The sequence below is a fragment of the Carcharodon carcharias genome, chromosome 8 (assembly GCF_017639515.1).
Source record: "Carcharodon carcharias isolate sCarCar2 chromosome 8, sCarCar2.pri, whole genome shotgun sequence".
Lineage (NCBI taxonomy): Eukaryota > Metazoa > Chordata > Chondrichthyes > Lamniformes > Lamnidae > Carcharodon > Carcharodon carcharias.
The window spans coordinates 62,603,078-62,747,256 of record NC_054474.1 but is presented as its reverse complement, the minus strand read 5'-3'; the positions used below and the strand labels follow the sequence as shown (position 1 = coordinate 62,747,256).

Sequence of the window (144,179 nt, the reverse complement as noted above, 5' to 3'; positions counted from 1 at the left end):
CTAGATTAACATTTATTGCCCATCCCTAATTGCCCTTGTTCAGAGGGCATTTAAGAGTCAACCACGTTGCTGTGGGTCTGGAGTCACATGCAGGTCAGACCGGGTAAGGACAGTAGATTTCCTTCTCTAAAGGGCATTATTTAATTAGGTGGGTTTTCCCTGACAATCAGCAAAGATGCAATCAGACCTTTAATACCATATTTTTATTAAATTCAAATTTCACCATCTGCCTTGGTGGGATTCAAACTCAAGTCCTCAGAGCATTACCCTGGGTTTTTGGATTACTAGTCCAGTGACAATACCACTATGCTACCACTTAGCCACAAGTGCCTTGTACATACAACACAACAAGCCAATCAATTTAATATCTTTTCATCTGGGCCTGACAAGTCCAGCTGACTTCACATGAATCCTCTAAATAAATAAATTCAAATTCACTATCATGATTCTATATTGATACATGTGGAAGCTGACCTTTTCAGGTGATGCCACCAAGCTTCAGCATATAGATGGGGAAGAGAAGGGAACCAAAGTTAGATACTTGGGAACTCCAGAGATAGTGCAGGGGCAGAAAGACAAGTCATTGCTGGAGTTAGTCTGGCTACGATTGGGAGAGTGGAATAGATGGAACAAGGTAAGGGTAGTCCCACTGAGTTAGGCAATGGGGGAGTTCAAGGCATTAATAAATGTCTGCGGTTGACTGTGTCCAAGGCCGCAGAGAAATCAAAAAGGATGAGGAGGGTTAGTGCACCATGGTCACAGTCACAATGACTGCCATTGTGAGTTTATTAAGGCCAATTCAGTGCTATGGCAGGGACAGGAAGCTGACTTGAGAGATTCACATATGGAGCAGAAATTTTCGCTTTGCTAGAGCATGAAATGATGCGCGTTGATGTTGGCCGAGCGTGCGAATGTCAATGCGCAGTCATGCGATAGTTCGGTCAGCGGGCATGCACCCGAGCCAGCAGCACAGCTGCTGAGAATTAAAAAGCCTGTTAAGGCCATTAAATAATCAATTAAGCTAAATTTTTTGCTGCCCATCCAACCTTACGGTTGGCAGGCTGAAGAAAAGACCAGGCAGCCTTTGCATTTTTTTTGGAAACCTCATCCGCGGGCTGGATGAGGTTTCCAAAAGCAACTTCACATTGTGATCATCGAACCTTTTTAACACTTCATCAAAGATTCTCTTCCGCTGTTGCGTTTGCAATCAACACATCATCCTGATTACACAAACAATGTAGCACTCCTCACAAAATCTTATCCATTGTAGCTTGTAAGATTTTTGGAGAGGACTTCACACCATATGGCAACTTTGTGTGGGAGTATAACCCCTTGTGTCTGTTTACCATGCAATACTGTTGACTCGTTCTATGTTAAGCTGTGCATAAGCATGGGACAAATCCAGCTTCGTGAATATCTTGTATCCCACTAACTGCAATAAATCATGAAAAGTTAGTAGTGGATAGTGCTCACCATCAACTGCCTGATTAGTTGTGGCTTTGTAGTCCCTACATAGGGCAGAATTTTATGTTTGTCGGGCGGGTGGGACCGACCCAATCAGTGGTGGGCACCTAACCGATCTCCGCCAGCAAAACAGGTCGTGCCGCCATTTTGCGCAGGCAGGCTAATTAAGTCCCACCCAGCGTGTTCCAAACTCCCATGTACAGCCAGAAATTCAAATATGCGGCGGGTGTGTACAGACTGCTGGTTCCAATGGGGAACCGGCAGTCTGTACAAAAAAAGGCCAGGCAGCCTCCTTTAGGCTGTTCACCATGGCCAGTGACCAGGCTCCAGAGGAGGTCAGGGCAGAGGAGGAGGAGGGGGGCAGGCTGCAGGGTAGGCCAGCGGGGGCCAATGTGCCCCTCGGTTCTCCAATGCCTGCCTTGCTGAACAGGTGTCACATTGTCGGGAGGTGTTGTTTCCCGAGGATGGGAGGAGGAGGGCCCCCCACATGACCAGGCAGGCATGGCAGGAGGTGGCAAAGGTCATGAGCTCTCAAGATGCTGTGTGGTGCACAGGAACTCAGTGCCGCAAACGCTTCAATAATTTGTTGCACTCTGGTAGGGTGAGTACCATGTCGGACTTGGCCATTTAACCCAGCAGGTAGCCTTAGCCTTTGAGGACCCCCCTCACGTCTTCGTGTCATTACTGCATTGGGCATTTGGCGCACACTGAGTGGGCAAACAGATAGTGACCATGCTTACATCAGCCTTAGTGGTTGAGGAGAAGATGGGTTCTCCCCACAGCATAGGTTGGGGTTTGTCGCATTTGAGTAGTCTGGGGGCAACCTGCAGGGGAGGCAGCTAGACACATACTCGGAACTCCAACACATATCTTCTTGATGGTGATGAGATGGTGGAAGGGGAGCCTCAAGGTGTCATGGCCAAGTGCCATCTGCTGGCCTTGGCGCCGCACCTAGTTGTACCTCCTTGCCATGGGCGCTAAGACCCATGTGTTATTCAAAGTGATGGATGCCGAATGTGTCCAAGGTGTCCATTGGGGGAGGGGGGTTTGGAGCAACCGTACTATCTTCTGGTGACTGATCACCAGTAGTGTGGACAGGAGCCACTGGAGGCCTCAGCTGGGCCACTGTGGTTGGGTTGCGGCGTGTTCGTGCAGAGTACATGAGCGATCAGCCCCAATAAATGCTCTTGTCTGTTCTGCAGGCAAAAACTGAGGCATTTGCAGACTGGTGGTGCAGCACCTAACCACATATGAGGAGCAGGCCATGGAGCTGGGGAGGAGGCAAGTGGCCAGGTCGGCAGGTGTTGGCGAGGTTGGGGTGCAGTGGCCAGGTATTTGAGGGCCACAGTCCCATTCACTCTGTCTTCCCACCATCCAAAGCGCTGATGACTGCTGCAATCGTTAATGCAGCAACACTGCTCATTCACAGACTGATACAGTCAGACATGTGGGTCATACACGAAGGCCCTCGGCCCCTTGAGGATGCGCGTCTCTAGCACCTTCCAAAGTCACCTTATCCCATTTGTGATCACTATCCCCATGGCCTAACAAGCCATGGCATCGCTGCTACACATCCAAAGACTTATTGCATCTTAGGAGGGTTTGTACCTCCACCACCTTTTCAGCCAGTGCGTCCCACATTACTTTGTCCAAAAGGTCCTCAGCACTTCACCTGTCAACCTCATGGCACTCACCTTAAATAAATGCCGCATTTGAGTAGTCTGGGGGCAACCTGCAGGGGAGGCAGCTAGACACATACTCGGAACTCCAACACATGTCTTCTTGATGGTGATGAGATGGTGGAAGGGGAGCCTCAAGGTGTCGTGGCCAAGTGCCATCTGCTGGCCTCGGCGCTGCACCTCCTTGCCATGGGCGCTAAGACCCATGTGTTATTCAAAGTGATGGACGCTGAATGTGTCCAAGGTGTCCATCCCTGCGCCAAGGGGAAATGTTGCCTTCTGTCCACCCAGTCTATGCCCCTCATAACAGTATGAAGGTCAATAATGTGACCTGTCAATCTCCTGTGCTCCATGGTAAATGTCACAAGTGTATGCAATGTTTCCTCATAAATCCAACTCTTCAGGCCAGCATGCATCCTGGTCAGGAACCTCTGCACTCTCCCCACTCCAATGCCATCCCTCCCATGAAGCACAGGTCACAACTGAATGCAGAAGTGTAGCTGTGGCCTCGACAGCATTTTCTGCACTTGCAACATGACCTCCCTTTTCCTACATTCTATTCCTTGGCTAATAAAGACAAGTCTGACTTTGACCTTGTTAAGTGCCTTATGTTCCTGTTCTGCTACCTTAACGGGTCTGCCCAGCAAGGTCCCTGTAATCATCGTGACTTCCCACGGTCCTACCATTACTCATGTATTCCTGTACCTTGTTTGTCTTGCCCAAGTGCTTAACCGAACACTTATCCACATAATATTCCATGTGGCATTTCTTAGGCCATCTGGCCAGCCTGTCTGTATGCGTGTGTAATGTTTGGGCCTCTTCTTGACTATTTACCATCACACCAATGTTTGCCTCCTTAGGTTCTTGAAGGTTGAGCGCATTATAAGCCTGGGGGAGAAAGGGATGAATGGTGTTACTGACTGAACGCTAACTGATGCATTGTCCTTGTTGTTAATTTCAGCATCACTACCGCATGGCCGCCACCAACACATCCAGAGCCCCCCCTCCACACCTGAGGGCCAAGACTTGCAACTTGCGTCACATCCTTTCAGTGAGCCAGGCACCAGTGCAGTGACTACCACATCGGTGGGGATTATGATGTTGGCTAGTATCCCGGGGCACAGTGGAGAGGGCACTTCACAATCCCTGGAGGAGATGGCACAGACAGAGAGTGCCAATGGCGCCAGCAGCCGGAGGACTGCAGGGGACCAGGCACATGCTGAGTCCGGCAGTGACGATGTGTGTCTGGAGATGTCAGCCATGCAGCAGCTGCAGGATAAGCGGCCGGGTGCACGGGAGCATCTGGCAGGACTGCATGAGGGTGTGCTTCACTTGGTCTCTATGGTGGAGGAATCCAGGCAGAGTGTCAGTGATGGCATGAACCTCAGGACAGAGCTTTAGACTTCCTCCATCGAGAGATTGGCGACTCACATGGAGAGGGGCTTCTAATAGATTGAGAGTCACCTGATTGGGTTACGCTCTGACTTGCAAGCCCTCACAGTGCTAAAGGCCACAGGTGGTCATTGGCAACGTGGGAGATGTTCTGTGCACCAAGTGTCCCAGCTCGGTGCCCATCCATCTGCGGTGAGCAGGGAAGTCCAATGTGACCTCATGTTGGCGCAGCAGCTGCCTGTCATTGCTGAAAGCTCCTCTCAGGGTGCTCCGGATGAAGGCAGCAGCTCCTCCGCCCCTCTGCCAGTGACCTACAGCTATTCAATTGATAATCAAGCTTCTTGGTCATCCCAACTTGAAAAACATGTTTCCAGTCTAACTTCAGCTCACAAAGTCAGTCCTTGCCCACTAACATTGGTTTGTTGACACACCCTGCTACAACAATGGGTAACTTAAGATTCTTGCACTTATGTTGTCCACACATTTCTAACACCTCACCCGAGGAGATTTTCAATTGAACTGTACTGTCAGTTAGAAGTACGTCATTGAATTTACTCTTGTATGTGTCTCTGCTCACAGAAATATAGAAACATAGAAAATAGGAGCAGGAGTAGGCCATTTGGCCCTTCGAACCTGCTCCGCCATTCATTATGATCTTGGCTGATCATCCAAATCAATAGCCTGCTCCCGCTTTCTCCCATAGCCTTTGATCCCTTTCATTCCAAGAATTATATTTAATGCCATTCCCAACACCACAGGGTGGCCACCAGGCAGAGTAAGAGGACTAGACAGGCAGTGCAGGGATCTCCTGTGACTATTCCCCTGCAAAACAGATATACCGCTTTGGATACTGTTGGGGTGAATGGCCTCTGAGGGGAAAGCAGCAACAACCAAATTCATTGCACCATGGTTGACTCAATATACAACCCCCACTAATGTTTTTTGCCCCTCAGTGTTTCTCAGCTCTATCCATACAGATTCCACATCGTTGGAGCTAATATCTTTCCTCACATTGCGTTAATTTCCCCTTTAACCAGCAATGCAACTCCACCTCCATTTCCTTTTAGTCTGTCCTTCCTAAATACTGCATACCCCTGGATGTACAGTTCCCATCCCTGGTCACCTGCATCCATGTCTCCGTAATCCTGACTATATCATACCTGTTTACATCTATTTGCACGGTTAATTCATCTACCTTATTGCAAATTCTCCTTGCATTAAGGTACAAAGCCTTAAGGCTTGTCCTTTTAACATTACTTCTCCCTTTCCCACTATTTTTTACTGAGGCTCTGTTTGATTCTTGCCCTTGATTTCTCTGCCTATCACTTTTCTTATTCCCCTTTCTGTCTTTTGTTCTTGTCCTTGATTCCCCCTCCTCTGACTCTGTGCATAGGTTTCCATCTCCCTGCCATTTTAGTTTACACCCTCCCCAAACGCTCCAGCAAATATTGCCTCTCAGAGATCAGTCCTGGTCCTGCCCAGGTGTAACCCGTCCAGTTTGTACTGGTCCCACCTCCCCCAGAACCGGTCCCAATTTCCCAGGAATCTGAAACTCTCCCCCTCACACCATCTCTTTAGCCACGTATTCATCTGATGTATCCTGCTATTTCTACTCTGACTAGCACATGGCACTGGTAGTAATCCTGAGATCATTACTTTTGAGGTCCTACTTTTCAACTTACTTCCTAACTCCCTATATTCTGCCTTTAGGACCTCATCCCTTTTTTTACCTATGTCGTTTGCACCAGTGTGTACCATGACCACTGGCTGTTCACCCTCCCCCTTCAGAATGTCCTGTAGCCGCTCTGAGACATCCTTGACCTTAGCACCAGGGAGGCAACATGCCATCCTGGAGTCTCATTTGCAGCCACAGAAATGCCTATCTATTCCCCTTGCAATTGAATCCCTTATAACTATTGCATTCCCACACTTTGCAGCAGAGTCAACCATGGTGCAATGAATTTGGCTGTTGCTGCTTTCCCCTGAGAGGCCATTCACCCCAACAGTATCCAAAGCGGTATACCTGTTTTACAGGGGAATAGCCACAGGAGATTCCTGCACTGCCTGTCTAGTCCTCTTACTCTGCCTGGTGTCACCCATTCCTTTCCTGCCTATGGACTCTTAGCCTCCAGTGTGAACATCTCTCTATACGTGCTATACACGAAATTCTCTGCCTCGCAGATGCTCCACAGTGTCCCCAACCGCCGCTCCAGCTCTGAAATCTGGGCTTCCAGGAGCTGCAGCTGGAGACAATTTCCTCACACATGCTGGTCCTGAGCACTGGAAATGTTCCCGGCTTCCCACATAGAGTAGGAGGAGTGCACCATGGCTTTGAGCTCTCCTGCCATGACTTAACCCTTTAAATTAAATTAAACCTTTTGAAAGATACTTAATATCAAATAATATCAATTATTCTAGGGCCTTTCTTCCCTGCTTCTTGTAGTTACAGAATATAGCCCTTACAAACTATGAACCACAAAATAAGACTTTAAAAACTATAAACGGTAAAAGTAGTAAATACTTACCCAACCGTACTCATGGTACTCAAAGAATCACCTCATTCCCTCCTCACCGAACTCCCTCAGTCACCAAACTTCAACTTAAGCACACTACTGCAGCCCAGAGCAGCACTCCAGTACAGACAAAAGCATGGAGTATTCTTCAGTTGTATTAATGCGCAAGTTGATGTACTGCTGATTCACCAACTCCTTTGTACAAAAATCTCTGTCATTTGAGTGATTAGTGTAGTGGCATAAATGCTTTACATCCCTAGTTCTTCTTGGTTTAAGCGTTCTGGATTCACTTCAAGACTGAGAAGTCCACCCATATCATGTAGCTGTTTTCCCATTACTGCTAGAGAGAGTTCTCTTTTCTGCTTTGGCCTTTAATTGGCAAGCAGTTGCAATATGGTCCATCTTTTGACAATTCAAGCATTTTGCATTTCTGTGCAGACTGCGATAATAAATCACTAAGCCTCTATCAACTTCACTCTTCTGATCAGGTCTCCCTGTTTTAGACTTGTCAAAAGTCTTCTGACAATGGACGGAAGGTGTACTACTCACTTGCATAGGATGATGTTCTCAAGAATTCTTTGATGCCATCTCCATGGTAAAAGCAATCTTATATGCCAACTCAGAGTCAAGATATTGTATGTTCAGCAAGTTCAATTGGATACTTTTGTCCACCAATCCACACACAAATCTGTTTCGTAATGCAGTCTAAGAACATGCCAAAGTTGCAATGTAATGATAAACTCTTCAGTGCCATAATGTACCATAATGTTTCACTATTTCTCTGGTTTATGGTTCCATATTTGTTGATTTCTGCCATCTCTAGTGGCTTAGGATTTAAATGTTCCTCCAACTTGGTGATAATTATTTTGAATGGCACATCTTTTGCCTCGTTGGGAACAAGAAGATTTGTTAGCCTGTCATATACTTCTGGACCAACCTCCATTAGCAAAATTACATTCTTGCACGCAAGAATTGCTTTATTCTGTGTCTGGACCTCTTCATTTTCACCTTCGAGTTTTAAGATATTATTAGTTCTGAAGAACGTCTGTTTTTTCAATGTATGAACTGAATAAGCTCTATTACACATTACTAGCCTTTCAATATAACCCGTGGTTGCAGCCATTCTGTTCTATTTCAAATGCAACAGTGATCCACTGAACACTTTACTGTTGGCTGTCTGGTACAGTGATTTTAAACACCCCACCCATTCTAAAAGGTTAAAATTCCCCACGTCTTTTAGCTCTTTATTCTTTAACCAATGTGAGTTGAATGTAGTCCAGATTAATGACATTATAAAAATGAAAATTGATTACAAGCTTAATTTTCCCATCTCCTTTTCCCACATGAGATTTCTGCAAATTTCACTCATTAAGAACAGAATTCCTTCCACTAATTGCTCTACTCATTATATGCTGAAACTATATGAGGTGGAATCATTTTTGTAAAGTACCTGTTTAAAATTTATAGTGGAATACTCATTTTGTCATTACCCTATTGTTGATCTAATTAACGTAAATTTACATTTTCCTCTGTTAAATAATCACAGGCTTTGTTATTTACTGCATAAAGCTTGAAACATTAATTATTAAAAGATGAAGTAAATTAAATTGAGATACCCAGCAATTGCAGCTTTTTGTGTTTCAAGGCATACTTTTCGTACTAGAAGTTGAATTTAATAACTCCATGATAGAAAAAAATCCTCATTGCAAATTATCAATATATATGATGCTACATGAGAAATTGTGAAATTAGTTTTTGATATTCATAATTTACTTGGATATAATATCAGACAATATTTCGCATTTTACACAATTGTTAAAATATTGCAATGTTTTAATGTATGTGATTTATTTAAAAAATTAACCAATATGATGACCATAGAAATTCCTGGTATGTGTTTCGGATCCTACTTACACCCAATATCAATTGAAGGATCACACATTTGACCATTATATTGGCACTCTTCGCATTCCTTCTAACCATATGGCTAATGTGGAGCTAAAGGCTTATCCTGCCTGTAAACTATGTTGTGTCACTCCTCAGCATCTGGTCCTTATGTGAGGAATTCTTATTCTTTGACAGCAGCCACTTTATCCTTCAAGTGCAATGACACTGATATCTGCTCCCCTTTTGATATCGAAATATGGAGTTATATTTGAGGCAAAGGATCTTCAGTTTTATAAGATTATGTAGACTTGTGTATCTCATGAGTTCACGCTGTTCCATAGCTGAAGGAATTTTGCCCATAAATGGAACTTGATGGAATTCATACATGACACAGACTTGTCTGTATAGGTTTGAATATTGTTAAAAGTCCCTATCAATTAATTCATCAGTGATAATCTAATTTGATCTTCTGTCATTAAAATTTAAGGTTGTGTCAGATTAGCCATACTTGGTGACATAGGACAGGCAAACTAATCAGATAAGTATTACACAGTGTAATAAACAAAGTTCAGACACATCAGAGAAAAACAGTAAGTGAAAAGATTCTTCTTTGTTAGATCCTAGTCGGCAGTTTGTTGGGTCCTGAGGATCCTCGTCACACACTTGTTGTGAGTGGTGGCTGAGTTGGTGCTTTTGGTAGAGTTGATCAGCACAGACTTCATAGGTGGAAGCTATTTACAAAGGTATTCAGCAGCAACTAAACATGTGCTTACAGTTCAAGCTCTATCTCAACACTAATAACTACTGAGGGAGCCTATGCTACTCTCCTATTGGATACCAAGATCATGCGATATTCCTTAATGACACTCTTCTTAAAGGTATATTACACATCAGATTACCACACTTCTTTACAAACTAACATGCAGCATGTGTAGCTCAATACATTCAAATAGAAACAAGAGCTGTGGAGACAGCTGTTACATTCCAAATGGTTGAATATTTTTTGATGGGAAAGGATGAAACAAAATTTAAATAGAATGTAATACAGTAGTAATGTAAACTGAGAGAGGCCATTGGCATATTTCAGTTGTGCACTCTACAGCATGGAGGCTGAACTCAAATTTTGTTCAAATATTCTTACTGTGATCTTTAGAAATTGCAAAATTGCTGTTGACAGTATAATCTCCAGGTTTATATTCTCCTACAAATGCTTAACATGTTTGTGTGAAATTCTTTTGTCAGCCATTTCAAGGTAAATGAACTTATTTAAAATAAAACAGCATTGCCATTAAAATAGCGAACAGAGGAGGTTGATATGAAGATGTTAAATGTCTCTATGTTAACATTGCACAAAGCAATTTTGACGCTATGGTTACTTAACAAAGAGTTAACTAATGGACAGCAGAAAAAAAAGATTTGGCGGAGTTAGCTAACCAATGTTTGCAGGTCTTATATATCAATAACAAATGTATATACATCTAAAATTCTATATTAAGCAAGTAGATCTATAGTGGTTATATCCAGGTTTGCTGTTACATTTTACTCCTACTGGCAGTCCATAAATTTGGCTTTGACACTGTGAAGTACCTTAAAGTAGCCGAGTTAATCTCCAGACCTATCTGTGAGCTCATCAAAGAACTGAATAAGTTAGATCCTCCTCATTACAATGTCCTCCAACACTGGTGCCAATTGTGCCATTAGTTTTCTGATGCTCTGGAGAAGAAGATTGTCCTTTCAGACAGGAAACACCAAAAGATAAGTTGCTGGGTAATGTGATCATTACCATGGATATGTTAACCTTCTGTTTTCAAGGGCATTTTTGATTGTTTTTGAGTTACAGCTCATTAAGTATTGATATTGTGAAAGATGATGACAAAATAGTCAGTTGGTGGCACCATGGTTATATTCGCAACCCTCACCCTATCCATCAGGAGCACAGGAGGAGAGATTTTCTCCAATAACCAAGCCAGTAATAAGTTTTAGAGATGTATAAGGAGCTAAACAGTCATGTTAGTGCCAAAAAATATATTTAACTTCATCAGCTGCAGCCAGTTCCTGCAAGTAGTGTAGATAAAATGAGAAAGATGAGGTACCAAAGATGAGGTAGTTTGGTAGAGGAGATGATGGAGGAAGCCTCTTCCAAGAGGAGAAGCCCCTGAATAAGGTGATTTCCCAGCATAAATTTGGAAGTAATAAGTAACCTTGCTTAAAGCATTCAAACTTGGCTGCAACAGTGGAACGGTGCTCAAATTATAAACATAATTTAGCTGTGGCGCTTGTGGCTTTGGACCTGTGTCTCTCACCCAACTGCTATCTCAAGATTCTAATGAAGGTGTTGGTTAAAAAGCTGTTGTATTACACAGAATTGCATCAAAAATACAGCACAGAAACAGGCCATTTGGCCCAACCAGTCCATGCTGGCATTTATACTTCCCTCAAAACTCTTCCTATCCTTGCTTATCTACTCTATCAACATAGTGGTCTATTCGCTTGTCCTTCATGGGTTATCTAGTTTTCCCTTAAAAGCATCTATACTATTCACCATGACCACTGCCTGTGTTGCTCTCAACACTCTCTAGGTAAAGAAGTTTCTTCTTAATTCTATGTTTGATTTCTCATTCTCTGATTTGCATTCAGATCAAATATTTTCAATCAAAGTTTAACATCCATTGGATATAGTGCAGAAGCTTAATTATTATCTGTTCTATCTCCAAAGGCAAAGAGAATATCTTAATTGTTTTCCTGGATGCTTTTCACAAGCATCATGGTATTTATTGCACAGAGAGTGCCTGTGGAACATAAAGTAGAACAGTTAGAAAGGGAGCACAGGCCTGTGGAATTACAGAGGTCAGAATGGCTGGGAAGTGATAGCAGGAAGGCTGGCCATTACAGGGTCTGCAATGGTTGGATGAACAAAAGTGTAAGAGCTAAACAATGGAAAGTTAAAAAGAAATATTGGAAAATAACAAGGGGTGGGCAAACCTTTCAGTCGGAGGACCGCATCTGGGTATGGAAATTGTATGGGTGGGGTTGGCCATAAATGATCATGTAATGAGCAATATAACAATGCTAAATTTTAGTACAAATAAACATAAAACATTTATTTTGATAATTATAATATGCGTTACATACAATAAAAAAAACTTACTTTATTGTTCAAGCCCTCTTGGTTTAATGTGAACAATGCAATTAATTACCCCTCTTTACAATGGTTTCAAAGTCCAGTGTCTCTTTTTCTCTCTTCACAGATGCTGTCCGACCAGCATTTTCTGTTCATATTTCAGATATCCGGCATCCGCAGTATTTTGCTTTGGCCTTGCCAATATGAATGCTGCTTTACTGTGATCTACGATAGAGTGTTGCAAGAAACCTTAATAGAAAAACAGTAAAGAAAATGTGAAGAGGCATCTCCGAGGCAGTTATCACATCTTGTGGGGAGCAAAGTGATCTATATCCTCTTTCTACCTCTCATTCCTAGAGCTGGTATTTCTTAACAACAAATTTTAAAAGAGCTGCTACCAAGGGCATATCTAATTTTTTCCACGTCTGTTAGGGAACACCTTCCTAATTTTCAATTTTTTCAAAAGACAAAACCCTAACCTAAAACTATGCACTCTTCACTTTCTTTTACAATCACCATCCTTCTTCTAAAAATCTAAACCTCAGTTGCACAACTGGCAGGAACAGAAGAAGCTTTTCCAATTCTAATTTTTGAAGTGCATTAACAAACTAATTACTGAAATGCACATCTTAAAATGTTAAACCAAGGTTGCTTCTGGATGTCTTCAGTCATACATGTCTTGGGACTAACTGCAGGTAGCATATGCTTTGATATTTCAATTTCTTGTCCACCAGCAGAATTGTAGATCAAGTTTTTGCTAGGTCTGCAAATCTGCTACCCTCTTGTTCTCTTGCCAATTACCTTAGATCTGTGTCCTCTTGTTCCACTCCTTCTGCCACAAAAAACAGTTTCCTCTTATTTACTTAATCAGTATCCGTCATTATTTTGGACACCTTTGTTAAAGCTACCTTTAACTTTCTCTGATGCTGTGATGCTGAGGACATCAGGAGGAGGCCAAAATGATCAGCCCCTTTACATTTCTGACTGAAGATGGTTGCAAATGCTTCAGTCCTTTAGCATTGATGGGCCAGGCTCCCACATCACTGAGGATTGGGATGTTTGTGGAGCCTTCTACTTTGGTGAGTTGTTTAATTCTCCACCACCATTTACAACTGGATGTAATAGGACTGCAGAGCTTGATCATATCCGTTGGCTGTGGGATCATTAAGATTTGTCTATGACATGCTGCTCTGCAGTTTAGCATGAATGTACATGTAATAGCTTCGCCAGGTTGACACTTCATTTTTAGGTATGTCTGGTGCTGGGCATGTTTTCCTCCACTCTTTACTTTTTCCTTAATAAAATGGACATTTGGACATTTTAGAAATGATTGTGCATGTCAGTAAGCAAACCCAGCAGAGTTATGCACTACACTGGTACCTTTTTTTTTTATTCTTTTTCAGGATGTGGGCTTTGCTGGCTGGGCCAGCATTTATTACCCATCCTTAGTTGCCCTTGAGAAGGTGATGGTGAGCTGCCTTCTTGAACCACTGCAGTCCATGTGGTGTAGGTACACCCACATTGCTATTAGGAAGGGAGTTCCAGGATTTTGACCCAGTGACAGTGAAGGAACGACGATATATTTCCAAGTCAGGGTGGTGAGTGACTTGGAGGGGAACTTTCAGGTGGTGGTCTTCCCATCTATCTGTTGCCTTATCCTTCTAGATGGTAATGGTTGTGGGTTTGGATGGTGCTGTTAAAGGACCCTTGGTGAATTCCTGCAGTGCATCTTGTAGAAGGTACAAACTGCTGCTCCTGTGCGTTGGTGGTGGAGGGAGTGAATGTTTGTAGATATGGTGCCAATCAAGAGGGCTGTTTTGTCCTAGATGCTGTCAAGCTTCTTGAGTGTTGTGGGAGCTGCACTCATCCAGGCAAGTGGGGAGTATTCCATCCCATTCCTGACTTGTGCCTTGTAGATGGTGGACAGGCTTTGGGGAGTCAGAAGGTGAGTTGCACGAGTCCTAGCCTCCGACCTGCTCTTGTAGCCACAGTATTTATATGGCTAGTCCAGTTCAGTTTTTGGTCAATGGTAACCCCTAGGGTGTTGATAGTGGGGGATTCAGTGATGGTAATGCCATTGAACATCAAGCGGAGATGGTTGCATTCTCTCTTGTTGGAGATGGTTATTGCCTGACACTTGTATGGCGTGAATGTTACTTGCCACTTGTCAGCCCAAGCCTGGATATTGTCCAGGTCTTGCTGAATTTGGACATGGACAGCTTCAGTATGTGAGGAGTCACGAATAGTGCTGAACATTGTGCAATCATCAGTGAACATCCCCATTTCTGACCTTGTGATGGAAAGATGGTCATTGATGAAGCAGCTGAAGATGGTTGGGCTGAGTACACTACTCTGTGGAATGCCTGCAGTGATGTCTTGGAGCTGAGATGATTGACTTTCAATAACCATAACCATTTTCCTTTGTGCTAGGTATAACTCCAATAAGTGGAGGGTTTTCCCCCTGATTCCAACTGACTCCAGTTTTGCTAGGGCTCCTTGATGCCACACTCAGTCAAATGCTGCCTTGATGTCAAGGGCAGTCACTCTCACCTCACTCCTGGAGTTCAGCTCTTTTGTCCATGCTTGAACCAAGGCTGTAATGAGGTTAGGAGCTGAGTGGCCCTGGCGGAACCCAACTGGGTATCAGTGAGCAGGTTATTGCTAAGCAAGTGCCATTTGATAGTACTGTTGATGATTCCTTTCCTTACTTTACTGATGATGGAGGGTAGATTGATGGGGCAGTAATTGGCTGGGTTTGATATGTCCTGATTTTTTGTGTATAGCACATACCTGGGCAATTTTCCACATAGCTGGGTAGATGCCAATGTTGTAGCTGTACTGGAACAGCTTGGCTAGGGGCGCGGCAAGTTCTGGAGCACAAGTCTTCAGTACTATTGCTGGAATATTGTCAGGACCCATGGGCCTGCTGTATCCAGTGTCTTCACCCGTTTATCACATGGATAATGAATTGAATTGGCTAAAGACTAGCATCTGTGATGCTGGGGACCTCCGGACGAGGCTGAGATAGATCATCCACTCAGCACTTCTGGCTGAAGATTGTTGCAAATGCTTCAGCCTTATCTTTTGCACTGCTGTGCTGGGCTCCTCCATTATTAGGGATTTTTGTGGACCCTCCTCCTCCAGCCAGTTGATTAACTGTCCACAACCATTCAAGACTGGATATGGCAGGACTGCAGAGCTTAGATCTGATCTGTTGTCTGTTGGATTGCTTAGCTCTGTCTATCACTTGCTGCTTATGCTTTTTGACATGCAGGTAGTCCTATGTTATAGCTTCACCAGGTTGACACCTCATTTTTAGGTATAGCTGGTGCTGCTTCTGGCATGCCCTCCTGCACTTTTCATTGAACCAAGGTTGATCCCCTGGCTTGATGGTAATGGCAGAGTGGGGGATATGCCAGGCCATGAGGTTACAGATTGTGTTGCGCCTCATAGATGCCCAGTCTTGAGTTGCTAGATCTGTTCGAAATCTATCCCATCTAGCACGGTGGTAGTGCCACACAACACGATGGAGGGTATCCTCAATGTGAAGGCAGGACTTCGTCTCCAAAACAACTGTGTGGTGGTCACTTCTACCAATATTGTCATGGACAGATGCAGCTGCAGCAGGGAGGCTGGTGAGGATGAGGTCCAGTATGTTTTTCCGCCTTGTTGGTTCCCTCACACCTACCACAAACCCAGCTTAGCCATTTAGGACTCAGCCAGCAGTGGTGCTACCGAACCACTATTAGTGATGGACATTGAAGTCCCCCACCCAGAATACATTCTGCACCCTCAGTGCTTCGCAACATGGAGGAGCACTGATTCATCAGCTGAGGCAGGACAATACATGGTAATCAGCAGGAGGTTTCTTTGCCCATGATTGACATTATGAGACTTCATGGGGTCCGGAGTCAATGTTGAGGACTCCCAAGGGCAATTCCCTCCCAGCTGTATATCACTGAGCTGCCACCTCTGCTTGGACTGTCCTGCTGGTGGCACAGGATATACCCAGGGATGGTGATGGTAGTGTCTACAACATTATCTGTATGGTATGATTCCATGAGGATGACTACATCAGACAGCTCTCCCAATTTTGGCACTAGCCCCCAGATGTTAGTAAATAGGACTTTGCAGAGTCGACAGGGCAATTATGTTTCCAGTGCCTAGGTTGATGCTGGGTGGTCCATAGAATCATTCATTCCTTTTTTGTGTCTTTGTAGCAGTTTGTTGTTACAACTGAATGAATGGTTTGCTAGGCCATTTCAGAGTCAACCACATTGCTGCGGGTCTGGAGTCATGTGTAGGCTGGACCAGGTAAGGAGACAGATTTCCTTTCCTAAGGGGCATTAGTGAACCAGATGGGTTTTCCCAATAATCAACAATGGTTCCATAGTCAGCATTAGACTTTTAATTCCAGATGTTTTATTGAATTCAAATTCCACCATCTGCCACAGCGGGATTCGAACCCAGGTCCCCAGAGCATTACACTGAGTCTCTAGATTACTAATCCACTACACTATTGCCTGCCCTGATTGTAAAAGGATTTTCTCCTGTATCCCCTGTGTGATTAATTTTCACTGACCTCTAAAATGGCTGAATAGGATCCAAATGCATGTCCTTATTAGCTCCTGTTAGAGTATGAGGGAAAATCTACAATTTCCTGAAGATAGAAACATATGAGGAAGTTTTCCTGCAGTATATTTAAACCTTTCTCTTTTAGTCCAACAAGAAAGGAAGCACAATTTGGCTTAGTGGCTCTTGGTAGTAAGTAAAGCAAGTAGGTGACATAAAAGTTGGGGAACATTGGTTCCCAGCCATTCTGAACTCTGTCATTCCACAGGCCTACTTTTCTAACTCGTGATCAGAATAACATTTGACTTAATGCATGAATAGGAAAATGAAAAAGTGCACCGCCTGGAAAAATAAGTAAATTAAAGCAAGATAAAATGGAACCTTGCCCAGATTAATTGATGGAAAAAAATTAGCAAATAGAATCACAGATAAGCAATGGAAAATATGGGGATGGAGAGAATACAAATCGAGTCTATTTCATTAAGGGAAAAAGGAGGATTTAACTACTGCTATAGTTTCATATTGAATTAGAAGATCAGATCAAATTTAGTGTCTACAGGGCAGATAATTAAAAAATTGAAAGCCAGGTTGCAAAGGATACAGGAAATATATATAAAGGGAGCTTAACAAGGTTAAGATGGAATATGAAAACGCAAATAACAACATAAAGTGAAACAAAAAAAAACTTTCAATGGGCACATTTATAGTAAGAGGATAGTAAAGATAATGGATGAACCATTGAGAGATGAAATAGACAAGACTGGTGGGGAAAGATGGAATGGCAAAGATACTGGCCAACAGTTTAACTAATTCAAAACCCATCCACTTACACAGAGTTAAAATCAGGTCTGCTAAGTTTTTACAAGGGACGTGGACAGTGAAATTATAGAATTACCTGAGGTGGGCGTAGAAGCTGTTGTTTGAAGAAAAATGATATGAAGAAAGTTTTACTTCAACTTAAGGGAATCAGATCAGAAGGATTTGATAGCTTACATCCAATAATGCTGACAGAAGCTAGGGAAGAAGCCCTGGTGCTCTAATTATAATTTTCCAATCTTTGCAGACTACCGAGTATCAAATGTGAAATGTAAAGGAAACAGGGATAAGTCAAGAAATTATAAACCCATTCCTTTTACTTCACTTGTTACTTAATTTCTGCAATATATCATAAAATCTTGACGAAACATAAGTTAATCAGGGTCAGTCAGTATTGAAAGGGAAGGAGTTCTGACGAATGGTCACAAACTTCTGTTTCTCTCTCACAGATTCTGTGAGACCTGCTCAGTATTTGCAGCATTTTCTGCTTTTAATTAAAGGTCTTATTTGGCCCTGCATATTGAATTCATTGAAGAAATAACAGAGAAAAGAGAATGCAATTTATGTGAGTTGTGTAAAAATACTTGATAAAGTGCCATATAGTTACTTATGGTAAAGAAATGGACATGGATTTAAGAAGTATGTAGCCACATGATTGGAGAGATAGAAAACAACAAAGTACAGATGTAAAATTAAGTTTATCAGACTGGAGAGCTATCGTGATCACTGCTCCACATAGATCTGAATTGGAACTGCTGTTATTTGAATATGTATATGTACAATGAATAAAAATAAAGAGACATGCATATATTCATACATAGGGGCTTGCTCTCTGCAGACAAAAGGAAGATGCCCAGGCATTGCACCTTTTCTGAATTAAACATAAGAGTGGGGAACACAAGTTCCATAGTACATTCTTCATCTTGGCAATATCTTGGCATAGAAACATAGAAACATAGAAACTAGGAGCAGGAGTAGGCCATTCGGCCCTGCTCTGCCATTTAGTATGATCATGGCTGATCCTCTATCTCAACGCCATATTCCTGCTTTCTCTCCAGACCCCTTGATGCCCCTAATACCCAAAAATGTATCAATTTTTTTCTTGAATATACTCCGTGACCCAGCCTCCACAGCCTTCTGTAGCAGAGAATTCCACAGGTTGACCACCCTCTGATTGAAGAAATATTTCCTCATCTCAGTCCTAAATGGCCTGCCCCGTATCCTGAGACTGTGACCCCTGGTTCTAGACTCCCCAGCCAGGGGAAACATCCTCCCTGCATCCAGTCTCTCTGGTTAGAATTTTATAAGTTTTAATCAGATCCCCTCTCATTCTTCTAAACTCTAGTGAATACAGGCCCAGCTGAATCAATCTTTCCTCATACAACAGTCCTGCCATCCCTGGTATCAGCCTAGTGAACCGTCGTTGCACTATCCTTTCTTAGGAAGGGAGACCAAAACTGCACACAATACTCCAGGTGTGATCTCACCAATCAGAATTGACTTGCCGACCTATCAGCACCCTTTTCTCATGCAGTATAAATTGTTGCTCCCTTTGAAATTTGGCATTCTTGCGTCTGCCCTAATGAGTACAAGATAAAAAGCTTCGACAGCATGTATCTTTGGCAATACTCAAGTTTTGTACTACCAGATGACTATTTATATATAAATAATTTGGAATTAGGAATTGAGAGAATGATTCCTACATTGCCACAGTGACTACACTTCAATAGTATTTCACTAGCTGCAAATAGCTTTTGGGCATCCTGTGAATGACATTGTATAAATCCAAGTCTTACTTTCTTACCAAAACTTGTTGATTATACCAAAATTTAGAGGTTTAAGCAAATTATGACAATGATTATAAAAGACCGTAGGAAGACAACAATGAAACTAAAAGAGTTGTCTGTTCACTCATCTGTTATCCATATGCAAATTAATGTAAGAGTTAATACTGAATGCAAAATATAGAACTGACATCATTCTGACACTGGCAACTTTATATGGATCCTCCGGGTACTTATTGGTAAGGGAGCTCCAATTCAAGGAATATACAGAGCTGCAGTATAACCTGTTCAATAAAGAACCCAAGTGACACAGTTCAGTGGTGTAATAGCCAACTGAAGTTTAGAATGGCAGGGCATAATGCAGCGTTAGTGGAAGGAGGGATCAGAGGGTGAAAGTCAGACAAGACTATCAAGTTCTATTGATGCAGAATAGCCTCAAGTTTCATAAATATTCAATGCAGTATTTTAAATATAATATGATAATCACTTTAGAGTCAGTCTGACTTCAGAAATGTTCAGTGAGAAAGTTACTGTTGTGAGGGATTTAAAAAGTCTATATATACTGATGAACTACTAATTTGCCGAAACAAATTTAATATAAAAACACAATCCTGCAATACATGAATATACAAAGATATGAAACAGGAGCAGAAGTAGGCCATTCGGCCCCTCGAGCCTGGTTTACCATTCAATAAGATCATGGCTGATCTGCTTGTGTTTTGAATTCCACATTCCCATCTACCCCCAATAACTTTTGATTCTCCTACATGCAAACATATGAACAAGGAGCAGGACTAGGCCATTCTGCCCCCCGAGCCTGTTCCACCATTTAATAAGATAATGGCTGATCTGATAGTAACCTCAAATCTGTATCCCACCTACCCCCGATATCCAGAATCTATCTACCTCTGCCTTAAAAATATGCAGAGATTCTGCTTCCATTACCTTTTCAGGAAGAGAGTTCCAAAGACTCACAACCCTCTGAGAAAAAATTTCGCCTCATCTCCATTTCAAATGTGAAACCTGTTATTTTTAAACAATGACTGCTAGTTCTAAATTCTCCCACAAGAGGAAACACTCTCTGTACATCCACCCAGTCAAGACCCCCAGGATCTTATATGTTTCAATCAAATCACCTCTTACTTTTCTAAACTCCAGAGGATACAAGCCTAACCTATCCAACCTTTCCTCAAAAGACAACCCACCATTCCAGGTATTAGTCTGGTAAACCTTCTCTGAACTGCTTCCAACGCACATATATCCTTCTTTAAATAAGGTGACCAATACTGTACATGGTATTCCAGATGTGGTCTCACTAGTGCCCTGTACAACTGAGGTGTAACCTCCCTATTTTTGCATTCACTTCTCCTTGCAATAAAGGATATTCATTACATGATATTCATTACATATAAATTATTTAATAAATTCAAATGCTTATTCAAGGCACAACAAAATGAACAATGAAACAGTATCAGGAAATATCAGGTTGTTAACAGAGACTAACAGAAATATTGAATATTCCATATTCCATAACAGCAAAAAAAATCTCTTTTTGATGATTCAAACAAAAGTTCTTTTAGAATTTTCCTCTCTTTTTCAAGAGTTATAACCTTGAATTTTCCTAATGTGCCGAACGCTCATTCTCAGATTCCTAGAATAGCTTTTGTCCTCATTCCCAACTCATAAGCCAAAACAGATAAACAACTAAGGCCGGACGTTTCCAGCCCCATTGGTGTCAGGCTTCATGGCGGGCGGTGGAGAGGACAATATGGCGAGAAGGCCAAAAGTCAGTTTCAGGCCAACGTGAAAATACAGCGGGATCATCTGATGATATCCGTCATGGCAGGATGCCAATCCTACTGGAGGCCATCGTCAACCTGCTTTGCATGCCACTAATGGATGCAAAGTAAGGCACGACCAGAAACATCCCCCCATGCCTGATTTACCATTATGCTGGCAGGAAAACACACCGGCCCTGAACAGGTCTGGGCAAGTGTGATGTGCAGAAGTCGGGACTTACCATTATGGCCTTGCTCCAATTGCAGATGCAGGGGGAGGTCGAGCGAAGCCTGCAAATGAAGCTGAAAGACACCATTATACATTATTCAGTGAAAGTGAATATTTTTTCAAATTATAAAGTGACAAAATGTGTTCACACAAGCAATTACTTGTGATTAGAAATTCTTAACTTTTCTAGGCCCACCACTTCTTCTAGGTACTGCCTTGACATCTGCAGGAGGGGCTGAGACAGCCTGTGGAATGGTTGGCCCTGTTGCCTCAGATGACTTTATCGTATGTCCTCTGGAGAGCCGAGGCAATGAGGACCCCGGCTTGCTTTGGCTGTCCTCTTTTGGACCAGCTGCTCCCTCTGCGGTGACAGAGCATGAGGTCAAGGGGGTCACAGGTAAAGGGGGCTCGGAGAGAGTGGACAGCCTCTGATATTCCTGAGTGGATAACTCATGGGTGTCCAGCTGCCAGTCCTCCTCTCTTTGGGTGCCCGAGGGCCCCAGCCTGACTCCTTGAGGGGAAGGAGCACCTGGAGGGACATTGAGGTGCCCCATTTCCCCCTCGTGTTGCCACTGCAGGAACTCACCCATGGCTACCGCAATGGAGTGCAGGTCTGCATGCATCTCTGTGTTCTGCTGGACCAGGATCTCCATGGCGCCCGCCATCCTCCCCATGAGACCTCCAAACACACACATATGCTCATCAGAGATAAGGCAATGCACTCACCTATTTATGTGCCACTCTATTGAGGGCTTCCAACAGCTCCATATAATGTCCTCCCACCTTCTGCTGACTCTCCACGATGAGTTTGAAGGCCGAATACAGAGGCTTATCATCTGACTCGGACCTCACTGACACCTCTTCCCCAGCAGTCATCAGAGTGTCAGGGAGCTCAGCTGAAGCTGCCTCCTTCTGCTGTGGATGCGTGTCCATGCGGTGACCACCAGATTGTGAACTTGAGCCTGCTCTAGGCCTAGGTCCCAATGAAGTGTGTGTCTCTGTGCTGGTGGAGATTGTGGGTAGGCGAAATGATGGGTATTCCAGGCTTCTTATTTCAAGCTCTTCAATGGAGGAGGTGTCCTCTTGACTGGAAGTGAGGACGTGGATGGAGCTGAGGGACTGGCTGCCTGAGGGTGTCGGTCCCTTGGCAGAGCTCCCTGTGAACCAAAGTAGAGATAATTAATGCATGGCAGCAGAATCAAAAGCAGGCGAGACAGCAGTCACAGTTGCATTGAGAGAGGGATGATGTGGTGCAGGATCCTCACGTGGGTGTATGCTGCTGACATACCATTGCCACAGGCATAGTCCATGTCTTCACCAGTCAGTGTGATGGCACATTTCTCAAAGTGAGTGAGGAGTCTAATGTCGGCCACTCCACTCCTAGCCTGGGACCTCTCCCTGCTGATGTGATCCAGCTACTCCTGCGTGAAAACAGATGGAGAGAGTGTAAACAGGACGCATGCCATTGCGCGGAATGTTTGTATGATGAGCGGAGACTTGGACAGGATGAGGACATGAGCTCCAGAGAATATGACTTGAGGAAGATGTGAGAGTGTAGGTGCGAGTTAGTGATGTTGTCCCTTGAGGTGTGAGATCCCTATGGATGTGTGAGGGGTTTGTGAATGTGTGAGTTGTGAGTGATGAAATGAGTGACTTACCCTGGTGGAACGGATGAGAATGTTCATCATCTTCTTGCACTGGGTGACTGACTTCCTCTGTCTTCTGGTGGTGCTGACCGCCACTGCCACCACCTCCCAGGCTAGATTGGTGACTCTGGTTGACCTCTTACAGCCAGAGTGGGGGTAGAGGGCATCGCAGCAGCTTCCCACTGTATCCAGCAGGCACCCCAGAGAGGCGTCACTAAATTTGGGGGCTGCTGTATTCTTTGCTTTCAGGGCCATCCATTGCCTGGAGCAGCCCTGGTCTGTAGACATGAATTAGGCATGCGTTCTGGTGTGCTTTAAATATGGCGCCCGGAGTGAGGAAGCGCTGAGGTCACGGTATGGCAGGGAAATCCGAGCCTGCCCTCCAGCAATCTGGTGTGAATGCATAATGAATGAGGTGGGACGTGCCAGGAATAGGATGATATGGCGCAAAAAGCCGCCATTGTGGCTGGTGGGAAAAACATCCTTTTTCCTGCCTGCTACCGCACATTGTGCAAATCTGGGACAATTCTGCCCTAGGAGTAAGGACTTGCCTCCTAGCTCAAGAATGAGAAGGATTGCAGATTCCACAGTTTGATTATAGAATTATAGCAATACAATTGCATTCTATTATTTAGTGATTAGTGTGTTTGCTTTGTTTAGTTCACTGTGTGTTTATTTTTCCATTACACATATTAACACCACGAAGGTGAGGATATCCAAACATGAACTACACAGGCAAGATTACTGTTGACTGGTAAAAATTACAATGTTGCATCATAACCTTTGAAATCTTCTGTCTTAAACACAGTTCTATATTCTTCCAAACCCAGTGCACCTTCAACCTAACAGAACACGTTATCTGTAGCTCTGTATACTCCTTGAGTAGAGGCCCAAACAGTCCCCACCCACCATTCCACTTCCCCATCTGGCTAATCTTGACCCTGTCCTCACAAGAAAAACTTCTTCTTTGACTCCACTCACTTCCACCAAATGAAAGGAGTTGCTATGGGAACCAGTATGAGTTCTAGCTATACCTGCTATTTCCAAGGATATTTGGAACATTCTTTGCTGTAGTGCTACTTACATCCCCTTCAACAATTCCTTTTCTGGTGACCCTGAGCTGGAAACTAGTAGTGACGTTTTCTGGCCAGAAGTTAGCGCAGGAGCTGTGAGGACAGTTAAAGTGAGGTGAGTATTGGGGAGCGGCGTGAGTCAGGAGAGATCAGGGGAGTGGGAGTCAGGAGAGGTCGGGGGAGTGGGAGTAGGGAGAGATCAGGGGAATGGGAATCAAGAGAGTTTGGGGGAGTGGGAGTTGGGGGAGAGGCCTGGCGGAGGCCCAGATCGGACAGAGACCCAGGGAGATGCCCAGGAATTTGGCAGCATCATTGGGGCCCAAGGTCTGGAGACTGGAGGGTAGGGTGGGGGTGAGTTTAGAAGAGAGAGGGGGATGGGGGGGAGTTTGGAGGCTGGAGGGAGAGGAGGGAAGTTTGGAGGGAGGGGGGAGAGCTTGTAATAAAGCTAGTACTTCCAGGGCAGCAATGCAGCTGGAGGATTGCACAGAACCCGCCCAGAACTGGGAAGAGTTACTAACTATTCAGAAGCTGGAGGCAGAGAAGGCAGTCCTTGGCCAGCAGAAGCTGGTAGAGTTTTTTGGGATCAATCAATGACTCCAGGAAAGGTTGGAGGAGCTATGAAAGCTCAACTGTAGGCTCCAGGGCCAAATCTTCAGCACCTGCATGCAGAATAATATATGTTTAGATAGCTGCAACCCTTAAGCAACAGCTATCTTAGTGCTGAGGAGTCATATAAGCTTATTTCTCTTGCTTTCTGTTGCAGTCCGCGACCATATTCCTTGGGGAAGCAACCCTACCCAGGCCTGTGGAGATTGAAGTCACACCCACATTTATTTGCACAGCTGGGGCAAGCACACATGTAGAGGTGCTTTAGACTCCAATAGATAGAAAGGTATGATTGTCTGAATGTTCCAGATAAAAACTATGCTGGGCCACACACAAAGCATCCTTAAAAATGATGGATATCACAGGGGGTGATATATGTCATCTGCATTCATGCAGTCTGATATGCACTGTAATTAAGTCAGTATTACAGATCTTGTACACAGATCACTCATATCACTCATATGTTCCTTCTTTTCCCCCTACAGCTTCAATTGCAGGGTGGTCTGGAGCTCAGCGAATGGCAGTGGGAAAGTGTGACAGGCTAGAGGACAAACTCGCTATTTATTTAGCTTTAACGGGTTTCAATGAGTCAAAGGTTATGTTTTCCCTTTGCCTTCCCCAACTGCAGCACATTTCACTCATCATTTAAAGAAGGATAAAAACAAAAAAACTGCGGATGCTGGAAATCCAAAACAAAAACAGAATTACCTGGAAAAACTCAGCAGGTCTGGCAGCATCGGCGGAGAAGAAAAGAGTTGACGTTTCGAGTCCTCATGACCCTTCGACATTTAAAGAAGGAGTTGAGAGAGGCTGGGGTCTCAAAGGAGCAAAGCAAGCTGATCAGTTATGTAACAGAGAAAATAATGGATCTGAATTGTGAGCAAATTTGGCCTGAAATCAATCAGCATTATGATAATGTGGTGAGTTATTTACATTTTCTCACTTCTTCTCCAAGAATAAAGCTGTTGACCTTTTACTAAAACCTTCATTCTAAGCTTTTTTTTGCCTGTGATCAATGAGGAATTTAAATTTTGTATGCTTGGCATTTTTTCACAATAAAATTTGCACCGTTTTTATGCATACTTCTATTCTCGGCGTTTTGTCTGACAAACTGCAGAATCACCCTTAATAATCTTGAGCACTTCTATCCAAAAAATACCCATTGGAAGGGAGAGTTATTGATATCAGTTAATGCTCAAGTCTGCACCAGCAATAAATGTGATAAATTAATGCATATGAGCAATAAATATAAGTGCAATATAAGCAACAGTGGATGAACTGGAAAAATAGCTATATCACCAGTATTACTGGCATTTCCTACTGGCCTGCCAGTATTACTGGCACTACCATCACCAGTATTAACTGGTAATTTCTACTGGAATACCAGTACTGAACTATTCTTATTTCCCATTTCAGGATTGGTTCTAGCTGGTACCAGTATTACTGGAACTTCCAACAGGGAATGTTGAGTTAATAATTTCACAAAATAACTACTACTCCCATTTTTTCAAACAGCAGCTGTTGGTAATGATTCTGCTGTTGCCAATTACTCTTCTTCCAGACCCAGTTTTTTATTTCTTTCCTTGTCTGATTATCATCTCTTTTTGCCTTGCACCACCATTCCTTTCTTTTGTCATTTAGTCTCTCCTGTCCTTCACCCTTTCGCACACATTCCCTTTTGTTCTTTCCTCCCCTCCCCCACCCCCTTTACTCTGCCCCTGTATTTGCTTAATACCTGTTACATCTCCAACTTTTTCCAGTTAGGTCACCAAGAAAGGACATCAACCTGAAAAGTTTACTAAATTTCTCTCTCTACAGCTTCAACTGTTAAGTATTGCCAGACTTTTTGTTTCTTTATCCTTACCTTTACATTTATTATTCTCTATAAATGTGGTACTTCTCGGAAACTTAAATTCTAATACTCAAGATAATGGCTTTTCAGGGTGTAAGATTGGTTTACTTTGTGCCTATAAGTGATTTAAATGTTAAATGATGCGCCCTCTGCAAATTTTTTCAGATGTGGAGCTAGGGCCCATGGTCGACACATTCACAAGCCATGGCACGTGACACAAATATGTCCAGATCAATGCGAGTAAACATTCTGCTGAATGTTTTAAAGTCAATTTAAATACTGCCGGCGTATTTCTTTGCAGGCTCAAAAATAAAAATGGTAATTTGATTGTTGAAATACATATATATTTAAAATATGAGCAAATGTAATGTCACATCTTGACTAAGTAATTACGATCTGGCAAAAGTTTGTTAACATCAAGAAACATAGAGGTCTGCAAATGGAAATTGCTACTTTAATAAACTGCAATCCACATTGATATTTGAACATATCAGATGGAATTTATTTCCCCTCCCCTTTGGTGAAGTGGGAGGGGGTGTGGTGGCATTGGGGTGCCTTAATCGGGCGGGTGGGTGCCAGTTGGAGGTCTCACTTCCTTCCCGCCTCTGCCCGGATTAAGTCTGGGGTCGGAAGGCTCCTGGAAGGCCTTCCTGCCCCAATGCCAATTGAGGCACCGAAATAGGTAGTTAATGCTCATTTAAGGGCCTCAACCTGCCGCCACTGGCGTTCAACCAGTAGCAAATGGAAGACTTGCCATGTGCGGAGCTCAAAAGGCAAAATCCTGATGGGTTTACGTGCAGGCTCCCAGGAAGACGCCTCGTTGTCAGGGACTCAGTTCTTGATTGAGGGACCCAGCTTCGGGAAGGGACAGAGGCTTTTGAAAGCCACCCATTCTGCTCTCGCTCCCAACCCCTCACCCTTACCTCTCCCATGACCCCACCCTCTACCCTCATTCTACCCTCACTCAGCCATGGCTTGGGTCCCTGGCTGATCCAGGGTCTCTGGTGGGTGCATTGCTACAGCTACTATCACTCTCACTGGCAATATCTGCAATGGACAGCTGCCTGCCTCTGAATGATCGACTGCTCTTGGGCGATGGGATGACCACCCCAGGGGTCCTTGACCCTAGGGAAGGCTGCCACTGGCCATTTAAGTGGCTGACTGGCATTTAATGTTAAGTATTATGTCATAAATGATCAGCTGTCCTTTTTTACTAACAGCAGCTTGAAGTTCATTCTTGATCATGCACAATTTAGAATTATCAGAAAGCAAAGTATGATTTTGAAAGTCACCCATCCTGCTCTCACTCCCAACCCCTCACCCTCACCTCTCCCATGACCCCACCCTCTACCCTCCTTCCCCAAAGGAGGTGAGGTGGAGCTATTGCCTGGATTAAATTACGCCCATCAAGATCATTTTGAACATATGGTGCATTCCTACTTTTCCAATATGCCATGTAATTAGATTGCATGCATGCATTATCATCTATTTTTCAAAGCAGTGAGTTTGCTAAGATCCTTCATAAATTGACACTTTGATCAAAGCTGAGTTAGTACATTGAAAAGATTGACAGGAGAGCTGATGGTGTAGTGGTATTGTCACTGGACTAGTAATCCAGAGACCCAAGATAATGCTCTGGGGATATGGGTGCAAATCCCACTGTGACAGCAATCTGACTGACTCTTAAACACCCTCTGCAATGTCACCTAGCAAGTCACTCATTTGTATCAAACCACTAGGAAGACTACAAAAAAAAAGGAACTGGTTGGACCACTTGGCATCAAATTAGGCACCGGAAACAGCAATAGCTTACTCATCCCTGTCAACCCTGAAAAGTCCTCCTTATTAACATCTGGGGGCTTCTGCCAAAATTGGGGAAGCTGTCCCACAGGCTAGTCAATCAACAGCTTGTCAAGTCATACTCATGGAAACATACCTTACAGATAATGTCCCAAACACCATCATCACCATCCCTGGGTATGTCCTGCCCCATGGGCAGGACAGACATACGAACATATGAAATAGGAGCAGAAATAGGCTATTTGGCCCCTTGAGCCTGCTCCGCCATTCAATATGTTCTTGGCTGATCTGTTTGTATTTTGGATTCCACATTCCGTTCTAGCCTCAATGACCTTTGATTCCCTTGCCTAACAAGAATTTATCTCTCTCTGCCTTAAAAATATTCAATGACTCTGCCTCCACCGCCTTTAGAGGCAGGGAGTTCCAAAGTTGCACAACCCACCGAGAGAAAATATTTCTTCTCATCTCTGTCCTAAAAGGATAAACCCTAATTTTAAATCATTCCCCCCTAGTTCTGGACTCACTCACAAGAGGAAACATTCTTTCCATGTTCACCTTGTCAATGCTGTTCAGGACCTTATATACTTCAATCAAGTCACCCCCTCACTCTTCTAAACTCCAGTGGGGACAAGCCCAGTCTGTCTAACTTTTCCCCTTAAGACAACCCATTCACTCCAAGTGTCAATCTAGTAAATCTCCTCAGAACCACCTATAATGCATTTACATCCTTCCTTAAATAAGGAGACCAAAACTGCACATGGTATTCGAGGTGTGGTCTCACCAATGCCCTGTATAACTGAAGCATAACATCTTTACTTTTATGTTCAATTTCTCTCATAATAAAGGATAGCATTCCATTAGCCTTCTTAATTACTTGTACCTGCAAACTAACTTTTTGTGACTCAGGCACGAGAACACCTAGATCCCTCTGCACCTCAGAATTCTGCAGCCATTCTCCATTTAAGCAATACTCTGCTTTTTTATTCTTCCTGCCAAAGTGAACAACTTCACATTTATCTATACTATACTCCATTTGCCAGATTTTTGCCCACTCACTCAACCTATCTATATCTGTCTGCAACTTCCTTATGTCCTCTTCACAACATAATTTCCTACCTATCTTTGTGTCATCTGTAAATTTAGCTACCATGTTTCCACTTCGCTCATCAAAGTAATTGATATAAATTGTAACAAGTTGAGGCCCCAGCACAGACCCCTGCGGGACTCCACTAGTCACATTGTGCCAATCAGAAAAAGACCCATTTATGCATACTCTGTTTTCTGCAAGCCAGCCAATCTTCTATCCATGATAATATATTACCCCCTACACCATGAGCTTTTACTTTCCGCAATAACCTTTGATGTGTCACCTTATCGAATACCTTCTGGAAATCCAAGTACAGCATGTCCACAGATTCCCCTTTACCCACAGTGCATGTTACTCCATCAAAGAACTCCAATAAATTAGTTCAACATGATTTCCCTTTCATAAAACCATGCTGACTCTTCCCGATTACCTTGAGCTTCTCTGAGTGCCCAGCTACAACCTCTACAATGATTGACTCTAGCACCTTCCCCATGACAGACATCAAGCTAACTGGCCTATAATTTCCTATTTCTACCTCCCTCCCTTCTTGAATGGAAAGATTATATTTACTGCTTTCCATTCTGATGGAACCATTCCAGAATCTAGCAAATTTTGGAAAATTAACAACAACACATCTTCTACCTCATTAGCCACCTCTTTTAAGACCCAAGGATGAAGTCCATCAGGACCCGGAAATTTGTCAGCCTGCAGCTCAACTAGTTTTCTCATTGCTACCTCCATAGTGATTGTAATTTCACCAAGTTCCCCTCTCCCTTCCACCTTCTGATTTACAGCTATTACTGGAATGTTTTTTATATCTTCTATAGTGAAGACAGAAGCAAAATATTTGTTAGTTTCATCCACCATTTCCTTATTATCAATTATTAACTACCCATCCTCACTCTCAAGAAGACCAACACTTACTTTACTTACTCTTTTCCTTTTTAAATACCTGTAGAAACTCTTGCTGTCCATTTCCATGTTTCACAGAATCATAGAATTTTAACCGTACAGAAGGAGGCAATTTGGCCCATCACGTCTGTGCTGGCATTATGACCTAATGCCATTGCCCTGCTTTTCCCCATGCCCCTGCACATTGTTTCTGTTCAAAAAACCATCTAATTCCCTCTTGAATGCCTCGATTGAACCTGCCTCCACCACACTTCCAGGCAGTGTATTCCTGACCCAAACCAGTCGTTGTGTGAAAAAGCTTTTTCTCACATCACATTTGCTTCTTTTGCAAATCTCTTTAAATGTGCCCTCTTGTTCTTGATCCTTTTATGAGCAGGAACAGCTTCTCCCTGTCTACTTTGTCTAGTCCACTCATGATTTTGAACATCTCTATCAAATCTCCTCTTAGCCACCTTCTCTCTAATGTCTCTCCAATCTATCTTTGTAACTGAAGTTTTTCATCACTGGAACCATTCTTGCAAACCTCTTCCACACTCTCTCCAATGTGTTCACACCCATCCTATAATGTGGCACCCAGAACTGTACACAATACTCCAGCTGAAGTCTAACGAGTGTCTTATATAAATCAGCATAACATCCTTGCTATTGTACCTATGCCCCTATTAATGATGCCCAGGGTACTATATGCTTTATTAACTGTTCTCTTCATCTGTCCTGCCACCTTCAATGATCTATGCACACATACACATAGGTCTTTCTGCTCCTGCATTCTCTTCAAAATTTCATCCCTTATGTTATATTGTTGTCCATGTCTTTCCTACCAAAATGCATCACCTCTCATTTCTCCGCATTGAACTTCATCTGCCATCTATCTGCCCACTCCACCAATTTGTCTATGCCCTTTTGAAGTTCTACATTGTCTTCCTCACAGTTTACAACACTCTCAAGTTTTATTTCATCCACAAACTTTGAAACTGTCTCCTGCACACCAACATCTAGATCATTAATATATATCAGGAAAAGCAAGGGTCCCAATACCGACCCCTGGGGAACTCCATTACAATCCTTCCTCCAGCCCGAAAAATATCCATTGGCCATTACCCTCTGCTTCCTATTTTTCAGCTAATTTTTTATCCATGTTGCTACTGTCCCATTATCCCATGAGCAATAACTTTTCTCACAAGTTTATTGTTTGGCACTGTATCAAATGCTTTTGAAAGTCCATGTACACTACATCAACAGCATTATCCTCATTGACCTTTTCCTGCTACCTCTTCAAAAAACTCCAGCAAGTTAGTTAAACATGATTTCCCCTTTAGAAATTCATGCTGGCTCTTCCTTATCAACCCATATTTTTCCATGTGACTACTAATTCGATCCCAAATAATTGTGTCTAGAATCTTGCCCACCACTGAAGTTAAACTAATTGCTCTGTAATTGCTGGGTTTATCTTTACAATCTTTTTTGAACAAAGGCATAATGTTTGCAATTCTCCAGTCCTCTGGCAACCCCCCCTATGTCTAGGGAAGACTGAAAAATTATGGCCAGTGCCCCTGTAATTTCTACTCTCACTTTCTTCAATATCTTTGGATGCAACTCGTCCGGTCCCAGTGCCTTGTCAACTTTAAGTACCGACAGTCCATTCAACACTTCCTCCTTATCAATTTTGAATCCTTATGGTGACAGTTTCCTCATTTGACACCATGGCCTGAGCAGCATCCTTGGCAAAGATGGATGCAAAGTATTCATTTAGTACCTCCGCCATGGCCCCTTTGTCCATGTATAAATTGCCTTTTAGGTCCCTAATTGGCCGTACTCCTCCTTTTACCACCATTTTACTTTTTGCCTATAGAAGACTTAGGGATTTTTCTTTATGTTGGCTGCCAGTCTTTTCTCATAATCCCTCTTCGCTTCTGTAATATGCTTTTTCATCTCCCCTCTGAACCCTCTGGTTCTCCCCTCTTGGTTCTCAATTGTATTTTCTACCTGACACCTGTCATAAGCACACTTTTTCTTTTTTATCTTAATTTCTATCTCCTATTTCATTCAGGGACCTCTGGGTTTGTTTGCCCTACCTTTTCCTTTTGATGGAATATACCTTGATTGTGACCGAACCAATTTTTTTTTGAAGATAGCCCATTGTTCACCTACAGTTTTTCCCTCCAATCTTTCGTTCCAGTCTATCTGGCCCAGCACTGTTCTTCTCCCATCGAATTCAGCTCTTGTCTAGTTAATTATTCTTACTCTGGATTTCCTATCGTCCTTTTCTATCATCATCCTAAAATGTATAATACAACGATCACTGTCTCCTAAATGTTCTCCCACAAACACTTGATCAATTGGCCCACCTCATTCCTAAGAACCAGGTCCAACAGTGCATCTTTTCTTGTTGGATTGGACACAAACTGCTATAGAAAATTTTCCTGAACAAAATCTAGGGACTTTTGCCCCTCTCTGTCCTTTGCACTACCACTGTCCCAGTCTACATTCGGGTAACTGAAGTCACCCATTATAACTGCCCTATAATGCTTGCATCTCTCTACAATTTCCCTGCAGATTTGTTTTTCTACGTCCTTCTCACTAGTTGGTGGTCTATAGGCTACACTGAGCAATGTAATTGCACCCTTTTTGTTCCTTAGCTCCAGCCAAATTGATTATGTCCCTGAACCCTCAGACATCCTCTTCTCCAGCACTGCAATGCTCTCGTTAACCAATACTACCACCCCTCCTCCTTTCCTTCTTTTCCTATTTTTTCTGAATACCTTGTACCTGGGAATGTTTAACACCCAGTCCTGCCCTTCCTTGAGCCAGGTGTCTGTTATCGCCACATCATCATATTTCCACATGGTAATCTGTGCTTGTAACTCCGCAATCTTATTTACTGTACTCTGTGCATTTACATACATGCACAGTAACCCGGATTTAGATTTTGTTACTCTATCCTCTCCCTCACCCCAACTTCACCTATTAACTTACTATTCTCTATACTAGTGTTACCTGTCCCTCCCAGTATTTTGTGCACCCTTGTATTCCTCTCTAATATTTTGTCTTGGTTCCCACACCGCTGCTTGCTTCCTCTCATACTCTAATTTCTTTCTCCTGATTAACCTTTTAGTCATTTTCCGCCATTCTTTATATTCTGAAAAATCATCTGACCTGCCACTCATCTTCGCACAGTTACGGGCATTTTCCTTAAATCTGATGCTTTCCTTAATTTCTTTAGTTAACCTCAGATGGCAGGTACTCCCCTTAGAATTTTTCTTTATAGTAGGAATATACTTATTCTGAAATATCCCTTAAATGCCTGCCACTTTCTTTATTGATCTATCTGCTAGAGTCCCTGCTCACTTCAGTTAGCTCAGCTTTCATTCCAACTGCAAAGTCTGAGGCTCCTCACTATTGTCTGCTCAGTCCCATTACCTGCCTCACTGACGGTCATTTCCTCCTGTCCCTCACTGTTGACCAAAACAAATGACCCTGTTCTAAGAGGCGTAGCCGTCTTTAGGATCAAAGTGTCCAGATATTTCTCCCTCTTCCTTATGTTGCACAGTGTCTGCAGTTCAGCTTCCAGATCAATAATCCTGATCTGGAATTTCTCTAGCTGTTTACACTTTCTGCAGACATGTTTGTCATGGATTGCCTTGGCATCCAAGTTCCCACATTCCACAGCTGCAATATAACACTTGTCTTGCCATTGTTACTTATATTATTTAGTTAACTTAATTTATTTACTCACTTAATTAACTTTGAATAATTCCTACATGTTACAACACCTCTTTCCCCTGTGCACTAAATTCCCATGTAAACCTAATTCACTACTCACTCATCTCCATCTCACTCTGGCATAGTCACCTATCTCCTCACATGCCCCTTACTGACCATGCAGTTTTAAAAGCCTGTTTCTTGAATAAACCTTCTGATGAGTCACTAGCTAGATTAGCTACCTGTTACAGTAATTAACGCCACTTGAACCAACTGCTTCAGGTGATTGACAGATAACTGCCGCTCCATGCAGCTCTCTGTTTAACAAGTTTACCTAACTTACTTGAAGGTTAGTACTATGTCAGATCTTGATTCTTAGTCTATAATTCAAGCCTAAAAGGACTTACCAGAAGTTACCATGTGAACCTAATTTGCTACTCACTCAGTCTCTGTCTCACTCTGGTATAGTCGCTGTCTCATCATGCACCCCTTCCTGACCCAGCAGGGGTGGTGGCACAGTGGTATGCAATTGGGGGGGAAGTTGCTGTGGGAGATCTCAACATCGATTCTGGACCCCATGACGTCTCATGACATCAGGTCAAACATGGGCAAGGAAACCTGCTGATAACATAGTACCAAACCCCACACTGCCCTGCCCCCCCTTAGAAGATGAGTCAGTATTCCTCCATGTTGAACAACACTTGGGAGGAAGCACTGAAGGTGGCAAGGGTGTAGAATGTACTCTGGGTGGGGGACATCACTGTCCATCATCAAGAGTGGCTAGGTAACATCATTACTGACCAATTTGGCTGCATCCTAAAGGACATAGCTGCTAGACTGGGTCTGTGGCAGGCGGTGAGGGAATCAACAAGAGGGAAAAACAAACTTGACTTCATCCTCACCAATCTACCTGCTGCATGACCATGACCACCACACAGTTCTTGTGGAGACAAAGTCCCGTCTTCACAGGATACTCTCCATTGTGTTGTGTGGCACTACCTCTGTGTTAAATGGGATAGATTTTGAACAGATCTAGCAACTCAAGACTGGGCATCCATGAAGCACTGTGGGCCATCAACAGCAGCAGAACTGTACTCGAACACAATCTATAGCCTCATGGCCTGGCATATCCCCCACTCTACCATTACCACCAAGCCAGAGGTCAACTCTAGTTCAATGAATAGTGCAGGAGGACATGCCAGGAGCAGCACCAGGCATACATAAAAGTGAGTGTCAGTCTATTGAAGCTACAGCCCAGGACTACTTGCATGCCAAAAAGCGTAAGCAGCATGCCACAGAGAGATCTAAACAATCCCACAACCAACCAACAGATCAGATCTAAGCTCTGCAGTCCTGCCACATCCAGTCATGAATGATGGTGGACAATTAAACAATTCACTGGAGCAGGACTCCACAAATATGCCTATTCTCAATGATGGGGGACCCCAGCACATCAGTGCAAAAGATAAGGCTGAAGCATTCACAATAATTCGCAATAATCTTCAGCCAGAAGTGCCAAGTGAATGATCCATCTCGGCCTCCTCTGGAGGTGCCCAACATCACAGGTGCCAGTTTTCAACCAATTTGATTCACTCCATGCAATGACAAGAAACAGCTGAAGGCACTGGACACTGCAAAGGCTATGGGCCCTGACAATATTCTGGCAATAGTACTGAAGGTTTGTTCTCCAGAGCTTACTGCGTCCCTAGCCAAGTGGTTCCAGCACAGCCACAACACTGGCATCTGCCCAGCAATGTGTAAAGTTTCCCAGGAATGTCCCATCCACAAAAGGCTGGACAAATCCAACCCAGCCAATTACCGCCCCAGCAGCCTAGTCTCGATTATCAATAAAGTGATGGAAGGGGTCATCAACAGTGCTATCAAGCAGCAGTTGCTTGGATATAACCTGCTCACTGATGCTCAGTTTGGGTTTCGCCAGGTTCACACAGCTCCTGACCTCATTACAGCCTTGGTTTAAACATGGACAAAAGAGCTGAACTCCAGAGATGAGGTGAGAGTTACTGCACTTGATCAAGTGCAGCATCAAGGAGCCCTAGCAAAACTGGACTCAGTGGGAATCAGGGGGAACACTCTCCACTAGTTGGAGTCCTACCTAGCACAAAGGAAGATGGTTGTGGTTGTTGGAGGTCAATCATCTCAGTCTCAGGACATCACTGTAGGAGTTGCTCAGGAAACGTCCTCAGCCCAGCCATCTTCAGCTGCTTCATCAATGACCTTCCTTCCATCAGAAGATCAGAAGTGGGGATGTTCACCGATGATTGCACAATACTCAGCACCATTCATGACTTCTCAGATACTGAAGCAGTCCATGTCCAAATGCAGCAAGGCCTGGACAGGCTTGGGCTGACAAGTGGCAATTAACATTTGTGCCACACAAGTGCCAGGCAATGACCATCACCAACAAGAGAGAAACTAGCCATTGCCCTTTAGCATTCAATGGCATTACCATCGCTGAACCTCCCGATATCAGCATCCTGGGGGCTACCATTGACCAGAAACTGAACTGGACTGGCCATATAAATATTGTGGCTATGAGAGTTGGTCAGAGGCTAGGAATCCTGTGGTAAGTAACTCACCTCCTGACTCCCCAAAGCCTGTTCATCTTCTACAAGGCACAAGTCAGGAGTGTGTTGGAATACTTTCCATTTGCCTGGATGAGTGAAGCTCCAACAACACTCAAGAAGCTTGACACTATCCAAGACAAAGCAGCCCACTTGATTGGCACCCCATCCACAAACATTTACTCCCTCCACCACCGACGCACAGTGGCAGCAATGTGTACCACTTACAAGATGTACGGCAGGAACTAATCAAAGCTCCTCAGACAGCACCTTCCACACCCACAACCGCTACCATCAAGAAGGACAAGGGCAGCAGAGACATGGAAACACCACTACCAAAAAACTCTCCTCCAAGCCACTCACCACCCTGACTTGGAAATATATCACCATTCCCTTACTGTCATTGGGTCAAAATCCTGGAATTCCCTCCCTAACAACACTGGGGATGCACCTACATCACATTGACTGCAGTTCACCACCACCTTCTCAAGGTCAATTAGGGATGGAAATTAAATGCTGGCCTAGCCAGCAATGTCCACATCCCATCAATGAACAAAAAAAAAATTTGGCCCATCATATTCTGCACCAGCTCTCTCAATGAGCATCATGACTCAGTGCCATTCTCCTGCCTCGTCCCTGTAACCTATTTAAATAATCATGTCATCTGGAATGACATGATTGAACCTGCCTCTACCACATTTCCTGTGCATTCCAGACCTGAACCACTCACTGGGTGAAAAAGATTTTTCTCACATCACATTTGCTTCTTTTGCAAATCACTTTAAATCTGTGCCCTTGTTTTCTCAATCATTTTATGAGCGGGAACAATTTCTCCCTATCTACTCTGCCCAGCCCATTCATAACTTTGAACACCTCTATCAAATCTCCTCTTAGCTTTCTCCTCTCCGAGGCGAACAGTCCCAACTTCTCAAATCTATCTTCACAGCTGAAGTTTCTCATCCCTGGAACCATTTTTGTAAATCACTTTTGCACTCTCTCCAATGCATTCACATCCTTCCTAAAGTGTGGCACCCAAAACTGTACACAATACTCCAAATGATGTCTAACTGGTGTCCTACGCAAGTTCAGCATAACCTCTCTACTCTTGTACTCTATGCCCCTACTAATAAAGCCTAGGATACTGTATGCTTTATTAACTGCTCTCTCCATCTGTCCTGCCACCTTTAATGACTTGCACACTCAGGTCCCTCTGCTCTTGCACACCCTTTAGATTTGTACCGCTTATTTTATATTGTCTCTCCATTATCTTCAAAATGAATCACCTCACACTTCTCTGCATTCATCTGCCACCTATCTGCCCACTCCACCAACTTGTCTATGTCATTTTGAAGTTCGATGTTGTCCTCCTCACAGTTTACAATGCTTCCAGGTTTTGTATCAGCCACAAACTTTGAAATTATCCCCTGCACACCAAGATCTGAATCATTTATATATATCAGGAAAAGCAAGGCTCTCAATGTTGATCCCTGGGGAACTCCACCACAAACCTTTCTCCAACCCAATAAAGACCCATTCATCATTACTTGCTGTTTCCTATTATTCAGCCAATTTTGCATCCATTTTGCTACTGTCCTTTTTATTCATTGAGCTATAACTGGGATGAGTGTCCTGCAGTTAGCATCACAGTGAAGCAGTCTGGGAAAAGCATCCTGCAGTAAGCATTGCGGTGAAGCAGTCTAGGAAGAGTGTGCTGCAGTCAGCATTGTGGTGAAGCAGTCTGGGAAGAGCATCCTGCAGTCAGCATCGCAGTGAAGCTGTCTGGGAAAGGTGTCCTGCAGTCCACATTGAGGTGAAGCGGTCCAGGAAGAGTGTCCTGCAGTCAGCATCATGGTGAAGCAGTCTGGGAAGAGTGTACTGCAGTCAGCATCGTGGTGAAGCAGTCTGGGAAGAGAGTCCTGCAGTCAGCATCGTGGTGAAGCAGTCTGGGAAGGGTGTCATGCTGTCAGCATCACGGTGAAGCAGTCTGGGAAGAGAGTTCCTGTTGAAAATAACAAGAGTGACATCACAAGACAGTGCAAGAGACAGCGGAGAGATCAGAACCAGCGCAAGTGTGGGGAAGCTTCAAAAAATGACATCACGAAAGTGAGAGCTGATTGGTGAGTAGTGGGTAAGTGTTTTTCTCCAGTTTTTTTTTCTTTCATTTTTCTCCAGTTTAAAATAGATTAAGTAAGGAAAGGTAAAGGTTCTAGTTTTTATTTAAAGTACATAAATAATTTAACATTTTTTTACTGTATTTAACTTAAAGTAAGGTTTTTTTTTCAACAAGAGGCATGGCAGGGCAGCTCAGTCCCTTGTTATGCACCGTCTGCAACATGTGGGAAGTCCTAGATGCTCTTTGCGCTCTGACTGACCACATGTGCAGGAAGTGCCATCAGCTGCAGCTACTTGAGCTCTGAGTTTCAGAGCTTGAGCAGCAGCTGGAGGCACTGAGGTGCATCTGCTTGGCTGTGAGTTTTGTGGATAGCACATTTTTAGATGTGGTCACCCCACAGTTTACGGAAGTGCAGACAGAGAGGGAATGGGTGAACATCAGTCAGAAGAAAGGTATCAGACAGGTAGTCAGGAAATTCCCAGGGTGCATCTCGCTAGAGAACCATTTTTCTGTGTTGGAAAACGGTGAGAGTGATGGTTCCTCTGGGGAGTGCAGCCACACTCATGGAACTATGAGTGGCTCAGCTGCATGTGGCGGGGGGGGATTAGAAAAAGGATGAGAAGAGCTATAGTGGTAGGAGACTCATTAGTAAGGGGAACAGACAGGCGTTTATGTGGCTGTAGATGTGACTCCAGGATGGTAGGTTTCCTCCCTGGTGCCAGGGTCAAGGATGTCACTGAATGGCTGCAGGGCATTCTAAAGGGGGAGGGCAAATAGACAGAGACCATGGTACATATTGGCACCAATGACATAGGTAAAAAGAGGGATGAGGTCCTCCAAGCAGTATTTAGGGAGGTTGGAAACTGATTAAAAAACAGGACCTCAAGGATAATAATCTCTGGATTATTTCCGGTGCCACGTGCTAGTAAGTATAGAAATAGGGGGTTAGTCCAGATGAATGCATAGCTGGAGACATGGTGCAGGAGGGAGGGCTTTAGATTTCTGGGACATTGGGACCACTTCTTGGGATGGTAGGACCTGTACAAGGCAGGCAGGTTGCACTTGAACTGGAATGGGAATAGCATCCTTGCGGGGAGGTTTGCTAGTACTGTTGAGGAGGGTTTAAGCTAACTTGGCAGGGGGATGGGATCCTGAGAGGAGGTTCAGCAGGGGAAGATGCACAACCAAAATTAGAAGAGAGAGCAAGTAACTCTGGAAGGCATAGAAATTATAGGCCAGTTAAGGCACAAGGGAGCTTGGCAAGGTTGGATGGTATTTATTTTAATGCAAAAAGTCTGACAAATAAGACATATGAGTTGAGGGCACAAATTAACACATGGAAGTATGATGTCATTGCTGTCACAGGGACATGGTTGAGAGAGGGACAGGATTGGCAGCTCAATATTCCAGGATATAGGGTCTTCAGGCGGGACAGGGAAGGAGGTAAGTGAGGAGGGGGTATCACAACATTGACCAAGGAGTCAATTACAGCAGTAAGGAGGGATGACATCTTAGAAGGCTCCTCAAATGAAGCCATATGGGTAGAACTGAAAACAATAGAGGAGCAATCACATTGCTGGGAGTGTACTATAGGCCCCCAAACAGGCAGAGAGAAATAGAAGAGCAGATATGTAGGCAAATTTCAGAGAAGTGTAAAAATAATCGGGTGGTTATAGTGGGGGATTTCAACTTCCCCAACATTAACTGGGTTAATCATAGTGTGAGAGGTTTAGAGAGAGCGGAATTCTTAAAATGCATCCAGGAGAGCTATTTAAGCTAGTACGTAGAAGGCCCTACAAGAGAGGCGGCGGCCTGAACTTAATTTTAGAGAATGAAGCCGGGCAAGTGGTAGAGGTATCAGTGGAGGAGCATTTTGCAAATAGTGATCATAACTCCGTTAAATTCAAGATTGCTATGGAAAAGGACAAGGGTGGGCCAGAACTCAGAGTTCTAAATTGGGGGAAGGCTGATTTTAATAAGATCAGATATGATTTGGCCAGAGTAGACTGGGAGCAGCTACTTTTAGGTAAATCTGCATCAGAGCAGTGGGACTCACTCAAGACGGAAATAGGGAGAGTACAGGGCCAACATATTCCAATAAAGACAAAGGCTAGGACCAACAAATCCAGGGAACCCTGGATGTTGAGGGATATACAGGATTGCATAAAGAGAAAAAGGGAGGCTTATGGCAGATACCGAGGGCTCAAAACAGCAGAAGCCCTAAAGGAGTATAGAATATGTAGGGAGGAACTTAAAAATGAAATTAGGAGAGCAAAAAGGGGGCATGAGAAACCATTGGCAGGTAAAATAAAGGAAAACCCAAAGTTATTTTACAAGTACTTTAAGATTAAGAGGATAACTAGGGAAAGAGTAAGCCCCATGAAGGACCATAGTGGTAATTTGTGTGTGTGGAGCCAGAAGACATAGGTAGGGCTCTAAATGAATACTTTGTGTCAGTGTTCACAAGTGAGATGGACAACATGGGTATGGAAATCAGGCAGAAGGACTGTGATATAATTAAAGAAATTAGCATAGAAAGGGAGGAGGTTCTAAGTGGTCTGGCAGGCTTTAAAGTAAATAAATCTCCAGGCCCGGATGAAATATATCCCAGGCTGTTGAGTGAGGCAAGGGAGGAGATAGCAGGGGCGCTGGCAATAATTTTCAATATCTCTCTGGTCACAGGAGAGGTGCCAGCGGACTGGAGGACAGCCAATGTGGTACTGTTATTCAAGAAGGGAGGAAGGGATAAACCAGGGAACTGCAGGCCAGTCAGTCTAACCTCAGTGGTGGGGAAGCTATTGGAAGCAATTCTGAGGGAAAGAATTAATCTACACTTGGAGAGGAAGGGATTAATCAAGGACAGTCAGCATGGTTTTGTTAAGGGGGAGGTCATGTCTGACCAATTTGATTGAATTTTTGGAAGATGTGATCAGATGTGTGGATGAGAGCAATGCATTTGACATTGTCTACTTGGACTTCAGCAAGGCTTTTGATAAAGTCCTGCCTGGGAGACTGATAATGAAGCTAAGAGCCCATGAGATCCAAAGCAATTTGGTAAATTGGATCCAGAATTGGCTGAGTGGCAGGAAGCAGAGGGTAATGGTTGAGGGGTGTTTTTGTGACTGGATGCCTGTGTCCAGTGAGGTTCCACATGGTTTGGTGTTGGGTCCCTTGCTGTTTGTGGTATATATAAATGATTTAGACTTGAATGTAGGAGAGTTGATCAGTAAGTTTGTGGATGACACGAAAATTGGCGGGGTGGTAAATAGTGAGGAGTATAGCCTTAGATTACAGGGGGATGTAGACAGGCTGGTCAGATGGGCTTATCAATGGCAAACGGAATTTAATCCGGATAAGTGTGAGGTGATGCACTTGGGCAGGACAAACAAGGCACGGGAATACACGATGAATGGTAAGACCCTTGGAAGTACCGAGGATCAGAGAGACCTTGGTGTGCATGTCCACTGGTCCCTTAAGGTAGCGGGACAGGTAGATAAGGTGGTTAAGAAGGCATATGGGATAATTGCCTTTATTAGCCGAGGCATAGAATTTAAGAGCAGGGAGGTTATGCTGGATCTGTATAAAACGCTGCTAAGGCCACAGCTGGACTATTGCAAACAGTTCTGCAATCCGTATTATAGGAAGGATGTGATTGCACTAGAGAGAGTGCAGAGGAGATTTACCAGGATGTTGCCTGGGCTGGAGAGTTTTAGTTATGAGGAGAGATTGGATAGACTGGGGTTATTTTCCCTGGATCAGAGAAGATTGAGGAGGGACATGATTGAGGTGTATAAAATTATGAGGGGCATAGATAGGGTGGGAAGGTAGGAACTTTTCCCCTTGGTGGAGGGATCAATAACCAGGGGGCATAGATTTAAGGTAAGAAGCAGGAGGTTCAGAGGGGATGTGAGGAAAAAACTTTTCACCTAGAGGGTGGTGGGAATCTGGAACTCACTGCCTGAAAGGATGGTAGAGCCAGAGACCCTCGTAACATTTAAGAAGTATTTGGATGTGTACTTGCAATGCCATGGCATGCATGCTATGGGCCTAGTGCTGGAAAATGGGATTAGAATAGTTAGTTACTTGTTTGACAGACACAGACTCAATGGGCCAAAGGGCCTTTTTCTGTGCTGTAGACCTCTATCACCCTATGACTATGATAACTGTTCTCACAAGGCTGTTGTGCGGAACTAGATCGAATGCCTTTTGGCAGTTCATGTACACCATGTCCGCAGCATTACCCTCATAAACCCTTTCTGTTACTGCTTCAAAAAACTCCAGCAAGTTAGGTAAACACAATTTTCCCTTAAGAAACTCACGCTGGCTCTTCCTAATCAACCAACATTTTTCCATGTGATTATTAATTCTATACCAGATAATTGTTTCCAGAAGCTTCCCCACCACTGAAGTTAAACTGACTGGTCTGTAATTGATGGGCTTATCCTTAAAACCTTTTTAACAAGAGCATAATGTTTGCAATTCTCCAGCCCGCTGGCACGTCCCCTGAATCTAGGGAAGATTGAAAGGTTATGACCAGTGCCTCTGCAATTTCCACTCTCACTTCTTTCGATATCTTTGGATGCATCTCATCCGGTCCTGGTACCTTGTCAACTTTAAGTACTGACAGTTTATCCAATACCTCCTCTGTATAAAATTTCAACCCTTCTAGTGACAGAATTTCTTTCTCTGTCACTATAGTCTGGGTAGCATCTGCTTCTTTGTAAAGATAGATGTAAGGTATTCATTTCACACTTCAGCCATGCCCTCTGCTTCCATGTGTAAATTCCTTTTTGGTCCCTAATCGGCCCTACATCTCCTTTTACCACCCTTTTACTATTTATATGCCTATAGAAGTCTTTGGGATTCCCCTTTTTTGTTGGCTGCTAGTCTTTTCTCATTGTGCCTCTTCGCTTCTCTTATTTGCCTCTTCATCTCTCCTCTGAACCTTTTGTATTCAGCTTGGTTCTCAATTGTATTTTCTACTTGACAGCTGTCACAAGCACACTTTTTCTTCTTTATCTTAATTTGTATCTCCTTTTTTCATCAGGGGAACTCTGGGTTTGTTTACCCTACCTTTCCCCTTTGAGGGAATATACCTTGCCTGTTCCCGAAGCATTTCTTCTTTGAAGGCAGCCCATTGCTCAGCTACAGTTTTTCCCGTCAACCTTTGATTCCAGTCTGTCCAGCCTAGCTCCATTCTTACTGCATTAAAGTTGGCTCTCTCCCAGATAATAATTCTTACTCTGGATTGCCCATTGTCCTTTTCTACCATCATCCTAACACTTATGATACAATGATCACTGTTTCCTAAATATTCCGCCACTAACACTTGGTCTCCTTGGCCTTCTTTCTTGTTGGACTGGCCACACACTGCTGAATACACTGAATCCTTCTGAACACACTCTAGGAACTCTTGCCATTCTCTGGCCTTTACACTACCACTATCCCAGTATATATTTGGGTAATTAAAGTCTCCCATTATAACTACTCTATGATGATTGTACCTCTCTGTAAGTTCCCTGCAGATTTATGCCTCTACATCCTTCCCACTAATTGGTGGCCTACAGACTACACTGAACAATTTAACTCTAGTCAAATTGATCCTGTCCTTGAACCCTCTGGGGCATCTTCTTTCTCTACCACTGCAATGCCCTCCTTAACCAATAAAGTCATTACTCCTCCTTTTGTTCCTGTCTTATATCTCCTGAACATCTTGTACCCCAGAATATTTAACACGCAATCCTGCCCTTCCTTGATCCAGATCTCTGTTATTGCCACAACATCATAATTCCTCATGGCAATCTGCACCTATAACTCACCAATCTTGTTTACTCTACTATACTCTGCACATTCACATACATGATGTATAACCCTGATTTAGACTTCATTACTTTCTCCCTTACTCCAAATCTGCCTATTAAGTTACTATTCTCTATTCTGGTGCTATCTGTCTCTAGCAATATTTTGTGCAATTTGGTATTACTCTCTAATATTCTCTCCTGGTTCCCACACACATGCCGAGTTAGCTTAAAGCCCCTCCCAACAGCATTAGCAAAATGCCCCACAGGGAACGCATCCTGGCTCTGTTCAGATGTGTACCATCCGGATTGTACAGGTGCCATCTCCTCCAGACCCAGTCCCAGTGCCCAAGCAATCTAAAGCCCTTCATCCTGCACCATTATTCCAAACATGCATTCATTTGCCTTGTCATCCTATTTCTGTATTCAATTGCACTGGGAGTAATCCAGAGATTACTGCTTTAGATGTCCTATTGCTAATTTTCTATCTAGCTCCCAAAATTCTGCCTGCAGGACCACATCCACCTTCCTGTCTAAGTCATTGGTACGGATGTGGACACGACCTCTGGCTGTTCACCCTCCCCAGAAGAATGTCCTGCAGCACTTTGGTGACATCCTTGACCCTGGCACCAGGGAGGCAACATACCATCCTGGAGTCACGTCAATGGCTGCAAGAAAGCCTTTTTGTTCCTCTAATGAATGAATCCCCTATCACTATTGCTCTTCCTTTCATCTTCCTCCCCTCCTGTACAGCCGAGCCGCTCATGGTGCCACAAATTTGGTTCTGACTGCACTCCTGTGGGGAACCAACTCCCTCACCAGTATCTAAAATGGAAAACCAACTAGTGAGCGGGACTCCAGGAGTCTCCTGCACTACCTGCCTGGTTCTCTTGGCTTGTCTGGCGGTCACCCATTCACTTTCTGTCACCATGCTCCGTATCTGCGGTGTGACCACCTCCCTGAATGTACTATCCATGTAGCTCTCAGCCTCAAAGATGTACCAGAGTGACTCCAGCCATTGCTTAAACTCTAAACTTCGAGCTCAAGTTTCTGCAGTTGGCAGCACTTCCTGCATATATGGCCGTCTAGGTCACCAGTCATGTTCACGACTTCCCACATATTACAGGACATGCATTCCACATGACCAAGCTGCCCAGCCATGTCTTAACTTTATTTCCCTTATGTTAACTTTATTTTACTTGGGTTTACTTATATTATTTTACATTACTGCAATAAACTTTATCAATGAATATCCTTCCAGCGACAATAACGTAGATTTATCTTGCTAGCAATTCAGCTAATTACTGTAGCTGAACATTGACTCACATATGTAATCACTATAATGGAAATTGTCCAACTATGGGGCATCACACCTCAGGAGTGTCATGTGTTCAAAAAACATTATCTGCAAAAATATCTTCTTCTTTCATGTCTGTCATGCTTTTTCATACTAAAAATCTGTTAAAGCTTTTGTTACTGATTTTATTGCAGAGACATGAGCTAACAATACAACTTCAGTCATGTGGCTGCACATTTCACACCACTACAGTCTCATCTAAATATTAATAGTAAAACATATTGAATAAAACGTGAAATGACATACTTGAAGTTTTATTGACGGACATTGATGCAAAGAAATAACAGATTTGCATCAGCACCAACTGAACTTAGGCAGATGTTGAGAAGCCAACTCAAGGACTTAGAGCCATGTTACTTCATGTTTGCGCAATTGTACAACTGAGTAAAGTTTCCTGCTTGCATTTTGTAGCAAAATATGATCTTTATAAACACATCTATTTGACCAGTTTTGTTCTTATCACACGTTGAACTTGTAGAAGTTCTGCAAAATAATCAGAGAAAGGTCGTGAATTTTATCCCTAATTTAAAAGTCATTAACACAATAGACTAAGAGAGCTGAGTCATTTAAGAACATAGGAAATAGGAGCAGGAGTGGGCTTCGATCCTGCTTTGCCATTCAATTAGATCATGGCAGATCTTCTACCTCAACGTAATTTTCCCACATTATCCCCATAATCCCTTGATGTCTTCACTGACTATAAATCAATCAATCCCTGTCTTGAACATACTCAATAACTGAGCCTCCACAGCCCTCTGGGGTAAAGAATTCCAAGGATTTACCACCCCCTAAGTGAAGAAATTCCTCTTCATCCTCCCCTGTAATGCACTCCTGATCAGGTCATCTGACCTGTACTTTTGTGGTGTTTAGACCCTTTATAGCCCTTTTCTATCACACATGCATGCAGGGCTGTACCCCTGCCCAAGGAACGGCTGGTGCATGCGCAAAAGACCTGACTGTGGCTGGGAAATGTAGTTCCATGGTAGCAGCAGTGACTTCCCAGTATGCCCCTCCGTTTTGGAGGGAGTCAGTGCTTTTTGGGAGGAGTCAGGGCTGTTCAGGGGGAATTGAGGCTGTTCGGGGAGTCAGGGCTGTTGCTGGTCAGAAAAGGAGGTGCCGAAGCATTGCTGTGCTGCACTCCAGCAGCACTACACCACTGACTTTGTAGAGATTTGATATTTATATTGAAAAGAATGCTGGGACTAGGCTTTTTCTATGTGGATAGACAACTTGAGTTAGACAGCTTGATTAGAAAGGAATGAGAGACTGAGACAAGAAGAGCTTGACTTCCCATTTTTATTGCACCTTTCACAATCTTAAGGTGTTCCATGCACTTGACAAGCTGTGAAATAAATTTGCAATACAGTCACTGTTATAATGTGGAAAACATAGCATTGAATTTGCACACAGCAAGCTCCTACAAACAGCAATTAAGTAAATGACCATAGCATTCCTTTTAGGTGTTGGTTAAGGAATAAATGTTGGCCATGACACTGGCAAAGCATCCCTGTTCTTCCCTTTCATGGATCTTTTACCTCCACTTGAGAGGGTAGATGGGGCCTTGGTTTAACATCTTACCTAAGCAATCTGTACCTCTAATAGCAGTATCCTCTCAACATAGAAGTTCTCAAGTCTCATGAGTGTGGTTGGAACCCACATATTTCTGAATTAGAGGCAAGGCTGCTACTGCTGAGCCACAGCAAGTACTTGTAGATAATCAGGGGAAATACACAGGACAAGATTGGATCCGAGGAATTGTTTTTTCAGTGGGCCACTGATCACAGGAGCAAGTAGTCTGCTCGTATAATAAATTTGAATTTGCTGCAAATGTTAAAAGGGAGCTGGATGGATTCCTCAGGGCACGCAAGAAATATAAGGAATTTTGGGTGATGTGCCTCTTGGTCACTGGTCTCCTGAAACTTATTTTAATCAACTTTATGGATCTGACATGAATTTCCTAGAATTCTTCTCTCTGCCAGAATTAATGGAGGTCTTTTAAAAAAATCTTGTTTCTTGCCTTCTCCAGGAGATTATGTAATGGTTGGTGTGTGGGACTATTGAGGATTATGACACTGAATTGCAACATAAATCCCACTTCAGAGATTTGAGTACAAAATTATCTTGGCTGACACTCTCAGTTCAGTTCCGAGTGAGTGCTGCACTGTCAGGGGCATCATCTTTTGGATGAGATGTTAAACCAAAGTTCTCTCTGCTTTCTCAGGTGAACTATTCCTTCCGTGCTTGAATATCAGAAGCTGCAACTTTCAATCAGGACATGAACTATGACTTCTGAAATTTCTAAAAGCATGAAGTTGGAATATAACTTGGGTAAGTTCCCCAGTGCCTATTTTAGACTAAAGTTAAAGTGGTATCATGTTACTATTTTGAAACAATGAGCAGGCGAGCTCTGCTCAACCAAAACAAAAAAATGCTGGAAAAACTCAGCAGGTCTGACAGCATATGTGGAGAGAAAGACACAGTTAACGTTTCGAGTCCGTATGACTCTTCTTCAGGGCTCTTCAGACTCTTCTTCAGGCCTTCCTGCTGTCTTAGCTAACCTCTGCTGCCGCAAATTGGCTTTCACACTTCAAAAGTACTTCACAGGCTGTGAAACACTTTAGGATGGCACTGTGCAAAGGGCATTTGAAATTAAACACCAATCGCGCCTGCATGTGCTCGGTACCGCAGACACCAGCAGGTCGCACTGAGTGAAGGGGAATAAAATGAAAAGGTAGCCAAATAGAAGTAGGACTGTAAAAAAAAATCAGAACCTCCAGGCTGCAGGAAGAGGGCACAGGGAGAAGCTCCTGTGTCAGGCAGCCCACAAGGACCAATGGGACATGCGAAAAGATGGGCGCTGTGTTTCCGGGGGCTTATTATAAGTTTACATCAAAGAATCTTAAGGGTTTCTAGGTTTTCAGGTTCTCAACTATTGTACAGAAAATATACAGATTTATCCAGAAAATACTAAATGTCGGACGTGAACACACTCTGCACATGGCTAATATTAGATTGTACTTTGCATAATTTTGGTCGTGAACCTCACTTGTACAAGGAGTTGCCCCCACGTGTACGAAACATAAACAACATTCTTTATATAAATCTTTATTAGCAGAAGTACAAACCCAAGCGTCTTATCTGACCAGCGCACATGCGTAGAGCTCCCATCAGAGCCAACTACCCTGAAGTAGTGAAAGTAGTTGAAAGCAGAGCCTGAAATTCAAGGGCGATTCCAGTGGACGGACAGAGGAACTCAGACTCTCGGCTTTGCTCATCTATGGAATTCGAACACCAGAATCGTACAAGAACATCTCCTGCAACCCGCTCCAACTTTGTTAGTGCCGTCAACACGCGGAATAGCGCACTCCAGGTAACCCGTCCCGCAGTTTACTCCCAGATGGTAGCCTGCAGCGTTTTTACTGTCCCGCGACAGTTCCACCAGTTTAATCGGAATATTTGGGAAAGCATACTTCTGATGTAGATGTAAAACATGAATGACAATGTCTGAGTTTGTACATGGAATCAGAATCTTTCCATTGCCTACGGTGTCGGCTCCAGCCCCAATTCATTTCTGATTGCTGTTCGCTTTCAGCCTGCCCTGTCTTTAAGTTCACCTGATTGTCAGACCTTGGCCAGGCGGGAGCCTTTAAATAACTACCTTTTCCTAAAACTTATATTTACAAATTAAGGTGGATCCCTAGGGGAATGGGGAAGTGAAAGTAACAGAAAAAAGCTTATCTTTAGATTTTTTTTCTCACCAAGGAAGTTTTCAGATCTAAAATCATCCCCGGCCATATACTGATGGATGGCTACGTTTTATACATGCTGGACGCCCCTTGCTGTGGCTGAAGGTCCAATAATGAAGATTGAATGAATCATGACGGCACTAAGCATAACACTTGGGTTCTTTGTCAGTTCGGTAGCTGAGAGTTTGTAGGACTTTCACGCCTGATTGTTGAGGCTGTCACGCTTCTTACTTTTCGACTCCGGCCCCGATTGGAGGGGGCTACCTCCTGGCTACCTACTCAGTCCTTAGCACTTTGACGTGTTACCAGGATCCTGGAGGTCGGATCTTGGTCCACGCGTGTGAAGGGTCCCGCTTAGGCAGCTAACCCCAGCAGCTCAGCCAGAGCTGGAGAGAGAAGGGATGTTACATCTCAGCTGCAGAGGCAAGGGTCTATGCCTGAACTGGTCACTCAGTTGAACTCTGGAAATTACAACAGAGGCGGACGACTCGGGTGAACCAGTTCACCCTGCACAGCGGCAATCCTATTCCCACCACCCCCACCGCCCCCCCCCCCTCCACTTTTTTCCCAATTGCCTTTCTAACATATTCTAATAAATGGTCTCTTTCGATCTGCAACTCCTGTGAATGGCATCTCACAGCTTCAAGAACCCTGCGTGCACTCTTATGTCCTAAATTCCTTATATTCAACCTCCTATTTAGAGATAAAAACATCTATTTAGATGTTACCGTGGCTCGGTGGGCACTACTGTCTGAGTCGGGGGTTACAAAGTTTGGATCCCATTCTGGAGATTTGAACATAATAACCTAGACTAACACGCCGCTGCAGGCCTGAGTGAGTGCTGCGCTAATGGAAGTGATATCGTTTGGGTGCCATTGTTAAACGGAGAACCTGTCTGCCCTCTGCGATGAACATTAAAGATCCCATGGCACTATTTTGATGAAGAGGAAGGGAGCTGCCCCTGGTGTCCTGCCCAATTATCCCTCAATCAATGTTACACAAAGAGATGCATTGGCGTTGATGGGAGCTTGCTGCTGCTTTTCCTCAAGCGTTTTGGGATGTCCTGAGGTCATGAAAGGCGTTACATAAATACAAGTCTTTCTTTTTGTAAGCTGCTGCTACTAGACTTTCTCAGTCACTGAAAACAGGCTGCTCTAAATTACTATGTCCTATCCTTCCTTAATATTAAACATCTGGATCAATCCACCCCATAATCTCCCCTTTTCTAATGCAGGCAGGCTAATTCACTGAATGTATACAGCGTTTTCTGTTTCTTTGTTATAGATTTCCAACACCTGCTCTTTGCTTTTTATGCTGGCTGAGCAGCGACCAAAGTACCTGCTTTGTGCTGATAATAATGCAATTCAATCTACTCACTGCACTGACAGGGTGCTGTGCAGTCTTGTTGTCATTGAACTAATATTTCCTTTCACCAGACACCTAGACCACTGGATCTTGTTCCACTTTGCCATTTTTTTTCATGATTCTCATTATCCATTAGTTCTTCTCACACTCAGAGTCCAGTTTACACACCTCTGAAATACCTTGGAATGCTTTGCTATGTGCCAGATAAATGCAAGTTGTTCTTATGTCTGTTTTGACTTTTTCCCATATCACTGCTGTCCTTTAACCAATTCCTGATGTCCACCATAGCACTATAGGTCACCCTGTGTCTGTTCCTGTGCACATGGTCTGCAACATTTGTTTATTTCTGAGGATGGGTTTATACCTGAACAACTGACTTGTATTTTCTCAACAGATGCTGCCTGACCAATTGACTGTCTCTTGTGTTTTCTAATTTCTGATTTCCAGAATCTGCAGCATTTTGCTTTTGCCAATATAAAGATTTTCTTCTTTCAGAGGGTATAATAGTTAGGCTCTGCATCTTTAAAATGTAACTTCCCACCAGGCTGGAGTTATAAATCAACAAATGTGAACTCAATTTAGTATGAGTCACTCCCAAGCCCCGTAACCTTTTCTAGTCCTATAACTCTGCCCAATTCTACATTCCTCCAACTCTGGCTGCAATTTCCTTTGCCCCATCATTGACAGCCATGTGTTCAGCAGCCTAGGCCCCAAGCTCTGGAATACCTCCTCAAACCTTTCTACCTCAGTCTCCTCCATTCTAGCTCTGCTTAAATCCTAGCTTTCAGCTGCCCCATCTATGTATATAACTCTGAGTCAAATTTTGTCTGATAATGCTCCTGCAAAGTGTCTTGAGACATTTTATTACATTTAAACATGGCATATCAATGCAAACATTGTTGTTGTTGCTGTTGAGATGGCCTTTCCAAAATGAAGCTTTACTGCACTGTCATTTTGGGACTTATCAGAGTGACACTTCCGTTTTTTGAATTAGTGCACACTTACCTACATAAAATTGACACTTAATCTACATTTAAATGGGTAAGACAAACATTTACAAATACTTGTCTACTTTGGAATTAAATATAATCTCATAGTACATTGTCTTTTCAAGATCCAATGTCTCGGTTAATGATTGATCAAGAACCTAATACCGGAATGGCCAAACTTTCAAAAGCCAGAAAAAGTTTCTGCATATGGATTGAGAGAAACATGCTTTAAGTATTTTCTGTTTCATACACACATCCTTTACCAGGATGGCTCTTAGGGATGATTTTCCAATCAGGTCTCCTTGGAAAGGAGCAGCACTAACAGAAGCACTGGTCAATCAACCACAGGCCCACAATGTTTCTGTTTCCAGTCATTTAAACTAACAAGTGAAAAGTAAGGGCTTGTAGTCTTGCATTCCATAACCAGCAGTCCCTGTGAGCACTGCTCCTTGTTTGGTTGAGGAAACCAAAAGAATGAATGTGTATTTTGTCTCATCTTCTAGAGCTGTTCTTGACTATTTTAGAGTTTCACATCTTAAAATTATTGCCCTGTCTTTTATCATACACAGAACACAGAATGGGGTGTGTTTGCATTTGTCAAAAGAGAATAAAAGAGGAAAAATTGGTTATCTGAAAAAATAGCAACTGAATAGAGAAAAACACAACCACTGATATAGATATGTATGTATACACACATACAAAAGTAAGATATTGTAAATAGTCATTTTATGGTACAGCCATTCACTGGTTCATTCCGCAGGGCAATGTCTTGACAACCAGAGTCAAGCTGCCTGGTTTATCTTTTAAACAATACTTGGCAGTTAACTGTCAGCCACCATCAACTGGTGCATTCTCCATGGCAACACCTCTACCAATCAGAGACCACTTGCCAACCAATCAGCACTGTCTTCTCATATAGTATAAATATGTTGTTACCCCTGACATTTGTATTTTCTTGTGAATTGTCCTGATGAGTGCAAGATGAAAAGCTTCAGCAAATAAAACGTCTTTTTTCAGCAATACTCAAAATATTATTCTGCAGATGGAAGAACTATGAAATAAAAATAAAAAATTCTCGAAATACTCAGCAATTCAGGCAGCCTGTGTGGAGAGAGGAAAAAGGTTAATGGGAGGGATTTTTCGTCAGCTGGATTTTATGGGCCCGCCAAAGTCAATACAGTTTAGAATGGCTCGCCGCATTTTACAGCCCCATTTCTGCCTTGACGGTTCCATAACATTCTGGCCAATGTTCCAAGTTGATGACCTTGGATCAGAACTGATGTATACGGCAGTTTGGAGATCCTTGGGTATTCCAGGTCTGGAGCTAGTAAAGGCAAACTGATTATTGTAATTTTAAAGTGCAATAATCGCACATTCATTATAAAATGTGAAAATCTGATCATGAACTCTTCAGAGCTTAAAAGAACCATTTTACACAGACTTTGCTGCAACCTAGAAGGAGTTATTGCAAATAGAAGCAGAAAATGCTGGAAACACTCAGCAGATAAGGCAGTACCTGTACAGAAAAAGAGTTAACTTTGTAGGTCGTTGGCCTTTTATCAAAACAGGGGACAGTCAGTTGAGATAAAATATTATAATTAACATATTTATATTAAAAAAGTAATTCACATAACAATAACATTTGGGGTAGGGGAAGGGATTTAGTTAAGTGCATAATGTTGATTTTCTAAAAAAAAACAGTAGATTAACTGTTATAAAAAAAGCTTTCTTAGAAAGGTGAAATCTGAGTTTAGGGACCCTAAATGTAGATTAATTCAAATGCGCTTTGAAGTACTGTCCAACTAGGAAATATGAAGGTGACTTTTTCAAGTTGACACTCTAAGATGGACAAGATATCTGTACAGGAGCATGTAAGGTAGATTTGGGCCAGTGCGTATCGTTGGATAATGGTTGTGCAGAGCAGGGGTCCAAATTTCCAATGTGTATCCATGGTGGCTGAGGTTCCCCATCAGGAGTGTGAAGTTCAGAGCATCACCTTTACCTCTCAAACTTTGGGAATAACCAATTGTTCAGTATTTTTTGGTTGGATGAAAGAGAATATGTTTATTTGACTGGAAACATTCAACAAGGTAAGTAAAAGCATAAGTTTGTGGAAAGTGTTGCCTTGGTGATAGTATGTTTTGTACTCTATCTAATCATGTTTAAACCAATACAATGACTCTCCATTACTAAACTACTGCAGACAAATGCATTGCAGTAACTTAACATATGGTCTCTCTGGGACTTGACTGTGTATATCTCTAATGCCTTACTCAGTTGTTGGTTTGTATCTAATAAGATTACCAAGCATTTTTTTTGTAAATGTTATAAATTTGAAAGTGTAACTGATACAGAGTATTTTGTGTGTGTGTGTGTGTGTGTGTATTTATAGTGCCTTTGTAGCTCCACCCTGAGAACCCAACAGTCAAACTTAAAGGAATGAGACACTGGTTTACCAGCAGTGACTCAGCATGTGCATTACCGGCAAAGAAAACCATAGAACCAAATTAAGCGCTTCATTAATGTCTTCAGAAAACAGAGTTGAGCAGAATAATATAGGCGTCACCCTGTCCTGCTCCAAAGATGATACTGAAGCATTGAGTTGGTTATATTTTCTTGCTGAATGTACACCTTGAATAACTGCTGTTTATTAATACCTACCCGGAAAAATCCTGGGTATATAGTATTTAAATTGACTCGCTAACAGAGAATTGCATAATATTTAATGACATCAAAGTAATACCACATGTTTGGATAATGACAGGAAAATAAACAAATATGAGGGAATTGAAACTCTTAACCAATAAGTGTAACTCTAAATCTAATGTAGCATAGAGTAAAGAAATTCAGCCTGTTGGTAACAATCAAAAAACTCAATTTCCTGAGAAATAAAATAAGTTGGAGAGAATTACCTATTTATTGAACATAAGCTAATGATATAGTCCAATATGAACTAAAAACAGAAAGTGCTGGAAATACTCAGCAGGTCTCACAACATTTTCGGAGAGAGAAACAGAGTTAACATTTCAGATTGGTGGCCTTTCATCCGAAAGCTTCTGCCAGATCCTGCCAGATTGGTATTTCTAGCATTTTCTGCTTTTAATTCTAGATTTCTAGCATCTGCATTATTTGCTTTCGTAGCAGTCCAGTGTGAATTTGACATTCATCGTGCCACTTTTATTGCAGCTCTGTCCATTAACATGGCCACACACACAATTTGACAACACTGAATTTGTCTCAACATACACAAGATGGATGGGAGTTAGCAGGTTGTGCTCACCACACCTGCATGGACCTGCCAAGCACTTGTAAATTATATATATATAAATATATATAATTATATATATATGGCCGAGACGATGAAGAGGATTTTAACTGGCCTATTAATATGCTTACAAATAAACATGGATTTGCCTTCTGTACAGACTTGTGACTTAAGAAATATTGAATTTTAAACACTTGGTGTGACTTAACTTTATTGTGCAGTACAATTTATCACTGTTTTGACCATCACTTTCTAATTCCAACATCGTGGAGATGGAGAAGAACCAGAATGTCACTATTGATTCTGAGAACAGGACACTGTTCTCCACGGTCCTGGTTGGGCTAGTGTTAGGAGTGATTGTAATAATAACCATCTTTGGGAATGTGCTGGTGTGCTTAGCGGTGGGGTTGAACCGTAAACTCCAGAACCACACAAACTATTTCATTGTATCCCTGGCGGTCACCGATCTACTGCTGGGTTTGCTGGTCTTGCCTTTCTCAGCCATCTCAGAACTGCTTGAGTCAGAATGGCCATTTGGAGATATCTTCTGTAACATCTACACCAGCTTGGACGTCATGCTGTGCACAGCTTCCATCCTTAATCTGTTAATGATCAGCTTGGACCGTTACTACGCAGTGACAGCCCCACTGAGATACACCATGCTTATGACTCCCAACAGAGTCGCCATCTTTCTCAGTCTGATCTGGTGCATATCCATCATGGTCTCTTTCTTGCCCATCAACTTGGGTTGGAATACCAAAGATCTGTCAGTGCAAAGCTTGGCCAACACCAATCAATGCCACTTGGAGCTCAACAAAGCCTACGCCCTCGTGGATGCTTTCATCACCTTCTACATCCCTTTAGCCATCATGTGCCTGACTTATTATCGAATATTCAAGATTGCAAGGGCACAGGCCAAAAGAATCAACACGGTTACTGGCTGCAAAGCACTGAACCCATCATTGCCAACTGTGAAGGAGCATAAAGCGACAGTAACACTAGCGACAGTGATGGGGGTCTTCATTATTTGCTGGTTCCCTTATTTTGCAGTGTTTACCCATGAAGGGATTTCAGGGCATCAGCCCAACAAGACTGTTTTTGCTGTGGTGCTGTGGTTGGGCTATGTCAACTCAGCCCTGAACCCCATACTTTATGCTGCCCTCAACCGGGATTTCCACAAGGCATACCAAAAGTTACTGCGATGCAAGAAGAGGAATTTATATTACGGAGACTCACCTGGCAACCCCCTGACCTGCCAGCCACTACACAGCTGGGAGGCTAGGAGTGAACAGTGTCAACAGCTGGGACAAGATTTGGAAGACAGGAATGGCGAAAATGTTGTTTCCTGTAAAGAAGCCTCAGAAAGGTAACACTCTCATTTCCTTATACTTTCAATAGACAAAGCACTTGGTTTCTTTTCAGTTTTCAATATCCACAAGTTTTGCTAATGTAAAACTGACACATTAATGTGTCATTTTATTAATACCAACTGTGAAATAGAACTATCTAATATGAATACGAAGTGCTCTTTTTTTCATTGAGGTCAAATGTGTGACCTTGGTTTTGTGTTCTCAAGAGTGGAAAGAATATTTGGTGGAGGGATTCAATTTTTCATACACATCTACCTATATAATAATGGATCAAATGGAATGCTTATTATGACAACTGCACAATTGCTGAAGAGCTCAGATAACATTACCGTTATTTATTATCGCCATTCATTCCAAACTTAAAGATGAAATTACTGCTTCCATTTTCAATCCTTTTCTCAGTGCTGTAAAAGATACAAGTAGTTAATGCCTACAGTTAAATATGATTAAATGTGACATAATTATGACAATTTGATTGAAGATACTCCATGCATTCTGAAAAAAAATTACAATCAGTATATAATAATGTCATGTGTGCAAACGGCTCAATTACAATAATAGTCTAATGGGAAAAGGAAAAACTGTGGTCTCAGTTATACATATAAAGAAAAAATAGCGATCCCTGATAGTCATAGAATCATACAGCCAGAAGGAGACCATTGTGTCTGTGATGGCTCTTTGGTAGAGTTATCCAGTTAGTTCTGCTTCCTGCTCTTTTTTCATAGCTCTGCAATTTTTTTGTTGCTTTTAACTATTTATCTATTAGAAGGCTACTATGCAATCTGCTTCCAGCATCCTTTCCAATAGTGCACTCCAGACCACGAGAACTTGCTACAGAAGGAACTATTGAGTTCTTTCCAGTGGGGTTGTTGTTCAGTTCGAACATCACCACAACTGTCTGTTCTGGGTCGGGGTGGAGGTGCCAGGTTTGGAAGTTATATTCCATTAGGATCAGGTCATATATTGGTGTTCTACTTGCTTCCTCTAGCATTGATGCCTGTGTTAGCAGTTCTATGTCATTAGTATAGATGAACTTCTGGAATTTCATGTATGGCACATCATAAGAATATAAGGACATAAGAAATAGGAGCAGGTGTACACTGTACAGCCCTTTGAACTTGTTCTGCTGCTCAGCATGATGGTGGCTGATCCTCTACCTCTTTTTGCATTTCCTCATGTCCCTTAATTCTCTAAGTATCTAAACTATTGATTTTGATTTTGAATATATTCAACAACTGAGGTTCCACAGCTCTCTGGTGTAGAAAATTCCAATGATCCATAGTCACTCAAGGGAAGAAATTTCTCCTTATCTCAGTTCTCTGCATTGATGTGTTCGCTGTATGGATGTTGGAAAAAAGATGGTGTGACCACTGACCCTGTGGCAAACCAGTGTGCATTTGCCCGGCCTTCTGTGAAAGACAACTTACTCACCCAAAATATCTGAACATCATCCTGGACAGGTCTCTCAACTATTGGCCTCATCTCAACAAGGCTGGCCAAAAGATAGAAACTTCATTAGGTTGATCCCGGGGATAGAGAGATTTCCTTATGAGGAGAGGTTGAGTTGGTTGCGCCTGTGCTCATTGGAATTTAGAAGAATGAGAGGCAATCTTATTGAAACATATCAGATTCTTAGGGGGCTTGACAGGGTAGATGCTGAGAGGTTGTCTCCCCTTGTGGGTGAGTCTAGGACCAGAGGGCATAATCTCAGAGTAAGGGGGTGCCCACTTAAAACAGAGATGAGGAGGAATTTCTTCTCTCAGAGGGGAAGTCAATCTGTGGAATTCTTTACTGCATAGGGATGTAGAGGTTGGATCGTTAAATATATTCAAGGCTGAGATAGACAGGTTTTTAATCAGTAAGGGAATCAAGGGTTATGGGGAAAAGGCAGGAAAGTGGAGTTGAGGATTATCAGATCAGCCATGACCTCATTGAATGGCGGAGCTGATTCGATGGGCCGAATGGCCTACTTCTGCTCCTATGTCTTATGGCCTTATGGTGAACCTGGTTAGGAAATTCCCTGAGACATTATGGAGGAGCACATCTAACACACTTTGTTACACAACAGTGCAGACTACTGCTGTGCTGCATGGTCCTGCTGCTGCTATTTAAAGATCCTGGATGTACAGTTAAATGTCACCACAAGAACAGTGTTAGGGACGCTTAAGTCCACTCCTGCTTAGCAGCTCCCAGCAATACGCTGTCCCACATTGCTCGTCTGCCATTCCCCATGATGCTGCCGTGTTCCGTGAGATGAAAGAAAACCATGAGTAACACAGACCTTCCCATTCAGGAAGACTAGGGAAATAAAAAACACCAAGAAAGTGCTAAAATTATCCTGGCCATTCTGCTAATATTCAGGCAGCTAATTATCGACCTACTAAGCAGATAGACAGAATAATAGGGCACGCACAGTGAAAAGAACCCACACTTTGTCACTGACCGACAGCAGAAGTTCCTGGCTTTAATTTCCCTTGTACCCAGTGGACAGCTGTCAGACTCAACTGAATCTGTACGGGGCATCAGAGATGTGGCCACCTCCTACCAAGTGGAAGAGGAGTGATGACAAGTGCAATTGTGGCCATGAGTTCCATAGCATGGAACATATCACATCAACATGTCCACTCAGATCTGTTGCAGAAGACACATCATTTTTTCACTCAACATTTCAGGATGCCACAGATAGAATAGCCAAACTAGACATTCCATTCTAAATTTTTCCTGTCATATGAAAGTAGCAGCATAAAAAAGTCATCTCCTCCCTGATTCTTTTGCCAATTACTTTAAACCTGTGTACTATAGTTACTGACCCACCTGCCATTGGAAACAGTTTCTTCCTATCTACTCTATCATAACTCTGATATTTTTTCAACACCTTTATTAAACCTCCCCATAACCTTGCATGCTCTGAGGAAGACAAGCACAATTTATAGTAAAACATCTCTTCACCTTTTCCAAGACCTTGGCACCCCTCCTAAATTGGACACAATTTTCCAGCTGAGGCCTAACTAGTGATTTGTAAAAATTTAGCATAACTTCCTAATTTTTATACTCTTATGCCATTACGTATAAAGCCAAGAGTTCTGTATGCTTTTTTAACAATCTTATGAACATATCCTGCCACCTTCAAAGATTTACAATATGTACAACCCCAGTATCTCCATTCCTGCACCCTCTTTAAAATTGTATCATTTACTGTATCATGGATATCAAGAATTTATATGGATAGGGTTGCCAACCCTTTTGGAATAGCCAGGAGTTTACTGGAATTGGCATCAATCTCCTGGTAGCCATAGAAAGCATTCCAGGAAATTGGAATGTCGTTTTCTCAGCACAAATGTTGCGTATTTCCAGCATTCTCTGTTCTTGGTAAGTGTGTCACATGGACACATTCCCCAGCTCATCCTCCAAGGCTGCATATGCTGTGCTTGTGTGTGGAAACGCACATCATTCCCTTCTGAGTGGGTCCCGCCTGGAAATCTATGCTTTCTTCATTGAGTCACAGTTACAAGAGTGTATGTGCCTCTGTGTACTGGGGAGTTCCATCAGCAAAACAGGTTTCAGTGGTTGCTATTTTAAATTTACTGTGCAAAATGTAAAACCTTTGCCACCCATGATTTATTTTCCACTTTCAATGCTTTCATGGAGCTTTGACTTCAGCAAGGTTCATTTGTGTGCAGATGTGAATGGTTTTAGAGAGAGAGAAAAAGAAATGGAATCACATAAAAAAAAAACTAAAAGTAGCTGAGATGATGAGAGCTGTCAACATGGAACAGAAATGAGATCACAAAATGACAACGTGCATCAGCAAAGTTTTAGTAGTTAAGGTTTACATCTGTTTAGTGCGGCGAACAGCCATTGTTTTCTCTACTTTTTTTAACCTTAGCAGCCTGCAAATTCATTCTGTTAAGTGGATAGTTTTCAGATGCCGAACTTGTTTCTCAATCAAGGGGGTAGGTGACCTGCCAGTTTTGAAGAGTTGCCCTGCACCCCGAAGCCGCTGGGTTTCCATAATGTCACTCCCGCTGACGTCTCCCGGAATATGTTCAGCCCAGGTTGGCAACCTTGGCAACATCACTCTTACAAAGACAGTCTGTGTGCAACTCAGAAAACCATGGAGTGAGCCCTTGTCATCCTAAAAAAGCAGCTCCACAGCCTATACTGCTCAGAGAAAGCCATCCAGGACTCAATGGAATGTGTCTTCATGATTCTTGGTGATCTGCAGTTTCCTCCACAACCTGGCCATCATGAAGGCGCAGCACTTACCACCATACCACCACAAGAACGCAAGAAATAGGAGGAGAAGTAGGCCATTCAGCCCCTCAATCCTGCTCCACCATTCAATAAAATCATGGCTGATCTAATTGTGGCCCAAGTAGCTGTTCACCACAACTCAGGAGGAAGAAATAGAGTAGGACAAAGCAAAGGAGCATAAAGAGAAAAGAAGGGGGAATCTGGGGTATCACATTCTGTCTGTGAGTGGATATTCAAACTCCAGTTCCCCTGAAAAGATCCCAGGTTAATTTTGATCCGCATTTCCTCACTATTCCATCAGATTTCAAGGCGAGTTGAGAAGCTGCATTAGGCAGGGACATACCTTCATCCTGGATGATTTCAGCAATGATGGTTTCCACAGCCTCAGTTACAGCTGCCCCAATAATGTCAAGCACCATGTTCTCCAAGGGTTTGAGGACATGCAGCTGTGCCTGTCCCCCAATGATTCTTTGCTGCTGCCTCCTATTATGTGACACCTTGTTCTGCAGAGAGAAGAATGTCAATGAGTGTATTTCAATCTGCTTGTGTGATGTGCCTGTCATAGTTGAATAGCTGGAAGTGTGTGGGTGTGGGCTTACACCTGTGGTAAGCTTGTGAAGGTGTGGTGCATGTTCGGTAAGTTCTGAATGCTAGAGATTGCGGATGGGTGTGGTGCATTGAACAGTGTGTGGTGTTGATGGGATAGTTGGTTGGTTATGGCATTTGGAGATGAACTTATTGACCTTGCCCACTCCTGTGAGATCATTGAGCTTTTTGTTGCACTATAACCAGGCCCTCAGGGCCAGACCAGGCAATGGCCTCTTTGGCATTCCCTTCTAAGTGTTGGTCTGGAGGGCCTTTTATTCTCCTGAAAAAGGTGACCTCTTTCCTTTTTTCCACCTCTTGTATGAAGGCCTCCAGTGTTGTATCTGAGGAGCTCTCAGCTTTGCTGCTTCATTGCTCCGGTTTCATCCTATTAAGAGAATCTTTCCCAGCCTCTTCCAGCAACGGTTGCAAGAAGAATGGCGCTCCCCTTTAAGAGGTGCAGGCTAGCTTTAATTGCTGCTAGCCTCAAATGCTGCTGAGCGTGCCACCAGTCGGAAGTGTGTACAATGCTGGGCTGCATGTCACATCATAAAGATGAGCAGCATGAAGTTTGCATTATTTAATTGGGTGTGGTGTCATCACGCATGCAGTCCCTACACCCACTAATAGGCCTATCGGATTTTTAACTTAGGCTATTTAACATTTGCCTACAGACATCTTAAATATATCCTGCTTCACTTTAACTCATCTCTTTGAAATGTGCTCAGCCTTTAGACTGTTCATGAACATAGAAGAAAAAAATGATGAGTACCATTTTTTGAAAATTAATTTCTCACTCTTCCATTCCAAGTTAATATGTGCATTTGCTTAGCCTCACTCATCATTGAGTATTTAAACTTTTACTGATGTGTCCACTCTACATTCATCAGCCCTGTTGGTAATGCTTTTTGGGAAACATCTGAAGCTTTTGCTACAATCCAGAAGTGCCGAGTGCATGGTCCATCTTGGCCTCCTCTGGAGGTCCCCAGCATCACAGATGCAAGTCTTCAGCCAATTCAATTCACTCCATGTGATATCAAGAAACGACTGAAGGCACTGGATACTGCAAAGGCTATGGGCCTTGACAATATTCCAGCAATAGTACTGAAGACTTGTGCTCCAGAACTTGCTGTGCCCCAAGCCAAACTGTTCCAGTACAGCTACAATACTGGCATCTACCCGGCAATGTGGAAAATTGTGCAGGTATGTCCTGTACACAAAAAGCAGGACAAATCGAACCCGGCCAATTACCGCCCTATCAGTCTACTCTCGATCATCAGTAAAGTAATAGAAGGGGTCATGAACAGTGCTATCAATCGTCACTTGCTTAGCAATAACCTGCTCACTGACGCCCAGTTGGGGTTCCCCCGGGGCTACTCAGCTCCTCACCTCATTACACCCTTGGTGCAAACATGACAAATCAGCTGAACTCCCGAGGTGAGATGAGTGTGACTGCCCTTGACATCAAGGCAGCATTTGACTGAGTGTGGTATCAAGGAGCCCTAGCAAAACTGGAGTCGATGGGAATCAGGGGGAAAACTCTCTGCTGGTTGGAATCATACCTAGCACAAAGGAAGATGATTGTGGTTGTTGGAGGTCATTGATCTCAGCTCCAGGACATCACTGCAGGAGTTCCTCAGGGTAGTGTCCTCAGCCCAACCATCTTCAGCTGCTTCGTCAATGACCCTCCTTCCATCATAAGGTCAGAAGTGGGGATGTTTGCTGATGATTGCACAATGTTCAGCGCTGTTCACAACTCAGATACTGAAGCAGTCCATGTCCAAATGCAGCAAGACCTGGACAATATCCAGACTTGGCTGGCAAGTGGCAACTAGCATTCATGCCATGCAAGTGTCAGGCAATGACCATCTCCAGTAAGAAAGAATCCAACCATCACCCCTTGATGTTCAATGGCATTCCCATCACTGAATCCCCCACTATCAACATCCTGGCGATTACCATTGATCAGAAACTGAACTGGACTAGCCATTTAAATACTGTGGCTACAAGAGCAGGTCAGAGGCACCCCCTAACTCCTCAAAGCCTGTTACCCATCTTCAAGGCACAAGTCAGGAGTGTGATGGAATGCTCCCCACTTGCCTGGATGAGTGCAGCTCCCACAACACTCAAGAAGCCTTGACACCACCCAGGACAAAGCAGTCCACTTGATTGGCACCACATCCACAAACATTCATTCTCTCCTCCACTGTTGCACAGTAGCAGCAGTGTGTACCATCTACAAGATGCACTGCAGGAATTCACCAAGGCTCCTTCAACAGTACCTTCCAAACCCATGACCACGATCATCTTAAAGGACAAAGGCAGCAGATAGATGGGAACACCACCACCTGGAAGTTCCCCTCCAAGTCACTCACCACCCTGACTTGGAAATATATTGCCGTTCCTTCACTGTCACTGGGTCAAAATCCTGGAACTCCCTTCCTAACAGCACTGTGAGTGTACCTACACCACATGTACTGCAGCAGTTCAAGAAGGCAGCTCACCACCACCTTCTCAAAGGCAACTAGGGATGGGCAATAAATGCTGGCCCAGGCAGCGAAGCCCCCATCCCGAGAATGAATGAAAAGAAAAGAAATAGTGCCCTATGGCTAGAAAGGCTAATTAAATGGATTATAAGGATGATCCCGGGCCCAGAACCCAGGCCAGTCAGCCTAAAATCCGTCCAGACAACATATTTAGAAGACATGCTTGAAATGCTCAGGCGGCTATAGTATATTAAGAGGGAGTCAGATCAGATCTAATTTTTTTGAGGGAATTACTGACATTGATATATCCAAGCTTTAGCAAGGCTTTTAATATTGTGCTACATAAGTGGTTAGCCTACATCAAAGAAGCACACTGAGGATGGCCAATTCCCGATGTGATCTGAAAACTGGCTAAACCAACTGCATCAACATGCTGTCTGGATGATATAATGTTATTGGAATTTATTGTAAAATATTGGTATGTGTGTGTGTGTATGTGTGTGTGTGTGTGTCTTAATTGGGTTAAAGGCAGCTGGTCTGAAGGCTTTGATGTAAACATGGTAAACATGGGGAAGTTTAGAATGTAAGATGTAAAAGGACATTTGCATTTTTAAATAAACTAGACTTGATTGTTTTCAAAGGAGGGCTGAAATGTGGCACATAGTCACGTGAAGTTTAGAAACAGTGTGTTTATTTTTCACAAAGGTTACTGGTAAAACTTAGTGCTCTGAGAGGTTGTTATTATTAGAAAAATAGAGTCCAAAGACATAGTGAAATAATGGGAATTTGTATTCAAAGGGAAAAATATGTATAAAGGAGTGAAGGCTTTGTGTAAGGCCAGGCATTTTTAAGATCTAACAAGTGTGGAAAGTCTTCAGCATCTTCACCTCAAGCTGCTGTTTACAAAGAACTAAAGTTAAGAAAACTCACTTTGAATTCCATTGGTTCAGGGTATTGTGCGTCACCTTGCCTGGGTCTTTCAAAATCTATGTGTCTTACTGTTGCCTTAACAAAGGTGTAACTGGGTGTCAGATTAAGGAGGGGATTTAGGAGTTATCATAGCAGTAATTTGTAGATCTATGTATGTGTTTAAAATCATTTCTCATTATTAAATGTTTAATTTAGTTTTGTTATAAGACTTGGTGGCCTTATTATTACTGAATTCAAGGCATGCAGCTCAAAATTTATACAAATTGCAAAACAAGTTGTGGCAGTTCTTTGAAGTTTCCCTTTGGGAATTGAACAACTCAGCATTTACCACCAGCTGTGCCATAAACATGCCAAGGATGCACAAGCCGGGTGTCATAGGATCATGAATGGGAGGATTGTAACTAATGGGCAAGAGACAAACCAATTACTAAGGGAGTTTAGGAAGGTGGGTGAAAGAATATAATAAACATTGGGAATATAAATTAAATAGCTTTAGGTTACAGGACACAACACAGATTAAGGATCTGGAGAGGTATTGGTGGATAGCTTACTGAAACCAGCAATGTGGTATAATACAGCAGGAAGGAAAAGTAATGGGATCTTAGGATGCATAGTCAGGGGGATAGAACACAAATCCCAGGTGATAACTAGTCTGCACCAAGCACTGATATGCGGGGTGTCGTGTGCGACTATGATCAACATTGGGTGTTAGAGTCATCAGGCTGATACCTAGCTTAAGGCATTTAAGCTATGTGAAGAGGCTGAAGATCCTGAAATTCTTCACTCGGGGAATTCCAGTGCTGGGGCCATGAGTGGGGAGAGATTTGGAAAACAGGGAAGAGGCAAACCAAATACAAAAGAACTTCAATAGATTGGGAAGGTGGGGTGATGAGTAGCAATATGACATTTAATGTGGAATGAATGGAAGGTGAGGAGACCTAGAAAGCTGGAGTGGTGGGGGCAGCATAGAAGAAAAGAGGCATTGGCATTATAATGGGGGGATGGTGACATATTAGTAATGTCAGTGGACTAGTAATCCAGAGCCAGGCTAATGCTCTGGGGATACAGTGTTCAGATCCCAGCATGGTAGCTGGTGGAATTTAAAATTCAATTTAAAAAAAGACCTGGAATGGGAAGCTAGCCTCAGGAATGGTGACCCATGAAACTATTGTTGATTGTTGTAAAAGCTCATCTGTTTCACTAATGTCCTTTACAGAAGGAAATATGCCATCCTTTACTAGCCTAGCCTACATGTGACTCCAGGTCCACAGTCATGTGGCTTACTGTAAACTGTCATTTGAAATGGCTTAGCTAGCCACTCAGTTCAATGGTAATTAGGGATGGGCAACAAATGCTGGCTTACCAGCAATGCCCACATCCTATGAAAAAATAAATTTAAAAATGCAAGAAAATAAGGGGGAATGGGCACAACAGCATATTCTGCCCTGTTTTCCCTGTAAACACTGGCTGGTTGCCTATGTGAATGGGGCATCCAATGTAACTGACAGCAGATTCTTCTAGGGTCAAAGGATGTGAAAGGGACAGACAGCAAACCCCAGAATGTAATTGCCCTCTTTGTTTGAGAAGCAGCAAAATGGTGATGAGGTGGAGGCCTGTTGTTTTTGGGCATTTGATTTGCTGCAGCACTCAGGCCTTCATCAGCAATCGGATTTGTTCTTTCTTCAGGGACAAAGTCAAACAAGTTCATGTCATGTCCCACTGAGTAACAGCTGGGTGAGCATAGAGGGTGAGAGGAATACCAAGACCAATATTTTCAGTGCTCCTGACACTCGTCAATTTAGGCTGCATGTTTGTACTGCAGGAAAATGAAGTTTTTATTAAACAACTGGGCAGAGGATGATTGGCAGTATCACATTGCCTCAATGAATCAGGGCCTTTCAAGTTGTTGCATAAGCTGGGACTGCACAGTGCCAGTAGTGAATTATTTTAAAATGATCACACAAGCATAAATGTATATATCTGGCTGGTCAGCATGCATGTGTAAGTGATCATTGTTGTGATAAGAAGGTTAAATAATAGTGGCCCCTTTTGATTGGAGAAGAACAAATCAAGATCTCTGTAAATAACTATTTTTGTTGAAAACAGTAAAGTGAATGTCATCATAGTCTACTCTCATTGGAGAGAAAGAGACAACTGGTGGTGAGTTTAACCTGAGGATCACCACACCTCAGGTAAGGGGTGAAGTTGAAAAGGCAGGGAATTCATGGATGAACTGAGCTGGTACAGGAATTGAACCTCCACTGTTGGTATCACTACATCACAAACCAGCCATGCAGCCAACTGAGCTAACCAACACCCCCACCTTTACTCATTCATCTAAAACACCTTTCCACACCTGACCCAGACTTAATTTTATAAAAACAAAAAAACTGCGGATGTTGGAAATCCAAAACAAAAACAAAAACAGAATTACCTGGAAAAACTCAGCAGGTCTGGCAGCACTGGCGGAGAAGAAAAGAGTTGACGTTTCGAGTCCTCATCACCCTTCGACAGAACTTGAGTTTGAGTCCAAGAAAGAGTTGAAATATAAGCTGGTTCAAGGTGTGTGTGTGGGGGGCGGAGAGAGAGAGAGAGAGAGAGGTGGAGTGGGGGTGTGGTTGTAGGGACAAACAAGCAATGATAGAAGCAGATCATCAAAAGATGTCAACAACAATAATACAAAAGAACACATAGGTGTTAAAGTTAAAGTTGGTGATATTATCTAAACGAATGTGCTAATTAAGAATGGATGGTAGGGCACTCAAGGTATAGCTCTAGTGGGGGTGGGGAGAGCATAAAAGATGTAAAATAAATAAATAAATAATTTTTTTTTTCTTTTTCTCTTTTTATAATGGAAATAGGTGCCGTACCCTTTTTCAAAGCTGCGCGTGCCCCCAGTTTCATTTTATCCTTCGGCTCATCCGACGCCTCAACAAGAAACTTTTTCTCTTTCTCTCAAGTGCTAAGGAACGCAAGCTCCAACAACTCATCGACACCAACACCCATCTAGGACCCTCCACCCCGGCCTGTCCCTCCGTCCCCACCACATCTTCCAATCCCAACCCCAGCCGTGTATTCATTATACCCCCTGACCTTCCCCTCTCCGATGCTAAACGTTCAGTGCTCAGCAAAGGACTTAGTTTCATACCCTTACGCCCTCACCTCAATGAATTTCGGGCTCGGCATGATGCTGAACTCTTCTTCTGCTGTCTTCGTCTCCAGGCTCACTTCTTTGGGCAGGAGTCCTCTCCCAGTTCAACGGATCCTTTTACCCATCTCCAATATTCTCCCTCCACCTGGACCCCTCCCTCTGGATTCTTACCTTCTCTTGATCTTTTCATTGAGAACTGTTGGCGCGACATTAGTCGTCTCAATTTCTCTGCTTCTCTCACCCATTCTAACCTGTCTCTCTCTGAACTTACTGCACTCCATTCTCTCAGGTCCAACCCTGACATTGTCATCAAACCCGCTGACAAGGGTGGTGCTGTTGTTGTCTGGCGCACTGACCTCTACCTCACGGAGGCTGAGCGTCAACTCGCAGACACTTCCTCCTACCTCTCCCTGGACCATGACCCCACCACTGAACATCAAGCCATTGTTTCCAGGACTGTCACTGACCTCATCTCCTCTGGGGATCTCCCTCCCACAGCTTCCAACCTGACAGTCGCCCAACCTCGGACGGCCCGCTTCTATCTCCTACCCAAAATCCACAAACAGAACTGCCCCGGTAGACCGATCGTCTCAGCTTGCTCCTGCCCCACAGAACTCATTTCTCGTTATCTTGACTCCCTTCTCTCTCCCCTTGTCCAGTCCCTTCCCACCTACATCCGTGATTCCTCTGACACCTTATGTCACATCAACAATTTCCAGTTCCCTTGCCCCAACCGCTTCCTCTTCACCATGGACGTCCAATCCCTCTACAACTCCATCCCCCACCAGGATGGTCTGAGGGCCCTTAGCTTCTTCCTCGAACAGAGGCCCGAACAATCCCCAACCACCACTACTCTCCTCCGTCTGGCTGAACTTGTTCTCACGCTGAACAATTTCTCCTTCAACTTCTCTCACTTCCTCCAAATAAAAGGTGTGGCTATGGGTACCCGCATGGGCCCCAGCTATGCCTGTCTATTTATGGGGTATGTGGAACATTCCTTGTTCCAGTCCTACTCCGGCCCCCTTCTACAACTCTTTCTCCGGTACATCGATGATTACTTCAGTGCCGCTTCATGCTCTCATCGGGACTTGGAAAAATTTATTAATTTTGCTCCCAATCTCCACCCCTCTATCATTTTCATGTGGTCCATCTCTGACACTTCCCTTCCCTTCCTTGACCTCTCTGTCTCAATCTCTGGTGATAGACTGTCCACCAATATCCATTACAAACCCACCGACTCCCACAGCTATCTCGACTACAGCTCCTCACACCCCGCTTCCTGTAAGTACTCCATCCCATTCTCTCAGTTCCTTCGCCTCCGTTGCATCTGTTCCGATGATGCTACATTCAAAAACAGTTCCTCTGATATGTCCTCCTTCTTCCTTAACCGAGGTTTTCCACCCACGGTCGTTGACAGGGCCCTCAACAGTGTCCGGCCCAACTCCCGCACATCCGCCCTCATGCCTTCTCCTCCCTCCCAGAAACATGATAGGGTCCCCCTTGTCCTCACTTATCACCCCACCAGCCTCCGCATTCAAAGGATCATCCTCCGCCATTTCCGCCAACTCCAGCATGATGCCACCACCAAACACATCTTCCCTTCACCCCCCCTATCGGCATTCCCTAGGGATCGCTCCCTCCGGGACATCCTGGTCCACTCCTCCATCACCCCCTACTCCTCAACCCCCTCCTATGGCACCACCCCATGCCCACGCAAAAGATGCAATACCTGCCCCTTCACTTCCTCTCTCCTCACCGTCCAAGGACCCAAACACTCCTTTCAAGTGAAGCAGCATTTCACTTGCATTTCCCCCAACTTAGTCTACTGCATTCGTTGCTCCCAATGTGGTCTCCTCTACATTGGAGAGACCAAACGTAAACTGGGCGACCGCTTTGCAGAACACCTGCGATCTGTCCGCAAGAACGACCCAAACCTCCCTGTCGCTTGCCATTTTAACACTCCACCCTGCTCTCTTGCCCACATGTCTGTCCTTGGTGTGCTGCATTGTTCCAGTGAATCCCAACGCAAACTGGAGGAGCAACACCTCCTTCCGACTAGGCACTTTACAGTCATCCGGACTGAATATTGAATTCAACAACTTTAGGTCGTGAGCTCCCTCCCCCATCACAACCCCCTTTCAGTTTCCCCCTTCCTTTTCTCTTTTTTTTTCCAATAAATTATATAGATTTATATACCATCCATTCTTAATTAGCACATTCGTTTAGATAATATCACCAACTTTAACTTTAATACCTATGTGTTCTTTTGTATTATTGTTGTTGACATCTTTTGATGATCTGCTTCTATCACTGCTTGTTTGTCCCTACAACCACAACCCCCCCCTCCACCTCTCTCTCTCCGCCCTCCACACACACAGCTTAAACCAGCTTATATTTCAACTCTCTCTTGGACTCGAACTCAAGTTCTGTCGATGGGTCATGAGGACTCGAAACGTCAACTCTTTTCTTCACCACCGATGCTGCCAGACCTGCTGTGTTTTTCCAGGTAATTCTGTTTTTGTTCCAGACTTAATTTTGTAGGTTATGCTGGTTAATTTTTTTTCTAAATTAATTACTGGCTGTTGCTGAGGACAGCAATGCCGGGTGGCTTTTCAAAGGCTGCAGGGCAAGGTCTTGCTTGGGGAAGGGGGAGAAGTGGCCTCAGGCAAGGGAAGAGGCTGTAGGATGAGAGCTGTACTGAGGAAGGAGGGTATCTCAGGGTGTGTGGGTGTGCACATGTTGATCTGTGCAAATGGCCTCAAGGTTGTGGGGGCTGAGGAGGCAGTCTGCATAGGAGACTAGGCCAGCTTATGTGTGTGAGAATGGGTGGTGATGTCCCTTGAGTTGGCAGTGAGTGAGATGCCAGTGAATGTGTGATAGGCTTGAATATATGAGTTTAGAGTGATGAGATGGTTGCCTTACCCTGGCTGCACAGATGAGATCATTCATCCTCATCCATCCTCTACCTGCATTGGATGACCAACCACTTCTGCGCAACATTGGTACTAATCACCACTGCAGTCACCTACCAAGTCAGAGTGGTTATGCAACTGCCCCTCATGCAGCCAGAGAGGGGGTAGAGGACACCACAGCGTTCAAAAGGCAGTCAAGGGCTGTAGTCTTCTTGCCTTTTAGGACATGTCTTCTTTGCTGCAGTCCTGGGCTGGAAGCACTGATCGCGGCTGTTCTTCAAATTTGATGCCTGGTGTGATGAAGCTGCGAGGTGATGGCTTGGCAGGCGAATTGAAGCCCGCCCACCATGGAAACAGCATGTTTCCCAGGAATGCATAAGCAATGTGGTGGGTTAGGGATGATATGACGTGAAAACTCACCATCCCTGCCAGGGGGTTAAACGTCATTTTACCTGCCCACTACCACACAGTGCAAATCTGGGACGATTCTGTTCTAAGTTTTTCACAGCTTAGCATAGTGGAGTTGTCTAGTTGTTGCATGTCTCCCTCAAGAGATACCTGAGCCATTGGAGCAAGGTGAGAGGGAGGGGAGAAGGGCCAAACCAGCCCTTTGATTTAATGATGATTCCCTGCATGCCCTCCTCCATGCTGTTTAAAACTGATGGGATCAACTAATGCCATCCATGTGATCGCCTCCAGGGCCTTCCACCTGAACGTCATCATGTTCCCTCACCTTATCCTCTGCCTCATTCTCAGATGAATGCCCTTTATCTGCCATGGTCTCTTCCTCAAGGGCATCCCTTTCTAGATAGCGAGATTATGAAGGGCACAGCACACAACAATGAGGAACACATATGATGAAGTGGACAGCAATGCCACTCTTAATCTGTCAAGGCATCTGAACCTCATTTTCAATAGCCTGATGGTCTTTTTGACAATGGCCTTGGTGCTTCCATGACTGTCATTGTTATTCCTCTCTATGTCTGTTCTTAGTGTCCTCACTGGAGTCATAAGCCATCTCTTTAATGGGTAACTCTTGTCACCTATAAGCCATCCATCCAGGGCCTCAGGGCTGCTGAATAGATCTGGCACCTGTGAGTTTCGCAGAATGGAGGAGCCTTGGCTGCTGCCTGGGTACCTGGCAAGTATCTGCAAGCTACTTCAGTGATGATCACAGATCAGCTGGACGTCCAGTGATTGGAAGTCCTCCATTTAGTAAGGTTGCAGGGCAGTCCAGCAGGCGCCTTTATGGTGATGTGCCTACTGTCAATGGCTCCCTTTACCCTGGGGAAAATTGCAATCACTGCAAATCCTCTGGCCAATTTGAGTTACTCCAGTCTTCCAAAGCGAAAGAGATGAAATTCCCTGTGCTTCAAAAAATGGCGTCAGTGAAGACCTTGATACAATAGGGTGCAGCAGGCTGTGTTATGCCACTGAGGTCTCCAAGTGCTGCCTGAAAGGACCCTACCGCCAAGAAGTTGAGTACATTAGTGATCTTAAGAGCTGCAGGCATCAGGTGTCCCCCAATGCAGTTGGATGAAATCCCTCCTACCAGCATGTCACAGAGTGCTGTGACTATAGCTGTTGAGAGCCTGGGTCTCATCTTGCACTGTGTTTCAGACATCTGCATGTAGCTCAGCCTTTGCCTGTGTAGTCGAAGGGCTGCATGAGTCCTTCTGCATTCCTTTTGGGAATGTATGTTGGCTTCATCACCCTCGTGATGTGGCACAGTTCTGGCAGCCTCTTGCACCACCAGTGCATTCTGGACGACCTCCTGTGCTGTTCTTCCTCTCACTCTCCTCTTCCTCATCCTCACCTTTTGCTCCTCACAGGAGGTTGTGTCTCCCACAGAGATCACAATCACCATTTCTGGCCTAGATTAAAGAGTAGTTGATGGACAATGTCTAAAGGGATCTCTCAGCAGGAGGAATAAGGCCACTAATAAGATAAGTTTTAAATGGAAACTCTGCTTCTTGCATGAAGCATTTCCAGCTGACACAGAGCTCTGAACTGCTGAGCTGAAACTCAGGGCTCAGTTGAACCTTTTAAAGCCGCCCTAACAAGCTGCATAATGAAAAAGCGGGAAACCCACCCGGCGTGAAACACGCTTTGCAAGCATTTTATTGCAGACACTAGGTATTATTCAGGGCAATTGCCTGATTAATGATCTTAAATATGCACTTGATTTAAAGTTGAATAATGCAGGAGGGCTCCTGATTTTTATCTCCACCCACCAGCCATGTTATCCAGACCTGCCATAATCATGTCGGAAACATGACCCGACATCATCATGCCCGAAAATACGTCGGCGTAGGCACAGAACAGTCCCGGTTTGGAGCGTATTATTCAGCCCCTTAGACCTAAACTTATGATAGATGCTATGGAATAAAGAGACTACTAAATAGCCCAACTTTGCATCAATGCAATGTAATCATACTTTCTCTGTTTTTGTTTTGCCAATACACAGATGAATGAGATTCAGATCAGAGAGCAGCATGAAACTTTGATCACTAACTCTGAAGAATAAAGTTTAACCTTTGAAGTAAAGTTTGGCTTTCGAGTAAGGCAGGAAGCATCTATGCAGATTGGTGATAGTATTACATCCATGTGGAATATAAGTTTCATTATACTCATAAATTGACGTATTTAATTAAAATATTTATTCAGCCTTATATGGTATGGTCAGCTTTAATGGGCAACTCAGTATAAGACAAGATGCTGCTGTATCTTAAAGAAAAGCACTGCTAAGAATAAAGATGTTGTTCTTAATTACCAGCACAATTCTGCAAATAATCATGAAGGGCATGGTAAATAAATTTTAATTGCTAAGTGCGCATAGATGTACAAAGCTGAAGTTGTGCGACAGTGATTTAATTAAATAAGGTATCAGGAGATGCGAATATGAGTGAAATGTAGATGTAATATGCCAGGCTTTCACTAAGGTGTTTGATAAGTTACCTCATAGAAAAATAGTATATCAAATATGCAGGCACGATATTATTTGGACACTTAGATTATTGAAATTTGGCTGAAGCTTTCCTTTGTTTGCTCGAGTTAGGGACATTGTAAACATAGTTGGAAGATTTTTTTACATTTGTTATTTCAAGAAAAATCACTAAAGCATTTGAAAGGATTGCGTACATGGGCCCAGGTTTTAAGGTCTCCAGATCATCGGAGACCAGACAGGGTCCCCAAGATGTGCTATGAGCCCCCTGACTCCCCACCTTGATCCCCCCGCCCTCAATTCCCCTGACCTCACCTGACTGCCTCCCACCAACAGACTTGCCCCAACCCGTCGATTACCCCCAGCTGTAACCTGACCAACCCCCGCCACCTGACTGCCCCCTGACCCGCCAACTACCCTCATCCTGACCTGACCTCAGCACATCACCAAGCTGCCACCCAACCCCTTACCCACATACTGCACCACCCTACAACACGCATTCACTAACATACTGAAAAGCTGTTTAAATGTCCTATAGCTTTTTAATGTGTTAGTGAACATCTAACCAGGATATGGCAGCTACTGCCGTAAAAAAGTGGGTGTGGTTTCTGTGTGGATTCCCTTCACTGATGTCTCTGATGTTTCTTGTGCTGACTGAGTTCTACAGGATCCTCCATCAGAAGATTGGCCAGAAAAATTGGAGGAAGGTAAGTGGGTAATTTTTTTATCTGATCACAGTCGGAAATAGGGGATCCAACCCTGATCGTAAGATTTGGGTTATAATTTTATTCGAAATAGCAAGAAGAAGATGAAATCTTCCTGCTAAATATATGGTACCATTAACACATTGCAACCAGAAAAATTTTCCTCAGTTCTTCCAACTGAATCATTCAACTTCTATGTGCACTAAGCTTTTGGCCTAGCTAGATCAAATAGGGAAATGTCCCAGTTCGACAGACCTGCCTCGGTAGGAAGACCCAGAATTATATGATCTTTGTTCTAGGAGGATGGGTGTGGGATTGAGTCCAGGCCCCTGTCCCCAGAAGCAGGCTGTAAGCGACCACAGGGTGGCCAAGTGCTGAGGCAGACTAGTCATGACGTTGTAGCTCTCTAAACCTCACCCCTCACAACCCCTCAAACCCTCACCTAATCCCCATGTCAATTCATGGTCTCAACTAACTCCATGGTCTCTAATAGCCCATGCCAGTTCATGCCAACTTAAGGCCCATCCATGCCCACTCACCCTCCCCATGACCCTTATAGCCTCCATGTTAACTCATGCCAAATTTATGGCCCTTCCATGCCTATTCACCCAGTGAACACTATGTACAGAACAAGTGAGCCATCTTGTAACAATGGCATGTGTTGGCAATGGCATAACAGCTTTAAAAATCCATTCACAAATCTTCTTTTGAAAATGAACTATTAGTCCCTATGACCTTATAGAAGTGTCAATCAGACAGACCACTAAAGTATTAATAGAGGCTTCAACCTGTCCACACCTTTTAATCTTCCTCAAATAAACATTGAGACATTGAGAGAAGAGATCACAGAAAGAACCACTTATTGTAACCATTTGATGTCAAATATGTTAATTAAGCAAAGTCAACAGTTCTCTCCAGCTGTTAAACAGAACCCCACTGAGATATTCCTTTTTTGAATCTGGGTTCTCAGCCAAGGATGTTAGCTTTGCTAAGGATCTACCCCCACAATGGAGCCAGCCAGGTCGGGAATACAGGGGGCAGGCTCCCTACTCACACCCTTATTGCATGCCGGAAAAAATTGGGGATGATGAGAATGGTGGTGGGAATATCAGAATCGGGATAATGGCTCCAAAGTTGTTAAGACTATGTGAAAATCCGGCCTTTATCTCAGATAAGAAGGACTAGGGTATATGGGGTCGCATTGATAAATTGGACATTTCGGTATGATGTCAGGAAATGCTGCTTCACAGAAATACTGACCAATACATGGAGTGAATTTGTAGATAGAATAGTGGGGGCCTAACCCTGGAACAATTTAAAGAATAATGATATGTTATGGCGTGTGTACTTTGCCTGAAGGCAGCTCCTTGGCTCATTGTCTGCTGATGGTCCATCATGAGCCATTTTTCTTGGCAGTTTTTTTGTCAGTGGTGATTTGCCCTTGCCTTCCACTCTTAGGTACAGGGCAGGGAGGCAGGTCCCATGTTAACCTCAGCCAGAATGGGAATTGAACCCTTGTCATTGGCATTATTCTGAACAACATGCTAGCTTTCTAAGTTAACCAGTTGCCTTTGAGAAACATAAGGCTACTACAATTGGTTTATTTTATTTATTGGTTTGTTTCCTGACTTTAGGTTGGTTCAGTATGGACAAACTAAGTTAAACTATAAGGCTTTCCTCATTTGCAATTATCTTGTGATGCATATGAAAAAACTATAGGCATCAATTCAATATTTAAGTGGATTTGAATATCATGGGAACTAATGGTCTAATCACTGGATACCAGGAATTATAGAACAAATAATGAAAACAGTTCCTCAATTCCACAATGAACATATTCCCCATTAGGAAATTTGAGCTATCAGTTAACATTTTTGGCTCAATGCCAAATGAGTCTTCCATATTTCATTTTTTTTTACATCTTCATAGCAGAGTTGGTATCCTTATTTGTTTAGTGCTGAAGTGCACTGATCAGTGACGTGAGACCTTGGAATCCCTGTGAAAGGTTAAAGTTTGAATGCCTTACTTTATATACAAAAACATTTTTATTCATTTATTTTAAGATAAGCCTGCCATTTTCAGCAGTGGTTTATTTCTCACACAGACCGCAACTGCAACGAGTACTATAGCACGTAACCAATTGGTTCACTTAGGCAAAAGTGAAGCCACGTATGTACGTGTTTGTCATCTGTTACAGGCCACAAAACCACTTCTGTTTGAGATAAATCTAAATTTGAAATTCCAACTGAAACTTAGAGAAGCACACGTTAGTGAGTTCACGACTGCCAGTAAATTACATGAACAGTAATTTTCTTTTAGAGGGAAATAAATGTTAGTTTTCAGAAATGAAACACACTCCCAGGTCAGATTGTTTGTGATACGAATTAGACTCAGGGGCCGGAATTTTCCAGTCTCTCACGCCAGCAGGGTATTCTGGTCCCACCCACGTGAACGGAGATTTCAATGGCTTACCAGCCCCACAGCAGGGGAACCCGCCACGGTGGGGGGGTGGGGCTGTTGGGGGGTGGGGGGGGGGTTGGTGGGGGTGGGGGTGGGGGGCATGGGGGAGGTAGCGAAAAATTCTAGCCAGAGTCTTAGTCCTATGCCAAAAACATTAGCTGTTACCTCAGAAGATCAACTCCTGCTGCACTAGTTTCCACATCCCAGACCAGCTACCTTTTTACACATCTCTAGGCAGCTTACAGGAGGAGGTCTTGTGGGGCAATGTGTACTGACCCCACCTCTGGGTTGAAGTCCCATTCTGGGACTTGATCACCATGGAAGGTGCTTTCATAATGTGGCCACATAAATTGATATCAGCCTGTAAATCCTTCCAATATGGCAGATGGTAAGAGTGGGAGAGTTTCCTGGTCAGCCATACTGCAGAAGGCAATGAAGGAGAAACCACTGCAGTTCTCTGCCAAACATAATCATGGACAAATCCATGGTTGGCACCATCCTCTTAGGGAATGATATGAGGAGGACCGGGAAGATTTGTGCTAAATATTGGCTAGTTTTGTGCTTTGGGCTGATGGCTGGTTGGGAATGACCATATATACTCGTGTAAAAGTCATGTTTCTATGACTAAATTTTTAGTCAAAATCTAGGGGGTTGACTTTTACAAAAGTAACATCTTGGAGAGATTGAAATCCACCCTTTCCCATCATCTCAACTATCACAGAGTTGCCAGGTCTGAGACTGCTCCCACAACCCCACCCCCAAAAGTAGTGCAAAAGCAGCATTGAAATGCACAGATATGAGGAGTTGAACAACCTCTTTGAATGGTAGGTTATTCTATGCTTCAAGTAGGTTTGTACAAGGTCAAGCTTGATTTCAGTGAAGAGGGGGTGGTAAATTTGGATTTTTTGGCCAACAGTCAGGTGCTGACTTATACATCGTTACTTGAGCATATGTGGTATTTAAAGGGTGGAATTTTCTGGCCCCGCCCACTGCTGGGATTGTCCAATCCCGCTGAAAGTCAATGGGCTTTTGCTGGGCTGACAAAGCTCCCGCGACGGCTTCCTAAACACTTCAGCTAAGTACTGATCTAAGGAACATTCAGAGCTGGATTTGAATCTGGATCTGGAGGCAAAAATGGCCAATGACTTACTTTATTCTCAAATGAATAAAAAATACAATTCTAAGCTCCATTGGATTCAGAAGTTTGTATTTGAATAGAGTAAGGTACAAGTGTCAAAATTCCATGCTTATAATTTGGAGAGGATCACTACCTGGGTAAATATATATCCAATTGGCCTTACAATTTTTATATAATTTGGTTCACAGGCACTGAGTTTTTTTGATATTGTTTGTGGGGATTAGATTTATTTTAACAATATTTGCATCTCAACTAAACTGCATTTATATAGCACCTTCACATACAGTGTAGTATAATAATTGATATTTTGCTAAATGTGGCAGCCATTTTGCACAGCTTATATAAAAGTATCAAAATTACTGAATAAACAGTTATTCTAGGTTATTTGATGGTGTTGGTTAAGGACAATGGGAGAACTCATTTCTATGAAGAAGTATTACATGCATTACTGGCATATTATAATCTTTAATACCCACTTGAACATATCATCTGAAGGACCGTATCACCAATAATGTGGCACACACAGCACTGTGCTGGAGTACCATGATGTTTTGCATCCTGGATTATGGCTTGAACTCACAAGAGGATTGTACCAATTTAACCGAGCTGAATGGCAAATTGCAGAACAATTTTTATGCTTAAATACGGTTTCCCAATATCTGAGCATATTGGAGTATGACTGCCATGGTAGTGAGCAGGAATGATTCGTCAAACTGCCAGTTCTTAAAGTTTTATTTAAATCCACCTCAAATTTCAGTGTGCAAATATTGGATTCAGGTTGCAACAAGAAGAAAGAGATCCAGAAACAATTATCTGTTGGATCTTGAGATTTGAACTATTGTTAAAACCACAACATTTAGGATTAGAAATTACTTTTGGCAATATTAGAGAAGAGAAGGTTGAGAGGGGATTTGATTGAAGTGAAAAAAATCATTAGGGGTCTAGACAGAGTAAATAGAAAAAAACTGTTCTTGTTGATGGAAAGGTTGAGAACCAGAGGACACTGATTTAAGGTGATTGGCAAAAGAACCAAAGGCAATATGTAGCGAGTGGTTGGAACCTAGAATGTTTGGTGCAGGCGGATTCAGTAGTGGTTTTCAGAAGTGAATTGGGTAATTACCAGTGGAGAAAAATAATTCAAGGTTCCGGGGAAAGGGCTAGGAAGTGAGGCCAGCTGAATTACTCTTACAGAGAGTTAACATGGACCCAAATTACTTTTGTGTTGTATCCATTCCAAAATTTAATGATTCTATGATTTTCTGAATGATTAATTCTTTTACATTTGTAGTGCCTTGAGCCATTTCTGACTTTAACAGCAGTATTAACCTATTTAAAATAAACTGGATAAGTCAAATGGATTGCTAGATGGGGACAAGTCAACAGGTCAGTGATAGGAATCCTGTAATTCACTTGCTTAGTACTTTAGGTAGGTAAATAATCCATTAAGTAGCATTCATTGCATCCACACAGAAAGATCTTAATCTCACTCCTGATAGCCAGATGATTCCACTTCACAGAATCACAGAATTATTACAGCGCAGAAGGCTCTCCAACTGAGCCTTATGACTTAGTGCTATTTTCCTGCCTTTTCCCCATAACTTTGCACAGTGGCCTGAATTTTTCAGTCGGTGGGCAGGCTCGGCAGGAGTGGTTGCGGAGCCAAGTGCCGCCCGTGATCAGCTCCGTGCCGCCATTTTATGCGGGTGGGCCAATTAAGGCCTGCCCAGTGTAAGACGCGAGCCATAGCGATCAGCGCTACCTGTGCGGGTGGGGGGAGAAGAGAGAGTCAGGGCCAGCACTCTTTTGCACATGGGCCGCAGGGAGATTGAATCACTATTGAAATAATTAAATAAATGGAAAAAATAATGAATTAAACATGACTGACACATGAGATGGGACATGATTTATATTTCATGAAACTTTTTATTTGATTCATAAAAGCTTTAGGAAACATCATCCCGCTCATGGGTGAGGTTTCCTAAAAAACATTTGGCCTTTTCACCTCAAAAACAGAATTACCTGGAAAAACTCAGCAGGTCTGGCAGCATCGGCGGAGAAGAAAAGAGTTGACGTTTCGAGTCCTCATGACCCTTCGACAGAACTTGAGTTCGAGTCCAAGAAAGATTTGAAATATAAGCTGGTTTAAGGTGTGTGTGTGGGGGGCGGAGAGATAGAGAGACAGAGAGGTGGGGGGGGGTGGTGTGGTTGTAAGGACAAACAAGCAGTGATAGAAGCAGATCATCAAAAGATGTCAACGACAATAGTACAATAGAACACATAGGTGTTAGAGTTAAAGTTGGTGATATTATCTAAACGAATGTGCTAATTAAAAATGGATGGTAGGGCACTCAAGGTATAGCTCTAGTGGGGTTTTTTTTTATTATATAATGGAAATAGGTGGGAAAAGGAAAATCTTTATAATTTATTGGAAAAAAAAGGGAAGGGGGAAACAGAAAGGGGGTGGGGATGGGGGAGGGAGCTCACGACCTAAAGTTGTTGAATTCAATATTCAGTCCGGAAGGCTGTAAAGTCCCTAGTCGGAAGATGAGGTGTTGTTCCTCCAGTTTGCGTTGGGCTTCACTGGAACAATGCAGCAAGCCAAGGACAGACATGTGGGCAAGAGAGCAGGGTGGAGTGTTAAAATGGCAAGGAGGTTTGGGTCATTCTTGCGGACAGACCGCAGGTGTTCTGCAAAGCGGTCGCCCAGTTTACGTTTGGTCTCTCCAATGTAGAGGAGACCACATTGGGAGCAACGAATGCAGTAGACTAAGTTGGGGGAAATGCAAGTGAAATGCTGCTTCACTTGAAAGGAGTGTTTGGGTCCTTGGACGGTGAGGAGAGAGGAAGTGAAGGGGCAGGTGTTGCATATTTTGCGTGGGCATGGGGTGGTGCCATAGGAGGGGGTTGAGGAGTAGGGGGTGATGGAGGAGTGGACCAGGATGTCCCGGAGGGAAGGATCCCTAGGGAATGCCGATAGGGGGGGTGAAGGGAAGATGTGTTTGGTGGTGGCATCATGCTGGAGTTGGCGGAAATGGCAGAGGATGATCCTTTGAATGCGGAGGCTGGTGGGGTGATAAGTGAGGACAAGGGGGACCCTATCATGTTTCTGGGAGGGAGGAGAAGGCATGAGGGCGGATGCGCGGGAGATGGGCCGGACATGGTTGAGGGCCCTGTCAACGACCGTGGGTGGAAAACCTCGGTTAAGGAAGACGGAGGACATGTCAGAGGAACTGTTTTTGAATGTAGCATCATCGGAACAGATGCGACGGAGGCGAAGGAACTGAGAGAATGGGATGGAGTCCTTACAGGAAGCGGGGTGTGAGGAGCTGTAGTCGAGATAGCTGTGGGAGTCGGTGGGTTTGTAATGGATATTGGTGGACAGTCTATCACCAGAGATTGAGACAGAGAGGTCAAGGAAGGGAAGGGAAGTGTCAGAGATGGACCACGTGAAAATGATGGAGGGGTGGAGATTGGAAGCAATAAATTATAAAGATTTTCCTTTTCCCACCTATTTCCATTTTATAATAATAAAAAAAACCCCACTAGAGCTATACCTTGAGTGCCCTACCATCCATTCTTAATTAGCACATTCGTTTAGATAATATCACCAACTTTAACTCTAACACCTATGTGTTCTATTGTACTATTGTCGTTGACATCTTTTGATGATCTGCTTCTATCACTGCTTGTTTGTCCTTACAACCACACCCCCCCGCCCTCCACCTCTCTGTCTCTCTATATCTCCGCCCCCCACACACACACCTTAAACCAGCTTATATTTCAAATCTTTCTTGGACTCGAACTCAAGTTCTGTCGAAGGGTCATGAGGACTCGAAACGTCAACTCTTTTCTTCTCCGCCGATGCTGCCAGACCTGCTGAGTTTTTCCAGGTAATTCTGTTTTTGTTTTGGATTTCCAGCATCTGCAGTTTTTTTGTTTTTATATTTTGGCCTTTTCACCTGCCTGCCAACTGTAAACATTGGCTGAATGAAATCTCGCGAGGCAGCACAGTGACGTCGGGATGCATACCCGACATCATTGAGCGTCATTTTACGCACCGGCGTGTCAGGCCCTCCCCCGCATGCCAACTGAAAAATTCAGGCCAGTGTTTCTATTCAGATAATCATCTAATGCCCTCTTGAATGCCTCGACTGAACCTGCCTCCACCACAATTCTGGGCATTACGGACTTGAACCCGTTCTATGAAGCTCAACGCAAACTGGAGGAACAGCACCTCATCTTCCAACTAGGCACTTTACAGCCTTCCTGACTGAATATTGAGTTCAACAATTTTAGATCATGAACTCTCTCCTCCATCCCCACCCCCTTTCCAATCCACCTTTTTTCCAATAATTTATATACATCTTTCTTTTCCCCTTATTTTTAAATGTATTTCAATCTTTGTTTTATCTCTACCTTTTAGCCTATTTCGATCCCTTCCCCCCACCCCACCCCCACCAGGGCTATCTGTACCTTGCTTGTCCTGCTTTCTACCCTTAATGTCATATTTCTTAGATAATATCACCACCTTCAACACCTCTTTGTCCTTTTGTCTATGACATCTTTTGGTTATCTCCACCTATCACTGGCCCTCTTTCAAGCTCTACCTTTCCCACCACCCCTTAAACCAGCTTATATTTCACCTCTTTTCTATTTTTCCTTAGTTCTTTTGAAGAGTCATACGGACTCGAAATGTTAACTGTGCTCCTCTCCACAGATGCTGTCAGACTGCTGAGTTTTTTCAGGTATTTTTGTTTTTGTTCCAGACTTGAACCACTCGCTGTGTGAAAAAGTTTTTTCTCACATCGCTTTTGCTTCTTTTGCAAATCATTGTAAATCTGTGCCCTCTTGTATCCTCTTACAAGTGGGAACAGTTACGACCTGTCTACTCTATCCAGCCCCCTCATGCTTTTGAACACTTCTAACAAATCTCCTCTTAGCCTTCTCTCCTAGGAGAACAATCCCAATCTCTCCAATCTAGAGTGGAGGGGATGAGGGTGAAGATCAGGGAGAAGAATAGAAGAAGAGGGAGAGAACATTATATAGCATCAGGGGGCTTAAATACATAGGCTAGATCTCCAGTACTAGTAGCTATGCTGTTAAAAATGCATGTAGAAACCTAAATGGTTAATTTGAGAAGTAGGTTGTGCATATGGTGTAAATAATATAGAGGAGAGAAGCTAGCATCATAATATAAGATAGAAATTGATAGGTGGTGGCCAAGTCGTTCAGTTGATTGAATGCTTCATGACCAACCATCTTGCCTTCACATTTGAAAGATGTTTGTTCCTCAAGCTTATGTGCTTCATCTGGGTGAATTTTGTTTGTTTTCACCCAAGCCACCAGGTGGAGTTATATACGGTAGAGAGGTATTCCAGGAGGGGGGACCTGATACACCCCAATAGAATTGTGACTCCAGCCAACTAATTGCAGAACTGCAGCAAATCCTGGAGGGAAATCATGGACAAGTTTTTACCCCAGACCATCCCAGCTGGAGGAAAATACCAAGTGGTGAGTGCTATCAGAGGGACAAAAAGAAAGATGAATTAAAACAATTATTTATGATATTCTATGTGTATATTAGGGTGTTGCCATTTGGTGTGATTGAATAAGATAATGAACCTATTTTTATTTTAACCGATTTTTTTCTCCTTACCCTTATCACTTCTTGGAGCATATCTCTGTAGCAACCTGCCCCAACTTGTCCAAGGAACTATTATTCATGTGTAGCTCTAAAAAGTGAAGATTGAAAGGATAATTGACAACCTGTACCAGAGTAGCAATGTCCAAATTTCACTCACTTGATATTTATACATATAGGGGTTGATTCTCATAAGACCCATTCATTGATAAGGCAGTGGGCAGTGGAACTCATTGTTTGCCCACTGTACTTTGTGGGAGGCCTGAACTGTTTTTGTGATCGTTCTTCTTTAAAGTATTTTTAGTCAGCATTCCATGTACTTATTTGGTGAGCTGACAAGATAATCACTCACTGTTTTTGGCTGGTGTGGGTAGGGGTGGGGCATGGGGGTGGGGGAGAATGGGAATAGGAGGGGAAATTGAGTAGCTGCTCTGTGAAGTTAACCCAACTGTATTTCATTATAGGGATGATGAGAGACACACCTTTGCAGTGGGAGGGTTGCAGAGGTAATAAAAAATATCCTGTCGACCCTGCAAAGGCCTTCCTACAAACATCTGGGTCTTGTGCCAGAACTGGGAGAGCTGTCTCACAGACTAATCAAGCAACAGCCTGATATAATCATACTCATGGCATCATATGTTACAGAACATGTCCCAGACACTGCCATCACCATCACAGGGTATGTCCTGTCCCACTGGCAAAACAGACCCAGCAGAGGTAGCAGCACAGTGGTATACAGTCAGGAGGGCGTTGCCCTGAGAGTCCTCAATATCAAATTTAGCCCCCATGAAGTTTCATGGCATCAGATGAAACATGGGCAAGGAAACCTCCTGCTGATTGCCACATATCGTTAACCCCTTGGTCCTTCAACTGATGAATCAGTACTCTTCCATGTTGAACACCACTTGGAGGAAGCACTGAGGGTGGCAAGGGCGCAGAATGCACTGTGGATTGGGGACTTCAATAATCACCAAGAGTAGCACCACCACAGACCAAGTTGGCTGAGTCCTAAAGGATATAGCTGCTAGACAGGGTCTGTGGCAGGTGGTGAAGGAACCAACAAGAGGGAAAAATATATTTGACCTTATCTTCACCAACCTGTCTGCTGCAGATGCATTTGTATGTAAAAAGAAAAAGATTAGCAAAGACAAAAGTAGGTCCCTTACAATCTGATATGGGAGAATTTATATTAGAAAATAAGGAAATGGCAGAGCAATTAAGCAACTACTTAAATTCTGTCTTCATGGAGGAAGACACAAATAACTTCCCAGGAATACTAGAGACCCAAGGATCGAGTGCGAAGGAGGAATTGGAAGAAATTAGTTTTACTAAAACAATAGTGTCAGAGAAATTAATGGAACTGAAAGTTGATAAATCCCCTCGGCCTGATAATCTACATCCCAGGGTACTAAAGAAGGTGGCCATGGAAATAGTGGATGCGTTGGTTATCATCTTCCAAAATTCGGTAGATTCTCTAATAGTCCTGGCAGATTGGAGGGTGGTAAATGTAACCCCGCTATTTAAAAAAGGAGGGAGGGAGAAAGAACTGAATTAAAAACCAGTTAACCTAACCTCAGTAGTAGGGAAAATGCTAGAGTCTATTATAACAGATGTAATAACAGGACATCAGCTGAAGAGATAGTGGAGGCTTTAGTGGTGATCTTTCAGGAACCACTCGAGTCAGGGAGGGTCCCAGAGGACTGGAAAATCACTAATGTAACCCCCCTGCTTAAGAAGGGAGTGAGGCAAAAGACAGGATATTACAGGCCGATTAGCCTGACCTCAGTTGTTGGTAAGATTTTAGAGTCCATTATTAAGGACGAGATTTCAGAATACTTGGAATTGCATCATAAAATAGGGCAAAGTCAGCATGGTTTCATCAAGGGGAGGTCATGCCTGACAAATCTGTTAGAATTCTTTAAGGAGGTAATGAGTAGGTTAGACAAAGGAGAGCCAATGGATGTTATCTACTTGGACTTCCAGAAGGCCTTTGACAAAGTGTCGCACAGGAGGCTGCTCAGTAAGATAAGATGGTGTTAGAGGCAAGGTACTAGCATGGATAGAAGATTGGCTGTCTGGCAGGAGGCAGAGAGTGGGGATAAGGGGGTCCTTCTCAGGATGGTGGCCGGTGACTTGTGGAGTTCCACAGGGGTCAGTGTTGGGACCACAACTTTTCACTTTATACATTAATGATCTAGATGAAGGAACTGAGGGCATCCTGGCTATGTTTGTAGATGATACAAAGATAGGTAGAGGGACAGGTAGTATTGAGGAGGCGGGGAGGCTGCAGAAGGATTTGGACAGGTTAGGAGAATGGGCAAAGAAGTGGCAGATGGAATACAACGTGGGGAAGTGTGAGGTCATGCACTTTGGTAGGAAGAATAAAGGCATAGACTATTTTCTAAATGGGGAGAGAATTCAGAAATCTGGAGTACAAAGGGACTTAGGAGTCCTAGTCCAGGATTCTCTTAAGGTTAACTTGCAGGTTGAGTTGGTAGTTAGGAAGGCAAATGCAATGTTGGTATTTATTTCAAGAGGACTAGAATATAAAAGCAGAGATGTGCTGCTGAGGCTTTATAAGGCTCTGGTCAGACCACATTTAGAATATTGTGAGCAATTTTGGGCCCCGTATCTTAGGAAGGATGTTCTGGCCCTGGAGAGGGTCCAGAGGAGGTTCACGAGAACGATCCCAGGAATGAAAGGCTTAACATATGAGGAACGTTTGAAGACTCTGGGTCTATACTCAGTGGAGCTTAGAAGGATGAGGGGGGATCTGATTGAAACTTACAGAATACTGAAAGGCCTGGATAAAGTGGACGTGGGGAAGATGTTTCCATCAGTAGGAGAGACTAGGACCCGAGGGCACAGCCTCAGAGTAAAGGGAAGACCTTTTAGAACAGAGATAAGGAGAAACTTCTTTCGCCAGAGAGTGGTGAATCTATGGAATTCAATGCCACAGAAGGCTGTGGAGGCCAGATCATTGAATGTATTTAAGACTGAGATAGATAGGTTCTTGATTGGTAAGGGGATCGAAGGTTACGGGAAGAAGGCGGGAGAATGGGGTTGAGAAGCTTACCAGCCATGATTGAATGGCAGAGCAGACTCAATGGGCCGAATGGCCTAATTTCTGCTCCTATGTCTTATGGTCTTATGGTAATGAATATCACAGATTCATAACCCTTTGTGAAAAGTAATTCCTTCTCATGTTTGATTTAAATCTACCACCCCTTAGCCTAAAACTATGGCCTCTCATTCTAGAATGCCCCAGAAGGGGAAACATCTGCTCCACGTCTACTTTGTCTATCTCCTTTAGCACTTTATATACCTCAATTAGATCTCCTCTCATCCTTCTAAACTCAAGCAAGTGTAGGCCTAAGCTGCTAAATCTCTCCTCATAAGACAAGCGCCGCTTCTCTGGGATCAATCTAGTGAACCTCCTCTGAACTGCCTCCAGTGCAACTACATCCTCCCTCAAGTAAGGGGACCAAAACTGTGCACAGTACTCCAGGTGCGGTCTCACCAATGGCTTGTACAGTTGCAACAACACTTACCTATTTTTATACTCTATTCCTTCAGCAACAAATGCCAAAATTCCATTTGCCTTCCTTATTACCTGCTGTACCTGCATACTAGCTTTCAGTGATTCGTGCACGAGGACACCCAGATCCCTCTGCACTGAAGCATTCTGAAGTTTCTCTCCATTTAAATAATAAGTTGCCTTTTTATTCTTCTGACCAAAATGGATAACCTCACACTTATCCACGTTAAACTCCATCTATTAAATTTTGACCCATTCACCTAATCTGTCCATATCCATTTGTAAATTTCTTATTTCTTCATTGCAACTTACTTTCGCACCTATTTTGGTGTCATCTGCAAATTTAGCTATAGTACCTTCTATTCCTGAATCCAATTCATTAATATAGATTGTAAATAGTTGGGGCCCAAGGACCGAACCCTGTGGCACCCCACTAGTTACATCTTGCCATCCAGAAAAAGACCCATTTATCCTGAATCTCTGCTTTCTGTTGGTTAGCCAATCCTCTATCCATGCTAACATATTACCCATAAATCTGTGTGATGTTATCTTGTGCATTAATCTTTTGTGTGCCACCTTATCAAAAGCTTTCTGGAAGTCCAGATATACTACATCTACAGGATCTCTATTATCCACTTTGCTTAACACATCCTCAAAGAACTCTATCAAATTAGTCAAACATGATTTACTCTGCAGAAAACAATGCTGACTCTGATGGATTGCATTTTGACTTTCCAAATGCCCCATTACTACTTCCTTAAAAATGGATTCCAACAATTTCCCAACGACAGACATTAAACTAACTGGTCCATAGGTCCTGACCTAAGAAAGGTTATATTTGGCAAAGAGGGAGTGCAGCGAAGGTTCACCAGACTGATTCCAGGGAAGACAGGATTGGCGTATGAGGAGAGATTGGGACAGCTAGGCCTGTATTCACTGGAGTTTAGAAGAATGAGAGGAGATCTCATTGAAACATATAAAATTCTGACAGGGATGGACAGACTGGTTGCAGGGATACTATTTCTTCTGGCTGGGTAGCCTAGAACAAGGGGTTACAGTCTCAGGATATGGGGTAGGCCATTTAGGGCTGAGATGAGGAGAAACTTCTTCACTCAGAGGGTGGCGAACCTATGGAATTCTCTACCACAGAAGGCTGTGGAGGCCAAGTCACTGAATATATTTAAGAAGGAAATAGATTTCTGGACTCTAAAGGCATCAAGGGGTATGGGGAGAGCATAGGAGTATGGCGTTGAGATAGAGGATCAGCCACAATCATACTGAATGGTGGAGCAGGCTCGAAGTGCCGAATGATCTACTCCTGTTCCTATGTTTCTATGTTTCTATGTCCATGACAGCATCGGTAGGAGTGACCACCTCACAATCCTTGTGGAGACAAAGTCCGTCTTCACATTGAGGATACCCTCCATCGTGTTGTGTGGCACTACCACCGTGCTAAGTGGAATAGATTTCAAACAGATCTAGAAACACAAGACTGGGCATCCATGAAGTGCTGTGGGCCATCAGCAGCAGAAGAATTGCACTCAACTACAATCTGTAACCTCATGGCCCGGAATATATCCCACTCTACCAATACCACTAAGCCTGGAGATCAACCCTGGTTCAATGAAGAATGCAGGAGGGCATGCTAGAAGCAGCACCAGACATATCTGAAAATGAGGTGTCAACCTGGTAAAGCTACAACATAGGACTACTTGCGTGCCAAACAGCACAAGTAGCAAATGATAGACAGAACTAAGCAATTCCACAACCAATGAATCAGATCTAAGCTCTGCAGTCCTGCCAGATCCAATCATAAGTGGTGGTGAACAATTAAACAACCCATTATAGGTGGAGGCTCCACAAGTATCCCCATCTTCAATGATGGAGGAGTCTAGCACATCAGTGCAAAAGATATGGCTGAAGCATTCACAACAATCCTCAGCCAGAAGTGCCAAGTGGATGATCCATCTTGGCCTCCTCCAGAGATCCCCAGCATCACAGATATCAGTCTTCAGCCAATTTGATTCACTCCACATGATATCAAGAAGCACTGAAGGCACTGGATACTGCAAAGGCTGTGGGCCCTGACAATATTCCAGCAATAGTACTGAAGACTAGCTCCACAGATCTTGCCGTGCCCCTAGCCAAGTTGTTCCAGTACAGCTACAACACTGGCATCTACCCAGCAGTGTGGAAATTTGCCCATATATGTCCTGCACACAAAAAGCAGGACAATTCCAACCCGGCCAATCATCGCCCCATCAGTCTACTCTCGATCATCAGCAAAGTAATGGCAGGGGTCAACTACAGTGCTATCAAGCGGAACTTGCTTAGCAATAACCTTCTCACTGATGCTTAATTTGGGTTCCGCCAGTGTCACTCAGCTTCTGACCTGATTACAGCCTTGGTTCAAACACGGGCAAAAGAGCTGAACTCCAGAGGTGAGGTAAGAGTGACTGCCCTTGACATCAAGCCTGCATTTGAACGAGTGTGGCATCAAGGAGCCCTAGCAAAATTGGTGTCAGTGGGGACCAGGGGGAAAACTCTCTGCTGGTTGGAGTCATATCAACACATCAAAGGAAGATGGTTGTGGTTGTTGAAGGTCAGTCATCTCAGCTCCAGGACATCACTGCAGGAGTACCTCAAGGCAGTGTCCTTGGCCCAACCACCTTCACTGCTTCATCAATGACCTTCCTTTCATCATAACGTCAGATGTAGGGATGTTCGCTGATGATTGTACAATGTTCAGCACCATCCGCAACTCCTCAGTTACTGAAGCAGTCCATGTCCAAATGCAGCAAGACCTGGACAACATCCAGGCTTGGGCTGACAAGTGGAAAGTAACATTTGTGCCACACAAGTGCCAGGCAATGACCATCTCCAACAAGAGATAATCTAACCATCACCTTTTGACATTCAATTGAAGTACCATCACTGAATCCCCCACTATCAACATCCTGGCGGCTACCATTGACCAGAAACTGAACTGGACTAGCTAAATAAATATCATGGCTACAAGAGCAGGTCAGAGGATAGGAATCCTGCAGTGTGTAACTCACCTCCTGATGACCCATAGCCACCTACATGGCACAAGTCAGGAGTGTAATGGAATATTCACCACTTGCCTAGCTGAGTGCAGCTCCAACAACTCTCATGAAGCTTGACACCATCCAATACAAAGCAGACTGCTTGATTGGCACCTGTTCCACAAACACTCACTCCTCCCACCACTGGCTTACAGTAGCAGCAGTGTGTACCACCTAGAAGATGCACTGCAGAAACTCACCAAGGCTCCTTTGGCAGTACCTTCCAAACCCATGACCATTACCATCTAGAAGGACAAGGACAGCAGATGCATGGGAACACCACCACCTGGAAGTTTCCCTCCAAGCCACTCAGCATCTTGACTTGGAAATATATCGCCATTCCTCTACTGTCGCTGGGTCAAACTCCTGGAACTCTGTCCCTAACAGCACTGTGGGTGTACCTACAGCACAGGGTCTGCAGCGGTTCAAGAAGGCAGCTCACCACCACCTTCTCAAGGGCAACTAGGGATGGGCAATAAATGCTTTCCTAGCTAGCAACACCCACATCCCATAAATGAATAAAAAAAAACCAAGCATTTATCTGTAGCATTTCCAGAGTGGCCTTCGCTAGTCAGGGTTTGCACAGCATGGGCTGAATTTTGCTGTTGGCAAGCAGGAGGCGGGGCCTGCTTGCCGATGCATAAAATGACATGGGATGACGTCGGGGGGAACCCTCGACATCATCCCACCCCATTTAAATTTTCAGGAAGGCGGGCCCGCAGCAAAATCAGCTGCAGGCCCACCGACCTGTCAATGGCCAATTGAGGCCGTTGACAGGATCAATTATACAATTAAAGGACCTCCCCATCCAACCTTAAGGTTGGCGGTCGGCCAGGAGCCCCAGCGGGCGATAGGAAAAACAGGAAACCTCATCGACCGGCCGGATGAGTTTTCATGTAGGGTTTAAAAAAGTTTAATAAACTTATTATGTGAATTATGAACATGTCCCATTTCATGTGACATTGTCACATGAAGGGGACATGTTAAGGAATTTTTTTTTTCTATTTTTAATTTTTTTTAAAGTGTCAGCAACCTCCTTGAAGCAGCACTTAGCCTCAGGGAGATGTGTGCTCTTCCGTGCGCATGCGCAAAAGAGCGCACTCTTGCTTTTGGGGAATCCCCCCCCACCCGCATAGGGAGCGCAAAGCACTTCCTGCTGGACGTCACGCTGGGCGGGTCTTAATTGGCCCACCCATGTAAAATGGCGGCAGGGCCCGCTTCGTCCTGCTTCTTGGAACACTAAAATTGCATCTGGATACTATGTGCATCATAGGATCCAGATTTTCGTAAGTTAATGAGGCTTTTACCTGCTCCAGTTGGGAGTACAAGAAAATTATTTCCAAGGCTGTTCCCATATTGTGTTAATTCAGGCATTGGTGGAATTGGGGACATTAGTACTATGCAAAGTTATTGGACTCACTATCACCATGATCCGACCAAAAGTTGGGATGAGGATGAGATAAATGTACACTTTCTAATGGTAACAAGATAATTTAATAATTATTGATTGAGGCAGTACAAAAATGCTATTTGAAGCATTAAGGCTGCATTGCTTTTTTCCCCATGATCCATCTACTCTAAATCGTCACTACTATAACGCTTTTAATGTACTGTACTTTTTGAAAAACTGCCTCTGTTTCCTTTTAAAAATGCTTATGGACCCTGCTTGTCCTTTGCAGAGAATTTTACATTCTAATGACCTTGCATCTAAGGAAATAATTTTTAACCTTACTGTTCATATATTTGTGATTATATTGAATTTATACACCCGTGCTAACTACTTGATGATCAGCTCAAACTATCTACCACTATTTTGCCTTGGCAGTAATCTGGTAGAGCAAATCAACTTCATTGTAGAACCCACATAAATGGAATGAAAGTGGTCAGGTTTTAGTACAAGTGGCAACTTGCAGTTCCAAATTACTGGGTTATAGTGAAGACAAAAATTTACCCAATAACTTATATTGGCATTTCTGTTGTGTATTGAAGGAGCGCTGCATTGTCAATGCTGTCATTGTTCAGATGAAGTGTTAATTCAAGGCCCTATCTGCCTGTTCAGATGGATGTAAAAGATCCCAGACCACTATTTGACAATAAGCAAGCAAGTTCTTCATGGGCAGGATTTTACCATCGGCGAGCAGGCCCCGCCCCCACTCACCGATGTGTAAAATGACATGGGATGACGTCGGCCAGAAGTCCCGACGTCACCCCGTCCCATTTAAATTTTCAGGAAGGCGGGGGGTGCAGCAAAATCAGCTACGCGCCCAAAGACCTATAAATGGACAATTGAGGCCATTGACAGGATCAATTAAGCAATTAAAGAACCTGCCCATCCAGCCATATACTAAAATTGGAACAATACAGAGAAGATTAGCATGGCCCGTGCGATGACACACAAATTCGTGAAGCGTTCCATATTTTGCAACCTTAAGGTTGGCGAGCAGGCCTGGAGCCCTGGCAGCAACTAGAAAAAACATGAAACCTCATCCACCGGCGGGATGAGGTTTCATGTAGGGTTTTAAAAATTTTAATAAAGTTGTTATGGAAATTATGAACATATCCCAACCCATGAGACATTGTCACATGAGGGGACATGTAAGGGAATTTTTTTTCTCTACTTTTGATATTGTTGAAAGTAGAGCTGATCTCCCTGAGGCAGTACTTAGCCTCAGGGAGATGAGTGTGCTCTTACGCTTCCTGGCGAACATGATGCTGGGCGGACCTTAATTGGCCCGCCTGCGCAAAATTGGCACGGCCACAATTGGCTCAGCTCTGCCCAATGAATGGAAAATTCAGCCCCATATGTTTTCCTCAATTTTCCGTTTTGTAACCACTAAAACAGGTTAACTGGTCATTCATCTCACTGCTGCTTGAGAGTCCTTGTTGTCTGCAAATAGGCTGTATATTGGCCTAATGGTATTGAAAATGCCTCAGAAGTCATTTGTTGTCTGTGAAGCTGTTAGGACATCTTAAGGTTATAAAAGAGGCTATATAAATGCAAGTTGTTTCTTTCTTTCATTATCTCAAAGACCGTTAGCAGGTCACAGCTCAGTCTTATCGACTCCAGTTAAAAGCATATCTTAACTTTTTAAATATTTCATCATCGCAGAAGTACCCTAGTGAACTTGCACTCTGCCTTTTCACACATAAAAATGAGGTGTCAGCATGGTGAATCTACAATACAAGACTACTTGCGTGCCAGACACCCGAAGTAGTATGTGATAGACAGAACTAAGCAATCTCACAACCAACGGATCAGATCTAAGCTCTGCAGTTCTGCCACATCCAGTTGTGAATGGTGGTGAACAATTAAATAACTAACCAGAGGAGGAGGCTCCACAAATATCACCATCTTCAATGCTGGAGGAGCCCAGCACATCAGTGCAAAAGAAAAAGCTGAAGCATTTTCAACCATCTTCAGCCTGAAGTGCCGAGTGTATGATCCATCTTGGTCTCCTCCTGAGGTCCTCAGCATCAGATGTCACTCTTCATACAACTTGATTCACTCCATGGGATTTCAAAAATAGCTGAAGGTGTTGGATACTACAAAAGCTGTGTGCCCTGACAACATTCCAGTAGTCGTATTGAAATGTGCTTCAAAACTAGCCATGCCCCTAGCCAAGTTTTTCCAGTACAACTACAATGCGGACATCTGCCTGGCAAAATGGAAGATTGCCCAAATTTGTGCTGTCCACAAGAAGCAGGACAAATTCCAACCAGCCAATACTGCTCCATCTGTCTACTCTCGGTCATCAGCAAAATCATGGAAGATGTTGTTGACAGTGCTATCAAGCAGTACTTACACAACAATAACCTGCTCTGTGATGCTCAGTTTGCATTTTGCCAACCCCAATCAGCTCCAGATCTCATTACAGCCTTGGTCTAAACATAGACAAAAGAGCTGAACTCACGGAGAGAGATGAGAGTGACTGCTCCCTTGGCATCAAGGAATTTGACCGAGCATGGCATCAAGGAGCTCTAGAAAAAATGAAGTCAATGGGAATCTGTGGCTCAAATTCGCCACTGTTTGGAGTTATACCTAGCACAAAGATAGGCGATTGTATTTGTTGGAGGTCAGCCATCTGATTCCCATGATTTCACCGCAGGAATTCCTAGGTCTAACTATCTTCTGCTACTTCACTAATGACCTTCCTTCCATCATAAGATCAGAAGTGGGGATGTTCCCTGATGAGTGCACATTTTCAACATCATTTGCGACTGCTGAGATACTGAAGCAGTATGTGTGCATATGCAGCTAGGCCTAGACAAGGTTCAGGCTTGGGCTGATAAGTGGCAAATGACATTTGCACCACACAAGTGCTATTCAATGATCATCTCCAACAAGAGAGAATCTAATTATCTCCTGTTGACATTAAATGGCATTATCATTGCTGAATTCCCCACTATCAACATCCTGAGGGTTACCATTGACTCGAAACTGAACTGGACTAGCTATATAAAAATGCTGTGGCTACAAAAGCAGGTCAGGAGCTTAGAATTCAGTGGCGAGTAATTCACCTCCTGACCCCCCTCAAAGCATGTCCACCATCTACAAGGCACAAGTCAGGAGTGTGATGGAATACTCTCCCACTTGCCTGGATGAGTGCAGCTCCAACAATACTCAAGAAGCTCAACACCATCCAGGACAAAGCAGTCCACTTGATCAGCCATCCATCCACCATCTTAAACGTTCATCTTTTCACAACTGACACATTGTGGTAGCAGTGTGTATCATATACAAGATGCACTGCAGAAACTCACCAAGCTCCTTTCGACAGCACCTTCCAAATCCATGACCTCTACCATTACAAGGACAAGGGCAACAGATGCATGGGAACTCCACCACCTACAAGTTACCCTCCAAGCCACATACCAGCCTGACTCGAAACTATTTTGCTGTTCCTTCATTGTTGCTGGGTCAAAATCCTGGAACTCCCTTCTGTAGTAATCCGATATGTAATATACCTTTAAGAGAAATATTGTAATGAAGGTCACATGATCTTAATATCCAATAGCAGAGTAGATTGGGCTACCTCTATGTGAGAGAGTCTTGAGTTAGTCACTGATGAATGAAAACAGAGTTTTATGTGGTGAACACACAAGTGTAGCTGCAGAGTTTAGTTTGTAAATAAAAAGCATGTGCTTATTCTAACAATGATCACTTGACGTTCTCTGTCTCTGTACCAACTCGGTCACCCCCAAACAAACAGGAAACCTGGATCCTTTAGCCCTACAAGCCAAGAGCACTGGATCCAACACCTTCCTAACAGCCCTGTGGGTGTACTGGCATTGGTTCAAGAAGGCAGCTCACTGCCACCTTCTCCAGGGCAATTAGAGATGGGCAATAAATGTTGGCCTAGCTTCATCCTGTGAACGAATACAACAAGAAATTTCAAGAGAAGTAGGGACAAATTCAAAACATTAATAAGGAAAAAGTATAATGGAGTGTTTGCAATGGTCTTTTTGTGAGACCAGTGGATGTCTAAATTTAGCAACAGCCAAAATTGTAGGTGTGTGTTTTTCATGAAAAAAATGCTGTGTTGTCATTGATGTGCAATTGTTTTCTGCATTATAAATAGACCTATGCACTATTAAGGTCAGTAACTTCACAGGTTGTAAATATGTTTCCACGCTTATCAAATGCTGTTCCCTTGAAATATGTTTCCATTGCTAACTCAGCTTGTTAAGACTTCTTGGGGTCATTTTGACTTTGGGAAAATTCAATTGAAATTAAAATCTGGCAGCTGGATTAATTCCCCTCAATTTTATACGATCTAAAGACCTTGTGTTTGGTACTTGGTATTAAAAATATAAAAAAGCAATTATTCAACAGAAATTCAATAACTTACTTGAAATGCTTATCAGATAAGATGCATAATTTTTATTAATTTCCCGATACAACTCTAAAGCAAAAGGCAGACTGCAGAAATGCAGCTCTTGTATTATTGTTTCAGTCTATTTTAGACATTTTTAAGAAATGAATTAAAAGTGCATGATGAAGTTTAACTCCCTGCGATGAATATTACAGGGGCACTGGTTTGGACAACTCACTTCCCTGGAAGCAAAGCTAGTTTGGAGCTGACCTGCTCCAGGCTGGCCCACCCTCACCCCCGGTCATGATGCACTGTGGGTGGGCTAAACAAGGGCCGAGTAGGACTTCTGCCCCTCATTGACGAGGAAGTCCCGCCCTCAGGAGCTGCTGGCCAAATCGATTAGCCGGCAGCTCCATCAGTCCTGGCAGCACCAAGAACACAAGAGTGGGTGCTGCTGAGAGTACAAGAGGAGGAGGAAGAAGGCCCGTGGATCCTGGAGCTAGGTAAGTCGAGGGTCTAGGGCAGGGATTGTTTGTGCTGGTCAGTGAAGGTTTGGGCAGGCCAGGGAGGGGGGCAAGGGTTGAGCTTAAGGCTGTAGACAGTAGGAAGAAAGGGTGGGGTTCTATCTTAAGGGGGGCTGCCCTCCAATCAGCGAAGGACAGCCCCTAAGATAGACCCCTCCCTTTTCCTTCCCACCCTATGAAAAATTTATTTTAAAAGATCAGGCTGCCCACTCCTGCCCGACTGTGCACATCAAAAGTTTTATGGTGTGGGCAGCATATTATCAGGGTGAATTGGCTTGGTAGCAAGCCTAATTGACCCTCAATTACCTATTTAAATATGGCAAGCGGGCTGCCGATTTCGGTGCCTATTTTATGTGCCCCCCACTCCCCCCCACCCCCACTGAAAAAATGCCCAGTGGGGTCACATAAAATGCAACCCCCAGTCTGTTTTAAGTTAGCTGATTGCAATCAGAACCTGAGTAAGAGCATAAGACGTAGGAGCAGAAGTAGGCCATTCGGCCCAGCGAGTCTGCTCCATCATTCAATGAGATCATGGCTGATTTGATAATCCTCAACTCCACTTTCCTGCATTCTTCCCATAACCCTTGATTCCCCTACTGATTAAATAAAAACAGTCCATCTCCGCCTTGAATGTACTTAATGACCCAGCTTCTACAGCCCTCTGCGGTAAAGAATTCCACAGATTAACTACCCTCTGAGAAGAAATTCCTTCTCATCTCTGTTTTAAATTGGTGACCCCTTCCCCTGAGATAATGTCCTCTAGTCCTAGAATCTCCCACAAGGGGAAATAACCTCTCAGCATCAACCCTGTCAAGGTTCCTAAGAATCTTATATGTTTCAATAAGGTCGCCTCTCATTCTTCTAAACTCCAAAGATTACAGGCCCAACTGTTCAACCTCTCCTCATAAGAAAATCCCTCCATACCCGGAATCAACCTAGTGAACATGCTCTGGACTGCCTCCAATGCCAGTATATCTTTCCCTAGATAAGGGGACCAAAACTGTTCACAGTATTCTAGGTGTGGTCTAACTAGTGCCTTGTATAGTTGTAGCAAGATTTCTCTATTTTTATACTCCATTCCCTTTGAAATAAAGACCATCATTCCATTTGCCTTCCCTATTACCTGTTAAACTTGTATGTAGCTTTTTGGGATTCATGTCCAAGGACTCCCAAATCCCTCTGTGCTGTAGCCTTCTGCAGTCATTCTCCATTCAGATAATACTCAGCTCCTCTATTCTTCCTGCTAAAGTGCATAACCTCACATTTTCCCACATTATATTCCATCTGTCACTTTTTTACCCACTCGCTTAAACTGTCCATATCCTCTGTAGACATCCGCATCACTTGCCTTCCCACCTAACCTTCCCACTGGAGGGGTGGGGGGGTGGGGGGCTCCGCACCCACCCCTGCCCACTCCTGCCAAGCCCACCCACAGCCTGAAAAATTCAGGTCCATGGGCTCTTATCTTATTAAGTAGTTTTATGTGTGGTTCCTTATCGAATGCCTTTTGGAAATCCAAATATGTTATATCTACTGGTTCCCTTTATCTACCCTGCTTGTTACCTCCTCAAAGAATTCTAATAAATTTGTAGGCATGATTTCCCCTTCATGAATGTAGAACCGATCTCAGTGTTCTATTCTTAGTTTCTCCATTTGATTGTGAAATTGCCTTATCCAATTTTATATAGTTGGAATTATTTACAGTTTAATTTTAAGAAGTTAGCTCCAAGAAAAGTTGTTTACTTATAATGCATCTTAAACATTTACAATTTTTTAATTGAAAATGGTTCCATTTTTTAAGCTTTAGACTAAAATATTTAGTCATGATTTTGAAATATGTCCAGTCCAAAGATGAAGAAAGTTTTTATTAAAAGACATTTGATCATAATTTGTTTACATGGTAAAAGCTCTAAAAATGCATTGTTATAAATTAGTTAAATTAAATATAATACAACTTATTCATACAGCAGCTGGCAATGATGCATTGAATCTGAGGCTTTGGGCCAGATTTTCACTGTGCAGTTGGTAATCCAACATGTGGATAAATTCCCATTCCTAATCCTGCACCAGAGCTGCATCACTGTCATGACACAGTTTTTAAATTTAAATAGCCTAATTGGCCAGGAGGTGAGCTCAGAGCTCACTTAATGGTGCTGAGCGCCTCCAAGAGGCAGGAGCTACATTCCTGGCACCAGAGGCAAAGGCAGGCAGCAGTCATGTTGCGACCTGCTTCTGCCATGCTGATGTGAGCAAGCAGCTCCTCAGAATTGGAAGGAGGAGGACAGCGGCCTTGCAAAACAAGTTAGCATCACGGATTTGTTTAAAGGACCACTGCAAATAAAATTAATTGGGCCCTACATCCAACTCGACAGTTCTGCACTGACATGCACACCACTGGTTGGGCCATCCGAGTAGATTGCAACAACCAAAATATCCATGATAAGTTCCCACAAACAAGAAGGCGATAAAACCTACCTCTTTAACCAATCCTTTATCTCTCAACCAATGAAATTAAAGGATTGAGAAATAAGCAGCAAAAGGATTGAGAAAGAACATGAATCAAAGCAGATGAGTTCAATGATACATCAGGTACATGAAAAAATAAAGCAAGAGAAGAAAACTTAGATTTAGAGAGAGAAAAGAGACATTTTTAAAATCTACCTGAAAAATTCAAAATGGAATGAAACTCCACACTTGTAATTGTTAATTTTCAGTGGCAGAGTTATTGATTGGCAGTAATTAACAATTAACACATCATTAAAAGGCTTACATTATTAACTAATAGCTCTAAGTATCTGTGGATAGTTTAATTGATATCAACTGCCCAAATGCAGCAAATTCTCAACATTCAATATGTACAATGGTGAGGGAGGTAGTGAAAAGCCCTGACTGTGATGCTAATGGGACAGCAATGCAGCACAGACACCAATATTTGGATATTCAAAGTTAACTGCACATCTGCTCCTTGCCTGAAGTTGCTGTACCATTTACCCATAAATATCAGAGAGTACAATTAGCCCCGCCATCATTTAGAAAGCGAATTCTGGTCCATTTTAGGTCTTCATAATGATAATGTCAATTTCAAATGTTTGAGAAAAAGTGTTGGAATGATTTTTCTTTTTTCTTTGCAATTACAATATGAAAGGATATCAATTGAATCCCATTGTAACATCATATCATTCAGTGACAGCCTAACAGAAATAATCCATTGCTTTTCCCATGGACTAATTTCCTAGATAGATTTGTTTGAGTATGAATTGTTTGGTCTTTCATTCAGCATGTGGTAGTCACACATGATGTTATCAGCAGTATGTTCATAAGCTAGAAATAGTGCAATATTACAAGTTCAACAATAGTGGACTGGATTTTCAATAGCAGATAGGGGCTGGAATGGTTGGGGGTGGGCTTTGAAAATTGCACTCCCGGAGGTCGGCTTGGGATCCTCTCGCTCCCTTTACAGAATTGCAAATTGACGATAGGAGGGAAGGAGCTGGGTATGCACCCGACACCAATTAAGAATGAAATCTGAAATAGGCAAAGCTAGCTGTTTGCTGTTCAAACATTTGTAAATACAAACACTGATCCAAATTCATAAAGTGAGTCACTTTATAGAGTGACCTCCTGGCACAGTTGGTGGTCATTTAAGCATATGTATGTATATCAGAGAAAGGGACTTGGAACAGGTAAATAACTGACATACAGTTATGAGGTATTAAATTACCAGGATAGAAAATAAAGCTTCTACTTAACTCCAGGAATGTCTGTTTGACAATATGAAATAAAATTGTGAACAAATTTGACTTCAAAATCTTAAGCAATTCCCACAGCATTGGTATTATTAAGTAATAGGAGTTATATAAGAACAGGTAATAATTCCTATTTCTGAAAGTTTGAAATATGGATAAAAATTGCCTCAAGTACAGCAGGAGCAGTTAAGTGAATATGCTAAGAAGCACTTCTCCAACTTATGTAACTCCATCTTTGAAAACCTGAGGATCTGCAGCAATATAGCCAGAACAGCCAGCTGCATTCATATATCTTTCAACAACTCAGACTGTTCCAAGATACTTCTGAAGTATAATCATTATTGTCTTGTATAAGAATGGACTTCCAGCAACAAATTGAAAAGTTTTCTCAAATTTCTATGAAACCCGGACTGAACCAATTTTTCAGTAATAGACAGCATAGAGAGTTGAGGTGGGAACACATGCTGGAAATACTCAGCAGGTCTGGCAACATCTGTGGAGAGAGAAACAGAGTTAATGTTTCAGGTCAATGACCTCTCATCAGAAAAAATTGTCATCTGGATTCTAATATTTTTCAATTCAAGCGTTTATTACAAGTTCAGCAGGGGTGGCAGCAAAACTGGAAAGAGAGGTCAGGGCTATAGCAAAGCAGGGATGGCAGAAAGCCAATTTAAGAATTCCTGTTGCAGCCTTAGCAGATAATACTTCCTCCACTTTGTCAAATGCATCTAGGATGGAGTGTCCCCTAAACTTCAACAAAAGCAAATTGTTTCTCTTCCAAAATAAATTCATCTGAATTTAAACATCACTGTTAATCCAAGGCCCAGCCAGGTAGCCCTCACCCTGATCTCAACAAATTCAATGTTGTCCAAGTCAGATTTATTTAGTGACACTAAAAGACCAGTAAAGTTGACAAAGGAAGCATAAGATAAAAGATTTTGGTAGCAGCAGCATTTTAAAGACCACTGATTTGCCAATAAAAGAAAATGTGATCACTTGTAACCATATAGTTTACATGATCTGTGCAGATACCGTGGAGTTAACATAGCAGATTTTAGATGGAGCAAATATTTTTAACTGAAGGCACTGAAATATTGTAATAACAATACAAGAAAGATCAATGATTCTTTATTTTGGGTTTATTGTAAATCTATTTCCAAAGCTGTGCATTAATTATTAAACACACTGGCTAGGATTTTCCCATTGGTGAGCAGAGGGGCGGGGCCCGCTCGCCAACAGGTAAAATAACGCACGGTGACGTTGTGTGGAACTTCCGACATCACCGCGCCCCATTTAAATTTTCAGGTAGGTAGGGGCTCAGCAAAATCAGCTGTGCGCCTGCTGACCTGTCAATGGCCATTTGAGGCCATTGACAGAGTCATTAAAATAATTAATGGACCTGCTTGTCCAACCTTAAGGTTAGTGGGCAGGCCACGGGCCCTGGCGGGAATTAGAAAAAGCATGAAACTTCATCCACAGGTGGGATGAGGTTTCATGTAGGTTTTTAAAAATTTAATTAAAGTGTTTTTAAAAGTTATGGACATATCCCAACTCATGTGACACTGTCACATGAGGGGACATGTCAAGGGAATTATTATTTTTTCTATTTTTAATATTTTTTCATGTACAGCCGAGCTCCCTGAGGCAGCACTTTGCCTCAGGGAGATGAGTGCACTCTTTCGCGCGCATGCATGAAAGAGCGCACTCTCAGCTCAGGGAATACCGCCCTGCCTGCACAGGGAGTGCATAGCGCTTCCATGAGGACGTCACGCTGGGTGGGCCTTAATCGGCCAGCCCACATAAAATGGTGACGCACCCCCAATGCGTGCCTGCTCTTCAACATCTCCCCCAATGTGTACACATCATGCATCTAATGTATCTAATGCAGTGTAAACTTGATGAATAATTAATTTGAAACCTAATGCAGATGTAGATTGCCATTTACAGTAGCAACATGTTTAAAAATCTGAAATCTTCACCATAACTGATCCTGGTCTGATTTTGGTGGTGCTGGTTTTGTATATATGTAGGGACAAAAAATGTATCGACATAAATGTTATACGAAATGGTAATACATTACACTTTTTGTTCCTTTGATAATTGTAATAGAATAAGAAAGGATGGAAGAAAGAACTTGCATTCATATATCTTTCAACAACTCAGACTGTTCCAAGATACTTCTGAAGTATAATCATTATTGTCTTGTATAAGAATGGACTTCCAGCAACAAATTGAAAAGTTTTCTCAAATTTCTATGAAACCCAGACTGAACTAATTTTTCAGTAATAGACAGCAGCAGAGATTTGAACACATGCTGGAAATACTCAGCAGGTCTGGCAGCATCTGTGGAGAGAGAAACAGAGTTAATGTTTCAGGTCAATGACCTCTCATCAGAAAAAAAATGTCATCTGGATTCCAATATTTTTCAAATCAAGCATTTATTACAAGTTCAGCAGGGGTGGCAGCAAAACTGGAAAGAGAGGAATCAGTGCTATAGCAAAGTCAGCAAGAATGGCAGAAGAGACAGCGGGACTAACTGATAAGTTTGGCAGCAAATTAACAGAAATAAGATAAAATCTGAAATAGGTATCAAAAATGAATTAACTTGCACTTTTAATGGGAAGCTGCTGGAGTCATTATGCATGACAGGAATGCAGAAGAATCAACAGGCATGTAGGAGCCTTTTCACAATTGCATAAAACCCAATGACCAATGAATAAGACCAACTGTGAAGTGAGAAAGAACAAGGGCTGACCCTATACATACCTGATGAGACAGAGACACCGTTTTAGCACACCTGATATCAGGTGTATCAGGTTTTTAGATAGTTTCAAGTTTTACAAAGGGAGCATCTATTCATGTAGCCTCAGTAATGAGCTATGGTTGGAGGAAAAAAAAACAAAAAAACTGCGGATGCTGGAAATCCAAAACAAAAACAGAATTACCTGGAAAAACTCAGCATGTCTGGCAGCATCGGCGGAGAAGAAAAGAGTTGACGTTTCGATTCCTCATGACCCTTCGACAGAACTTGAGTGAGTCCAAGAAAGGGGTGAACTATAAGCTGGTTTAAGGTGTGTTGGAGGGGGGATGGTTTAGGTGGGGGGAGAGAGAGAGAAGTGGAGGGGGTTGGTGTGGTTGTAGGGACAAACAAGCAGTGATAGAAGCAGATCATCAAAAGATGTCACAAACAACAGAACATAAGAACACAGGTATTAAAGTTGGTGATATTATCTAAACGAATGTGCTAATTAAGAATGGATGGTAGAGCACTCAAGGTATAGCTCTAGTGTGGGTGGGGGGAGCATAAAAGATTTAAAAATATTTAAAATTAATGGAAATAGGTGGGAAAAGAAAAATCTATATAATTTATTGGAAAAAACAAAAGGAAGGGGGAAACAGAAAGGGGGTGGGGATGGAGGAGGGAGCTCAAGACCTAAAGTTGTTGAATTCAATATTCAGTCCGGAAGGCTGTAAAGTGCCTAGTCGGAAGATGAGGTGTTGTTCCTCCAGTTTGCGTTGGGCTTCACTGGAACAATGCAGCAAGCCAAGGACAGACATGTGGGCAAGAGAGCAGGGTGGAGTGTTAAAATGGCAAGCGACAGGGAGGTTTGGATCATTCTTGCGGACAGACCGCAGGTGTTCTGCAAAGCGGTCGCCCAGTTTACGTTTGGTCTCTCCAACGTAGAGGAGACCACATTGGGAGCAACGAATGCAGTAGACTAAGTTGGGGGAAATGCAAGTGAAATGCTGCTTCATTTGAAAGGAGTGTTTGGGCCCTTGGACGGTGAGGAGAGAGGAAGTGAAGCGGCAGGTGTTGCATCTTTTGCGTGGGCATGGGGTGGTGCCATAGGAGGGGGTTGAGGAATAGGGGGTGATGGAGGAGTGGACCAGGGTGCCCGGAGGGAGCGATCCCTACGGAATGCCGACAGGGGGTGGTGAAGGGAAGATGTGTTTGGTGGTGGCATCATGCTGGAGTTGGCGGAAATGGCGGAGGATGATCCTTTGAATGTGGAGGCTGGTGGGGTGATAAGTGAGGACAAGGGGGACCCTATCATGTTTCTGGGAGGGAGGAGAAGGCGTAAGGGCAGATGCGTGGGAGTTGGGCCGGACACGGTTGAGGGCCCTGTCAACGACTGTGGGTGGAAAATCTCAGTTAAGGAAGAAGGAGAACATGTCAGAGGAACTGTTTTTGAATGTAGCATCATCGGAACAGATGCGACGGAGGCGAAGGAACTGAGAGAATGGGATGGAGTCCTTACAGGAAGCGGGGTGTGAGGAGCTGTAGTCGAGATAGCTGTGGGAGTCGGTAGGTTTGTAATGGATATTGGTGGACAGTCTATCACCAGAGATTGAGACAGAGAGGTCAAGGAAGGGAAGGGAAGTGTCAGAGATGGACCACGTGAAAATGATGGAGGGATGGAGTGGACTTGGAAAAATTTATTAATTTTGCTTCCAATCTCCACCCCTCCATCATTTTCACGTGGTCCATCTCTGACACTTCCCTTCCCTTCCTTGACCTCTCTGTCTCAATCTCTGGTGATAGACTGTCCACCAATATCCATTACAAACCTACCAACTCCCACAGCTACCTCGACTACAGCTCCTCACACCCCGCTTCCTGTAAGGACTCCATCCCATTCTCTCAGTTCCTTCGCCTCATTTGCATCTGTTCCGATGATGCTACCTTCAAAAACAGTTCCTCTGACATGTCCTCCTTCTTCCTTAACCGAGGTTTTCCACCCACGGTCGTTGACAGGGCCCTCAACCGTGTCCGGCCCATCTCCCGCGCATCTGCCCTCACGCCTTCTCCTCCCTCCCAGAAACATGATAGGGTCCCCCTTGTCCTCACTTATCACCCCACCAGCCTCCACATTCAAAGGATCATCCTCCGCCATTTCCGCCAACTCCAGCATGATGCCACCACCAAACACATCTTCCCTTCACCCCCCCTATCGGCATTCCGTAGGGATCGCTCCCTCCGGGACACCCTGGTCCACTCCTCCATCACCCCCTACTCCTCAACCCCCTCCTATGTCACCACCCCATGCCCACGCAAAAGATGCAACACCTGCCCCTTCACTTCCTCTCTCCTCACCATCCAAGGGCCCAAACACTCCTTTCAAGTGAACAGCATTTCACTTGCATTTCCCCCAACTTAGTCTACTGCATTCGTTGCTCCCAATGTGGTCTCCTCTACGTTGGAGAGACCAAACGTAAACTGGGCGACCGCTTTGCAGAACACCTGCGGTCTGTCCACAAGAATGACCCAAACCTCCCTGTCGTTTGCCATTTTAACACTCCACCCTGCTCTCTTGCCCACATGTCTGTCCTTGGCTTGCTGCATTGTTCCAGTGAAGCCCAATGCAAACTGGAGGAACAACACCTCATCTTCCAACTAGGCACTTTACAGCCTTCCGGACTGAATATTGAATTCAACAACTTTAGGTCTTGAGCTCCCTCCTCCATCCCCACCCCCTTTCTGTTTCCCCCTTCCTTTTGTTTTTACCAATAAATTATATAGATTTTTCTTTTCCCACCTATTTCCATTATTTTTAAATATTTTTAAATCTTTTATGCTCCCCCACCCCCACTAGAGCTATACCTTGAGCGCCCTACCATCCATTCTTAATTAGCACATTCGTTTAGATAATATCACCAACTTTAATACCTGTTCTTTTGTTCTGTTGTTTGTGACATCTTTTGATGATCTGCTTCTATCACTGCTTGTTTGTCCCTACAACCACACCAACCCCCTCCACTTCTCTCTCTCTCCCTCCACCCAAACCGTGCCCCCGCCCCCCACCCCACACACCTTAATCCAGCTTATATTTCACCCCTTTCTTGGACTCACTCAAGTTCTGTTGAAGGGTCATGAGGACTCGAAACGTCAACTCTTTTCTTCTCCGCCGATGCTGCCAGACATGCTGAGTTTTTCCAGGTAATTCTGTTTTCGTTATGGTTGGAGGAGATGACTGCAGTTTTTAGGCCGAGATTTGTTTGTTCTACAGTAATTGCTGCAGTAACAATGAACAATCACCATTGAACCATGTGCAAGTTGTATGTTGCAAGGTAAAACCAATTTTTCATCAAGCAGACTTAGACTTGTAATTGACAGAAGAAATGCATTGCCAGTATTTTAACTCAAATTATGTTAGAGATCTAAACAGCTATGTTATTTATCTTTACAAATTCTGTGATAGATATATTTTGCTGGTATTATCTAGGGCCAAGGTGGTTAGCTTGAATCAGGAATTTTGCCAACTTGGGCAGACCTGACTTGGTTTAATTGATACATTTTTGCTCTACAGATGTGGGGACGAGATAGAGTCAGGCACACTGATTGTGGAAACAGATCCTAGTCAACTAGGGGCCGTGTGAGTGCTGAGGGGGATGGGTTAGAAGGCCCATCTCGGTTCTTTGGGACTGTGCCCCAGCTGTTTTAGAAGCTTTTAGGACATCTACCCCTCACCCCTCACACCCCCACATTCCCACATACCCGCATGGCCAACTCATCCCATTCCCTCTCATACCCCCATGCCACCTCCAGGGTGACTCATGCCCCCACCCATGACCCCTCAGGCATCCATGCCACCTCCATGCCAACTCAAGGCCCCACCCATGCCTCCCTGACTTCTCATGCCTCATGCCAAATCCTGCTGTCCACACGGGCCCCCATACTCCCACATACCTCCCCCATGTCACCAATATACTATTCACCCAGTATCCACCATGGGCAGACCTCAGGAGCTGTACAGGGGAGAATTTTCTCCCCGTTGGGCAGGCTGGTCGGGAGTGGGCCTGGGTGGGTGCAGAGTGGTGATCGGCTGCGTGCCGACATTTTATGTGGGCGGGCCAATTAAGGCCCGCTTAGCATGACATCCACCCGGTAGCACTCAGTGCTACCTGTCTGGGCGGGGGAGGAGGAAGAGTTGGGGCCTGCGCTCTTTCACGCATGCGCGCGAAAGAGCGCAGCAATCTCCCTGAGGCAGCTCAGTTCCTTAGGAACATTAAGTTCAGTAATAAAGATGGAAAAAATAAAAAAAAATTACTCAGACATGTCTCCTCATGTGGCAGTGTCACATGAGCTGTGACATATTCATAAATTTTCATTAAACATTTTATTTAATTAATAAACCCTTTATGAAACCTCATCCCACCCTTGGATGAGGTTTCATGAAAAATGTGAAGGCCACCTGGATTGGATGGGCAGCCCTGACAATTAATTTAAACAGTTTATTAATGGCCTTAACGGGCCTTTGACAGTTCGGCGATCGCACAGCTGACTGCGTGCCGGCGAATGGAAGATCAGAATGACGTCACCGTGCACCATTTTACGCATTGGCGTGCGAGGCCCACCCCTGCACACTGAACAGAAGATTCTGCCCATAGAGATGAAGAAATAAATGTCTAACAATCTAATACACCTCTCACGCATACACACTTGATAGTGAAAAAAGTCATGAAATCCATTCAAAGCTTTTAAATCTCTTCAAGTGATTACTCTTTTATAAAAACAAACTCCAATACATTGTGAACTCAACCCCCTCCTGAGACAATTGTAACTTTTGAAACTCAATCAAGCATTCATAATGACATAATAACAACCCTTGGAAATGTCAACAAGGACCTCTATTGAGACTACATGAACATATGACAATGTGTTTTTCTAAGCTACATCAGATGGCCTGTCAATCAAAGCAGTCCAGCAGGAGTTTTGTTTAACTCTCACTGGCAGGTTAAGCCTGTTTATTCATGTTTAAAGAGTAGGGTAAATAAAAAAGACTTCAGGTTATCACACTTAAACAGTCCTTACTTGCCCTTTATGAGTGTTTATGTCTAATCTAACATGACTCCCACACTGTTGGTTAAGACCCTTAGAATAGCCACATGGGATATGGTTGATCTCAACATTAGTTCAAATTGCCCTTCTAAGTTCAAGTTTCTCTGCTGTGTGAATCATGTCCTGTCCCCACCCTATCTGCAAAAATGGGACCTGGTGGGAATGGCGGAAGGACTGCTGCACCTGGTTCCAGCTGCCTTTTTTAAAGGTCTCCAGAGTCAGCCCAACTCCACAAAAATCCAGCCATTGGTCTTCTGTCAACAAACTTTGACAGTAATTTTCCTAATATAATTTCTTTAACATAGGCTTCTCAATCAAAGATAGCTTATATCAATGACTTGTCTGTTAATTATATTTGCAATACCACAAGTAAAGTACTGTAAATTCTGAAATCAATTAATTATCAGGTAGAATTGAACAGACTTTTGGGAATAATTTGCAAAATAATAACTGCTCTTCAACAATTTAGTTGACTATATATTCTATGAGCAGTTTCAATAGGCAGTAATCAGTTAATTTCATAGCACAATATATAGAGTAATCTGTAGGTATGATGCTATATGAAACCATGAAAGAAATCCACTGAAAATATAGGATACCCCTGGTAGCTAAAAGCAATTAAAGGGCAGGGTTCTATGTTTCATTATCCTGGGTGTTTTGCCAAATGCTTACCAGATCTCTCAGCTAGAATAAACACTTCTGAATATATGAGGAGTTGAGATATTCTCACAACAGTGTTAGAAATGACCCAAAATATAAGGAGCTAATCAGCCTAACCTCAATAGTGAGCATTTTAGTGGAAACAATTCTGGGGGACACCATTAATCATCATTTAGAAACATATGGATTATTCAAGGACAGTCAGCGTGGATTAAGGGAAGCAATTAGGAGGGCTAATAGAATGTTAGCCTTTACCGCAAGAGGGTTTGAGTACAGGAGTAGGAAAGTCTTGCTTCAATTGTACAGGACCTTGGTTAGATCGCACCCGGAGTACTGTGTGTAGTTTTGATTCCCTCACCTTAGGAAGCTTATTATTGCCATAGAGGGAGTGCATCAAAAGTTCACCAGACTTGTTCCTGGGATAGTGGGACTGTCCTATGAAGAGCAATTTGGAAAACTGGGCCTGTATTCTCTAGAGATTTGAAGAATGAGAAGTGAGAGCTCATTGAAACCTACTAAATACTTAAAGGGATAGCCTGTGTAGATGCAGGTAAAATGTTTCCCCTGGTTTGGGAGTCTAGAATCAGGGACACAATTTCAAAATAAGGCGGAAGCCACTTAGGACTGAGATGAGGAGAAATTTTTATTCAGAGGGTTGTGAATCTTATGAATTCTCTACCCCAGAGGGCTTTGGAAGCTTAGTCATTGAGTATGTTTAAAGCAGAGATTGACACATTTCTAAATACCAATGACATAAAGGGATATTGGGGATAATGTGGGAAAAGGCATTGAAGTGGGTGATCAGCCATGATCATAATGAACAATGGAGGAGGCTCGATGGGCTGAATGGCCTACTCTTGCTCGTATGGTCTAAAAGTGTTCTGGATAGTTACATCAGCATTCTCCTTGCTTAAGTAGAAAATAAAGACTAAAAGCAATGGATACGATGAGTGCAGGGAAGCATGAAGTGAAATAATTCAACCTTCACAATTTGCAACCCTTCTGTAGTTTCTGTGTACGTGCATCTACACAAGATTTCCACCACAAAACATTGCACCAAATTAGGTTTTACAATGTCTGTAGACTGTAAGTTGGATTTCCAACTCTGGTTGGAGATATTCCTGGAGGTTTCATCACATGATTTCCTGCCTCGAACTGCCTCATCCCCACTCTCCTGGCATTGGTCACCCAATGCATCAATGTTCATGGGGCTCTGCCTTCACTCGGTCAATTAGACAAAGAACAGAATCTTCATTACCCAATTGGATGATTCATGACTGTCAGCCAACAATCTGATTCTCCCATTTCCAAGATATTTTTAACTCATAAACATAAGTGTTCAAAAGAATTTAAAAGTTGTTTTTTTTAAATGCCCTCTGATTTTTCTTCAAGATTGTTAACAACAGTGATCCAGAGATTTCATTCATAAAAACCCTAGGGTAATCCCAGAGTTTTGGCCACCTCAAATTCAAGAGGAATGAAAGGCAGAAGCTTAAAAAAAAGTAGTCCCATAGTTCTCAGATCCGTGGTAAGATGATACACTAGGAGAAAATGTGATGAGTTTTTTGCCAAGAGCTAGGGCTTAAAATAGTATTGTGGATCATTAGAATCCAAATGAGAATAGAATGGTTTCTATAATGGACACTCATTATAGAGAAAACCAGTCCAACACCCTGGTTCCAAGATCAATATCTATCTCTTTATTAATCGCTGGTCACATCTCAGATTGATTCTTGTGACTAATTATGGGTACCATGCTTTAGAAAGGTTGTCAAGGCCTTCAGAAGGGTGAGGAGAGAGGATTTGCTAGAATGGTACCTGTGAGTTATGCAGAGATTGGAGAAGTTGGGATTGCTCTCCTTAAAGCAGAAAAGGTCAAGGGAAGATTTAATTGAGATGTTCAAAATTATAAAAGGCTGTGATGGAGTAGATAGGAAGAAATTGTTCCTGCTGGCAGTGGGGTTGATAACTAATGGACACAGATTTAAGGTAATTGACAAAAGGACAAGCATAAGAAGAACTTATTTTTACACTTTGAGTTGTTATGATCTGGAATGCATTGGCTGATAGGACGGTAGAAGCAGATTTGGTAATTTTAAAAAGGGAAATAGATATAAAGGAAAGTCTGCAGAGCTATGAGAAGAAGCAGAGGGAACTGGGCTAAGAGCTCTTTCAAAGAACTGGTGCAGGCATAATGAGCCGAATGGCCTTTTTCTGTCCTGCAATGTCACTCAACATCAGACGCCTAGAAAGGGAATAGCTGATACTGCAGATAGTGAATTATTCCTTGAGGTTTATTACATTTTAAATTCTAATTTTTGCTTTCTTAGGTTTCCTTTTTCTCTTTCTTTTGCTCTCTCCTAATCTAATCTTTCCTTCTCTTTATTTCTCTTTCTGTGTTTAATTTGACTCAAATTCACCCTATTTCCTTCACTGGAATTTTCTGTTTCCTTAATAATCCTTCAATTGTATTGATGGTTAAGGAGATAGACTGTTGCTTCTGTCATTCACCAAGTTCCCGGATGCCCTCCTGACCTTACTGTGCTGTTATCAAATCACACTTCCAGCTATTTGTGGTGCAATTCTTTTTCGAGTCAAAAGATGAGGAAAAGTTGTAACTAACCATATTTTGGCATATTCTAGGCCAATGTAATTAACTGTTAGCTGTTTGACTGAAGCAAAGCAGTGCAGACAAGCAGCATAAGTCACTTATGCTATCATTTCCTGGAATTTCAGTGCCACAATATTGATGTGTACCACAGATGCATATGATTATGATGCGAGTTTGCAGGAAATTCCAGGACTATTATTTATATACCAGCTAATGTTATGTCAATATCATCTCATGTATTTGCTAGATCTCATGTTTTTGTTTCATCATTATTTATGTACACCACCTAAAGGTATATCCTATCCTTTATCATCTCATCCCATTTGTTTCTTCAGAGATCTTGTCATTTCCTGTGGAAGATCAGCAGAGATGATCTCTTACTGCAGAGACTTATGGCTGACAAAGGTCAGATTGATGAAAAACCTGTGGACTCCTGAATTTGAAGAGACTGAAGTGGAACCTATGGCACCCTAAAGGATTGTTGGACATTGAGCACTGAACTACCAAGTTCTAAATTTGTACTGTTGTTTCATAGGCAATGAATGTGCAATATTGATTAGTCTACTGAAAACCACCTTCACGTGATTGTCATTAACGTGTGTTTTAGAATTGTTTGTAAAATAATTAGAATGATGTTCAAAGTTTACATGTGAATCTAAACGTTAATTCTTAAACCTGCTTTCATATTATGGTGCAACTGTTGAATTTCTGCTGATATTGATATTTATAAATGATATGGATAACATACTTAAAGCATCAGATCAACCAGAATAAATTATTCATCAGCATATCACTTTGTCAGTAATAGTGTATTTCGGCTATTTCTTTAATTTGATCCAACAGTGCAATAAATGAAAAGTTATTTTCTGTTGACTCTAAAGACATGAACTCGCAATGATGGAAAAACTAAGAAAATTTGCACACTTCTCTTTTTCTGATCTGTAAGAGTGGACCCAATTAGGCAATAATGGAACCAGCAAGTTATAAAAATGAACCCTATGAGCCAGATTATGTCCTAAGAACACAGCAGCAATACTGCTATGAACACATGACCAAATTGAACCAATAATAACTGTCATTGTGTCCCTTTGTTCACAGATAATATTGGTTTGTAATATAGGTAACTGCACAAAACCAGGTTACACTGTAAGAAAACATGGAATGAAATAACGACTAACATTGATGCACTGTAGAAAAATAAAAGGTGAAAGTGATGGTGAAACTTTAGTGCCAAGATATGGTAGGATATAGGTCCATTCCTGTCATTCAGAGGAATGGTATGGAGCTTAGGCACTTTGCCATGAAGGCAGGGAAATCAACAGGCAAGTTATTACAGGCCACTCTCCAAACTTATGAATAACCAGCCTAGATTCTGTAGAGTTGAGCAGTTTGACGAACTGCTCTATGAACCAAATAATCATGTGTGACCTGAAGAGCTAAAGGAAGTTATTTTGGGGTAAGTGTGAAAATGTGCAGCAGGCAGGTGCTGTCCTAATAAGGCACACCTGTTTGAATGTCTGTATTTAACACACACTTTTGAGCCTAATTACTGATTACCATAATTTGAACTTTTCTGGGGCACTAAAACAGACATCTACTATGCTACTGGAAGCAATTTTTGTGAAGGACACGTGAGCTTCACACATCTGCTTCAGATGTAGCACTGGTGGAGGAGGTCCAGGGGTGGAAGAAAGTCCTGTAGCCAGAGCAGAGGAGGGGACCTCCTGTCCATCTCTCCTGTTGTAGCTGGTGCTATTTGCCTGACTTTGCCATTGAAAGCAAAGTATTGCTTGGTGCAACAAAATATATCCTTCAACCATAATGTAAGACATTTGCACTATATAATATAAGGTAAAGAGTCCTCCTCTCATTCCTCCTGCAGACAAAGGGAGACCCCAAGCAAGATGTCCATGATCAAGCTCTCCCCTTCTTTTCAGGACTCCTATAATGGGCCAATAAGTTGGAGTAGAACAATACTTATTCTTTCTAGGTTAAGTCCTCAGAGAATGTCCGAAATAAACGTTGTTCAAGTTTTGCTGAAGCCTTTAGAAAGTGTCTGTGTGCTTCAAAAGTCATGCTCAAACATCCAGCAGCAAGTGAACAGTGAGTATGCCTTTAAATCCTCAGCAATGACTTGTTTACTCCTATTCTGGTGGCCACTGTTATGACAGGGTAGAAAGCACTATCCATCAAAATGCTACGTAGCCTCTTTGATGAGTACTGGCATGAAATTTAAGTGGTAATCAGCCCCTTGACAATCCTCCAGCAGCTGTTCCTTGCATGTGCTTTAACTCTCTTATCAAGTTGGCGCCTTGTGTTAAACAGGGATTAAACTGACATTTCAATTCAAAACCCCAACTTGACTACCTTGGATTCTCCTTAGCACTTAAAGGAACCAATGGAAATTACACCCATATTGTTAAATTTGTATTAGCACTGCACAAGTGTAATCTGGCGGAGAGGACTGTCCACCTATGATACAACAACAATTTGTACTTATATAGTTATTTAATGTATAGAACTTGCCTGATTGTGTTTCCAAAAAAATGGGCAGAGAATGTAAAACATATATTGAAGGAGAGGGAAGGAGGATAAAGATGATCACACAAACTTACTCTGACAACATTTATTGCATTGTGTAAGTTGAAACAAGAACAAAGAAGTAATTAGTTGATGCATTGACTTTCCTCTAACTAATGGTCACCTGAGGTTGCAAGATCAGTAAACATTTTTTTTGAATTTGCTTTCAGGATCTGGATGATGCTGACAAGATTGCACATTCTCTATTCCATAGTAGTATGAAAAGGTGATGGTGAGCTTTCCTGAACCATGCTAATTGTGTTCCCACCATAATTTTAGGTAAGCAATTTCAGAATTTTAGCACAGACATTGCAGGAATGATGATAGATGCCCATGCCTTCTGATATATAACTTGCACATGATGGCCTTCTCAAGGCATTGCTGTTTTTGACCTTCTTGATGAGAGACCTTTCAGAGGAGGGTGATACTGTTGATATTGTTCTTGTGTTTCTGCAGTATGCCCTGTGAACTGTATATATTGCAATCACAGTACATTGATAGGGGAGGAGATAGATACAAAGTCTGTTGGCAAAGGTGTGAATTGTGCAAACTGCTTTGCCCTGAATGGTGTTGTGCGCTGATTGGATTCTGCTGAATTTAGGCTGTTATCAATCCTTATCTTTCTCAACCCACTTGCAACTTTTTGACACAGTTGATCAAACCACTTTCTTCCATGCCTCTTCTCTGCTTTCGAGTTGGGCGGGACTGCCCTCACCTAGTTTCATTCCAGTCATAGCCAGAAAATCACTTGCCTCTGACCCCTCACCATTACACTAGAGCTCCCCCAGATCTATCTTTGGTCCCCTTCCATTTTTCATCCACACGCTGCCTGTCACTGACATCAACAGAACACCTGGTTGCACATGAATGCTGATGACATCCAGCTTACCTCACCACCAACCCCCCCAACTCTTTTGTTACCCCTGCTGTTTATCCAACATCCAGCACCCTCCAACTAAATATTAGAAATGCTGAAGCCATTGCCATCACTCTCTATTGAGCCACCAACTCAATTCTTCTCCCTGGCAACTATCTGAGAATAAACGAGACACTTCACAACCTTGGTTTCCAATTCAACCCTGAGCTGAACTTTTAATCCATATCATCAAGGCTGCCTAATTCCACCTCTGAACCATTGCTCGTCTTCAGTTCTGTCTCAGCCCAACTGCTGCTGAAACTATAATCAATGCATTTGTTACCTCTTGACTGAACTATTCCAGTGCCCTTTTGTCCACATCCCCCCCACCCCTCCCCCCACCCCACCACCACCTTGTGTTCATCTGAAGTTCTGATGCCTGTATCCTAAATCACACCAACTCCAGTTCACCCATCATTTCTGTGCCTGCTGACCAGCATTGGATCCTGGTCCAAAACAACACAAATTAAAAATTCTTCTTCAAACTCCTTCATGGCCTGCCCCCTCCCTATCTCTGTAACCACATCCAACCCTCTGAAATCTTTGTGCTCCTCCAATTCTGGCCATTTGGGAATCCTCATATTTCTTTGTTGCAACCATGCCTTCAACTGCCTAAGTCCTAAGCTCTCCAATTCCCTCCCTAGCCTTCTCTGCCTCTCTTCCCTCCTGTACAACACTTCAACCAAGATTTTGGCCACCAAATCTAATATTCAAAACATGTTTGATAATTATTCCTGTGAGCAATCTCGGATGCTTTACATCATTAACAGTGCTAGATAATTGTAACTTGTTCTATGATTGTGCTTTTTGCTTTTAATGGAAAATTAGTGAACATCTGTAGCTAATGTTAGTGTATATTAACATTGTATAATATTTGATACAACTTGTATTATTATTTTATTAAAAGACAAGTGTTGTAAAGTTCAAACATGCACTATCTGGTTTTGGATCTTAGAGGTCCAAAATGACATAATTTCTGGTATGAGTGCGCCAGAGGTTGTCAGAGAGTGTTAGCTGGCTGGAAGTATGCAGATCCTAATGTCTATCAGTGGATAAGGCTGATTTGATGCTGCCATTTTGGAGCTCAGTGATCAAGCTAATGCCGTTTCTTAATTAAGCATGGCTGAATACATGTTCAGCAACAGGAAGACTCACTCTCATCTGTGATGTGTAAAGGGCTTATCAATTGCTTTCAGATTAGTTGCTGATTGATTTTGAATCCCACCGAGGCAGATGGTGAAATTTGAATTCAATAAAAATCTGGAATTAAATATCAAATTATGACCATGAAACCATTGTCGATTGTTGTGAAAACTCATCTGGTTCACTAATGTCCTTTAGGGAAGGAAATCTGCTGTCCTTACCTGGTCTGGCCTACATGTGACTCCAGACCCACAACAATCTGGTTGACTCTTAAATATCCCCTGAACAGGGGCAATTAGGGATGGGCAATAAATGCTGGCCTAGCCAGCAACTCTTACAGCCCATGAGCGAATAAAAAAAACCTCTAAAATGTACCACAACTGAAAGGGATTTCACTCCCTCAGTTTGCAGCTGATGTGCACTCGTATGTAGTGAATCCTGCAGGTCAATCCTGGTATCCTGATGGCACTCATGATGCCTTCATTCTGCAGCAGTCTGCTGTGCCATTTTAATTGAGACACCATGGCAATCCAAAGGCTGGCTACTGGGAAACAAGGGATATCTGCTGATCACATGGATGATGACTTTGGTGCACAACCTACACATATGTGAGCATCATGCAAACAATTAAAAGCCATACTGGCACACAAAATGCAATAGCACAGATTATTGGTGTAATGAAGCATTGCTTCAGCCGCCTGAAAAATTCTGGAAAAGCTCTGCAGTGCTTGGCAGAGCATATGTTGAGGTTTATGTTGCTTTGTCATATGCTACACAATCATATCATCTTAAGGGCCCAGCCTTTGCCACCAACCGTATTGCAAACAGCTAAGGCACAGGAGTAGCAGGAGGTGAAGGACGAGGTATCAGAAGAATAAGAAGGAAAGGAAGAGGAAAGGAGGACGCAATCTAGGTAACACCTTTCTGTCCAGGTTGGCAATGAATAAATTATGATACCAGCAAATACAATCCCAATCTACAATAGCCCCATACCTTACCTTCTCTTTGTTACCAACCATTGCAGTCCCCACTTGGCCGCATTGCAAAGATAAATTCAATACAACATAAATATTCTAAGCATGTTTATAAATCAAAGCATGCCATATTTTATATAAACATCATCTAATCACCTTTGTGCATTTCCTTTAGTGGCTATCTTCAAAGATTGTTTGCTTGCTCTAGTGTTCTTATGTGGTTCAATCTCCCTGGTCCTGCCAAGGTTGGCTTGAAGGCAAGACCAGGAGGAAAGTGGGAATTGAGGAAGTCAGGTTGGAGGTTCCTGTTTTTGGCTGACCTTGCCAGAGGCAGAATGTAACCAGCAACAACTACCTGCCTGGCCATGGCAAGCAGCCAACCTACATATTTAAGTACCTAATGGTGGGTAGATTGGAAATGCCACCAGGATCTTTCCAATGGCAGACAGGCACACGCTGAACCCAAAGCTTGACAGGCATCTGGAAGAAGTTTGCTGATTGGCCAGTGGGTGAGAGGAATGCCTGCCAGCCCTCATTCACTTCCCCTCCAACCTGAGCCATCTGGATCAGTCGGCCACAATTGTGGATGAAGGCCATTCTGTGGAGGAGGTTCCCCCCTACAGGGATGACCTGTCACCTATGTCAACAGTGTTTTTAAAAATAATTGAAAAGTCTTCAGAAGATGCCTCAAGATGGCCTCTATTTGGACCTGTGGTTTCAGGATCCTGCCTGCTGTTCTTAATTGGGTGGCAGCCCTGGAGGCAGCTTTTTAATTGGCTGCATCTGGAAGATCTCACAGACGGATATGCTGCCAGCAAGTATGGGGTCAGGACCCAGAAAAGGCCCCGTACTGCAATTATTTTTAAAGAGCTTAAGGTTCTGCCAATGCAGTGCTATACTCATGGGTACAGCATAACTGGAAGGCTGCTGATTTTCAGTGGAGGAGACAGTGGATTATCTTGGAGGACGATGTTGAGCATCTGTGGGCTTAGAAATCTAGGCTTTGGACTGCACCACCTCAAATGGGCAGCAGCAGTCTGGATTAGTTGGCTGACAGGCAACGGGAAAGGAATAAACAGAGTGGCAGTGGTAGGAGGACCTGAAAGGTAACAATTTCATGCTCAACTGAGCCACTGCCACTGCCCTGAGGTGTTGCTTCAGCAACCTTAGCAATCTGTTGGTGGACAGATTGCTGAACTGTTGTGACATTCTGAAAATCTCTTTGAAAGCTAGTATCTGCAACCTTGATGGTGGCAGTTTGAGCTTGTGTGGCAGCAAGCTGAGGTTCCATGATTTTAGTCTGAGCTTCCACTGCGGCATCAAGGCATTGGCTGGCTGCTGCTTGTGCTCCAATGGAAGCTGACATCGGCCGTCAGATGGTGCATATGGTTGGGTCCACAAGTGTGCTAATAGAGTTGGCCACCATTTTCACTGGAGAGGCTGGGCTCGAAGCTCTGAGCAAAACCCTATGTAGAGTTGGTGCCAGACTCCTCCATGCTCTTTGACATTAGAGGCAGGCTTTTTTGGCAGACTTTGTATGCACCCATCATCCTTCCCGTGTAGCCTGTTCCATTGGACTGCTCATCTGAGACCCCTGCAGCAGAACTCATGCGTTGTTGCTCTCCAGCAAGCTGACATCTGTGCTATCCTTGTTGTCCTGCCTTGGTTGCAGCCCCCTCATGCCCAATGTGTCACCATGTGTAGATCCCACCCCTTATCTACCCACTAAAGCATTAACAGCGTCAGTATCTGAGGTGATGACTGTGAATGTGAGGTTGAGTGAATGCGTTTCTTCACCATCACTATGTGCTTCCCCTTCTACCACTGCTTGGCCAGGTTGTTGTTCTTGGGTATTTGAAAGGAGAAAGGCAAAAAGGTAGAGTTGTGATGTGTGGAGGGTGGGAAAGCAAGAAGTACGTTCTTACACCATCTGCAGCTTCTAAATCGGAAGAGATTGTGGGATGGGGGAATTTATATGTGAGAAGGAGGGGAGGGTGAGAGGATATCGTCATCTTTGATGCTTTGACACCGTCATTGGCCATGGCCTTAGTGCGCTGCAATGATAGTAAGCACAATCTTCTCCATGAGGGTAAAAACATGCAGCCATGCCTATGTCCCATCAGTTTGTACTGCTGCCTCTGGTTGTGAGTGCCTCTTGTCCAGCAAGAGAGAAAAATATGTATTAGTGAGTGTGATGCAATCTATTTGGGTGATACGGGTGTCATGATTGGATATCTGGCAATATGTGAAAGCTGAGAGATGCGAGTGTGAGACCTTACGACAGTGCTGGCTTTGTGAGGGTGACGTGAAGCTATGAATGTGAGGCATGAGTCCTGACTGATAGCAGTATTTGGTAAGTCACTGATGGGACTGTGGCGCTTTGAGCAGTGTGAGGCTGTGAGAAGTTGAAGGTGGATTTACTGACCTTAACACTCCTGTGCGGTCATTGAAATTTTTGCAGCACTGCATCCAGGTCCTTGAGGCTTGACTACTGGCATTGAACACCGTGGCTGGTCCCACTGCCTTCTGTGAATTTGTTTGGAAGTCCTCCAGGCCCCCTGTGTAGAGCACATCTCTCCTGTATTGCAACTCCTTGACCAAGGCCTTTAGTTCAGCACCAGAAAATCTTGGCGCTCTCCCGCTCTGCTATGATTCTTGTATTTTTCCCAGGTTGGAATCAGTTCCAGAACCTAGTCCAGCCATCATGGATTTTCCCTTTAAGAATTGCTGGCTGGCTTTTTGACAGGTGCTAGCCTGTAATGATTCTGGGGCCCCTACTGTGGCTTGCAGCCACTCAACAGCACTGCATGCTGCAATCATTAGCAGACTGAACAAAGTTGGCATGCTGCTTGCACCAGAATGAATGAGGGCAGGTTAATTCCACCTTTTGATCCCTGCAGTTGTTTTCAGGAACTACTGAATTTAGCCTCTCAAATTATGAACAGGGAAGAAAGCAAATCGTTCCCCGTGACTTATGTCCTGCTACACAGTAGAGGCAATTCAAAGTGAACATCTCAACGAAGTGAGTGGCAACTTACTTAATCAATGTGACACAGTGACTTTGTGAAAAGTGATAGTTGTGATGGAATCTTGCATTGTAAAGGCTTCCTGTAGTAACCACTTACCCATTTTCTCTCTGAATGTGGTCACTGCACAGTTTTGGCATTCAATCCACTGACTGACCAAAAAGAAAGAAAATATACCCAGACTTCCAAGTGCTTATCTATAGTGACAATTAAAGTTTTGGGTCTGTCAATCCTCAATGGAGGACATAACATTAATAGACTGTTTATTAAGCTGAATCCCTTTCACAAATATGAGTAGTCACTCCTGTAAACTTTGTTTTAGTTGAATGGAGCTTATAAAAACAGAAAAAAAGCCTCAATTACATGATAGTCATATTTCCTTTGTAGCATCTTAAAGCATTATCAATAATTATGCCAAATTCATTTGAGGATGTGAACTAAATGCTGCAAATTGCCAACCTTAATATCCACATATATAATAGTGATAATATTTTCACTCCATTTTAAAGATAAAAGAACAGTTAATTTTTCAATATATCTGAAGTTTATTTGATAGGGTTGTTAAGAACCTCAAATAATTATCTTCTGTAGTTCGTAGAATTTTTAAGTCTTTTTTTGTAATTGTGCTAGTTTGCCACCTTTGCCAAAAATGAAATTGGTCCCAATGATTTTATTTCCATGTTAATGGTTAATTGAGACAACCTTTTACAATAACTTTGTTGGAAGGCTTGCAGATACCCCAGGAAAAAGGTTAAATGACATTTAAACTGTTTCTCCCCAGCAAAGTTATGATAGACTCTTGAGAGAACCCCCATGGAAACCCAACCCTTCAGTTTTAATAAGCTATGGCAACATTACCCTTATAAGGATAATTTGATAAGAGTGCATCAAATTGTTGACTTTCACAGCAAATAAATTGGTTTTGTTCTCATCTGTATTAAGTGGTATACTATTACCCTGAAATGAAAACAATTGCAACATGAAAATTTGATATTTAATTTAATTTGTTAGTTTCTGGAAACACAGAAAGATTTGAATAAAATACACTGTGATATCACCATGCCATCATGCATTTTCCATAGACTAATGCTTCTTGTTACAATACTGGTTAAACAAGGTACTCAGGATTTGAAATATATATGTCAATAAACTTCTATTAATAACAGCAGAAGTTATGAAGGATCTTTGATATCCTGTGTAGACATTTTGGATATAAAGGTCAACCAAAATGGAGGAAACATAACGTAATCTCAATAGGTTGGGTAGAATCTAATCATAATGCCTGTCGGAATTTATGTTGCATTTGGATATAGACCTACGTAACCTTAGCCATGATTTTTAAGAAAATGAAGGTTTAAAAAATGCCAGGAAAATTTGTAGGTATTAATGCATTTATTAAGCAAAAAAGACATAGAAAACTAAGAAAATAAATGTGTGGAAAGATAAAAGTTAAAACTGATGTAAGTGTGAAAGGAATGCAATAGAATGACAGCTGACTTAAGCTTTGTACTGTGTTCCATGTTGTTTTCAAATGATTTAATCTCTTTCTACCTCACACATAATGGGTAGAATTTTACAGGCAATGGGGTTTCATGCCCTGCGACCTGAAGAATCGGCAAGGAACGCATCCCCACCAATGCCAGCTGCCACACTGCCATTTAACACTCTGAGCTTGAGGTGGGATAACACTTGGGAGGAAGTTCCGCTGCAGAGAACTGCGGGCAAATCTGATGGCCATTAACTCTGTACTCCCAGCAGCACCGCCGGCAGCAGTGGCCACTGCTGGGACTCCAAGCAGATCCCAGATTCCAAGTCCTAGAAGAGGTAAGTGTGGGAGGACTGGGGCTGGTAGTGTGGGTAGGTCGGTGGAGGTGGAGTGAGGTGCACATTCTCAAAAGGGGGCCAGTAATGGATGCGCCATACCTTCATCTTTTACGCCTGAGGAAGTGATCTGTTGGCCATCCCCCCATCCCTGAACTCCTCCTGCCAGCCAGAAAATTGTGACCGGGCAGGAAGTGGCCCTTATGAGGCCAATAATGGGCCGCTTAAGGGCTTCAATTGGGACCGAGGGCAGGTGGTCTGCATGCCTCGCCCGCCTCCCCTAAAATTGTGGACAGGTCGGGAATGAGTGGGAAGGCAGTGGGAAGACCACCCGGGGAATTTTAAGGACCTCCTTGCCTGCAAACCTGCAAACGGGGAAACGATAAAATTTTACCTGACAACAACTTGAATTTGGAAAGCACCTTCAATGGAGCAAGACATGTCATGGTACTTCACAGGATTATATTTAGCCAAACAAATTGACAGTGAAGCAAAGTAAACAACAGGACAGGTGACCAAAAGCTTGGTCAAAGAAGTTGGCTTTAAGGAGTGTATTAAAGGAGTAAAGTGGGTGGGGGCCGGGGTTGGGCAGTCTTAGGTTTAGAAATGGAATTCCAGATATTAGGCCCTAGATTTTTTTTATTAATTCATGGGATGTGGGCGTCTCTGGCTAGGCCAGTATTTATTGTCCATCCCTAATTGCCCTCGTTTAGAAGGCATTTAAAAGTTGACCACATTGCTGAGGACCTGGAGTCACTTGCAGACCAGACCAGGTAAGGACGGCAGATTTCCTTCCCTAAAGGATATTAGTGAACCAGATGGATTTTTACAACAATCAACAATGATTTCATTGTCATTGGGTATAATTTAGCCCTCGATGGGCGGGCGGGCAGCTGAGCTCTGCCGCCGAAACGGGCCCCGCCGCCATTTTGAGTGGGCAGGCCTATTAAGGCCCACCCAGCGGGCTGCCCGATGGGAAGTGCTATGCACTTCCTGTGTGTGGTGGGGGCGGGGGGATTCCCCATCTGTCAAAGTGTGCTCCCTGAGACTAAGTGCTGTATCAGGGAGATCGGTGAAAGGTTTGTAAACTTAAAAAATAGAAAGATAAAAGAATTATTAATATGTCCTCCTCATGTGACAATGTCACACGAGATGGGACGTGTTAATAAGTATTGCATAAACTTTATTAAAGACTTTTTAAACAGACATGAAACCTCATCCCACCAGTGGATGAGGTTTCATGTTTTTTCTCCTTCCCACTGGGGCTCCTGACCTGCCCGCCAGCCTTAAGGTTGGACGGGCAGGGCCATTAATTGGCTTAATTATCCTGTCAATGGCCTCAATTGGCCATTGACAGGTCGGTGGGCAGACAGCTAATTTCGCTGTCCACCCACTTTCTTGAATATTTAAATGGGGCGGACTAACGTGGGGGGTTCCTCCCAACATCATCCCGCGTCATTTTCCCGTTGGCAAGTGAGCCCCGCCCCCAAATCGCCGATGGGAAAATTCTGGCCATTGTTGGACTTTTAGGGCAGAATTTTCTGGCTGGGGGTCAAGGCGGAGTGGGAGCAGGAGCGGGCGTGGACCCGATTGCTGCCCCTAATTGAGTCCACAATGCCTTTTTATGCGGGTGGGCCAATTAAGGTCCGTCCAGTGTGAATCATGGCTCCTGAGGGCAGTGGGCGTGGGCTGGCAGCGGCGGGACTGCAATGAGCGGGGGGTCCAATGGCGACCTGGTGGCCTGTTTTAAAAAGCTGCTGCAGCCTTTCCAAGGCTGCAAATCATGTCCAGTGGAAGGGCTTCCCAGAGCACTGCTGCTGAGCAGGCCAGGCAGGAGGGTAGGGCAGGGGGGCATTGTTACCCTCAATTTTCGGATGATTGCTTTGCTACCCTCTTTGAGGAGGTGGCAGCATGCTGGGAGGTCCTAGTACCCCAGGATGGGAGGAGGAGGCCCCCCCCCCCACATGAACAAATGTGCCTGGGAGGAGGTGGTGGGGGTGGTGAGCTCCCACGATGTGGTGCGGTGCACCTGGATCCAGTGTCACAAGCGCTTCAATGACCTGTTGTGCTCAGAAAGGGGGCGAGTACCATGTTGGCATTGGTCACTGAACCCAGGAGGTAGGCTTTCCCCCCTGGTGCCCCCCCGGACCCCCAGATCTGAGTGTAGTGGCTGCATTGAATCATTGATGGCATGTATCCTTTGTTGGGTGGGCCAGCAGGTATTGCCCATGCTGAGGTCACTCTGAGAGGGTGGTGAAGAGATGGGTTCTGCACCCGCAGCATGTGGTACACTGAGACCCACATGACTGTTTTGGGGGCAACCTGGAGAAGCTGCACCTAGGCGCAGTGCTGGAACTCCAGGACATATCCAAGACATGCTGGAAGGGGAGCTTCAAGATGGTGTGGCATCAATCAATCTGCTGTTCTCTGCACTCCATGTGTGACTCTTGTGGAGAGGCTCCTCCATGAGACCCATGAGAACTTCCTGGGGATGCGCTTGGACCAGCAAGCCCTGACATTTGCATTGACCTCAGCTGGTCAGTGCCAGTGTGGGAGATGGTCTGGGCACCAAGTTTCTCAGCTCTGTGCCCATCCATCCACAATGAGCAGGGAGGTCTGAAGTGACCTCACGTCAGTGCAGCAACTGCCTGTCATCTCTGTTGGCTCCTCTCAGGGCATTCCAGATGAGGGCAGAAGCTCCTCCACCCCTCTGCCAGTGCCCATTGCATCCAGTGAGGCTGCAGCAACTGGGGAGATGCCAGCTGTGGAACTGGCAACTCCCTCCCAGGCGGGGCCAGGGCAGGCTTCATCGGCCAGAGAGGAACCGCCAACGTCATCTAGGCCAACAGGACAGCAGAGTCAGCAGGCTGTCTCAGATGGCACTCCCAGTGAGGGGGCAGCACCAAGACATAGCGCCCGAAAACGTAAACATAGGCACACCACGGGTTTCTCACTGGTGCTTTTGTTTTGGTCACAATGAGGTCTTTGTGAGTTGGTGTGATTTTTAACACTTTTTCATTTTGTTTCATTGAGTTTCTTTGGTTGCAATATTAAATTCGGACATGTCACCATAGCTGAGGGTACCCCTTTTGTTCTGCAGATGGATGGTTTCCAGTAAGGGAATGAGTGTTTCGTGGGACATTCAGCTTTATTGACAAGGCCCTTAGTTAATGTTCCTAACCTGGCAGATTTGGCACTTAGGTCTCGAAGATGGAGCCTACAGCCCAGGCTTGTCCTGGAGGTCCATATGTGGTGTGCTAGCTGAAGGTTCATTGGATTAAAGCCTCCTGGGTGTCCCTGCTTCCCTAGAGTATGCCCAGGTCAGCGTCTGCTCCCTTAGCATTTCCCTGTGCATGCTCATCCTTCGGCTCCCTGCTGGACTCATCGTGTGCAGCCTCAGCCACTGCATCGACATCTTCATCATCCACTGCATCCCCCCTTTCCAGCACAAGATTGTGGAGAGTGCAGCATGCATCCACTATCACCGAGACACGATCTAGGGGGTACTGGAGTGTGCCCTCTGAGTGGTCCAGGCATTGGAAGTGCATCTTGAGAAGACTAGTGGCTCGCTCCACCACAGCCCTATTGTAACGCTGCTCAGCTTCTCTTCTTGGATGGCAGAGAGGCGTCATGAGCCACCTTCTGAGGGGATAGCCCTTTTCACCCAGCAGCCATCCATCTAGCCGTGCTGGAGCACTGAAGAGGCCCAGCACCTGGGAGTGTCTGAGGATGTAGGTGCCGTGGGAGCTGCCTGGCTACCTTGCACAGACTTGTAGAATCAGCATCCTGTGGTCACACACTATCTGCACGTTCATGGAGTGGAAGCCCTTCCTGTTGACGATGGCACAGGACTCACCTGCTGGCGCCTTGATGGCCACATTTGTACAGTCTATTGCACCCTGGACACGGGGGAAGTCAGCAATGGCCACAAAGCCGCTGGCTCGCTGTGTCTGGCTTGCCTGGTCCCAGCAGTAGTGGGTGAAGGTCAATGCCAGTGTGAACAGAATGTCTGTGACCTGCTTGACACAAGCGTGGACAGCCGATTGGGAGACACCGCAAAGATCACCCACCAAACCCTGGAAGGAGCCAGAGGCATGGAAGTTGGGGGCAGCCGTGACCTTTAGAGCCACTGGCATGGGGTGTCCACCCACATAGTTAGCGGAGATCTCAGGCCCTATCATCTGACAGATATAGTTGACTGTCTCCCTTGACAGTTGGAACCTCCTTTGGCACTGCGCCTCAGACATATTGAGGTAACTGCTTCACCGCCTGTATACCCTGGCAGCAGGATAGTTGCGTCTTCAGTGGCCCCTTCAGCCTTGGACTGCCTCTTGGCCCTGCACCCCTTGTGCCTGCGCCTGACCTCCAAAGGTGGCTCCCCTGGAGGCTGAATGTGCACTCCTGGCCTCCTCCCCCTTCTAGCCCTCCCATCCTCCTCAGAGGAGGTGCTCCCAGTGGAGAGTGCAGCTCCCATTCCAGCCCCCAAAAATGATTCCTCACTGCAGAGTGCTGACCTGAAGGTTGTGAGTCCAGACCAATCAGCTGGTATGCATTTCGAAGCATTGCAGATCACACAGGCAAGCATTGGTAACTTTGAAACATCAATATTTGACAGAGCACACTCACGCCCCCACTGAGCCCTCTTATCCCACCTGAGGATAAGGTTTATACTAATGTGTCCTAGCTGCCTGCCTGTTGTGCCCGTGCGCCAACCTGAAGATTGCACTGTCGATTGACACCTGAAGGGTCTTAAGTGACCCATTAATTAATGGGCGTGCATCAAAGTTCATCACGCTCCTGCCCAACAAAATATCACGATGCCCAAGCATGCCAACAGGAAAATTCTGCCCATAATTCCAGATTTTTATTGAATTCAAATTCCACCATCTGTCATGGTGGGATTTGAATTCAAGTCCCCAGAGACCCTGGGTCTCTGGATTATTAGTCCAGCAACAATACCACTATCCCATCACCTACTAGCTGAAGGTAATGGTGAGACAAAGGAATCTGATAATGCAGAAGGGGCTAGAGCTGGAGGAACATACCTGAGGGATTTTGGGCTCAAGGTGGTTACATAGTGAGGGAGGAATGAGGCATGGAGGACAGATAAGTGGCAGTGAATGAGACATGGACCAGTCACTGTGCAAAATTTTGTGCTTTTTTTTGATTGCTCGGAGTTGTGGCAGCATTGTGATCTGCAAGGAGTATGTGGGGAAACTTGTGCCTTATCGTTCCCATTGTTGCAAAATAGTTTGCACAAACACTTCACATAAAAAATCGTTGGCAAATGAGGTGGAACATTAAGCAAATGGAGGTCTAGCTTCGCTCCATCGTTTGGAAAAATATGTATTTTTATTTGTTGCCTCTAAGTTTCAGTGCTTATTTATATATGTCTACAAGCACAGAAGTAATATATTTGATTCATTTAAGAACTCACTACAATATCATTTTTTTGTCAATTAAATTTCAGAATTGATAAATCGCAGCTTTTAAAAAAAAAATTAGCTTCCAAAAGCAAACTTTATTCTTTGCCTGTTACAAAAAGTAACAGAAACTGAAATATTCTTCTCAGAATGATTTATTATGCAACACTATGTTTTTAATGTGAATGAGCATATGTAAGACCTTGAACCCTAATTTACTGTCAAAATAACAGTGAGGGTAATGGCAATCATTGTTACTTATTAGCTAATGTTACAGCAACTTCAAATGAAGGTGACACAATGTTAAACGTGGAAACAAATATTGCTACCTTGAAATAGCATCTCATCTGTCTCACCATTTAAGTGCATTGGATGGTGTGAACTCCATCTAGTACATGATAGATACAAGCTAAACCCATCACAGAAAATTAATTCTTGCTAATTCTAGTCTAAGGGCGGAATCATCCCAGATTTGCATAAAATGCGACAGCGGGCAGGAAAAAAGTCATTTTACCTGCCGGCCGCAATGGCAGGTTTTTGCGTCATATCGTTCCATTCCCACCTCATTAATTATGCAGGCCTCTGATTTTACCGCCAGGCCATTACCCCTCCGCTTCCTCAAGCAGAGCACCATATTTAAACTGCAGTCACGTACACATCACTTCTCAATGGTTGCAGCCCAGGACTGCTCCAGCGAAGACATGGCCCCTAAAGCCAAGAGGAGTGCAGCCCCTGATTCAGTGACACACCCCTGGGATGCTTTCTTGATGCCATGGAGGCCCACTGCGATGCCTTCTACCCCAACTCTGGCCACAGGGGGCCCAACAGCCTCACCACTCTGACTTGGAAGACAGTGGCAGAGGTGGTCAGTGCTAATGCTGCACACAAGAAGTCAGCCATCCAGTGCAGAAAATGGAGGAATGATCTCATCTGTGCCACAATGGTAAGGCAACCATCTTATCACTGTAAACTCACACTCTCACAGGCCCATCACTCATTCACAGGCATCTCACTCACTGCCAGCTTAAGGGGCATCACCACTCACTTTCTCTCACACACCCTCACATCTCCATTAGGTCTCTTCTCCGTCTGGAGACTACCTCCTCAGGCAATGCCATTTTGAGGCCGCTTGCTTGAGTGTGCATCCACACACCCTGGGATACCTCACTTCCCCAGTACAGCCGTCGCTCTGCAGCCTCTTCCCTTGCCTGAGGCAATTTCTCCCCATTCCCCAAGCAAGCCCAAGTCCTGCAGTCATTGAAAAACCACCTCTGCCTTACGGCTGGTCTGGTTGAGGCTTACTGTGAGCTCCCTTAAAAGTGATGTGGTGTTGCCTGTGAAGTCTGGTGCTGATAACCATGAGTACCGCCCGAAGCAACGTAGGCAAACAAACCTCGAAGTCCCGAGCGAAGTACAGTTTGCCAGGTGCACATCACTTATGTACAATTGTGAAACATGCCGGTGGGATTACATGCCAACATGCCCAGATGATCCAGTGTGGGGAAGATGATTCTGTTGAGAAGGGCTTATAATGAGATCGTAAAGTATTAAAATTAGGTTCTCAATGTGGGGCAGTGGGAAATGTGGCCCACCGTTGACGGATGGAGTGGACAGTTGCAAACTGGTTTAATGATGGTGTGAAACCGATTTTTGGCCTTCTTGGCATATTGCGACCACCCCCTTGCCATCCACCATGATGCCTGATGCCAACGGGGCCAGAAAATTCCAGCCTTGCTGCCCTTTTAATGATATAATACTTTTGGCAACATGGCCAGTCAAGCTCTCTCGCTTTGAAAATTAACCATTACAACTGTGACATCTCATCACTTCAGGTTTTAAATGTTAAAAATTTTAAATTTATAAAATTTAATTTTTTTTAATGTTTTACTTACTTTCTCTTCTTTCTGCTCTCTTAATGGAGCCTTTGAGCGGAATTTTCTATGTCGTGCATGCTCGGAGGTTTGAGTGGACAATATGGTGGAGAAGGCCAGAAATTGGTTTCACAGCATCATGAAACTAATTTGCGATTGTCCGTTCAGCCTGTTGATGGTGGGCCACACTCCATTCCATCGGATTTCGGGAACCTCATTGTAATACATCCGCATATCATTATAAGACCAGCCTGTCAGAATCATTCCACGCCACCCCTCCCCAGATCATCCGCCCACATTAGCATGATTGCACGTTGGTGCAGAACATGCCTTGACAGGTCTGACTTGTAGAAGTCAGGACTTACCGCCAGGGCCTTGCACACATTCGAGGAGCTTAAGATGCTGGAGCCTGACAGCAATGAGATCCTGGAGGAAAGCCCATGGTACGCTGGGTGGATTCTCATGGACATGACTCTGCTGTGAAGCAGCCCACAGAAGTTGGAAAGTCACTGTTGAGGATCTACTCATTACGGATGATTGTTGAGGGGGTGAAGAGGAAGATCCAGCTGTGTTTGGCAGAGGAAGATGTAACGATGGGTGGGAGAGGAAGGTCTAGGGTCAACTGGAAGAGGAAGAGATTTAGGGATGGGGTAAGGTTGGTTCGGGGGAATGAAGGTTTCAGGACGGGGTGAGATTGGGAGGGGGTAATGAAGGTGTCAGGATGGGTGAGGTTTGGAGGGGGGGCTGATGGTGTCAGGGGAGGAGATTGGGAGGGGGAGGGAGTACGGGGAGATGGTAACAAGAGAGAAGACAGCAACTGGGGACATAGGTGTAAGAGGAGTGGAAGGTGTAAGGGAAGGAGTTTGTAGGGGGTAGGAGTGCGGAGAGGGAAGGGAGTCCATGGGGGAAGGAGTGTGGAGAGGGGAGGGAGTCCAGGGGAGGAAGGAGTATTGACAGGGGAGGAAGGAAGGGTGGAGGAAGAAAGAAAAGAAGTAAGGCTGGCGGAAAGTCAGGAGCAGGGAAGGACTAAAGGAGGCAGAAGGAGTAAGGATGTCTGAATGAGTCAGGAAGGGGGAAGGGCTAAGCGGGGATGGGGAACGGGACAGGGAGGGAGGACCAAGGGTGGGGAGTCTGGCGGGGGGGAGTGGTGGTGGGCGGGGTGCGAATTCCAAGGGTGGAAGGGGTTCCAAGGAGGAAGGGGTCTAGAGGGAGGGATTTTTTTTTAATTCATTCACGGGATGTGGGCTTCACTGGCTGGGCCAGCATTTATTGACCATCCCCAGTCATCCTTGAGAAGATGGTGATGAGCTGCCTTCTTGAACCACTGCAGTCCATGTGGTGTAGGTACACCCACAGTACTGTCAGGAAGGGAATTCCAGGATTTTGACCTAGTGACAGTAAAGGAAGTGATATATTTCCAAGTCAGAATGGTGAGTGAATTGGAGGGGAACTTCTAGGTGTTGGTGTTTCCATCTATCTGGTGCCCTTGTCCTTCTAGATGTTAGTGGTTGTGGGTTTGGAAGGTGCTGTCGAAGGAGCCTTGGTGAATTCCTGCAATGCATCTTGTAGATGGTACACACTGCTGCTACTGTACGTCAGTGGTGGAGGGAGTGAATGTTTGTGGATGTGGTGCCAATCAAGTGGGCTGCTTTGTCCTGGACGGTGTCAAGTTTCTTGAGTGTTGTAGGAGCTGTAGGCAAGTGGGGAATATTCCATCACATTCCTGACTTGTGCCTTGAAGATGGTGGATAGGCTTTGGGGACTCAGGGGGTGAGTTACTTGTCACACGATTCCTAGCCTCTGACCTGCTCTTGTAGCCACAGTATTTATATGGCTGGCCCAGTTCAGTTTTTGGTGAATGGTAACCCCCAGGATGTTGATAGTGGGAGATTCAATGATGGCAATGCCATTGAACATAAAGGGGCTATACTTGGATTCTCTCTTGTTGGAGATGGTCATTGCCTGACACTTGGGTGGCACAAATGTCACTTGCCACTTGTCAGTCCAAGCCTGGATATTGTCCAGGTCTTGCTGCATTTACACTTGGACTGCTTCAGTCTCTGGGGAGTCGCAAACAGTGCTCAACATTGTGCAATCATTAGTGAACATCCCCACTTCTGACCTTATGATGGAAGGAAGGTCATTGATGAAGCAGCTGAAGATGGTTGGGCCGAGGTCACCACCCTGAAGTACTTCTGTAGTGATATCCGGGAGCTGAGATATCTGACCTCCAGCAACCACAACCATCTTCCTTTGTGCTAGGAATGACTCCAACCAGCAGAGAGTTTTACCCCTGACTCCCATTGACTCCAGTTTTGCTAGGGCCCCTTGATGCCACACTCTGTCAAGTGCTGCCCTGATGTCAAGGGCAGTCACTCTCACCTCACCTCGGGAGTTCAGCTCTTTTGTCCATGTTTGAGCCAAGGTTATAATGAGGTCAAGAGCTGAGTGGCCCTGGCAGAACCCAAACTGGGCATCAGTGACCAAGTTTTTGCTAAGCAAGTGCTGCTTGATAGCACTGTTAATGACCCCTTCCATTACTTTACTGATGATCGAGAGTAGACTGATGGGCAGTAATTGACTGGGTTGGAGTTGTCCTGCTTTTTGTGTACAGGATATACCTGGGCAATTTTCCACATAGCCAGTGTTGTAGCCAGTGTGGAAGAGCTTGGCTAGGGGCAAGGCAAGTTCTGGAGCACAAGTCTTCAGTACTATTGCCGGAATATTGTTAGGGGCCATAGCCTTTGCAGTCTTCAGTGCCTTCAGCCATTTCTTGATATCACGTGGAGTGAATCGAATTGGCTGAAGACTGGCATCTCTGATGCTGGAGACCTCTGGAGGAGGCTGAGATGGATCAGCCACTCAGCACTTCTGGCTCTGTTTCTCTCTCCACAGATGTTGCTGGACCTGTGGAGTTTTTCCAGCATTTTCTGTTTTTGTTAACATTTTGTAGGATAGACTTATAAATTAGAATTTGGGAGCAAAGTTTTGCCTTTTTAAAAATTATTGCTCACCTTTGTGTTCTTTTGCATGATTATCTCCTTCCAAAAAAAATCTCCAGAAGTCTCTTCTGTTGATCTTAGACGTGTTAATTTTTGTTCTAGCACTGTTTTATTGGCAGTTGTTAAACGGAAGGAAATAGCACTTTTTGTTTTTATAGTTGGGCAGCAGCTCAACTGTTGGTAATTATTTTGGCAAGTTAATATCATGCACAAAATGACAAAATAAGAAATAGGAGCAGGCAGAGTCTATTCAGCCCATGAGCTGAACAACCTCGATATCAGGGCTACTTTAAGGACATTCTGACAAATTCGCATCAATAAAAATGAAATCATGTTCCCAGCATGTAGCTTTGCCCATCAGGAATGTAAATCAGATCTCAATTCTTCACGAGCCTCTGTTCATTCTCATGGATACAGAAACAAAACTATGAGGAGAATGCATTCAAATTCCTAACATGGAATCCCAGCAGGCAGGCCAGAAGTCTAATTATGTAAAATTAGTCAATTAATTTTTTTAAGTGTGCATACTAAAAGCATCAACTGAGTCAATTCATTGAATCATACTGCTCAGAATTATTGTGTCTATAGACCATAATCTCCAAAAGCCTCTGGGTTACTCTGATTCGGCCCTGATCTACACCAGCAGACTATAATTAACAAGGATGGAATTTAATTTTTATTGTTTGCAAGGATGTCACAGTTAAAATGAACAAGCACAGCAAGCTGACCTATGCAGTATCATTAATGATATTGAAGAGTTTCGCTCATATTAGGGTGCACGGTTATATATGCAACAGCACTTTTTTCTGTTACATTGTCAGCCATGGTTCAGCTGGAGCAAATTTGCTCCTGAGTCAGATTGTGGGTTCAAGTCTGATTTCCTCAATGTCAGCCTAAAGTAAAAGCTTAAGTTTCTGGAGGGGGGATTGAATCCAGAATTTTATGACTCAAAGGTGAGAATATCATTGTCTCAGCATGTTCTGTGTATAGTATTAATTTCAGTTGGTTTTACTCTCTGATGCACTGGGTGCTAAGCTGTGAAAAAAATTGAGTATAAGGATTTTCACAAGGATTTGGCCAATAATTCCTATGGAAAGACTTTCAGAGTACTCAAGAAACCTCTGAATTCCAATACACTGGAGCTGTATCAAGGACAGTTTTGAGCTTCAGAACATTGAATAAAATGAGTCACCCTTGTTTTAATTGTCACAACGCAAGCACGAAAGCAAAATACTGTGGGTGCTGGAAATCTGAAATAGAAACAGAAAATTCTGGAAATTCTCTGGCAGCATCTGTGGAGAGAGAAACAGTTTCAGGTTGTGCCCTTCTGTTTCTCTCTCCACAGTTGCTGCCAGACCCGCTGAGTATTTCCAGCATTTTCATTATAACGTTACACAATGTTGGCCAAGCGGGTGTATGTTTGGATTTTTCCAGCCTGATGTCTGGTATGGATGTTGTTAGTGGCCTGATGAAACAGAGGTAATCCCGCTTATCCTACGGGCATTGAATTGACCAGCATCCACTTATTGCTGCTGCCATGTGCCTGGACTGTTGTTGCAGACTTTTTAATTAACATGGTGTATTTCAGAGAAGGACTTTTTGGAGGATCCAACAATAAGTGAAAGATCTTCAAATCATTAGCAGCGTATTGTGGACTTTAATCTCCGAAAGGCAGATCTCAGTTCCTTATGTAGCTTCTTCATTTCCTGAGCATTCAACATTTTCCAATGCACTAAGTAAGCTATCTGACCAGCTCTTGTGTTTCTTAATGTTTCCCAGTGCCTTCTCACTCTCCAGTATAGTTTACACTAAATTAATAAATCAGGGATTGGAATCTCTACTCTTTTATCCTCTGCTTGAGCAGTGAATTTACATTTCTAACTAGCTGAATTTAGATTGTATAAAGTTTTCTCATGCTTTCCTCTAATAAAGTGGGGAAAAATTAAAAAGATATATAATAAACTTAATTAAATTATTTCTTCAGTTTATTAAAATGGGAAATATTCTGTTTGAGGCAGGAAAGTTAATCCCAGATGTTGTCACGAATGCTCAGTTTAATCTCTAACAATCAAATCACCCTGGTTTGCTGTCATGCAGTCTTCAGAACAGGTCCCATGATGCCCTTCATTTTATCTTAAATTAAAGACACAGATGCAAAATATAACCTTATTAAATGCAGGATAGCTGAGGCTGTTAAGCGACAAGTAACATTTGTGCCATACTAGCATCAAGTGTTGACCATCTCCAAGAAGAGAGAGTCTAACCATCTTTCCTTGTCAGTAGATGACATTATCATAACTGGATCTCCCACCATCAACATCTTGGGAATCACCATTGACTATATTGGACCAGTCATTGGACTAACCACCTTTGGCTACAAGAGCAGGTCAGTGATTTGGAATTCTACAGTGAGTAACTCACCTCCTGATCCCCCAGAGTTTGTCCACCATCTACAAGGCACAAGTCATGAGTATGATGGAATTCTTTCCACTTGCCTTTTTGATGAGTGCAGCTCCAACAATACTCAAGAAGCTTGACATCATTGAGGAGAAATCAGCTTACTTGATTCACACCCCATCTGTCACCTTAAAGATTCATCACTGGCACAACATAGCTGCAGTCTGTACCATCTACAAGCAACTCACCAAGTCTTCTTTGACAGAACTTCCCAAACCTGTGACCTCTGCCACCTAGAAGGACAAGGGCAGCAAGCACAAGGAATACCACCACCTGCAAGTTTTCCTTCAAATCACACTCCAGCCTGACTTGGAACTATATTGTTTTTCCTTCATTGTCCTGGGTCAAAATTGTGGAACTCCTTCCGTAACGGCACTGTGGGTGTACCTACACCACACCGAGTGCAGCAGTTCAAGATGGTGGCTCACCACCATCTTCTCAAGGACGCTTAGGAATCGGCAATAAATGCTGACCATGCCAGTGACACAGGCATCCCATGAATGAACAAATGAAAATAATCCTCCTTGTGCTGTTAACCTGTCTATGGTAAAAGGTGCAGTGAGTAGCAACGCTGATGGAAATGAATAAGACTAAGAGGCTTTATTTTTCACATTTTCTTTTACACAATCAAGTCCAGTTTTGTGAAGGAGAATGCCATCCCTATCCTCCAACACCTGGGGCAGAATTTTCAGTCTGTCGGGCGGGCGGGCCAGATCCAATCTCCGATGGGTGGGGAGATGATCCCCGTCGGAGAAGCAGGACCTGCCGCCATTTTACGTGGGCTGGCCAATTAAGGCCCGTCCAGCGTGACGGCTGGCGGGAAACACTATGCGCTGCCTGTGCAGGCGGTGGGGGGGGCGGGGCGATTCCCCAAAAGCGAGAGTGTGCTCTTTAGCATATGCGCACAAAAGAGTGCACATCTCCCTCAGGCTAAGTGCTGCCTCTGCGAGATCACTGACACTTTTAAAATATTAAAAATAGAAATTTTAAAAATCCTTAACATATCCCCCAATGTCACATGAGATGAGAATTGTTCATAAATTACAGTAAAACTTTATTAAACTGTTTAAACCCCTACATGAAACCTCATCCCACCGCTGGATGAGGTTTCATGTTTTTTCTAATGCCCGCCGGGGCTCTTGGCCTGCCTGCCAATGTTAAGGTTGTACGGGGATGTCCTTTAATTGTTTAAATGATCCTGTCATTGTCCTCAACTGGCCATTGACAGCTCGGCAGGCACACAACCGATTTTGCTGTGCCCCCACCTTCCTGATGATTTAAATGGGGTGGGATGATGTCAGGGGTTCCCCCCAATGTCATCCTACGTCATTTTATGCATCGGCGAGCAGGCCCGCCCCCTGCTCGCTTACGGCAAAATTCTGCCCCTGACTGTCTATTTCTAGAACATCTGCATTACTTGAACAGTTTAGTCAAATTTCTAATCATATCTATAGTGCCTTTACACATTTATGCTCCCAAGACATCAGCCCAGATTTTAGATTATACTCATTGAGACAGTCTCAGCAATGACAGTATTAACCCCCTAAATCTGACATTCATTTGTTTTTTCCATAGATACAAACTATTTTATCAGTCATAATGCAGTCTTGTGTTATTAGAGCTATACATTCATGAAAGACCCATTTTAAAATAAGCAACAATGGGAAATTTCCATTGTTAACTTTACAATACAGTGATGCATTTGTTGAATTTTTACTTAGATCATCAGTTCACTGGATCTATATCAACCTTTATTAATAAATACACATCCCTGTTACTATAGTGGTAATGTAAAGCATTAAATTTTATTATTAACTTTCCTTCAAAAACCTTTAATACAGTAATCTGATTAAATTGCTATTAAAAGAAAAACACCTACACGGTTGTTCAAAGTAATGTAAACACAAAAAGCAAATAACTCTTATCAAATAACTTTGGATGTCTGATATTAGTAGCTAATTATTTTTTTTCAACTTTAGTCCTTGATTTCACCCTTTTAAGGTTCAACACCAATTGGTGTTACTTCTAGGGGAAACAGAAAATGCTGGAAAATCTCAGCAGGTCTGACAGCATCTGTGGAGAGAAAAACAGAAGTGACGTTTTGAGTCCATATGACCCTTCTTCAGAGCTACAGAGAAGTAGAAATGTGATGAAATTTACACTGTTTAAAGTGGGTGTAGCAGGTGAAGCTGGATAGAAGACCAGCAATAGGTGGGGACAAAGGAGAGATTGACAAAGATGTCAAGAACAAAAGGACAAAGGAGCAGTTAATGGTAATGGTAAGAACTAAAAAAGGTGCTGATAGTGGCAAAGCTCAGAAAGCAGAATGTGATAATAGCAGAACAAGGTTAAGCACTCTGAAAAGAGCACCATGAACAAGTAATAGATGGCCCTTGTGGGGGTGGGGTGGGGGCAGTGGTGGGGAAAAGAAGGAAAGAAAGATCAAAAATAGGATGAAAAGGGAGGTAAAGAAGGGGGATAAAACAATGAAAAATAAAAATTAAAGTAAGTGGATATAAGAAAATTAATTTTGAAAAAGGGATAAAAAGGAGTGAAGATGGAGGAGAGAGTTCATGGTCTGAAGTTGTTGAACTCAAGCTTAAGTCTGGAAGGCTGGAATGTGCCTAATCGGAAGATGAGGTGCTGTTCCTCCAGTTTGCATTGGGCTTCACTGGAATATAACAGCAGGCCAAAGATAGACATGTGGGCATGAGAGCAGGATGGTGTGTTGAAATGGCAAGCAACAGGAAGATCTGGGTCACGCTTGTGGACAGACCAAAGGTGTTCCATAAAGCGGTCACCCAGTCTGCGCTTGGTCTCTCCAATGTAAAAGAGACTGAATTGGGAGCAGTGAATGCAATAGACCAAATTGAAGGAAGTGCAAGTGAAGTGCTATTTCACCTGAAAGCAGTGTTTAGGTGCTTGGACGGTGAGGACGGAGGAGGTAAAGGGACAGGTGTTGCACCTTCTGCGATTGCTTGGGAAGGTGCTGTGGGAAGGGTGATGGAGGAGTGGACCAGGGTGTCCCGGGGAGAACAGTCCTTATGGAACATTGAGGTGGTTGGGGGGGGGGATGGTGGGGGGGGGGGGGGGGGTGGAAGATGTGTTTGGTGGTGGCCATCATGCTGGAGTTGGCGGAAATGGCAGAGGATGATTCTTTGAAAGCAGAGGCTGGTGGGGTGAAAAGTGAGGACAAGGGGGACCCTACCATGGTTCTGGGAGGGAGAGGAAGGTGTGAGGGCAGAGGCACGGGAGATGGCTCAGACACAGTTGAGGGCCCTGCTAACCACAGTCGGTGAGAAGCCTCAGTTAAGGAAGAAGGAAGACATGTCAGAAGCGCCATTTTGGAAAGTGGCATCATTAGAACAGATGCGACGACGGCGAAGGAACTGAGAGAATGGGATAGAGTCCTTACAGGAAACAGAGTATGAGGAGCTGTAGTCGAGGTAGCAGCGGGATTTGGGCTTGTAGTGAGTATTGGTGGACAGTCTATCACCGGAAATGGAGACAGAGAGGTCAAGGAAGGGGAGGGAAGTGTTGGAGATGGACTATGTGAAGGTCATGGAGGGGTGGAAATTGGAGGCAAAATTGATAAACTTTTCCAGGTACAGGCGAGTTAATGAAGCGGCACCGAAACAGTCATCGAGGTACTGAAAAAGAGTTGTGGGAGTTGAACAAGGAATGTTCCACTTACCCCATAAAGAGACAGGTATAATTAGATTTTACTCTGAGTGTTTAATGAATTGCTTTTTCTAGACTATATTTTCTATAACAAATAACTGTATCTTCTTCACCACTCAGTTTGAACGTTCATTAAGAAGCAGCGTAGAGTCTGACCCAGTAAGTGCCAAAAGGAATAGCGAATCCAATGTCAAATCGAGTATTAAAAGCCAAATATAAAGAAAAAAAAGATTGGATTGGAATTGGGAGATAAAAGGGATAAAAAAAGAATTCTCTAATAATTAAATTTGAAAGAATGAAACACCACATTTTTAAAAGCTAACTTTCAGTTCCAGAAAGTTTATTTGGCAGCAGTGAAGACTTACCATGCTATCACTGGAATGAGCAAGCCCTAGCTTTCTTTGTGGCAGAATTTTTCGCTCAGCATGCAGGCGTGCACCCGACATGCTCGAGAGTAAAACACCACGCGATGACGATGGGCAAGCATCCAGATGCCATTGCACACTCGTGTGATATTTTGGTCCCCGGGTGAGCGTGGGGTGCCAAAGCCGTGCCTGCCATTAATTAAGAGGCCATTTATTGTCACTGAAAAGCCAATTGGTGCTCATTTTTCATTGCCCGTGTGATTTCACACTTACTGCACCAGCAAAATGGGCAGGTGGCTAGCTGACAATTTCAAAAACCTCATCCATGGACAGGATAAAAAGGGTCAGCAGCACTGCCAGTGTGAGTGGTGAGGAGTTTGGTATTTGACAGCTTCATCCATGTTCGGGGCTTCATTGTTTGCATTTCCAGGCTTCATTTCGAGTTCCTTGGTGTCTCCAAGGCCCTGGAAGATTCAGGCCTTGTGGACCCTTCCAGATATTAGACAGACTTCTGTTACCTTGGTAATGGGGATTGTGGTCTCTGCTGGTGGCACCTCCTCTGAGGAAGAAGAGAGGAGCAAAAGGGAGAGGAGGCCAGGTGTCCCAGTGCAGCTTCCAGGTAGGGGCCTGTGGGATGAAAGGTGTAGGCACAAGGGCGCATGGCCAGTAGATAGTTCAAGGCGGAAGGGGCCTCAGAAATCACCACTATCCTGCTGCCAGGGTTTACAGGCAGCAATTCAGCTACCTCAATCTGTCTGAGGTGCAATGCCACAGGAATCTCCGCCTCTCAAGGGAGACTGTGACCTCCATTTATCAGGTGATTGGGCCTGAGATCAGTCTCGGTGGGTGGACACCCCATGCCAGTGGCTTTAAGTATCACAGTGGCCTTCAACTTCTATGCCTCTGGCTCTTTCCAGGGATCAGTGGATCTGTGTGGAGCCCCCAATCAGCTGTCCACAGTTGCATCAAGCTAGTGACAGAAGATCTGTTCAGGCGGATACTGATTTTTATTCTTTAGAGGAGGCCAGCCAGGCTGAATGAGCCAGAGGCTTTACAGCGATTGCTGAGTTCCCCCACGTCCAGATGCCATCGACTGCACACATGTGGCCATCAAGGCGCCAGTGGGTCAGCCGGGTGCCTTCGTCAACAGGAAGGGCTTCCACTCCATGAACGTGCAGATAGTGTGTGATCACAGGATACAGGTTCTGCAAGTCTGTGCAAGGTGCCCAAGCAGCTCCCATGACGCTTACATCCTGAGACACTCCCAGGTGTCGGGGTTCATCAGTGCTCCAGCCAGACTGGATGGATGGCTGCTGGGTGACAAAGGCTGAAAAGGTGGCTTATGATGCCTCTCCGCCAACCAAGAACAGAGACAGAACAGCAGTATAATAGGAGTCTTGCCTCCAGAAGGACAGTGGTAGAGAGGACCATAGGTGTTCTGGACGGTTCAGGGGGAGCACTACCATACCCTCCGGAGCGAGTGTAACTGATAGCGGTTGCATACTGCGTTCTCCACAATCTGGCACTGGCAAAGGGGGAACCACTAGATGAAGAGGATCTTGAGGCAGCTGCACAGGCCACAAATGGCAAATCCAGCAGTGAGTCAGGAAAAGAGCACAATGAGGAGAATGCTGAGGGGGTGGAGGCATATCTTGGTAATCTCCAGGGAGGCAGGGACACCAGGGACACTTTGATCCATCTCTCCTTCAGCTAGGCTGCCAAAAATTAGCTTCAACCTCATGCCAGGGCTGCTGCCTCCATCCCGGATATCTGAAATGACCCTTTCATTTGCACCCAAAGTCCACTCAATGACTGTGCAATAAAGTATCCAGCTACTCATGTCCATCATTACATACTGGAGTACCTTGCACCAGAAAGAAAAAATGTGAAGCTTACTCAGGCCTTCAGAACCAAAGCAAATTTAATGTTATTGTCACATAGAAGTCATTGTGATATTACAATTACTGGTGTTGATGCCCACACCAGCAGACAAAAAAACCAAACATAAATGAACAGAAAATCACTCATGAACTGAACTCTCATGCTCCTGGTGCCTTAATCTTATGTTTATGAGTGCTGCGTCTGGGTGACCCTCCTCCCCCTCGCTGGCACCAGCATTGGAGACAGCCTGCTGACTCTGCTGTCTTGTTGGCCTTGATGACATTGGCGGTCATCCTCTGGCCAGTGGAGCCTGTGCTGGCCCCACCTGGGGGGGGAGCAACCAGTGCAACAGCTGGCATCTCCCCAGTCACCGCAGCCTCATCAGATGCCACGATCACTGGTGGAGGAGCTGCTGCCATCATCCAGAGCGTCATCCAGAGTGCCCTGAGAGGAGCCCACAGTGACGACAAGCAGCTCATGTCCTGGACCTCCCTGCTCACCACTGATGGAAGGGCGCCCAGCTGGGACACTGGGTGCCTCATCCATCCCCTAACACTGGCACTGACCACCTGAGGCTGTTACCTGTGTGAGGGCTTGCAGATCCGAGTGCAACCCCAGGAATCCCTGATTCTGTTCGTGGAACTGCCTCTCCATGAGAGTCGCTACTCTTTCAATGGAAGAGGCAGTGCGCTTGGCCATGACGGTAAAAGCAGTGCTCATGCTCCACATGGACTCCTTCACAATGGAGACCATGGCACACAGACCCTCATGGATCTCTGCCAGATCCTCCTGCTCCCCAGTTCTCTGACTGCCAGCACCCTAGGCACTTTCTGCCTCCACCTGCACCTCAAGCTAGTATGAGGTGCCCTTACCAATGTGCACCAACAATCTAGCCGCCAATCTAATGCCCACCAAGGTGCTGGTATCTGTGCTGGTGCCTGGTTCAGAGAGCGGGTGTGTTAGAGGTGCAAATAAAGTCCAGTGGCCCTCCAGCATCAGGGGTCCACAGGGCAATTGCATGCTGGCGATTCTAAAAATGAGAACAAGGACATGTCATTAGTTAAAGTCATCTTACTGTCACTGTGCATTCCAGGCACCCTGATGAGACAATAGAGATCTGCATCATGGTGTCATCATCTTTCAATGATCAATGGGGACTCCAGGTTCAAGGTTCTCATCGATGAAGAGACTACACTAGAATAGTTGTACAATCCGAAAGTCTCACTTCTGTCACTGCACTCTTACCCTCATCTGTCAGCCCCACCTTTCCACGCCCAGTTGCACGTGGTGTGTGCTGGCTCTCCAGCTCAAGGCTGTCCTAATCAAACCTGCAGGTTGGGCAGCCCTCTGCCTGTACGTGCCCTCTCAGCCTGGTTATGGCTCATCTTTGTGAGGTGCGGTGACTTCCTCCTCCCATCTCCTGGGGACAAGGTTGTCCCTACTGGCCACCACCTCCTCCAGCAGGACCGTGAGGCACTGATCCGAAGAGCGGAGAGATCAAGTGCCCACCTGACCTGCCCTCCCACCTCATGTCTCCAGCTGCACTCGACTCAACCAAGTTAACACAGAGCAGATGTCCTTCGTGGCAGCCTTTCTGGGCCTGACTGCGATTTTTAAGGGTGTCACGGGGTTGCCATTGGACCCGGCAGCCAACAGGCCCCCGCCCCTTCTCAGTCCTTCCCGACCAGTGTAGAGCCATGTTCTAAGGCCCACCCAGAGTAAAACTGTGGTCAGGGGCTGATCACAGCCAGCAGGCTGTTTCCTGGCACCCCCTGCTCGCACCGACCTCATAAATTCTGTCCTGGGTGAGTTTAGTTTTGATCTATGAAGTCAACACAGGAATTTCACACATTTATATTATTTAATTGGTGAGTTAATACCATTTCCAGGAAGCTTTTGGAGAAGCAGGGCTGCTTGGACATCAGCGCCTAAATGTTCACATTTAACCACCGATGTGTGGTCTCATATAAATGATGGTGACGTTGTGAGTAAAATGCGATCCAAAATATTAATTACACTACTGCAGTCAATCCTGCTTTAGAAATCACTGGCAAGATTCTCCCTGCGGACTTCTGAACCTTGAAGAAAGATTGAAATTTGGGTCACAAGCCTGCAATGATCGGTATTTAATCCAGGTGACTGGGATCTTGCCTGCCAGCTAGAGAGCCAGTGAGACATCCGGGTTGCCTCTTTTAGGCCAATAAAGCACATAAGTGGTAGCAACACCGGGGAGGAAGGCAACACTCCAAAAGCTGTTGGAAAATTAGAGGCCGGCAGCTTTGCAGGCAGCACCAGGAGGAGTATTGGTAGCAGTCGGCAGTGCACCCACTCGGGACCCAGGATCAGTGAGAGACCCAGGCCACAGGTGAATGAGAGTGGGGTGGGAATTCCGAGGTGTGGATCATAGGGTTGGGCAGGGGGCAGGGAGGGTTGTCAGCAAGGGCAAGGAGGATGGCTCTCACCAGAACCCCCCCCCTTAATGAGGCTGGGTCCCTCAATCAGGCACTGAGTGTCTTTGAACAAGTGACCCCACACCATCTCACACCGGAGCCCACAAGCAAACATTGCGGGATTTGCTTTTCATGCTCCCTGTGAGGAAGTAGGTCAGCCCACAGCTGAGTTAATACCAATAGCGGCAGAATGAAGCCCTTAAGAGGACATTAACTGGGCAGCATGGAGCCAAGGAAGAGGCATGCCGGCCAGCTGAGCTATTTTTGGCTCCTGCCTGCCTCCAATCTTGCTCCAATGTAGGATTTGGTTTTTTGCCCCCATCGCGACACAGGAAAGTGGAATACAAATCTTTAGTAAAATTAATAAATACAAGAGAAGAAGTAAAATCCAATACATCTGTCACAGTCTATGCCAAAACACCAAGGTACAAATACTTGATTCACAACAAACTTGCAAATTGTACCTTCAACATCATAGAGTTGGAAACAATAAAGTTAGTCACAAGTAGACACAGCCATGGTTCACAATTTGCTAATGCTATAAAAACTGTTAACATGAATAAAATGTGGCAGCACATCAGTACAAAGGACTATGTAGCATTGACTCAAGGTCAGATTTTGGCTACCAAAGTGAATAGTTCGAGCCAGGAAATTTCTTGACTTGCCAGACACACCTCAATAAAAAGTGCCCAAATAGTGAGATATTTGCTTCAGGGAGGTGGGGGAGGGGTGGGGGGTGGTATGGGGTACAGGCACAGGATGAATTCATGCCTGCCAACCCCAGAAACAGATACTGAGAGGAATTCTGAAGTGGGCTGGTTATAAGGTCTGCCTCAGTTCTCTGGGACTTGGTCACATTTATTTCAGAAGATTTTAGGTCCTCTAGTCCTCAATCCTTGCACCCCCTCATCTCCCCACCCACTTCATTGGCCCCTCATAACCCCATGCCAACTCAATGTCAATTCATCCAGCATCCACCATGGGCAGATCTCAGAAGCCATGTGGAGATGAAAAAAAAGCTTCTAAAAACTAATACAGCTCTCACTATACAGGCTTGATGGTGAAAAA

At 43.8% G+C, this 144,179-nt stretch overlaps 1 protein-coding gene and 1 pseudogene across 4 annotated transcripts; both read left to right on the top strand.

The window, feature by feature from the left end:
* The first annotated feature begins 47,974 nt into the window (after window positions 1-47,974).
* Window positions 47,975-112,309, top strand: LOC121281112 (histamine H2 receptor-like). Of its 4 annotated transcripts, XR_005943816.1 has the most exons (4): window positions 47,975-48,091; window positions 55,050-56,494; window positions 83,402-83,573; window positions 111,857-111,985. XR_005943816.1 is itself a non-coding variant. In XM_041193809.1 (3 exons), the coding sequence occupies exons 2-3, from the start codon at window positions 55,401-55,403 to the stop codon at window positions 111,993-111,995; spliced, it is 1,233 nt and encodes a 410-aa protein (XP_041049743.1). In that variant the 5' UTR covers window positions 47,975-48,091; window positions 55,050-55,400; the 3' UTR covers window positions 111,996-112,309. The 4 variants fall into 4 exon arrangements, 2 of the variants coding, with proteins under 2 accessions (XP_041049743.1, XP_041049745.1); XM_041193809.1 differs by lacking the exon at window positions 83,402-83,573 and having other exon boundaries at window positions 111,857-112,309; XM_041193811.1 differs by lacking the exons at window positions 47,975-48,091; window positions 83,402-83,573 and adding an exon at window positions 48,913-49,133 and having other exon boundaries at window positions 111,857-112,309.
* LOC121281644 lies at window positions 92,651-92,749 on the top strand (annotated as a pseudogene).
* Window positions 112,310-144,179: the final 31,870 nt, after the last annotated feature.

Coding starts and splice junctions, on each gene's coding strand:
- LOC121281112 (XM_041193809.1), top strand. CDS start 55,401: ATGGAGAAGAACCAGAATGTCACTATTGATTCTGAGAACAGGACACTG. Junction 56,495..111,856: donor TGTAAAGAAGCCTCAGAAAG/GTAACACTCTCA, acceptor TTGTTTCTTCAG/AGATCTTGTCATTTCCTGTG.